Source organism: Mesoplodon bidens (assembly GCF_964165515.1).
Source record: "Mesoplodon bidens genome assembly, chromosome: 14".
Taxonomy (NCBI): domain Eukaryota; kingdom Metazoa; phylum Chordata; class Mammalia; order Artiodactyla; family Ziphiidae; genus Mesoplodon; species Mesoplodon bidens.
Genome location: NC_138170.1, coordinates 29,774,112 through 29,918,290, shown reverse-complemented (window position 1 = coordinate 29,918,290; position 144,179 = coordinate 29,774,112). Strand labels below are relative to the sequence as shown.

Sequence of the window (144,179 nt, the reverse complement as noted above, 5' to 3'; positions counted from 1 at the left end):
CTGCCCAAGAAAATAGTGTCACCCTTTTCTTGGGCTCTAATTGCAAGAACAGCTGAGCTGGAGCAGATCCTGTTGACCATTTGTTGCCAAATCCCGGATTACATTGTAGACAAGAGGAGTTTTCTAGGACTAAAGTGAGTATAGTTCGGGTGAGGATTTCAGGACCATGGAACTAGAAAGAACTTTATTCTAAACCTCAGGATTGAAATCCAAAACCAGTTTTTGCTTTTGCCTGTTAGATGTCAATCAAAGCTTAGTTCAGCTTCAGTGCTTAAACACAAGGTCTTCAGTGTTCTCTATGGATTGATGATTGTCTGGCCTCTCCATCACCCCTGGGTGTGGGAGATGAGTGAAAGTGGCATGGAAGTCGGTAAGAGTTGGGGAGAGTGAAAATCAGCCTCTTCATGGTTCTGATCTGTGTTTTGCAAACTCTAGGTCAGGCTCCACTGATGGGTTAAGTCAATTTACTGAGTCAAGACTGACATCTTTTTAAAATGAAATAGAATAGAATTAGTCAAACAGGAAATAGACTATATCTCATGTAGTCAGGGTAAGTAACATTTCATGAAACATTTTAAAATATATACTTTTTTAAAAAATCAATTTTTTAAAATTAATTAATTTTTTTTTTGGCCGTGGCTTGCGGCTTGCGGGATCTTAGTTCCCCAACCAGGGATCCAACCTGGGCCCCAGCAGTGAAAGCACCAAGCCTTAACCACTGGACTGTCAGGGGATTCACTAAAATAATTTTTTTAAATAAACATTTTTGTGGGTAGTGGCTTGCAATGTAAAATTTATTTTTTACAAGTCACAGTTAAAAAAAAAAAAGTTTGAAAGCCACTGGCTAGGTGGACTGAGCTGGAATGCCTAGGTTTATAATCCTCTCCACATAATACTAGGTCTCAGCTGTCAGGGAATATCATGGGGGCTATTTAAAACCTGCCACCTAGGAGCATGAAACCAAAACCAAAAGCTGCAAAGAAAAGAGTTAGAAACTTGGTTTTGAAAATATTTCTAAATTTTCTACATTAAAACTTGTAAAGCAGAATTGAAAGGTAAAAAACAAGCTGAAAAAAAAATACTTGCACACAAATTTCAGAGTAAATGTTCTTAATATAAAAATGACTATACTAACACAACATTGCAAATCAGCTATACTTCAATAAAATAAATGTTTAAAAATGATTATAAATCCAAAAAAAGGTCTAAATACCCAATAGAAGGAAAAGGGCAAAGGCAAATCATTTAAAAGAGGGAAATAAATGAAAATATGTACAACTTCACCAATAATGTTAATTAAAACAAAATATCATTTTTCACCTCCCAGTGTTTTTTAAATAGCCAGTTTTGTCAAAGATGTAAGAATATAAGAGGCATCACATACAGCTGGTGGGACTATAATTAGATAAACTGGAGAAAAAATTGGCAGTCCACACCAGAAGCCTTCAAAATCGTGTACCCTTTGACTCAATAATTCCTCTTCAAATAATTTATCTCAAGGAAACAATCATGGGTGTGTTCAAGGTTACTGACAATAGTAAAAACTGGGAAAACACCCTAACTGTCCAATAATAGGAATGTTATGATCTCCTTTGTGTAAAAATTGAAGTAAATAAATAAATAAATAAATAAATAAATAAATAAATAAATAAATAAAATACACACATAGCAGAGACTCCTAGCTAAGCCCAGCCTGGTCTTAGAGTTTGGGCCATTTGTGGGGCTGGAAGGCTGGTAACTCCTCTGGGAGTTCATTTTCCTGAGCTGACAGGTGAAGGCAGGAGGAAGGAGGAGTTTGGGGAACACAGGATTGGGGTCCAGGAAAGACAGACAATGGGACTGTTGAATATCAATGGAAAGAGAGACTTGAGACAGAAGCAGAAAAACTGTTTTCATGAGGGACTTTGTGAGACTTTGAACTGTTGCCTGGGATGAACGAAAAAGATACCATAGGTGTGGTGGTAAAAACTCTTCTGGAGAAAAGTAAAGCAGATAAGAGAGTATAGGGAGTATGGGCGATGCGGGACTTTGCAGGTTTATTTAGGGTGGTCAGGGAAGACCCCTCTAATGGATTGACATTTGTCAGAGACCTGAAGGAAAGGTGAGAACTACCAAAGGAGTCTAGGCAGAGGGAACAGCAAGTGCAAAGTCCCTGAGGCAGCAACACACTTGCTGTGTTTGAGGACCAGCAAAGAGGCAGTATGGCTGGAGTGCAGTGAGCCAAGGGGAGAGTGAGAGAAGATAGGTCAGTGAGTAGCCAGGTCAGGTCATGTAGGACATTGTAGCTATTCTAAGGATTTGCCTTTTACTCTGAGTGAGTTGGGGAGCTACGGTGGGATTTTGGGTAGAGAAGGGACATGACCTGACTTACACTTTTAAAGCATCGCTCTGGAGAATGCAATGTAGATAATAGACTTAGGGGTCAGGTGTGAGGGCTAAAGATAGAAGTTGAAGACTAGTTAGGAGGCTACAGCAATAACCCAGGCAGAAGGCAGTGGCTTGGACCAGGGTGATGACAGAGGAGGTGGTAAGAAGTATTCATATCCTAGATATATTTTGAAGGTAGACTGGCAGGATTTGCTAATGGATGGGGTGAGACGTGGGCTTATGTGTGTTTGTGTGTGCGTGTGTGTGTCTACATTGGGACCCCCCATCATCTCAAGTGAATCAGATCGTCTGCATGCAGATAATTCATGATATTTCTTGAAAGTTCCCCAGGAGATTCTAACCAGGGTTGAAAACCGCTGCTCTAAGTTGGTATAGGTAATAGGAGACTTTTGTTCTTTTTTAATCTTTATTTTCTACAATAAAAGTTGTAATAAGGGGGAAAGATATTTTAAACAAAACATCTCTCTTCCCCCACTCTGGGATATAAAATGTGGGTAAAATAACAACCATAGGGCTTTACTTTAATGATATCTCCATTTGCCAAATTCCTACCACCCTTCTACGACCAACATAAATGCTACCTTCTCTCTGGAGTCCCTTGGGCTTCCCCAACCCCTTGTGATGGCTAATTTTTGCCCATTCCTGTGGCCTGTGGCCCTTCCTCTTGGAGCTTAGTTCTCTAGTGTTTGTGTGCGGGAGTCTGCATTTTGGCTAGAGGGAGTGGTCTTCTAAACCCAGTCTGGAAGCTGTGAAAGCAGGCCCTGAGGGGTTCTATTTGTCTGGAGGCCACAATCCAACTGGAAGAAATGGTGGAGAGATGACCTGGAATATCAGCAGGGGGACACAGGCAGGCTGAAGGCCGGCCCTGGATCTGAGACAGGCTGCGGCCTCCCCTGAGGCACTTGGCTCCTGGTTCATCTGTCCTGAATCCCTAACTCTGGGGAGGCAGGGAGTGAGCTATTTGTGTAAGACTCTGGCCCTGGAATGCATCTCAAGTTCTCCGGCACCAGACGCCCAATTTGGAGGCCTAGTAAAAAGCTAAGAAAAGAGGTGGGGAAAGCCTCTTACCCTCTTACACCTCTTCTCCACATGCACTCTTTAGTATCCTGCTTTTTAAATTTTCATGTCAAATTATGACTAGTTTCCCATGTCATTAAACGTTCTTCAGGAATATAATTTTGATGACTACGTATTATTCCCACTACCTAACCATCCTTTAGTTATTCCCCCATTGTTTAAAATTTAGATTATTCTGGGAGGGGGGGAAATAAAAAATAAATGAAAAAGAAAGAAATAAAATTTAGATTATTTCTAGCTTTTACTACTATATTTAATACCATATATTTGATCTAAAAGGAAGAATTAGGACGCCGTCCCCAAATTTTGAGACTGCAACCAATAGGAAAAGCTCTTTCATTTTCCAAAGATTTCCCCACTTTTTTTTTTTTTTTCTGCTTTGGAAAGGCAATCACTCTTGCCAGCATCTGAGTAATATTATCTTTACTATTATTATTTAGATCTGTATATAGCTTTACGGTTCACAAAGCACTTTTTCACACGTCATCTAATCGACGCACCAACACTGTGAAACAGGTTGTTGTTCCCACTTTACCTTTGGAGAAATTGATGCTCGGAAAGGCTATGTGACCTGTTGAAGACAACAATTATTGAGTGTCAGAGCTGAGACTTGGGTCCAGGTCTTGGGACTCCTAAAACCATATCCTCTACGATATACAAAGTATTATGCTGGGGGTCGTGGGGGAGAGGTAGACAGCAGTAGAAGAAGGACAGGTATGGAACAACTGTACAAAGCAGAGTGGTCAGTGCCATTGATGAGATACAGATAAAGTGCTACCAACTGCGGCCTTGCAAGGACAAAGTGGTTCCTCTCACTGGGAGACATTGTAGAGGCTTTTAGAGAAAAACGACTAAAAGTCAGGTCTTCAAGAATGATTAGGATCTGGATATTTAGAATAAGAAGGGGGCTTTCTAGGGGCGCAGTGAGAGGGAAAGGAAAGTGTGGCTGATTGGGGAAAGGACCAGTACAGGGAGTGGAAGATGGGGTGGGGATGGAAGGAATGGAATGGTAATTGTAGCCTCACAGAGGCTAGAGCCAGAAAGGCCTTGGAGCTCATCTGGTGGGGAAATCAGAGATGGGGAGGAATTTGCTGAAGGCATTAACAGGCAAGGAAAGGGCAGGGTCTCGCCTCTACCCTGGTCTCTGGTCACCCAGGCCAGTGTTCCTTCCATGCAAGAGACAGACGTTTATCCATCTCCAGAAACTAAGGGGCCATTTCCTTGGCATAGTCTTTGCGATGGATCAACGACCCGCAGCAGGATGAGGGGTCAGCACCAGAGCTTGGGAGGAGACGGCCAGGGCCAGGAGGCTACTGCAGTGGCCTGGCAGGGTGACAGATGAAGCCCAAAGAAGGAGGAGTTAGAAGAACAAAGAGGAGGGATCAGAGAAATAAATATTGCAAAGGTCAGGCTGCCAGGACCCAGCACCTAATCTGATAAGGGAGGCAATCCAGAGGAAGGGACTAGACCTGAGTTTCCAGCCCCTCAGAGAAGGCAGCTTCGGTGGTGTGAGGAGACCAGAAGCGGAGAGAGGGTGAGAAGTCAGGTGAGGGGCCAGAGAGAATCGGTAGACCGCCTAGAAATCCTGCAGAATTGTCGGGCAGTCTGCACCTCGGCTACTGTTTGTGAAAGATATATATGTTGCTATAATTCTTCTGGAAAAATACGCAAGGAAGTGGTATCACTCGGGGCCTTGGGAGAAAAATGGGTGGTCAGCAGACAGGGGTCTGTTGTCTGTCTCTTTAGATTATACCGTTGGACAATGAGCCATGGACATGCAATAACTAACAGCAAAATAATTAGAAAAAGGTTTTCAAGTTGTGTAGAAAATGGAAGGAAAGAAGTAGGACAGTAACACAAAGGAGTAACAGCTTCTTATTTCCTTAGGAAAGGGAGACTTGAGCACCTTTGGAAGATGAAATTGAAAATGGGAGGGGGAGGGGGGAGGTGAAAAAGGGCCCGGGAGTGGAGTCGGGGGAGAGAGCTCCGAGGCTCAGGAGGAAGTCAGTCTCGCCAGGGAGGAGAAAAGACCTTCAGGAGGAGCAGGGTGGAAGGGAGGGAAATGGAGGGAACGTTGCCGGCGGATTCCATCTCAGAAAGCAGGCGTGATGAAGTGACACTGACACACCCGGCGGGCCGGCAAAGCGCTCCTGGGCCTGGGGAGAAGGACCTCTCCGACCTCACTGGTGAAAACGGGAATTGTTCCGGCTCTGGGGGCTGGATATTCAAGACAGCACCGTTTATGGTGGTAAAACACAGGAAACAAAAGGAAGAGCATAAACAACAGAATTATTAAGTAAACCGAGGTGTTTTCATGCCGTGGATTACTATTCAGCCATTATTAGAGTGAATCCCAACTGGGATTTGGGGTTTCCATGATGTACTAGAAAAGCAAGACGCAGAGTAGTGTAGATTATATGAAGCCATTTTGGAAAACAAAAGGAAGTATTGTGTGTGTGTGTGTGTGTGTGCGCGCGCGCACGTGCGTGTGCCTGATTTTACGTGGTCATGGGGAAAATCACGTAAGTATATAGGTTAAAATTGGGATAGTGGAAGATGAGGAAGGGAGAGGGGGGAAATCCTTCCAACTTACACAGTAAAGAAGCAAGTGCAAAACAAAAGCAGAAAGTACCGAGGACCCGAGATCGGCGATAAAGACCCTGAGGCCAAGGGTCGGGGCGCAGTCAGAGGGAGCACCAGAGCAGTGGAAGCGCCCGGCAGCGTCGTTTCCAATTCGTGGGCGTCTGTGCCGGCTTCCTCCCTGCTCTTTGTTAAGGAGGACGTGAAGAGGGGAGGGCGTGCCGCGCCGCCAGCGCCCGGGGAAGGGCAGGGGAGGGTGCGCGGGCGGGGCCCGGGACCCTGCCGGGCCTCGCCCCGCCGTCCGTCGGCCGGGCCCTGTGCCCGGTTTAACGTTTCCCCGCGGGCGGCGCTCCCCTGCCTGGGCCGCCCCGCGCCCCGCCGCCGCCGGGCAGCTGCCGCCTCCTGCTCAGACAAAGATGCCTGCGCCGGGCGCGGAGCCCCGGGGCCCCGCATGCACCCCCGCCGGCCCTCTGTCCCCCTCTTCCTGCCGCCGCCCGCCGCCCCGCTTCCCTCCGAGCGGCCCGTTGCTCCGCAACCCGCCCCCCCTTTTTTTAATCTCCTCTCCCTTCCGCCCCTCAGCTCCCGGTAACCTCTTATCTACTCTCTCCATCTCTACAAATTTGCCCGTTCTAGGTATCTGCTGTAAGGAATCGCACAATATTTCGCCTTTTGCGTCAGGTTTATTTTGCTTAGCATAATGTTTTCAAGATTCACTCATGTCGTAACGTATATGATGATTTCATTCCTTTTATTTTTATTTTTAAAATTTTATTTAATTAATTTATTTTTGGCTGTGTTGGGTCTTCGTTGCTGTGCCAGGGCTTTCTCTAGTTGCAGCGAGCAGGGGCTACTCTTCCATGTGGTGCGCGGGATTTTCATTGCGGTGGCTTCTCTCGTGGAGCACGCACTCTAGGCGCACAGTCTTAAGTAGTTGCGGCGCGCAGGCTCAGTAGTTGTGGCTCACGGGCTCTAGAGCACAGGCTCAGTAGTTGTGGCACGCGGGCGTAGTTGCTCCGTGGCATGTGGATCTTCCCAGACCAGGACTCGAACCCATATCCCCTGCATTGGAAGGCGGGTTCTTAACCACTGAGCCACCAGGGAAGCCCCTCATTCCTTTTATTTTTTATTTTATTTTATTTTTTGCGGTAAAATGTACATAACCTGAAATTTACCATTTTAACCAAATTTAAGTGTACGGTTCAGTGACACTAAGTACATTCACATGGATGCGCAACCGTTGCCACTGTCCATCTCCAATACCCTTCCATTATCCCAAACTGAAACTATGTACCCATTAAACAGTAAGTCCTCCAACCCCTGGCAACCACCATTCTAATTAGTCTCTGTGAATTTAGGGCATCCATCACCTTTGTGGGGTATCTGCAATTGCCCGTGTTCCCTCTTTGGGGGTTTGAGGGGGACAAAGCCATACACTGGAGAATATCCAGATGTGGATAATGAGGATGAAAAACCTGGTCATAGGAGAAATCATATATAAGAAAGAGTAGAGGAAGCTAAGAATATTCAAGAAAGTGAGGTCCTAGGATGATTTTAATTCATGTTTTAAAAATAAATAAAGGGAAGGCAGATATTTAAAAAAAACCTCTCAAAACCCTGAAGGTTTTACGTTAACAAATTTTTTAAAAGCCAACAACAGCCTCCCTTTCCTTCACCTGAGGACATATCAAGAAGATGGTTCACCATCTGCAAGCCAGGAAGAGGGTTGTCACTAGACGGTAAATCTGCTAGCACCTTGATCTTGGATTTCTCAGTCTCCAAAACTGTGAGAAATAAAAGTTTGTTGTTTACACCATCGAAAAAAAAAAGCCAACAATGTGATGTGACTGGAAAAGACTCAAGGGACCACAAAGACTCTTCATCCAAGTGAAGGATGGCAGTGGAGGAAAATGGTTAGAACTGTCCTGTCAATAAACATATAAAGTGATTCATATTTAAATTTTTCTAAAAATAAAAAAAGAGGAAAACAATAAAATAAAATAAAATAGGGAATTCCCTGGCAGTCCAGTGGTTAGGACTCGGCGCTTTCGCTGCCGAGGGCACGGGTTCGATCCCTGGTCAGGGAACTAAGATCCTGCAAGCCATGTGGCGTGGCCAAAGAAAATAACTATAAAATAAAATAAAATTTTCTAGTAGCCACATCAAAAAAAATTTTAAGCAGTAAAACATTTTACTTAGCCCAATGTATTAAAAATTATTATTTCAGCATATAATCAATTTAAAAATTAATCATGAGATCTCTCCCATTCTTTCATACTTGAGCTTCAAAATTAGGCTGGCCACATTTCAAGTGCTCAGTAGCCACATATGGCTACTGTACTGGGCAGTGCACGGCTGGAACCTGGGATGGGTGTCAGACACATATCAAGACCTATACTCCATCCCTTACTAAGGCTGTGTAATCACAAACTACTTGTTCTCTCTTAGCTGTTTCTTCATCTATAAAATGGAACTAACAACAGTACCCACCCTATAGGGTAATTGTGAGGATTAATGGCACATGAAGCACTTAGTATGTGCTCAGTAAATGTTGATTATTATTAGTGGTAAATTAGGTGATTATTAATTTGAATTAATGAGATTTTGGTATTACTGTGAGTGTGACCTCATTCATTCCCATCAGATGGTGTGCTTTGGAGACAGTCCAGAGGGACAAAGTTAAAAGAAATGGACAAACTGGGAAAACTTATTTGCAACATATATGATAAGCAATATGTTATTTTCGATATGTAGGAAGTGCTTGCAAATAAAATGAGGAATATGACTGGGGAGTTCAAAAAAGGACACAAACATCTGAAGTTTTTTTGTTGTTTTTTTTTAAAGGAAGACACATTTGAAGTTAAGTTCAACTATCCTAGGGACTGGATGAAAATAAACACATAATACCATTGTTCAGTAACAAATTGGCAACAACCAGAATTTGGTGGCACCTAATATTGAAGACGGTGTGAGGAGATCAACTCTCTATTCAAATCAAGATTTTCTGAAGTTTCCATCCTCAGATCTGATCCTAGATTGCCAGGGTAAACAACTGAGTTCTGGCTTCAAGGGGGCGCTAGCCAGACACCCTTTTCTACCCACCTTTTCCCTCTTCCAGGTGAAACTGAACAGCCACCAACACCTTCTAGCAAGCTTGATTTATGTCTCCTTATCACATGTGCAGTCACTGCATATTTGCTTTGCTAATAGTCCTTTACCACTGTTGTTGACATTTCACGTGGCTTGAAATAGCCCCAACATTGTTCCAAATTTGGGCAGGGCTAACTGACATTCTTACTTAAGCCACAAAACCCCCAGAATATTCTTAGGCTTCGGCTAACTCCTTCAGGAATGCTTTATCTGCCAGCAGGTTCAGCTACATATTTGCGGGGCCCCGTGTGAAATGAAAATGTGGGACCCCTTTTTCATAAAAGAAGGAAAAAATGCTTTTCCCTTTCTTCTGCAGTCTCTCTCTCAACCTGTTACGGTGTTTTTTATTTGCTATTTTTTTGTTGCACTCTCAGGCGTGGGAATACACAGGGGGCAAGTGCAGACCCTCACAGGTGCCTGGGGCCCTGCATTCTCAGTCTGGGAAAACTTGATCTTCTTGATCTGGTAGGGGAAGAAACTAACTCAGTCTGGGAAAACTTGATCTACTTGATCTGGTAGGGGAAGAAACTATCTCAGTCTGGGAAAACTTGATCTACTTGATCTGGTAGGGGAAGAAACTAACTCAGACTGATCTAAGTCGGTCTTCCGCTCTCTGCATTCTGCTCTACAGCCGTACATTGAGGTGAAAGATGCCTCATGGTGCCGTCATCTCAAAGGGAGGGAGGGTTACAGGGTAACAGGAAACAGAGAAAAAAATATGTTGGTTAGGAGGTCAAAATATTATCCGTGTGCATCCATCAGTGTCTGAGAGTTGGGTTAATGAGTCAGCCCCCAGAGAGCTGATCCACTCTTCGTGTGTTAATAAATCAGGTCTTGAGCCAGGCAGGCTGAGGGCCAGTCAGACTAAGCTCTGAGGTGAGTTGACACGACGGGGAATCTCTGTGGATGGCCGGCCAGTCTGACGGTGGTGACCCCATTCTGTATCCCTTCACACACTTCTAGGAAGTTCCTAGACTGTTCAGGGGCTCAAATAGGAGAGAGGACGGTTAGCTAAAATCCTGTTTTATTGCATCACAAGATGCCTCTCTTCAGGCACTACCAGGCCCTACTTTGGAGGGAAAAGCCTTCTGTACAGTCAGTAAAAGACAGTTATGTAGGAAGCCAGGGCTGAGGATGCCTTCAGTTACAGTTCAGGGACCAACGTGTCCCACTTCATGTAAAGCCAGTTTCTACACATGTATGTTCCCTGCCTCCCCCACTCCCTGGAAGTCCAGCATTAAAAGAAACCAATGCAGGTCCCTCACTTTAGTCAGCCAAAGGATGAGAGATGATTCTTTCCTGACTCGGAGGGATGGGCCTAACACCCAAACACTGGCAACTACATGAACCAAAGAGGAAGGCAGGAGGCGGGGGCGGGAAAGCACCAAGCTGGCCTCATTTGGTGTCCTTTCTGACATCTCCCCCGACCCCTGCAGTGCCCTTAGGGTTCAACTCTTCCCTGGAAGAGCTCCCTCCTGCCTGTTCGTTATGGTCACCCTCTGCCCCACCTGGACCATGTTCCTGTGACCACTTGAGCTTTGAGAAAAAGAGTGAGAAAGTTGAGGGCTTCTTATTAGTCAACATCACTCTTTTCCTCTCGGCAGCATTTATATTATGAACCATCTTCTTCTGAAAAGGCTTTTTCCGCTTTTTCAGGGGGTGAGGATATATTATCTCTATTTTGGTTCATTCATTTGTTTATTCACTCAATCGGGCCTGTTGTATGCCAGGCATAGTAATGGATATGGGGACAAAAGGTAAGACTCCTGGTGTCTGTCTTCAGGTTCATCACTCACAAAGGATCTCCCCTTTCCCTGACTACTTTTTTTTTTTTTTTTTTTGCGGTACGCGGGCCTCTCACTGCTGTGGCCTCTCCCATTGCGGAGCACAGGCTCCAGACGCACAGGCTCAGCGGCCATAGCTTATGGGCCCAGTTGCTCCGCTGCATGTGGGATCCTCCCAGACCGGGGCACAAACCCGTGTCCCCTGCATCGGCAGGCAGACTCTCAACCACTGCGCCACCAGGGAAGCCCCTCGCTGGCTACTTTTCCACCTCCCCACTTCCTCCTCTTCTTCCTCTCGGAGCTTAAAGATGACATCTCCTGAGGCTTTTTCCTTTGGTCCTCTTCTTTTCTCCTGCATGCCTTCCTTCACTCCCATAAGTCCAATGCCACCCCAGTGCAAAAGTCTCTGAAATCCTACCCCCAGTTTAAAACTCTCTCCTGGCTTACATAATTGATTTTCCAACAACTGACCAGTTCTCCTGCATGTCCCACAGTAACTCAATTAATATGGTCCAAGAAAACAATTCTCTAACTTTCCATCACTCCCACCCCATCCTGCCTCATGCCTCCTGACCACCTTATCCTCCTGACTTGAATGCTTATGTGAGCATAAACAGTCTTTCCCAGGATAAAAAGTATGGTTTGTTTGACTCATTACCCATGGCCCTGCCTTTCCATAGCCAATCAGTGGTCAGTTTCTATAGATTGTACAGCCAGGCTGTGTCCCACAGATGTCTCTTTATTTTCATTCCCACCTCCACCCTGGCTGAGTCTCTCCTGGACTGCTAAAAAGCCTTCTATCTGGTTTCCATGCTTCTGGCTTTTCCTCTTTTTAATGCAGAGCTCCCAGCATGCTTTTTTCTTATCTGCAAGGTCTTCAGGGGTTCACCACTATCACCAGAATAAAATGCAGAATCCCAAACCTGACATCCAAGGCCTCATCAAAACAGCCCTGTCCTTTCCCACATATTCTACTTTTCCTCAACACAGGCCCTGAGCTTCAGCCAAAATGAACCACTATTTTCTCTTTTTTTGCTCATACTGTTTGTTCCACTTAACATGCTTTCCTAACTCCTATTTCTCCCAGTCCAAATCAAAGCCCAACTCAGATCTCTCCTATTCCATGAAGACCTTTTCTCCCAAATAGTTGAATTTTTTTTTTCTTCTCTAAAGAATCACAGCCCTCAATGTGTACCTGAGAGCCACTCATCTTGTTGTCTTACCTCTCCTAATGAAGCATAATCTTGAGGCAAGAAGAGTTGATTTCCCATGGCTGCATCTTCCAGGGCCTAGCACAGAGCCTTATATCGAGTAGCAAAAAAATGAAGTAGAAAGAGCAAGAACTTAGAATGAGAAGGCCTGGTTACAAACTGTTAAACTTAGGTCACGTCACCTAATCTTTTTTTTTTTTTTTCTTTTTGCGGTATGCGGGCCTCTCACTGTTGTGGCCTCTCCCATTGTGGAGCACAGGCTCCGGATGCGCAGGCCCAGCGGCCATGGCTCACGGGCCCAGCCGCTCCGCGGCATATGGGATCCTCCCAGACCGGGGCACGAACCCGTGTCCCCTGCATCGGCAGGCGGACTCTCAACCACTGCGCCACCAGGGAGGCCCACGTCACCTAATCTTTCTCAGCCTGTTTCCTTATCTGCTATTTCCTACCTCATGGGGTTTACTATACATCAAGTAGGTATATATGTGAAAGGCTTTATAGATAGCAAAAATAACCTACATAAATTTATTTAGTCAATAATATCAATATTTATTTCATTGAAAGGGAAAAGGTAAAGGGAACATGGGAAGATATTCAGGAATAAGAAAGCACAGTGGTAAGCATTATCATAGAGGGCTTCTACTAAGTTGCCTAAAGATTCTCCCCTCCGATTGCACCTGGTCACACGGTGGAGACAAAGTCATCAGGCCCACTCCTAGCATGTATGAGGCTTGGGACAAGCATGTAAATGGAGACCCATATACCATATGCCACATACCTTCATGACAACAAAATTGCTAAATATGAATGAAACTATGGTTTTATACAATTGAAAGTCTCACCAAAGTCGACTGAATTTAATTACTTTCACATATATTGGAGTATACTCTGATAGACTGGTAATATAAAGTAATAAACGGAAACTTAATTCTTAAATTATCATACGTTCCATAAAATTATTTTTCTTGTACTCATTTTGGCAAAACCTCTAAAGATGTGTTATAAGTGTAAAATACACACAAGGATTTTGAAGACTCATTACAAAAAAAAAGAAACGCAAAATATCTCATTGATAATTTTTGTATTGTTTACATATTGAAATGATAATATTTTGGATACATTGGGTTAAATAAAATATATTATTAAAATTAATTTCACCTATATCTTTTACTTTTTAAGATGTGCTACAGAAAATTTAAAGTTATGTTTTTAGCTTGTGTTGTATTTCTATTGCATAGTGCTGACCTAAGGATTAAAAATTAAAATGTATTTGAAGTGTATAAAATTTGAATAATTCATAAAATTTTAAACTAATGTAAAATATTAAAACATTATTTTTCATGTTTTCACAAATATTTCTTCTAAGATATTGAAAAATATTAAAATTAAAAGGAAAAATATAAATTATAATTAATGATATCAAACATTTAAGTCAAAATTATTTAAATGAATTCAAAATTTTATTTAATTTTTTTAAAGTTTAAACATAATGACTTATTTATATAAGACCAGAACTATTTATAATTCTAGGAATATATATATATATTGATTTTACAAAGAATTATGCATGTTACAAATACATTTATGTAAATTTAAGAGTAATATGAGTCTTTTAATATTGCAAAAGTTCATTTCCTAAGGTGTCATATGCAATGCTGTGAATATTTGGTAAGTCATGACTATGTCTGTAACCATGAACTAGAACACAAAGAAAGAAAATTGATAATCTGCACTACTGGGAAACCATACTTTATTTTTGCAAGAATCTGTTGTATCTCTGCTATGGTACGTTGATGGTAGAGAAGGCCTTATCCTAATCCCCAGAACTTGTGAATATGTTGCCTTTTATGGCAAGAGAAACTTTACAAGTGTGGCTAAGGATCCTGAGTGGGGGCATTATCTTCGTGGGCCCAATGTAATCACAAGGGTCCTTATGAGGAGAAGGCAGGAAGGTCAGAGAGAGAAAGATAGATTGGAAGATTCTACATCACTGGCTTTGAATATGGAGGATGGGGCCATAAGCCAAGAAATACAATTGGCCTTTAGAAGCTAGAAAAGGCAAGGAACCAGATTTTCCTCTAGAGCTTCCAGAAGGAACCGAGACCTGCTGACACCTCAGTTTTAGGACTTCTGATCTCCAGAACTGTAGGATAATAAACTTGTGTTGTTTTAAGCCATTAAATTTGTGGTAATTTGTTACAGCTGCAATAGGAAACATACTCCTGCTATCTGAGAAGGATCCAACAATTAATTTGTTTTTTCTCATAATAAAGTGGTCTGTTCCTCATATCTTCCCTGAACCCCAAAGCAATCTTCCAACAGAGAGGCACACAACCCACAACGTTCATAGCATCTGGATGCAGTCCCCTTTTGTGTTGAGGACACAGGTTAACAGATGGAGAAGACTGTTTCCAAAGGCCTGAATACAGTTAGTCATAAGAGTAGGTGTTTAGGGTTATGAGAGGGACTGGACTGGAACTGAATACAGGATCCTGAGTGACAAAGATTCCTGTGAGTTCTTTAAATAATTTATTATTTTATGTGTTTGTGATATATGGGGCCCTCTAAAGTATAGGTTACAGAGTAGGCACTTCTTTAGTCTAAGCTCTAAAAGTAACAATTTGTTACAATTCAGTAACAAAGCAGGGAAGAGTGAATTAGTTGGGTTTTGTTTGTTTGCTTGTTTAGGTCTAATTAATTTCAAATCTAGAAGCAAAGGCATTGACAGAAGACCTCTTTTTTTTTTTGACTAAAAGATCACAGAATTGTCTTGTAAAAGTTTGCAAACCAATAGTTTGATTATACTCAATGGAGTAATTCTAGAGTTATTCCTTTAGAGGCTAGAGCAAGGAAAGAATGTTCACTATTTTAAAACATTGTTCTAGAAATTCTAGCCACTGCAGTAAGACAAAAGAAATAAGATAGTTGAAAGAAGACAAAAGTGTCAATATTTGCAGATGATATGCTACTTTACCTGAAAATATTAGAAAAATTTCTGAAAAACCACTAGCATTAATAGGCAAATTTTTTTGAAATTAATTTTATTTATTTATTTATTTATTTGCGGTACGCGGGCCTCTCACTGTTGTGGCCTCTCCTGTTGCGGATCACAGGCTCTGGACGCGCAGGCCCAGTGGCCACGGCCCACGGGCCCAGCCGCTCCGCGGCATGTGGGATCTTCCCGGACCGGGGCACGAACCCGTGTCCCCTGCATCGGCAGGCGGACTCTCAACCACTGCGCCACCAGGGAGGCCCAATAGGCAAATTCTTGATTATGTATATCCCAACTACAAAATATCTACAAAATAAACATACACAAAAGTGATAGATTTTCTATATGCCAATAATATAGTCAGAAAATATAATGGTAAAAAAAAAAACCCTCAGAAATATGCAGAGCCTATGTGAAGAAAACTATCAAACATTACCTAAAGACTTAAAAGAATAACTAGAAAAACATTCTGATTTGCATGGAAAAACTAAATATTATTCCAATGTGTGTGTTTCCAATACCACCAAATACTTCTCTAATTCTTAGTGGACACTGACTACAATTTAACTCAATTCTGACACTATCTTCCTGGAGGTGGTGTCAGATCCCACAGGTTAAGGGCTCAGTCCCACAAGACTGCTCCCACTTCAGACACCAATTGCAAGTCCAGGTTGCTACCTGTGCTTCTGAGTGACCAGCTGTAAATTGGGAGGCTCTCATGACCCCCTCCTTGAGTTCAATTAGTTTGCTACAGTGGGTCTCAGAATGCAGGAAAACAATTTACTTACTAGATTACTAGTTTATTACAAAGGATATTAAAGGATAGGAATGAACAGTCAGATGAAGAGATGCATGGGGCAAGGTTTGGAAGGGTCCAGAACACAGAAACTTCTATGCCCGTGGAGTTTGGCATATGCCACCCTCCTGGCAAATAGATACATTCTGATTAAGCAAACTGGAAGCTCTCTAAATCTCATCCTTTTGGACTTTTTATGGAGGTTTCATTACATAGGTATGACTGATTAAATCACTGGCCATTGGTGATTGACTCAACCTCCAGCCCCTCTCCCCTTCCTGGTGGGTGGGACTGAAAGTTCCAACCTTCTAATAACCTGGTTGGTTCCCCTGGCAACCAGCCCTCACCCTTAGATGCTTTCCAAAAGTCACCTCATTAACATAAATTCCAGGGGACTTCCCTAGTAGTCCAGTGGTTAAGACTTCTCCTTCCAATGCAGGGGGTGTGGGTTCGATCCCTGGTTGGGAAGCTAAGATCCTGCATGTCTCACAGCCAAAAAAAAAAAAAAGACTAACCAAAACAGAAACAAATTCAATAAAGACTTTAAAAATGGTCCACATAAAAAAAAAATCTTAGGGCCTCCCTGGTGGCGCAGTGGTTGAGAGTCCGCCTGCCGATGCAGGGGATACGGGTTCGTGCCCCGGTCTGGGAGGATCCCATATGCCGCGGAGCGGCTGGGCCCGTGAGCCATGGCCGCTGGGCCTGCGCATCCGGAGCCTGTGCTCCGCAACGGGAGAGGCCACAACAGTGAGAGGCCCGCATACCGCAAAAAGAAAAAAAAAAAAAAAAAAAAAAAAAATCTTAAAAAAAAAAATGAAATACACACAAACTCCAGTGTGGTTCAAAGGGGATTGTTATGAATAACAAGACACTTTTTTGCTCTTATCATTTAGAAAAAAATTCCAAGCATTTTAGAAATGGGATGAAGACAAATATATTTTTTTATTATAAAGCACAATAACCCAATTACAAAGATGTCAATTTTTCTCTGTGGTAAACTGAGAAATGGTGCCCTCAAAGGATATACACGTCCTAATCTCTGGAACTTGTAAATGTTACCTTATTTGGAAAAACAGTCCTTGCAGGTGTGATTAAATTAAGGATTTTGAGATGAGGGGACTGTCCTGGATTATCCAAGTGAGCCCCAAATGCCATCGCAGGTGCCCTTATGACATAGAGGCAGAGGGAGATTTGACACACACTGAGGAGGGGATGATGTGACCACGGAGATCAAGGTGATGCAGAATTTTATGTTATATGCACATCTGGTTAGAGAAATAACTTGAAAGACAGATCAAAAGTTAGCAGTAATTTTTTGTAGTGGGACGAGTATGGGCTATCTATATTTTCTTCTTTTTACTTACCTAGATTTTTTTTAAAACAATAAACATGCATTGGTTCTAAAAAAATAAATTTATGTGACTACTCTATTTAATTAGGAGCAATCAAAGTATCTTCAAAGTCAAGGAAGGCCAGTAGCCAGCAGAAACAAGAGGCAATGAATGGATTCTCCCCTAGAGCCTCCAGATGGAGTGTGGCATTGTTGACACCTTCAGTTCTACTCAGTGACGCCGATTTCAGACTTCTGGCCTCCAGAACGATGAGAATTAATTTCTCATCGTTGTTGTTAAGCCATAAAGTCTGTGGTAATTTGTTATAGCAGCCATAGGAAACAAATACATCCTCAAATGGATGTATAATTAAATATAATTCAACTTTTCATCCAATTCCATTTTTCTAGAATCTGGAAAAATTATTCTAACATTCTGAGAGAATAAGAAAATTAACATGGCCAATACATTCTTGAAAAAAAGAACTGTAATGAAGAAGGACTTATACCAGTAGATATTTAAGTGTACGTTAATGAAATTGTGATTACTACATGAGAATAGAGAAGCCAATCCTCAGAATAGAATAAAGTCTAAAGTCAAATCCATCTATACATATATAAGGATTCAGAATACGATTAAGATAGCATTTCAAACTGGTGGGGTAAGTGTGGCTTGTTCAGTAAAGGATGTGATGTTGGGCAATTTGCTAATTACCCATTTGTAAAAAAAAAAATAATAATTTAGATTACTTACCTCATATCATGTATCACCATTAATTCCAGAAAGACTAAATATTTATGTGTAAAAATATCTACCCAGAGAGAATTTTTAATAAATTATTGTAAATCCAAAGGATGACATACTAGGCAGTCATTTAAAACAATGAGAAAAAGATTTTATGACACGGAGAGATGATTGCAACAAAAAAGCATGTACAGCACCATCCCATTCAGAATTTTATGTTATATGCACATTTGGTTAGAGAAATAACTTGAAAGACAGATCAAAAGTTAGCAGTAATTTTTTTCAGTGGTACAATTATAGGCTATCTATATTTTCTTCTTTTTACTCATCTGGATTTTTTTTTTTTTTTTTTTTTTTTTCAGTACGCGGGCCTCTCACCGCCGCAGCCCCTCCCGTTGCGGAGCACAGGCTCCGGACGTGCAGCCCCAGCGGCCACGGCTCACGGGCCCAGCCACCCTGCGGCACGCGGGTTCCTCCCGGACCGGGGCACGAACCCGCGTCCCCCACATCGGCAGGCGGACTCTCAACCACTGCGCCACCAGGGAAGCCCTGGATTTTTTTTAAACAATAAACGTGCATTGGTTCTGAAAAAAAAGTATTTAAATTTATGTGATTATTTAATTAGGAACAATCAAAGTATCTTCTTTTTCAAGATTAAATTCTAATATGCCCAGTTGCAAGGTATAGTTTTTCACTGAGCACCTACTATTTCTCAAGTTCTTTGTATATTATTTAATCTTGCACAATAATGTTATGGGACAGGTAATAAAAATATAAAATAATCCCCATTTTATGGATGAGGCATTGAAGGCCTAAAATCAAGCATCAGACTAGGATTTGAAGGCACATTTGTTTTCTGTTTTTTTTTTTTTGCTTTTTAACAATTAATTAATTAATTAATTAATTATTTTTTGCCTGCGTTGGGTCTTCGTTGCTGCTCACGGGCTTTCTCTAGTTGCGGAGAGCAGGGGCTACTCTTCGTTGTGGTGCACAGCTTCTTATTGTGGTGGCTTCTCTTGTAGCGGAGCACAGGCTTCAGTAGTTGTGGCTCGTGGGCTCTAGAGCGCAGGCTCAGTAGTTGTGGCGCACGGGCTTAGTTGCTCCGCAGCATGTGGGATCTTCCCGGACTAGGGCTCAAACCTGTGTCCCCTGAATTAGCAGGCTGATTCTTAACCACTGTGCCACCGGGAAGCCCGGCATGTCTGTTTTTAAGGTCCATGCCATCATTTGTAATACCAAAAGACTGGAAATAACCTAACTGTCCATCAGGTGAACCAGTTAAATTACAGTACATTCATACAATGTAAAACTCTGCAGCCATAAAAATAAAAATGAGAATGCTCTCTATACACTTATAAGGAAGTGTTTCCAAGACATAAGTGTTAAGTCAGGGGAAAACCCAACAAGGTGCAGGAGGTATGCATAGCATGGCACCATTTATGTTAGAATGGAGTAAAGAAGAGTACATGCCTGTTTTAGATTGTATATGCATAAAAACATCATTAGAGGGATAAACAAAAACCTAGTAACAGACTTATCTATTTGGGATGGGGGAAATGGACAGATGGGGCACAGGAACAGGAGAGAGACTTTTCACTGTATACCTTTTTATACTATTTTAGTTTTGAGCCATGTATATGAATTACCAATCCAAAAAAGTAAATACGTATAAACCTTTTAAAAGCAGAATAATATTTAAAAAAACTCCTGTCCTTTCTGCTTTTCCACATGCCTTAGACATCTTTGGAAGGCAGTCTGCATCCGCTTTTCAATGAGACACGCGGGACAGGAGGCCTCTGGACTCCTCCGGTGGCTGGAACAACAGCGTCAGCACACAGACCAGGAAGACTGCCTGGCCAGCAAGCAGCGCCAAGCCAAGCACAACCTCTTTCCTTATCCCTGACTTAGAAAAACAAAACCAATACACAAATCCACTCATCAGCATTTCTGTAGCCAGCTGTTAACCAATCCTCTTCCTGCCCTTTACTCTTTCTTTTCTTCCTTTTTCTAGAAAAACCTGGAAAGCTCTGCAAAACTTTGTAAAAGGACTTACTAGCTCTGGCTGCCTTGTTGTTTTCCTTCTCTCCTTTGGCCTGTGTCATCCTCTCAGGCAAGGACTGCAGTCTGACTTCCTGCCAGTTCGCCTGCTGGGTTCATTTCAGTGTCTTTAAAAAAAAAAAAAAAAAAAAAAACTACATTTTCCTAAACCTACAAACCTCAAGTTAGAGGTCATTTTGTCCAAGTTCATCCAAAGTAGAACATCCCAGTTGTAAAATTTAGCAGAGTAAATGTATTTGGTTTTAAGAACACAATCCCTTGGTTTCACTTTGTCTATCTAATCAACTTGGAGTGACAGCTCTCATAAAATATCTGCTCTTGCTAAGAATCCCACGGGGCAGGTCTATTTGTGTGTGGAGTTTAGCAGAGCAGAGGGCCCCAGTAAATTTCCATTTAGTAATTCAGTGACTGTCAATCGACACCTAATATGTATCCATGGCTGTCTGAGGCCCTGGGCTGGGGACAAAAACAAACAGGACACTCGGCTCCAGCCCTCAATCTCTAATAACCCTGTTAGGGCGCCTTCAGTTCATTAATGTGTCTGGACTCGTTCGTTTCGTTCTTTAAATCCATTTGCAAGGTAACAAGTATATCACTAAGTTGTGGACATTTTCATGGTTAGCTGTGTGTCAGAAATATGATGTACAAGAATGGCTTTCTCCAGCCTCTCCCTTTTTTAAGATTTTGGGGAAATAGCTTTTACGTGACAAAGATCAGAGTCAGAGTTCAAACTCTAGGTAATGTACTCCGCACAAGATTCTCTAACCTTTTAGGGTGTTAATTAGTTGTAACAGTGTCAGAGCGTTCAGCTTTCATTAGCTATAATTCCTTGGCTCATATGCAGGAAATTTGAGACATATGTCAGGTGCGTTCAATGAAAGGTTCTGCTCAAATCAAATGTGACTCTAAAAGCAAGTCATTCTCAGTGACACTGAGCTTGGCAGGGATTCAGGTGTCTAGAACCATACCATATACCTCCCCTGAGGGTGCTGGGCCAGGACACTGCCATCGAGAGAGTGCTGCTAAATCTGCTGGGAACACAGGGCAGAAGGCCCCACGGGGACTGCAGGCCCGCTCCCTATTACACAGTGTACAGCATCACCACGAATGATACCATGAGATTCATTCTGTACTGGCTTATTCTCAGAGGAAAACCCCAACCAGATTGAGAATAAGGAACACCACAGACTGAAAGCAGCAGCCAGAAGCTACTGCACCACTGTGGCTTCCACAGATACATACAAAACACACTGGCAGGAAGGAGTGTTGTGTTTCTCAGGTTTCCTGTCAGGACATCCTGGCTTGAAACACAGTTTGTCACTGAAAAATATAAGCTAATTGACAGATGGGGAACTGCCTGATTGTGTCCTTGAGAATCTCAGAAATCTGTCAGCTTGCAAAAGACAGCTCAAAAGCAGGTATGAAAATCACCCATTTCCATTAATAACAGGTAGATTTTCTTCCAGGTAAAGAAGAACATGGGAACATGGGGGGTGGGGTATGAATTGATTCAAGGAATGTGGCTTGGGGAAGTTTCCATGTACGGATCCTGAGCAGCAGGGCCCTGTCGGTTTTTTATTTTTGGCTGTGCCTCAAGGCTTCTGGGATCTTAGTTCCCCGACCAGGGATCGAACCTGCGCTCCCTGCAGTGGAAGCACAGAGTCCCAACTACTGAACCACCAGGGAATTCCCAGGGCCCTGACTTAAACAGCCTTGGACCAAATTTACAATAAGATTTGACAAACCCGGGGACTTCCCTGGTGGTCCAGTGGTAATGAATCCACCTTCCAATGCAGGGGATGTGGGTTCGATCCCTGGTCGGGGAACTAAGATCCCATGTGCCGCGGGGCAACCAAGCCCAAGCGCCACAACTACTGAGCCCACACCCCCTGAAGCCCACGTGCCACAACCAGAGAGAAGCCTGTGAGCCACAACAAAAGATCCCACACGCCTCAACGAAGATCCTGCGTGCTGCAACTAAGACCCGATGCAGCCAAAAAAGTAAAAAGAAAAGAAATTGTTAAAAAAAAAAAAAAGATTTGACAAACTCAGGGTACAAGCATTGCAGCATAAGGTGGTAGGCCCCATTTTGCTTGTGATTATGAAGATCACCTGTGAATTCCCCATTGCCCCATGGACTTTGCTATCCGCACTGAACAGTTCAGTTCAGCATAACCGTAGAAGGCTATGTATTGAACACTATAAGCCATCTCCCTGGGAGAACTGCAAGATAAAAGAGGATCCATTAAACGGAGAGCGTAGGCCAGGGCCCTGTTCTCCAGGTCTGTCATGGCAAGCTCCGGATTACACAGGGCACTCACACATTCATTAATTTCTTCCTTTACTCATTCAACAAGCATTCATAGCACACCTCTGAGGTTGCAAGCACTATGCTAGGTACTGGGAATGCAAAGGTGCATGAGACCCAGATCCCTGTCTTTGAGAAGTTGACGGTCAAATGGTGGAGAGCCAAGAACACCAACACTTAACAGTGAGGCAGTATGTGGATGTTTGCACCGAGTGTGCCTGCCTTGTTCCAAACGTGGTGGCACAAAGAGAGTTAGGGAAGAGTGATCAGAGACTGTGATGCTCGAGCTGAAAACCTGAAGAGTAAATACGAGCCAGCCACGGGAAGCAGGGGAAGGAAAGAATGTTCAGGCAGTGAGACCAACATGTGCAGAGGTAGAAGAGAGAGAGTAGACATGGCTGTGTGGATGGAGAATAGAGGGTGGAGTGGAAGAGTTGAGGGTGGATGAGGAAATTAGAACCAGGTGACCAAGGCTCTTGTTGCCATGCTTAGGCGGGGGCTGGGTCTCATGTGTGTTTTGTCCCCCATGGGGCTCAGAGACACTGGTAGATACATATTACTTGCCAATAAATATCTGAAGACAATGAGGGGCCACTGATGGGTTTTAAGCAGGGGAGTAACATGACCAGGTCTGCATAGGAGACAGGCATATCCGGGGAAGACTTGAAGAGGCTTAGAGTGGAGGCAGGAAGACCATGGAGGCACCTGCAGTGACTGAGGTAAGAGATGAAAATGGGCTGAACTAAGGTAGTACCAGTGGGAGTGGAAAGAAGTGGGTGGACACAGGATGGGTACATCATATAGGAGAGAGGGGGCTGCCATTTTTAGATCAAAGAGTATGGATATATTTATCATGTCTCATGGGCACTGCCAGACCACATGTAGAAATTATTGGTCAACCTGACGATTCTTCAAAACCAGAGACTGAGACTACAAAGCTGGTGGTCTCCACTGCCCATTACTGTGTCTGGGTGAGATGCCACTTCTCAGGTCCCCACAGAACTTCTCTTGTGCTTATACCCATTGCCTCTTCTGTGCAGAGGAAGCAAAAAGGGAAAACCCTGTTCAGAAAAGAAGGACACCTAATTATCTTTAAGTGACCAACCTCTGTCCACATGAACAGGTTGGGCTCTAAATGAAGAGGCCCCCATCTCTTTACAGAATGTCAAAGGGAACAACAGGGATCAATTCAAGTCCTTCTTGCACAGAAGAGGAAGCCAGAACTCCAAGGAGAAGAGAGACTTGCCCAAGGCCAGAGCTAGAGAGGAACAGAGATAGCCAAGAACACAAGTGTCACCCCCATTCCCCCCCCACCAATAGAGGAAGTCCTTTAACTTTCTCCCAACCTTATCATTAACAGAGGGGGGAAGAGGAGGGGAGAGGTGAAGCCAGGAATGTAAGCTGAGCCAAGTTCAGTTACGGGCCACACCCACTTTCCCAGCTTCAAAGAGAACAGAGATGACTACCGGTTTTGACACCTGCAGGTCAGTGCAGACTTTTGAGGCCCCGTTGTACACCCCTCAGCCTTGTTCCAGTGGGTACTATCTGTTAACACGTGAGGTCACACTATCCACCTTGGATCTCTCCCTCCTCAACCACCAGCTTCTACTTCCTTGACTCTTCTGTCTTATCATGCTCATAAGCCATCAAAAGATTTTCAGAATGCCAATATTTTCGTCCCAGTTTCACATCTGGCACCAAGAAGGAGTATGATAAACTTTATAGCTCTGAAAGCCTTGGTCAGAGAACAGTGCTGTGACACACAAGGTGGGCAGGCTGAGATCCCTCCTCAACTTCGTATCTCCAGCCTCACAGCCCCATCTGTGAACAGGGAACCTCCTGAGGAAACACATGTGGTCTCTGCAGATTCCACAGCCACCCTGTCTCAAGACCTGACTTCCTCCCCTCCCCTCCCCCACAGCCTGAGCAGGAAAAAGAGCGTAGAAGGTGCTTCTTTAGCTCCTTCCTCTTCCCCGCTTAGCTCTATCACATCTCACGAGGTTAACACCTATTTTCTTAGAACCATGATGTTTATATTTAGGGGTTTAGGGTACAATTCTGTTTTCCTCTAGCATTGCACCTGGTTTTGCTGGCTTTCAGAAGAAGTGTTCCATTCATAACTCATGGCTTATTTTTCCCCAGGCAGTGAGTCACATTCACAGACAAATTTTATCTCCTCGGTCACAAATTGGTCAGCTCCCCCAACTCACAGAAAATGATCAAAGACTATGTGTACTTTTACTTTTATATTAGCTTGCACATAATTCATTAAAAATTAGAAGCAAAACACCTCAGCACATCCTCCAGCCTCCCCACCCCTTGCTTTAATTTTCTCCACAGCACATCTGACATACTGTACAGCCCTTCATCTAACCCTCCTTCTTTCCCTCCCTCCTTCCCTCTCTTCTTTCCTTCCCTCCTTTCATAGTCTTTCTCCTCACTAGAATGTAAACTTTTTGAAGGTAGGGCTTTTGTCTGTTTTGTTCATTTCTATATCCCTAGGACACAGCTCAGTGCCTGGCACATAGTAGAAACTCGATAAATGTTAAACGAACAAACTGTTGAATGAACACTTGATTTTCCTTCTTTTTCTCTGGAGCCTACCACTCCCTCTTCTGCCACAACAGTGTTTTTTCTTTGGCTAACAGCTAAGAGATCAGATGACCATGTATTTTACATCAGCTCTAGAGGGGAACTTCACTGAAACGGCAGTGGGTATTTCTTCTCCACCTCCAACATCTCCACCTATTGAAATCGTATCCATCTATCAAGTCCTACCAAACTCTTCTGTGGCACCATCTTTAAGCTCCTACAGTAACGTCCCCTACCTCTGAAACCACAGCACTCAGTGCCTGCATCACTCATCTAGAATTTAGCACCTTCTGCCTTATGCTGATAATATAATTTTCCTGACTGTGACTGCAACAGGAAGGTCAACACTAAGACGAGGGTAGTATTTCCTTGGCAAAGCTGGCTTCCTGCCCCTGCTCCCCTTCCTTCTACCCTCTTTCCCACAGATCCCCGCTTAGCAGTGCTTATCTTGCTGCACTGAACAAGCACCCAGATCTGGGCCTTACACTTTCAGGCTGGCCCATGTGAAGGGACCCACCTCTCAAACACCTATTAAACACGTTCACACAGAGGTCGCAGGGCATATACACCAAATGCCCGTGTGCTGATGCACCCCCAGGAACAGTGGACATTCTAGGGACTAGAATGCTTGAATTAGCCTGACCAGCTGATCTTTTCCTCATGGGCTAAAGAGTGCTTGGTAAACCGGGACTCAGAACAAAAGTGACCGACCTAAAGTCACCTCTCTCCTTTACGGCAGGGCCCCCCTTCCCTGCTACAGGAGCGGTCTGACCAAGGCAATCACAGCGCTCAAGTCCCCTTAGTCAAGACCTGCCCTTCCTCAGGCAGTACCAGGCCCACTTCTTGACTTCAGAGGATGGCCAAGTCCCTTCTGCTCAGTTCTCCAAACTGCTTTATATCTTAACCTAAATGACAACCACTTTCCAGCCCTTCCTTCCTGAGATTGCTCCCAGACATCTGATTAGCGTTCAGAGTGTCCTCAAACATTTGGGCAACAAATTTACAGACACATTCTAGGTTTACTTTCATGGAGAGCTAATCATCCATTACATGTAGGTTTTACTGGTCTGAAAGCAAACTTATTTCCTGTCACTTAGGTATACAAGCTACATTTGACAAAATAGAAGACATTTCTCCAAATAAGCGCCTGAGGGCCCATGCCTTGTAGATTTCAGTAAGTTCCTATGACAGTATAGAAAGGACTGCTTTGGCAGCAAAGAGGAAGAAAAAAACTCACCCTCCATTTAAAGTGGCCCGGTTCAACTAATGAGGCTCATCTGCCTTTTTTTAAAAAAATTAATTAATTAATTAATTTATGGCTGTGTTGGGTCTTCGTTTCTGTGTGAGGGCTTTTTCTAGTTGTGGCAAGCAGGGACCACTCTTCATCGCGGTGCACGGGCCTCTCACTGTCGCGGCCTCTCTTGTTGCGGAGCACAGGCTCAGTAATTGTGGCTCACGGGCCCAGGTGCTCCGCAGCATGTGGGATCTTCCCAGACCAGGGCTCGAACCCGTGTCCGCTGCATTGGCAGGCAGGCTCTCAACCACTGCGCCACCAGGGAACCCTCATCTGCTTTCTTGATCTAAAACACAAAAGCTATCTGCCTTGCTCAAAACCAAGGAGTATTTACCTACAAAGCCCTGGGTTTTGAGGAATGACTCCAAAATACCTGGGCCCTTATTAGTTTACCTTATCTTGGGAATTTCTCTATCTTTTGCTCTAGCCAAGTTCAAGAATTTACAAAACGAAAGAAAAGAAAAGAAAATGGAGAGGGGACTTCCGCGTTTGTTGCCTTTATTTTGTCTCTTGCAGTTCCACATACAACTTAGCAGTGAGTATGGGCTGCCATTCTCAGGACATAATACAGAGAACACAGACCCCCCACCCCTGGAGGTAACAGTGAATCTAACCTACACAGGCACTACATTTCTGCCCTTTGCACCGTGGACTGGCAAATGAGCAACGGCTTGTAGATAGAGCAGGTGCAGGAGAGGTGGCTCCTGCCAGATGGTGCTAAAAAAAGGCCCAAGTCTGATACACAAGAGTCCTTCCATTAACCCATCCATGACCAAGGCAAAGTGTGTGGGTGGGGTTGATCTTTCTCTGACTTTTGGGGCTTCTAGATTCTCAAAGGGTACCCTTAAGTGATCCATCGCTTAACCTGCTTTTGCCTTGATACAAATGGCAGGGGTGGCCAAGAGACAGGGGATATGGAGGGGAAGCCTTTAGTGTAATATGCCTTCACTCATACCTTCTAGATGGTCCGGAGCTTCTCATATCCCAGAAAAGGGCTGACTAGGTACTGCCGCTTTCCTGCCAGAGTCCTGCAGTGGAACTTTAGTATGGCCTCTGAGAGCACTTCGTCTACCATATTCTATTTTTTTTTTTTTTTTTGCGGTACGCGGGCCTCTCACTGTTGTGGCCTCCCCCGCTGCGCAGCACAGGCTCCAGAATCGCAGGCTCAGCGGCCATGGCTCATGGGCCCAGCTGCTCTGCGGCATGTGGGATCCTCCCGGACCGGGGCACGAACCTGCGTCCCCTGCACCGGCAGGCAGACTCTCAACCACTGCGCCACCAGGGAAGCCCCCGTCTACCATATTCTTGCTGTAAGATGTGATGCATGCCATTTACCCTGCTGAACCACAGTTTCCTCCTCTATATAAAGGGATAATTCCACCTAGCTCACACAACCAGCTGTGGGAATCTAATGAGATAACTTGTGTGAAAAGGCAAATACAGTCTCCGATGCATGCTAAATAAGCACTCCAGGACACATTAGTTTTCTTCTTTCCAGGAGATAGTCTTGCATTCTGTTTACTCAGACCAACTTCCTATAAACTACTGGAGGCTAGCTTGTCCCCAGGGCTCGGGCCATTCCAGGAAAGATGTCTTGACCATAGCAGTGTAACATGAGATGAAAAATTCCAGGAAGGGGCAGCTAGAGGAGAAAGACAACTGAAGGGTGCCACAGGCAGAGTATGCCCTAGACAGGGCTCCCAGCAGGAAATCCTGCGGCTTCTCACTTCAGCAGTATCACAGATGCTTGGGCCCACAGAAAATCCCCCTAACCACCCTTCCCTAAATTCTGACCAGACCCCAGGTTCAACTCATCAGATCATGGATGAACCCTCTGCCTTTTCCTCCAAACCCACTGGGCAGGCTGTGGAGCTCATACTAGGAAAAGGGAAGCTTCTGTCCATTAAAAATCAGTACAGGGAACCACACAAAGCCTTTTGTTTTAAGGACTACCCTGGGATTAATGCCCCTGCAAAGTGGCTCTAAGGACCCGGTGAGAAAAAGTGGAAAAGCAATTTTTATATTTTGACTGACCGACTACCACGTGCTACACACAGACTAGTGAGTCTGTGGAGTGGATATTTTGCAAAGGAGAAAACCGACAGAGATATGAACGACTCGCTCAGGCAAACAGGCTGGCTAGAGCCCACACTCCCTCTCGTTCCCCACCTGGCAGGACAGCCAGGGCGAGGCTCGGCCAATACCGGGAAAACGGGAGGGGCCTGGGTCCCCGGGCGCAGCTGCTCCTTCCCCGCAGAGCCGCGTGGTCTGCAGCTCAGGGTGCGGCCCGGCCCCACGTGCCCCGCCGCCCCGGCGGACCCGTGGGCACGAGTCCAGGATCGGCCCCGCCCGCGCGAGGGTGCCAAGAAGTCGGTGCCCGGCCTCAGAGCGGATCTGAAGGCACCTGGGGCACGCCTGGGAGCCCGGCCGGCTAACGACCTCTGGAAGGCCTCGCGCCGGGCCGCCGGCACCCCTCCCCTCCCAGCTCGCCTCGTCAGCACCTTTCCCGCAGCCCGGCCCGCCGCCCTGGCCCACCCCAGCCCCACAGTGGGTCACGAGGCAGCGCCTGAGCATCGTCGACGGGTGCGGCCCGGTCAGTCCCGGCGGGGCCAGCGCTCGGCGCCACCCCCCGCCCCCGCCCCCGCCCCCGCCCGGCGCGCGCCACGTCCCCGGCCCCGCCCCCACGAGCCACGCGGGGAACCCCGGTGACGTCACCGTCCCCCAGCTCTCGCCTTCCCGCGCTCTCCAGAAAAGACGCGAAGGTGGTGACGTGTCCTGGGGTTTAATGCGGCTGCGCAAGAGACGTCCGCAACAGAACGTCCTGCGGCGCCGCCTGGTGGAAGAAAAGCACCAAAGCCGCCGGAAGCGGCGGAGCGGGCGAGAGGAGAACGTGACTGACATCAGCTCGGCTCCGCCGCGTGACCAGCCCCCGCCCTGGGCTCCCGGAGCCTTTCTCTTCCTCTTTTTTTTTAGTACAGTGTGGAAGCTTGATTATTATGCCCCCTCTTTTAAGGTTAAAACTTTGCCTTTTCTCAAACTTATAAACAGAAGTTATATTGCTATAGAAAATTTGGGGGGGGGGTGAAATAAAGGAAAAGATATGAAGATAAGGAATAGCAGTACCCCTTTTCATATTTACTTCCAGGCTTTCTTTTACTTTAATCTTGCTGTATGGCAGTGTAAGCACAAAAGCTCTTAAGGAGGGACAAAAAGCAGCAAAGCTAAGTTAGAAAAACACGGTAGAGACTTTCCTGGTGGGGCAGTGGTTAAGAATCCGCCTGCCAATGCAGGGGACACGGGTTCGAGCCCTGATCCGGGAAGATCCCACATGCCGCGGAGCAGCTAAGCCCATGTGCCACAGCTACTGAGCCTGCGCTCTAGAGCCTGCGAGCCACAACTACTGAGCCTGCCTTACCTAGAGTCTGTGCTCCGCAACAAGAGAAGCCACTGCAGTGAGAAGCCCGCGCACGGCTACAGAGAGTAGCGCCTGCTCACCACAACTAGAAAAAACCTGCGCACAGCAACGGAGACCCAACGCAGCCAAAAGTAAATAAACAAGTAAGAAAACATGGTAGAAGAGAGAAGTGCAGAATAGGCGAGACGAAAGGGTAATAGTATTTAATAAGCGTCTAATAGACTATCTTATCTACTCTACACATCATCCAGACGAGGAAACTGGGGCTCAGAGAGTTAAATAATTTGCCCAAGGTTGCACGGTTAATAAGCGGGTAGCAGAGTGGGAGTCTGAACCCAGGGGTTAAAATCTGAACCTTAAGATGGTGGTCTGGGGAGAAGGGCGAAAAACGGCAGGGAACATATATGGTAGCGGACCGGCTTTGTACTTCTGTAACTGTCGGATGGGAACTAGTTCCTAGGAACATGGCTACTGCCTCCATCAGTTGGATCAGGTTTGCAGGAGCGTGCCATAAAGCAGCCCAGACCAATATGCTGCCTTGAAACACCTGGCTATATGCAAGGGCCACTAGTTGCGGAGTGTCACCGACCTCCAGCACTGCCAATGAAAGGTGGGGGTCAGCACCTGCTCAGGTATTAGGTCCTGCAACTCAAAGTGAGGCTTGCAGTCCAGCAGCGTTTCTTCAGTTCATCAACTTTCTTCATTCAGCTTGATGTTACACATGCGGAGTCTTGGACCCTACCCTGGAACTTCTGAATGAGAATATGCTTTTAAACTAGATCCCTGGGTGATTCCTATGCACACTAAAGAACTGTTCTTAACATGTCACCCTGCTCCCTTGGTGATACAGGTAGGATGGTAGAAAGATGCGAAGGGAGCTTGTGGCGCTGGATGGTGGGAGGGCAGGGACAGGGAGGAGGTTTTGGTTTTCTGTTTTGGCTGTGCCACGTGCCCTGTGGGATCTCAGTTCCCCGACCAGGGATCGAACCCAAGGCACGGCAGTGAAAGACTGGAATCCTAACCACTAGGCCACCAGGGAACTCCCTGTAAGGAGGTCTAAAAAGAGGATCAAATAAGGAGTATCAGCAAATATCACAAGATGCGAAGGAAGAAAACTAGGAAATCAGAATCAGGGAGATTAAAAAAAAAACAGTATGTTGAGGGGGGAAGCAGGTCCATCTTGGGAAAATTCACCAAATAAATAGACACAAGGGCTGTTCTCTGTGACTGACTTTCCTGTGTCGTCTGTGATTTGTGCCTTAGAGGGTCCATTCACTCGAAGGGCTGGAGGAGGGCAGCCCCTGCCCATTCCCTCACCTTCAGCACATAGAATGGGATTTCTCTGAATTCTAGTGGAGGGCAAATTTTGGCCTGTTTCTGACATGGGACACCAGGCAGTGACAGTGGAGTGCTTCTTGGATGACATACACAGGTTGCACTCTGTAAGTGGCCAATCCGGGGGGCTGGTGTGGGTGCATGTGTATGCACATGTGGGCTGGAGGGAAGGGAAGTGCTTGGCAGATAAGACATGACAGCAATCGGTGAAAGCTGGGGTGGACACATGTGACCGGAAATTGCTAGGCCCAGAAAGTCACAGAGCTGATGACATCTGGTACCTTGAGAGAGCCAGGTGGCAGGCCTACAGAACTTCACTTAGGTGCGTGCTTCTTGGAGTCGGATTTTCTGGAGGTCTCTGGGTGGCCTATCACTCCTCTAACTAGTAGCAAGCTGTTGAGATGGTAGCAGGTCTGGCAGAGGCAGGTGTGAACCGAAGTGTTCTGGGTGTGGGCATAGCAAGCTGTTCTCATGATGCCCATCATGTTAGCCCCACCCCCATGTTGCCTGGAGGAGGAGTTAAGATGCCATCCATCTCAGACCCCTCAATACACTCAGTCTGAGGATGGTCCGTCTCTCTGTGCAGTAGACAGGAGGCTGTGTGGACCTGGAGGGTCTTGCGCTGCTCACTCCAGAACACAAATAGTGGCTGTAGCATGGGGAAGCAGCAGGAGGGCAGCCCTCAGAGCTGGGACATTCCAACGACTAATGGAGGTGTGCAGTGGACGGCACAGATGGGAGTATGTATGGGCGGGTGCAGGGTTTGAAGAGCACTGGCCTGATGGGAGTAGCTAGGACCACTCTACTCTTCTGGCATGGGGCAAGTCTGAAATGAGGTCAATACTGATGGTGTCCCAAAGGTGTCTGGATGCTGGGAGCGGGCGTAGCGACCCTACTGGTACTTCTAGGACCATGCTTGACCTGGTAGAGAGGGTATCAATGTAGAAAAGGTCAATGTAACTCTGAACCCCATTTCAGATTTTGATGAACTGTGTTGGTGGGCTGGGGTGGTCCTGGGTGGAAGACCTTAGCGCTTGAGTGGGGGCCTCTTTTGGTGAATTATTTGCCCCAGCCATGTGTTTTACGGCTCCTGTGGTTCTTCTGGCCCCTGTGGTTGGAGTCAAGTACTGCTAGACCCAGCCAGGATTTGCCTGTCACTCACAGGTTTGGCTTGATCAAAAAGCTGTGACTCATGTCCTCAAAGTACTCAGGTTGAAAGACTTCTCAGAATAGGCCAACCACTGTGTTTCCTCGGGTGTTTTTGCTTTTAAGGCAGACACTCTGCCGCACCTAGTGGTTTTTTTTTTTTTAATATTTATTTATTACTTATTTTTGGCTGCGGCACATGGACTCCTAGTTGTGGCATGCATGTGGGATCTAGTTCCCTGACCAGGGATTGAACCCGTGCCCCCTGCATTGGGAGCACACAGTCTTACCCACTGGACCACCAGGGAAGTCCCAAATAAACACAGACCTTCTAATACTCTTTTTTTTTTTTTTTGTGCTGTACGCGGGCCCCTCACTGTTGTGGCCTCTCCCGTTGTGGAGCACAGGCTCCGGATGCGCAGGCTCAGCGGGCCCAGCCACTCTGCGGCATGTGGGATCTTCCCAGACTGGGGCACGAACCCACGTCCCCTGCATCGGCAGGTGGACTCTCAACCACTGCGCCACCAGGGAAGCCCCCGCACCTAGTTTTAATTTCTCCTCTTCTCTATACCTATCCAAGCCCTTCCTCTCCTTTATTTTATTTTATTTTGTCCGTGTGGCACGGTTTGTGGGATCTTAGTTCCCCGACCAGGGATCAAACCCATGCCCCCTGCAATGGAAGCGTGGAGTCCTAACCACTGGCCCGCCAGGGAATCCCCACCTTCCTCTCTGTTAAAGCCCAGCACAAGGTCTAATTCTCCATGGACCTCTGGACTCTCCTCAAGGATTTTCCCCATTGTCAGAAGCACTTGGGAGCTCTCCACACAAGCTAGCTCCTCAGTCGTAGATAGACAACCCTTAATTTGCCTACCCATCCCCCTCTTGTAGGGGCACAGCTCCCCCTTTTACCAAAAATGATCACAGACTCCCCCACCCCCACCCCGGTTAGGCCCAGCAGAGCCTTTCTTTTGGGGACTTTGGACTTTGGATCAGGGAGAGTAGAGCGGTCAGTCCTGCTCTAGTGTGGAAGCGAAAGCCATACTTTCAGGTGCATTAGGAGGCAGAATTCCTACCAGAAGGAGATGCTCTGTGCTGAGAGAGAGTGAAGCCTCAGGAGAGGTGGAGATGGGTCAGATGGACCCTGGCTGCAGGGATTCTGAGGCCTAGCCACACCCCAGCTCCACCCCAGGATGGTTGTCCAGCCCTATTTTAATGTCCATGAACCAGTCATTCATTCGCATTTTGCCTGAGCTGGTTAGAGTTGGGTTTTTGTTATGTGCAATCAAAACAAAAAGCCTAACCTAAGGACTTTTCTTGTCTTCCCAAGGACAGTGATTTATAAGGAATTTATAGTATAAAGCAACATGACAGAGTGGAAAGAACATGCACTTTGGAATAAAATGAAACATTTTTAATGCTGTTTCCAGCAAGATACTTAATCTCAAAGAGACTGTTTAAATTTATAAAAGAAGGGGTGATGGCTAAACTCAAAGAATGATGAGGACTAAATGAGAAAAATGATCAAATCAGAATCTAAGTGAAAATGCCTGGGATGTAGTAGGCAAACAGGACATGTTCATTCCCTTCTTTTCTCCTTAAAGGCAGGCTTTCTTTCTGTGTCTTTCAGTATCTCCGTTCTGTGATCAATGAATTAAAAAATAGGAATTGAATTTTACCACCTGTTAAACTTTTTGGAGAGTAAAGAAGGAAAGAAAAATCAAGTAAACAAGCAATTACAAGCATTAGTTTGGAATGTCAAATACTGCCTTGACACCTGGATCTCTCTTTCCTGTTTGACTATCACCTAAATCTCCCGAAAGGTTTATAATTTTATAATTAGGCCAACATGAGATATAATTTGGAAAAACGAGTGACACTGTGCTTTGAGAAGAGAATGAAAGGGCACGACTGGAATTCTGCCAGGATGATCGTCAACATTCTGCCCTAACCAGGGCATTATTAACTTTCCAACACTGTTGGTGTAAGGCGAGTGCTGCTAACTTCTTAGGGAATTAGGAAAAGGTTGAAACAAACTCTAAAGGTGAGTCCTTCGAGAAGGTATGTGGGCTGGTTTTCTTTTTGTTCCTTTAAAAACTAGCCAGGAATACCACCCAATTTATAATGAAGACTATACACAGCAGCACCAAAAGGGCTATGTACAAGAAGATTTTTTCTTCAACAGAATCCACTTGAATGTGTTGAGAAACCGCATATTAGCTAAGAGTAGTTCACTAAGGAACAGAGCCATCTAAGTGCCTAACTAGTATTTAAAGTTGTCAAAGGGTGGGGATGTGCAAATTTAGCAGCGAAAGACTCTTTTGTTTTGCCTCAAGGGAAAGTGATGGTGGTCAGAGGGGCCAGTTCCAAGGGCTGGTCCAGGGGGGGCCGCTGTTCTTGGTACTCCGCCACATGCCCATTGCGGTGGTGACCATACTCAAACTTGATCCGCAGCTCGCCAATCTTGGATTGGGGAAGAATATCTGGGATCCACTCAATGATGAAAGGTGTTGGCTCCTTTTGATCTGGGGAAGTGTTGCCTGAAGAAGAAAAAAAAGAAAAGAAAAGAAAAAAGATTGATTAGTACAACTCCAAAATAAATTTGAGTCTGGACAGGACTTCCCTGGTGGCACAATGGTTAAGAATCTGCCTGCCAATGCAGGGGACATGGGTTCGAGCCCTGGTCTGGGAAGGTCCCACATGCCGCGGAGAAACTAAGCCCGTGTGCCACAACTGCTTAAGCCCACGTGCCACAACTACTGAAGCCCGTGTGCCTAGAGCCCGTGTTCCGCCCCAAGAAAAGCCACCACAGTGAGAAGCCCGCGCACTGCAACGAAGAGTAGCCCCCGCTCGCCGCAACTAGAGAAAGCCCGCACGCAGCAACAAAGACCCAATGCAGCCAAAAATAAATTAATTAATTAAAAAAAATTGAGTCTGGACAGATCTTACCCTGTTCACAAATTTTAAAAGGAAATGAAAAAGAAGTTAAAAAAAAAAACAAAACTGGGCTTCCCTGGTGGCGCAGTGGTTGAGAGTCCGCCTGCCGATGCAGGGGACACGGGTTCGTGCCCGGGTCCGGGAAGATCCCACATGCCGCGGAGCGGCTGGGCCCGTGAGCCATGGCCGCTGAGCCTGCGCGTCCAGAGCCTGTGCCCCGCAACAGGAGAGGCCACAACGGTGAGAGGCCCGCGTACCGCAAAAAAACCAAAACCCAAAAACTATATGAGGAAAAAAAAGGGGGGGGGCCCAACAAGAAGAATCAAGGGAAGGGAAAAGTGATTACTGCTGTATCTATCCAAAACAAAGTTTCAGGGAACTGTCTGGCATCCTCAAATAAAATAAGACCCAGCTTTTATGAAAATAGGGCCAAAAGAATCATAAGGAGAGCCCAGACTAAGAGGAAAAGACAGCTGGGTGAGGTTAAAAGGGAGACTATCAAGAAAAGGTCAAGGTTTCAAGGAAACTAGAAAGAAACAATTAAAATCTACATGGTTCTAAAACATATTACAAATCCATAATAACAAAAGAGTGTGGTACTGGCATATGTCTAGACAGATTAACAAAACAAAACAGAAAGATCCAAAATGGATACAAAAAGAACAGGAATTTAAGATAAGGTAAAAATGGCATTTTCAATTAGTAAAAGAAATACAAGTGTTTCTTCCAACAAATGGTGTGCATCAACTACATAATTATCTGGAAGAAAATAAAAGGCAGAATCTTACCTCATAACCTACATCAAGATAAAGTCCAGAAGATCAAAGATTTAAACGTGAAAAACTCAGGTTAAAGAATGCTTTTGAAAAAATGTAAAATACTAGCAGAATTAAAAATCAGCATATGGTATCACCTTCAAAACTATGGAGACAATTAAGCATAGAAAACATAGTCCATTTAGCAAAAAACAGAAGAACAAAACAAGGAGACAGAAGACCAACTCTATCAATTATAATAAAGGGGATAAACTATTGAAATTGGAGAAAAATCAAAACCGACAATATAATATTGATAAGAGGTTCAATAAGAACAAAGTGTCACGAAAAAGTTAAAAGGATGGCAAACATCAGAAAAATGTAAAACAAAACAAAGCTGGTGCCGCTGCCGTAATATTGAACAAAGATGAATTTAGGGCAAATGTTATTTTTACATTGATAAAGTACTGCTATAGACTGAATCTACATTCTCCCAAACTTTCTCCCGAATTTTGTATCCTTCCAAGATTCATAAATTGAAAACCTAATCCCTGATGTGATAGTACTTGGAGGTGGGGCCTTTGGGAGGTGATTGGGTCATGAGGGCAGATGAATGAGGTTGAGTGCCCTTATTGTAGACCCCAGGGGCATCCTTGCCCTGTCTGTAATGTGAGGACACAAAGTGAAGACTGCTGATGGCCGTCTTTGAGCCGGGAAGCAGGCCCTCACCAGACATCGAATCTGTTGGTGCCTTGATCTTGGACTTCCCACCCCGCAGAACTGTGAGAAATAAATTTCTGCTGTTTGTAAGCCACCCAGTTTATGGTATTCTGTTATAGCAGCCCAAATGGACTAAGACAATATATCTACATTGACATCTGTCCATAACTCTGATGTACCAAAAACATTGCATTACAATACTCAAAGGCTTTTTGCAATATCAGAAGACATTTAGAGAAACATAACTGTAGTAGGAAGTTCTATCACAACTCTGCTATCTAAGTTGTATAAGTCTTAAAGCTATACAAGACTTTACATTGGATAAATAATAACATCTTTGCTAGCACAAATTAATATCATACATTAGGTTAGTGAGAAAATATTTTTAAATCCCTAAAATAAATAGAAATTGAAAAGGCACATCTTCTGACCTCAAAATAATAAAAGTAGAAATTGATACCTAAGAATATAAAAATCAAACCAACTCAACCAACTGGAAATTTTAAATACAAAGTGTTGGGGACACAGAGAAACTAAACTATGATTAGAGACTATTTAGATATTAATAATAAGAAGAAGAACCTTAAATGTTCTTATTATCAAACATGAATTTTAAAAATTAACTGATAATTCCAAAAGGTATAAAAATTTAAAAATTCCAAGAAAATGTTATAAAAAATTTTTAAAGAGTTAGGAGAAATTTTTACAGACAAAAGCATAAAATAGTTCAAAACAGACATTCAGATAAATACAAGAGCCAGTTCTTTGAAGAAGACAAAAAATTCTTGGAGTATATAACTATAGACCTAGGTTTTAAAAGTTATGTGATTATCCTCTATACGAAAAATTATAAAAATGTACACAATTTAAATTTTGGATGAAAATAGAAGAATTTTTTGGGAAAAAACAATTAAAATTGACTAAAGAAGAGGTAGAGACCGTGAGTACAAATATAAATCAGAAGAAATTAAACAAGTTTTTAGAGAACTGCCTGCAAGTAAAGGTTAGGTCCAAGAGAATAAATTCTTTCAAACATTCAAGGAACAGATATTTCCTAAGCTTTTTTTTTTTTTTTTTTTTTTTTCGGTACGCGGGCCTCTCACTGTTGTGGCCTCTCCTGTTGCGCAGCACAGGCTCCGGACGCGCAGGCCCAGCGGCCATGGCTCACGGGCGCAGCCGCTCCGCGGCATGTGGGATCTTCCCGGACTGGGGCACGAACCCGTGTCCTCTGCATCGGCAGGCGGACTCTCAACCACTGCGCCACCAGGGAAGCCCTAAGCTATGTTTTAAAATTAATTTTTATTGGAGTATAGTTGATTTACAATGTTGTGTTAGCTTCTGCTGTACAGCAAAGTGAATCAGTTATACATATCCACATATCCACTCTTTTTTAGGTTCTTTTCCCATATAGGTCATTACAGAGAATTGAGTAGAGTTCCCTGTGCTATATAGTAGGTTCTTATTAGTCATCTATTTTATATATAGTAGTGTGTATATGTCAATCCCAAAATCCCAATTTACCCTTCCCCCCAAGATATTTAATTTGGTTCAAAGCTTTCTAAAATCATTTTCTATATAACTATTACAAAACCCAAAAAAGACGGCCTCCAAAAAAGAAACTGTAGGCAGTTAATACTTATGAATCAATAATAAAAAATCCTAAGTAAAGTATTAGCAAATAGATTCTACGTACATATTAAAATAAAAAAGACCACACAGGATTTATTCCAGAAAGGCAAGATTACTTCACTATTAGACATTTATTCATAAAACTCACATTGTAAATCAATTGTACTTAAATAAAATAAATAAATTTCATTGCATTTGGGTCAAAACAGTTCATCTTTTGAGGTTTCTCAAAAGATGGTAAAAAGGTATTTCAAGGGACTTCCCTGGCGGTCCAGTGGTTAAGACTCCGCCTTCCAATGCAGGGGATACAGGTTTGATCCCTGGTCAGGGAACTAAGTTCCCACGTGCTGCGGGGTGTGGCCAAAGATTAAAAAAAAAAGTTATTTCAAAAAATTAAATTCTAGGGAGTTCCCTGGTGGTCTAGTGGTTAGGATTCGGTGCTTTCACTGCTGTGGCCCAGGTTTAATCTTGGGTTGGGGAACTCCCGCAAGCCATGTGGTGAGGCCAGAAAATAATACATAAATAAATAAAAATAATTTAAAAAACAACTACATTAAAAAAAATCAATTCTAGTTCCTAATAAAAATACTTAATAAACCAATAATATGATATGCTGTTATAATAAAAAAATTTATCTGAAATAACCAATAGCTCATTATTTAATAGTGAAACACAGAGCATTTTTTTCCCCAGAAAACTTCTATGAAATGCTAATGGTATTCCCCTGAAAAGTGTTGACCGGTCATATACATAAACTGGGGAAAACTTAAGTTAAATAAAGTTCAACAGGTATTTTAATTTCAGGATCTTTTTAATATGCAAATTTATGGGATGAGTTACTAAGAGAGAAACATTATATTCTAAGACACTACTCCCTACTGCCTCCCTCCTCCAGTTGTAACATTATCTGCAATCTGAGTATATCATACAACCAGGGAAGTTCTCATGTGGCAAAGTTTCTTTTCCCAGCAAAAAAGTTATTACAAAATTGACTGAACATCTTACAGTCAAGGGTCTTAGAATCAAAGAAATACAGTATGTAGCATTTCTCAAACTTATCAGATCATGGAACACTTCTTTCACAGCATACTTATCACTATCTCTTCTTCAAGATAGAGTTGGAAAATGCTATGCTGGAGGAGTTTTTACTATAGTAAAAATGATAGTTTTACTATAGTGAAATGAAAATCTCAGCTGCTAGCTTTACTGTTATTCATTGTTGCTCTTGAAGTTGTAGCTAATTTAACAAGAAAAACACAATGAGATATAAACATTTGATAGGAAACAAAATTATCATTATTTTTCAAGTGATATAATTGATTTCCCAGAAACAACAGGTAAACAACTATCATCACTACTAGGAATTCATTAAGGAGGGCAATTTGATAGTAATTATATCAAAATCAAGAGCTTTCCATACATTGGCAGTAACAAGTTAGACACATGATAAACACCTTATTCACAAGAGCAGCCAAAAATATATTTCACAAGAATTTGATAAAATAATTATAAATTCTAAATTTCTTGGTGACACAGTTCACTGCCCTGACAGTGCTTATAGCCTAGTCAGTGGAAAGACAGGTGAGTGTTGGATGGCTAGGAGTGAAGGCTCTGGAGTCCAAAACTGCCTGGAGTTGAGGACCAGCTCCACCACTTTACTAGCTGTGTAACTCTGGGCAGGTTACTGCACCTATCTTCACCTCAGTTTATTCATCTGTAAATGGGGATCACAGAATCTACCTCTGAGTGGGCTGATGAGCATTAAATGGATTAATCTAGGTAAAGAACTTAAAATAACAGCTGGCGCAGAGTAGGTGCTCATTAAGTGCTACTTGTTATAGTTGTCATTATTATTATTGAATTATTATACCCAAGTTAAAAATAGACAAAGAAAAGGCAATTCATCAAATACAAATGACCAATATGAAAACTTACTCTCATTAACATTTGAGGGTAATGCAAATTAAAAGAATGATAGAACATTTTTTGGCTATCAAATCAATAAAGATTAAAGAAAGAAACTCTTGGGGACTTCCCTGGTGATGCAGTGGTTAAGAATCTGCCTGCCAATGCAGGGGACATGGGTTCTATCCCTGGTCTGGGAAGATCCCACATGCCATGGAGCAACTAAGCCCGTGCGCCACAACTACTGAGCCCACATGCCACAACTACTGAAGCCCACGCACCTAGAGCCCATGCTCCACAACAAGAGAAGCCACCGCAATGATAAGCCCGTGCACTGCAATGAAGGGTAGCCCCCTGCAATGAAGAATAGCCCCCTGCTCACCACAACTGGAGAAAGCACATGGGCAGCAATGAAGACCCAACACAGCCAAAAGTAAAAAATATAAAAAAGAGAAACTCTTTCATGCATGGCTAGCAGGAGTAAACTGTAGAAATATTACGATCTTTCTGGAGGGCAGTGTGACAAAAACAATCAAAAGTCCTAAAAATGTACATAACCTTTGACCCTCCAGTTTAACTATTAAGAATTTACCCAAAAGAATATCCTAAATAAATTAGGAAATAATTAAGGCTATAAAAGGTTTGTCTAAAAGGAAGTTAATTATAAAAGGAAGCATTATTCATAATAGCAAAAAGTTTGAAACAACTTAAATTCAGGATTGACTAGAGTGAGATAACTTAATGAATTAATTTTATGAAGCTGTTTAAAAATGTTGTATTCACAATAGCCAAAAGGTTGAAGCAATCCAAATATCCAAACAAATGAATGGATACACAAAATGTAGTAGATACATATAATGAAATATTTTTCAGCCTTAGAAAGGAAAGAAAATTTGTCACATGCTACAACATGGATGAACCTTGAAGAGATTATGCTAAGTGAAATAAGCCAGTCACAAAAGGACAAAGATTGTATGATTCTAATTTGAGTAGTCAAATTCATACAGACAGAAAGTAGAATGGCAACCAGGTCTGGGGGGAGGCAGGAATGCAGAGTTAGTATTTAATGGGTAGCTTCAGTTGAGAAAGATGAAAAAGTTCTGGAGATGGATGGTGGTGATGGTTGCACAACAATGCAAAAGTACTTAGTGCCAGAAAACCTTATGCTTAAAAATGGTTAAAATGTGAAGTTTTATATTACATGTTTTATAATAATAAAAAAAGTTTAAAAAATAATGTTGAAGACAGACATGGAAAGCTGTTCGTGATATATTTTTAAGTGAAAAAAGCTGCTGAGATACGATCCCACGTTTTAGAAACTCTTTTCCTTTTCTTTTTTTAAAAAAATTTATTTGTTTGTTTTTATTTTTGGCTGCGTTGGGTCTTTGTTGCTGCGCACGGGCTTTCTCTAGTTGCGGTGAGTGGGGGCCACTCTTCGTTGTGGTGCACAGGCTTCTCATTGCAGTAGCTTCTCTTGTTGCAGAGCACGGGCTTTAGGCACGCAGGCTTCAGCAGTTGTGGCACGTGGGCTCAGCAGTTGTGGTGCACAGGCTCTAGAGCGCAGGCTCAGTAGTTGTGGTGCACGGGCTCAGTTGCTTTACGGCATGTGGGATCTTCCCGGGCCAGGGCTCGAACCCGTGTCCCTTGCATTGGCAGGCAGATTCTTAACCACTGCGCCTCCAGGGAAGCCCCTAGAAACCCTTTTCATGCACAGAAAAAGAAGTCTGCAAGAGTATACACCAAAATCTTAATGATGATGTCATCTACAGTGGGTGGGATTGCAGGTGGTTTTTATTTTTCTCCTCCTTTATGCTCTATAATGAAATCTATGATTTCTGTATAATGAACAGGTATTACTTCTCTAGTTTTATTTTTTTTTAATAAATTTATTTGTTTTTGGCTGTGTTGGGTCTTTGTTGCTGTGCGCGGGCTTCTGCTAGTTGCACCGAGCGGGGGCTACTCTTCATTGCTGCGCGTGGGCTTTCTCTAGTTGCGGCGAGCTGGGGCTACTCTTCGTTGCGGTGCGTGGGCTTCACATTGTGGTGGCTTCTCTTGTTGTGGAGCACGGGCTCTAGGTGTGCAGGCTTCAGTAGTTGTGTCACATGGCCTCAGTAGTTGTGGCTTGTGGGTTCTAGAGCTCAGGCTCAGTAGTTGTGGCGCATGGGCTTAGCTGCTCCGTGGCATGTAGGATCTTCCAGGCCAGGACTTGAACCCATGTCCCTTGTATTGGCAGGCAGATTCTTAACCACTGCGCCACCAGGGAAGCCCTCTAATTTTATTTATTTATTTATTTATTTATTTATTTATTTATTTATTCATTAATGGTACGCAGGCCTCTCACTGTTGTGGCCTCTCCCATTGCGGAGCACAGGCTCCGGACGTGCAGGCTCAGCGGCCATGGCTCACGGGCCCAGCCGATCCGCGGCATGTGGGATCTTCCCAGACCGGGGCACGAACCCCCATCCCCTGCATCGGCAGGCAGACTCTCAACCACTGCGCCACCAGGGAAGCCCTAATTTTATTTTCAAAGTACTGGCTCAGATGAAACAAAACACCTTATCCCATGACTGCCTTTACAAAATGTGTGAATGTGTCTTCTTTGTTCAAGGTCAAGCCCCAAAGTTGAGGACAGCGTAATACACACAGGTGACCCTCAAAGGAAGGTGTGCTATTGAAACCACCCATTTACTTACCAACTTTGAGAAAAGTTTTTAGTTCCAAGGGTCGCAGCACTGGTTGCTTTTCTATACGACCATAGGTTTCTGCTATGCTCTCTACTTCTACTTTAGGGCATTTAAACAGCTCATAAGTCCCATCCCGGTTCTGGATAAAACTCCGGGTGATTTCCAAAGGCATCTGCATATGGAGACAATACCAAGAAAGGTGAGAAAGGAAAAACTTTCAAAGTAGACTAACGTTGGATGACAACAGATTTTATTCATTCTTTTCTAAGTACACTCAAATTAACTAAAATTTCCCCTTGTATTTTCAAGTAAATTTTTTCAACAGTTCTGCCCTTCCTTTTCTCTCTGTAACTTTCATTTGAACCCTTACCAAACCATACTGAACTGAACGCCTAATACCTTCATGGCTACGTGACTGCTACTGGCACAGACCTGCTCTAAAATCATTTTTATTCCCTCCCCTACTGCTCTGCTAGCAGCAATCTTCTCCTAAAAACCCTCCCAATAGCACCTATAGCTGACCTCACATCCTGTGTGCTTCCACCATCCTTGGGACTAAGCCAGACAGAGCTTGAACTGAATTCTGCCTTTGCCACTAAACAGCAGGCTGAGCTTCTCACAGCCTGTTTCTCATCTGCAAAATACTGTTAATACCAGTGCATGGTTGTGAGATTGAATGGGGTGATACAGGTAAGTAACGTGCAACACAGAAGCTCCACGACTTGACTTTGCTCTGGGGCTGCTGCAGTGCCTCCCTGAACCCCACCCTTTTCAGGCTAGAAGCTGTTTCTGCGACATCCTGCATTTAAAGAAGTTCCTCAAGTGTCTTTGGTGCGAACATAGGCCTTTCCTAAAGTTCCCATGGAAGTTCTATAGTTACCAAACAATGTATTTTTCTGAACATAACAGTGCCTTGCAATTCAGCTAATCTTAATGTATTAAATCACATGATGCTGAGGTTTCCACACTATTCCATTATCATAGGAAGGGAAAATCCTCACATTTTTAGGATCTGCTTGAAAAAAATGTTTAAAAATGTCTAACATTGCCCCTGTGAGAAAGAACACAAACTAATTAAGAATCATTTCTCTAATGAGAACTAAATTGCAGTTTGGAGAGGAACATTGAATTGTGCTGGACCCACGGATTTCACAAATAGTATATCATCTCAGATTATATATACACTTTCTAGCTGCTTGCCAGTTAACCTAGGGCTCACCATGGCTAGTAGGGGATCATTATTTAATTTACAAGAAAGAGCATCCCTGTTTTCTGATCCCAAAGGCAAAGAAAAAAGGATACTCCAATTTAAGATACATCCTCAAGCTACAGGGAATACCTATTAAAATCAGAGTTGGAACAATAAAGCCATGAATATTTCTGAATAATCTCTTAGTATGAAAAAAAGGAATTCTCTTTGGTGTCCATGACTCAAGGAGCTGGTGCAAACATACTTCCCGCACTTGCTTCCCTCTCTTCCCCTCTCTGCCCTCCCACTATTGTAGAAATAAACTCTTACCTCTGGGGTATCTAAGATTTGTTTAACTTGCAGGATATTCGTGATATGCCAGGTATACTTGGAAAAGGTTCCCAGTGGCAAAGCATCTTTGCGAACAAAAGCTTCAAGGTAAAAAGGGGGTAAAATTAGACTATCGAAAAATAACATGCTCTTTCACTGAATTTGTTATCCAGTTTCTGGAGGGTTCAGTGAAGTGATATTCCTGCCTTATAGAATCTCAGTCCTCTAAAAAAGGTATTTTATACACACACACACACACACACACACACACACACACACACACACACACGCTTTAGGTTGGCCAAAAGGTTTGTTCGTTCTTTTCCGTAAGATGGCTCTAGTATTGCTTAGTGGTCTTTAACTTCATTTGAAACAATCTTGTTAGATTGTATTGTGACAAGTGTCATATCAGTTGCATTTAAAAAAACTTATCAAAATTGGTGAATTTCTGTGTAGCCATTTTAATATTGAAGATGGAAGAAAAAAAGCAACATTTTCTGCATATTATGTTTTATTATTTCAAGAAAGGTAAACACGCAACTGAAACACAAAAAAAGATTTGTGCAGTGTATGGAGAAGGTGCTGTGACTGATTGAATGTGTCAGAAGTGATTTGTGGAGTTCTGTGCTGGAGATTTCTTGCTGGACGATGCTCCACGATCGGGTAGACCAGTTGAAGCTGATAGTGATCAAATAGAGATATTAATTGAGAACAATCAACATTATACCACGCGGGAGATAGCCGACATACTCAAAATATCCAAATTAAGCGTTGAAAATCATTTGCAGCAGCTTGGTTATGTTAATCGCTTTGATGTTTGGGTTCCACGTAAGTTAAGTGAAAAAAACCTTCTTGACTGTATTTCCTCATGCAATTCTCTACTGAAACGTAATGAAAATGTTCTGTTTTTAAAACAAATTGTGATGGGTGATGAGAAGTGGGTACTGTACAATAAAGTGGAATGGAGGAGATTGTGGGACAAGTGAAATGAACCACAACCAACGACACCAAAGGCCGGTCTTCACCCAAAGAAGGTGACATTGTGTATGTGGTGGGATTGGAAGGGTGTCATCTATTATGAGCTCCTTCCGGAAAACCAGACGATTAATTCCAACAAGTACTGCTCCCAATTAGACCAACTGAAAGCAGCACTCAATGAAAAGTGTCTGGAATTAGTCAACAGAAAACGCTTCATCTTCCATCAGAATAACGCAAGACTGCATGTTTCTTTGATGACCAGGCAAAAACTGTTAGAGCTTGGCTGGGAAGTTCTGATTCATCCACCGTATTCACCAGACATTGCACCTTCAGATTTCCATTTATTTCGGTCTTTGGAGAATTCTCTTAATGGAAAAAATTTCAATTCCCTGGAAGACTGTAAAAGACACCTAGAACAGTTCTTTGCTCAAAAAGATAAAAAGTTTTGGGAAGATGTGGGATTATGAAGTTGCCTGAAAAATGGCAGAAGGTAGTGGAACAAAAGGGTGAATACGTTGTTCAATAAAGTTCTTGGTGAAAATGAAAAATGTGTCTTTTATTTTTATTTAAAAACCAAAGGAACTTTTTTGCCCACCCAATATATATATTTTTTGGCCATGCCGCGCAGCTTGAGGGAACTTAGTTACCCCATCAGGGATCGAACCTAGCCCGGGCAGTGAAAGTGCTAAGTCCTAACCACTGGACCGCCAGGGAATTCCCTAAAAAAGGAATTCTAGAAGCAAATCTATAATAGAGTTTTGGCAGAAATGTGATGAATCAAATGATAAGGATTTCTGCTATAAAAAGTCTCTGATGCTTCTTTTGAGATACTACTTATTTTTGACATCTTGGAAACTTGTTTGTTTGGTAAGTCTACACACAGAGGACTCTATTATGAAACAGCCTCTTACACCTTTAGATAAGTCAGAGGTCAAATCATAGTCCTTAAAATAACTACATAGAGTTTAAGCCTGCTCACGTGGTTGCCAATCTATTGCCCTGCCTCCCAGATTATAAAGGGGTTCCACTGAAGGACCCCCAAATATCTAAGCAACGGGTTAAAATTAGTGTATTAGGCCTAAAATGGTTTGTTTTTGTTTTTGTTTTGGCTGCACTACTCAGCATGCGGGATCTTAGTTCCCCGACCAGGGATTGAACCCATGTCCCCTTCAGTGGAAGTGTGGAGTCCTAACCACTGGACTGCTAGGAAATTCCAGGCCTAAAGTTTAAACTGGAAGCATCAACACTGTCTCAAGGGACTTCCCTGGTGGCACAGTGGTTAAAAATCTGCCTGCCAACGCAGGGGACACTGGTTGGAGCCCTGGTCCGGGAAGATCTCACATGCTACGGAGCAACTAAGCCCGTGCGCCACAACTACTGAGCCTGTGCTCTAGACCCTGTGAGCCACAACTACTGAGCCCACGTGCCACAACTAATGAAGCCCATGCACCTAGAGCCCATGCTCGGCAACAAGAGAAGCCACCAGCCCCTGCTCGCTGCAACTAGAGAAAGCCCGTGTGCAACAACGAAGACCCAACATAGTCAAAAAAAAAAAAAAAAGATAAAAAAAATACTGTCTCAAAAGTCAGATAGATAAGGTGTAAAGACAGAGGTTTTTATGGCCCTAAACAGAGAGATTCACAGCTGTACTATTTAAAGACAGAATTAAACATCAGTACTGGGAATTCCCTGGAGGTTCCGTGGTTAGGACTCTGAGCTTCCACTGCAGGGGCACAGGTTCGATCCCTGGTCAAGAACTAAGATCCCGCATGCTGAGTGGCTCGGCCAAAAAACAAACAAACAGAAACACTTCAGTCCCTATTACATCATCAAATAACAATTTACTGAAGAAATAGCTCTGATTTCTAGCTGTAGTTACGCTTGGGCTATTTGTCTCTGAGCAATCTTTTCCTTCTCCTTTTCTCTCCCTTATTTCCTTATACTACCAGATAAGTATCTTGAGATCTCTAGTAGAAAGATATTATATAAAGCCAAGAAATAAGTATCAGAATACTGTAATTATAAAATGTTCCAAGCCTGAGAATCACTCTAAAAATAAAATCTCCCTTCATCATAAATGGGGAATCATGAAAAACAAGTTTTAGTTTTTGATACATACTGTAATATGCTTCCAAAAAGCCAGCCCAAACAACAATTGTAGCCTGCAATGCATTTGTTGAAATTGGCTCATATCTAGAAAATATCCAACTTCTTGGTGGGCACCTTCATTGTGCTTCATCGGTGATTCTTTTACCAACATTGTGCTTTCGGAATCTTTCCATCAGCTCCTACTAGCACAAGCATGGGGCCTTTGAAGAGTGTGATCATTATTCTAAGAGCTGATGGCTAAGGCTTCATGCTCTGAGCATGTAACTAGAAGTCCTAATCATGAAAATTCCACACAATTTTTCCAAACATTATTCTCTAAGGTCAAGACATCTATTGCTATTCCTGAGGAAAAATCCCATACCTGTGGTAGAGTTGGGAAGCCGTTTTTTTGCACTTCCTATGGATATTCTCTGTTGCAGGGCATCAAAAAAGGACTGAGGAATGTGGAACACCAGTGGCTCTGGTTTGCCTATAGGAAATAAGAAGAAGCTCATTTAAGGAAACTCAGTGGGCTTTCTGGTGTGTAGGGGAAGGTGGAAGAAATGGAACTGATGGGTAGTAATAACTAAAAATACCACTGAGATTACTTTATACAGAGGCAAAAGAAGGCTTTGATTGACCTTTATGAGTCAAGCACTGTCACCTGCCCTACTCTTGATCCCTTGCAATTATAACAAATACAGCACACTCTTGTCATCTACCAAAGATAACTTTTCAAATCCCTAATTTTGCAAACACTGCCACAGCACAGACTTCTCCCTTTAAAGAGGACATGAAATGAGATGAGAACATTGAGGCTGAGTTGAGAAGGTAAACTTGATTCATGGCTGCTCGCTATCCCAGGCACCTGCTGTTTGCATTCATTTTCTCAGATGGTCAGGACTGCCAGTGCCAGAGACTGCAAAGTTAGGACATTTTATACAATAAGCATCAGTCTTCTCTCTGATGCGAAGACAGGCAAACTGTTTGAAAATACGTAACAAACCTCTTTTAAAAAGTTGCAAGACATTAGGTCAACAGAAAGAGTGTTCAGGGGAGAGGGTGAAAGAGTTCAGAGTTTTCCTTAAAAACTCTGCCCAAGAAGCAAGCTCCAACAGAGGGAAAACATCCAGAACCACATGGCTTAACATGTAACTTCCACCTGCCTGTAGAAAGTGTAGTTCTTAAAGACAGTTCAGCTGCCTTTCTGAAATAAAGATCAAGCCGAGAAAAATGAAAATGAAAGGTTTTCTAGAATTCCATATTAAGGTTTTACATTCTATCAATTGATTTTACCTACTTAATTGAATGCAGAATGCCAATGACAAAACTGTCACTGCTTTTGAGCCACTAAAAATTTTTTTTTTAATTTTTATTTATTTATTTTTGACTGCATTGGGTCTTAGTTGCGGCACGCGGGATCTTTTGTTGCGGTGCGTGGGCTCTTCATTGCGGTGTGCAGGCTTCTCTCTAGTTGTGGCGTGTGGGTTTTCTCTCTCTAGTTGTGGCGCATGGGTTCCAGAGTGCGTGGGATCTGTAGCTGTGGCGCCCGGGATCCAGAGTGTGTGGGCTCTCTAGTTGAGGGGCTCGGGCCTTAGTTGCCCCACGGCATGTGGGCTCTTAGTTCCCCTATGAGGGATCGAACCAGCACCCCCTGCATTGGAAGGCAGATTCTTTACCACTGGACCACCAGGGAAGTCCCAAGCCACTAAAATATTAATATCTGGGCAGTTTGGAGAAGTCACTACAGAAAGGTTTTTTAAATCTTTCATCTTGAAATTAGATTATGGGCTATCTGCAGAGATCATTACAACTCTAAAACTGCTAACTTACCACAACTCAGCTGATGGGATGCTAGGGTTTAGGTAAATTAATCTTGAAAAGCCCTTATAAAAGACACAGAATCACAGTCCAGGAGAGAGCTGATGGTGACTTTGACAAAGGTGGTGGTAATGGAGATGGTGAGAGGGGGTGTTACAAGGAATGGGATGAAGAAGGACCTCAGTTTATAGTTTACATTATTGTCAATGTTCTATTTTAAGTTCTGGGAGGTGGGTTAGTAGGTATTTATTATATGATTTAAAACAATATATAAATAAATTTTTAAAAGAAAAGAAAAACAGACTTTCTCTTTAACCTTCCCTAGCTTATTTTGTTTTTCTGAAAGTAACTTCTGAAGTTTTATTTATTCTGAATTAATATAAATAAAACTAAGCATGTATTTCAACACCTCCATTCTTGTCCCTTTCTTCACCATGAAGCCACAACTGATCTAATCCTTCAAAACTTATGTCCTCCTACTGAGTGTCTGCTGTTGGGCTACTATTCAGTTTGGGGTGTTTTATTTTTAAAATGATATTCATAAACTTCAACATATTCAGCAAAGAACATCAAAATGATGTGAGGTTTGTAAATATGCCACGAGGAGTGTTTGAAGACCTGAGATGTATCACTTAGAAAAGAGAAGACCTGTCAGGCGGAGCAAAGGGTGTGTGCAGTGGCAGGGACTGTTATTTGAAAACAGGAACAGACTTATTCCATGTGACTAGAGCACAGAACTAGAACCAACAGGAAGTATTATCAGCAAACAGTTCCACTTAGTATGAGGAAGACCTTCCTCACAGCTGTCACTGTCTAACAATGTCATGAGCTGCCTCAAAAAGCAGTGAGCTGCTCGTCACTGCACAAAGCCTGGAAAACGATCCATCAAGGATGCTTTTAAGGCAACGGGCAAGGCTTGGTTGGATGGTCCACCTCTGAAACTGCTGAGGTTCTATGAGGCTATCACGATCAACCCAAATCCAGCTTGTGTTCTCCAATCTTCCTTAGCATGTCCGTGTAATTTTATATGACTATCTTAGTCTCACAGGTTTAGATTTTTTCTAAACTATTTCCTCCCTTGCTTTAAGTTTGAGGATTAGAATGATCTTCTAAGGCTTTGGTATCTCCCTTGCCAAATACACACCCATGCATACCCCAAGACCAAGGCTCTCTACCTTTACTTATTATTTGCTGTGGTTTTTCTCTTCCATCTCTAAATTCATTTTGCTGGTCCTGCATTTTGATTATGTGATTATTCCTTTATTTCATTTAGATTTCTACTCTCTTGCGGCCCAGTGCGCTCTAGACTAAAGCCCAGTTACTTTTTCTATCAAAACAGGGTAGAACTATAACACAATTACTTTAATTTCTCCTACTTTCAGCAATAGCCCAGTTGGATGACCAATACTTACCATCAAACTGATAGTGCATGGTTTGATGGATGCGTTCTGTGACACTGGCCAGCCAGTCTTGGAAGGATAAGGTCACTTGTGCCTCATCTAACAGCTGACTACAGCCTAGGGAAAAACAAAACAAAACTCTTCATTAACTTTTTTCTTACAGAGTTTAACAGTTAATTGAAGTTTGAAAAAGCTAAGGAGTTTATACATAAAAGAGGAACAAGCTGAAATTCAAAGAAAGTAGATACAATAAGTGAAATGGAATATTGCAGGATTGTTTTCAAGAATCCAACTAGAAAAAAAAAGGAATAGAAAGCTCTGAGAGACTAATGGGTTTAAGATTATTAACCACAAAAAATTTGCAGCCTTTCAACATCAAACTGCAAATTGAAGAATGGTCTTGTATAATGGCTGTTTTAGAGCCATTAATTGGCCCTATTCCTGATGAATATGTCTATATACCCAATGACCTACCATTCTATTCTATTTCTTCTCCTGAAATGTTTTCATATGACTGAAGTATATATCCCGTTTTATTATTATTTTTTAAAAATAAATTTATTTATTTTATTTTTGGCTGTGTTGCGTCTTTGTTGTGGTGCGTGGGCTTCTCATTGCGGGGGCCTCCCTTGTTGCGGAGCACAGGGTCTAGGCACACAGGCTTTAGTAGTTGTGGCTCGCAGGCTGTAGAGCGCAGACTCAGTAGTTGTGGCACACAAGCTTAGTTGCTCCGCGGCATGTGGGATCTTCCCAGACCAGGGCTCGAACCTGTGTCCCCTGCATTGGCAGGCGGATTCTTAACTACTGTGTCATCAGGGAAGCCCTATCCCCTTTTATAAAGAGATAATGATGCCAAAACTACTATTCATTTAAATTACAATTCTAATAAATAAATGCATATAGTGACAATTTGGATTAAAAGCTGTTTTCTTTTTTCTTTGCACTAAAGTGATAAAAATTTGTTTAAAATCTTCTACCAGATACTTTTTTTTTTTTTTTTTTTGCGGTACGCTGGCCTCTCACTGTTGTGGCCTCTCCCGTTGCGGAGCACAGGCTCCGGACACACAGGCTCAGCGGCCATGGCTTACGGGCCCAGCCGCTCCGTGGCATGTGGGATCTTCCCGGACCGGGGCACGAACCCGTGTCCCCTGCATCAGCTGGCGGACTCTCAACCACTGCGCCACCAGGGAAGCCCTACCACATACTTTTGATTTGTTTACTTCTTGACCTTCCAAAAACATTTATTCTTGGACTGTGTCAGTTCTTAATTAATTAAGATTTGGTCTTGTATTGTTTGCTAATTATGTATAGGTCTTGTCTTCAAAACCAGAGTATGAGGGCAGGGATAATGTCTAAATTTTAATCACCCAGCCATATTATATGAGAAAATGTTGACCCCCAAACATACAAGCTTAACTATTCTGAGTAGAAAATTGACATACATAAATTTATAAGTTATATTCAAATTAAGTCATTCTGTCTCTTAAATGTTACTGCTTTTAGGTGTTTTCAAAGTTCAGTAACTTTAGAGAACAGACTATATTTGTCTTTCTCAACAAATACTTATCAGTATAATTGTAAGATATGTTTCTTCTTCAATTTGGAGCCCCTATACCAAATTGCATATGGGTAGTCAGCAACAAAAGGAAAATATTTTACAAAATACGTGCTGCCAAAACATGTCAGTAATTTTTGTTGCATTTGTTATTTAAAGACAATTTGTGGGGGGCTTCCCTGGTGGCACAGTGGTTAAGAATCCGCCTGCCAATGCAGGGGACACTGGTTCCAGCCCTGGTCTGGGAAGATCCCACATGCCGCGGAGCAACTAAGCCCGTGCGCCCCAACTACTGAAGCCCGTGCGCCTAGAGCCTGTGCCCTGCAACAAGAGAAGCCACCGCAGTGAGAAGCCTGCGCACCAAAATGAAGAGTAGCCCCGCTAGCCGCAACTAGGGAAAGCCCGTGTGCAGCAACGAAGACCTAATACAGCCAAAAGAAACCACCTTACAATGGAGTGGACGCAGGTTTGATCCCTGGTTGGGGAACTAAGATACCCCAAGCCACGGGGCAACTAAGCCCAGGTGCCACAACTACTGGGTTCGCGAGCGTCAACTAGGGAGCCCGTGTGCCGCAAACTACAGAGCCCATGCATTCTGGAACCTGCATGCCACAACTACAGAGCCCACGCGCCCTGGAGCATGTGCGCCACAGCTAGAGAGAAGCCTGCACACCACAACGAAGAGCCCGCGTGCCGCCACGAAAGATCCGCACACCTCAACGAAGATCCCAGGTGCCGCAACTAAGACACGATGCAGCCAAAAATAAATAAAATAAATAAGTAAATAATAAATAAATCTTAAAAAAAAAGACAATTTGGTTTTGAGCCTGATTTGAGACCAGTGGGACCGACAGCACAGATCTTAGTCTCAGTGCCTGCTAGTATTTATCTAGGGGGACAATATGCAGCATTTCTTTTGATTATATTGCTTTGGGCATCATTTTTTTTTTTTTTTTTTTTTTGCCACCCTGCTCAGCCTGTGGGATCTGACCAGGGATCCAACCCACACCCCTTGCATTGGTAGCGCAGAGTCTTAACCCCTGGACCACCAGGGAAGTCCCCTCTTTGGGCTTCTTCAGGATGATTTTCCAACTCTTTAGCCTATCCTGGGGAAGAGAAACTTACCCTGCCTTTTTAATGAAGAAGCAACCACAGGCTTTTTCAGGCCACTTTTCCTTAGATTACTGCTCACTGCATCTTGAGGCAGCAGTGAACTGTTCGTCTGTGCACCTAAACCACAAATCATTATAGTGTTTAAAAAAATGTCTGCAGAATATAAATCGATTCAATATTAATTTCTGAAGTCTAAAACATATAAAAAGTCTTTGCTAATTTCTAAGTTAGCTTCAGTTTCTAGAAAGAATTAGCATTAGCCCTTATATATAACATTTTAAGTGTCTCACACTCTTTACAGGAAGTTGGTGGGGGAACTAGAAGTGAAAGGAAGAAAAAAATTCACCCTTTGTTCCCACCTTTCAGACAATCACTATCAATTTTCTGGTGAACTACTGTCCATTTTCTTTTTTGTAAATAGTTTATTTTGCTGGTTTTGTGCTTTAAGTAGCTCTAATTATACCGGGATTGCCAGATCTGGCAAAAAAAATTTTTTTTGAACTTCAAACAAACAAATAATTTTTTAGTATAAATATGTTCCAAAGATTGCATGGGAAGTACTTATACCAAAAAATTATTCACTGTTTATCTGAAATTCAAATTGAACTGAGCATTATGTACTCTATCTGGCTACCCGAGTGAGCTAACATTTCTCCAAACTCTGGTCATTTTTCATGGCTGCCTGCTATTCTATCAAGTGGTTTATCATGGGTCATTTAACTATTCCCAGTGGCTGGCCCTTAGTTGTTTCTAATTTTTCAATATTATAAATAACTACACAATAGGCATCTCTGGACAAAATGCTTTTCCTGTACAAAGGATTATTTCCTTAAAAAATGATTATTTAGAAGTGGGATTACTGAGTTAGAGGGTAAAAAGAATTTTTTTTTAATTTCAAATTTTCCTGGGAAAAACCCATAATCAAACATTTAACCATGATCTCTGCTCTATATTGCTGCCAGAATTACCCCTCAAAAACACAGAAATAACCATGTCACTTTGTTTCTCCATCTTTCTCCAACTTCCCAGCACCTGAACGCCTGTGCCTGACCATCTGACCCACCTGCAGCAATACTCCCTCTATGGGTAGGAACATTTTTTAAGGTTCTTAACAGATACTACAAATGATTAAAGCAACGTACACTACACTAGCCATGCTGAAGAACACTGATTTTACCTTTGCCTGTGGTCTCATCGCTTAAATATCTTTGCTAATTTGGTATCCCAAGGTATCTTGTTTTAATTCTGCATTTATAAAACGTTTGCATTTCTCTCTTCACTAGTGCATTTGGAGTTTGGTTCTCAGGTGCGGACCGGTAATATTTTCCTTTTGTTTACAGCCTAAGTCTTTTTTTTTTTTTAATTATTTTTTAAAATATTTTTTTATTTGGCTGCGCTGGGTCTTAGTTGTGGCAGGTGGGATCTTCGTTGCCACATGTGGGATCTTTAGCTGTGGCATGCTAATTCTTAGCTGAGGCATGTGGGATCTAGTTCCCTGACCAGGGATCGAACTCAGGGCCCCTGCATTGGGAGCGCAGAGCCTTAGCCACTGGACCACCAGGGAAGTCCCTAGAGCCTAGGTCTTTTAACACTTACCGACTAGGACACTTCAGCATTTTCATACTGATTTATATGAGTCTTTAACTGACACTGATATATTTGAATTTAAAAAGAAAAAAGATACATATATGGTGCCACCTGCTGAAGATGCAGATAACAAACTATACTGCTAAATTATCGTGGAAAATACAATTAACCATTGTCACAAATTTAAAAAAATATATATCTATTGATGAAAATTTCATAACACTGTCCTAAGGCAGAGTAAGGTGTAAGACTAGTCTGACTGATTAAGGGATGAGCAAACTAAAAGTGGAGTTTGGTCAGATCTTATACTTGGCCAGTAGAACCAACTCTTAGCTTCACTTGAGAAAGAATCATCAAGGGAGAGTAAAGCTTTTTTCAGGAAACAACAACAACATTATTTCTTATACTTGCTGAGATTCAGTGAAACACATAAAACACAGTAAAACCACCTCTAAAGGTAACATCACCAAACAAACCAACCAAACAGCTTCTCACCAGATACTTCCTCCTTCTTCCTCTTCTTTGGCTTAGAGGCAGTAGACTCACAAGCTGACACTGTTGATTCTGAATGGCAACCTAGCTGGGGCACAATAACCTCCTTTAGACCTAAAATATAACAAATTTCTGAATTATTAATACCACCCAAGAGTAAGTATGGGTCCCTATCTAGAGAAAATTAATTTCTAGAAATCCAAATCCCCAAAACAAATTATAGAGTGACCGTCTGCTTTAAAATCAGTTCCTTTAAAGAACTCTCCCAAACATGTGTTTTTGTTCATAGACCATTAATACGATAAAAGGCTCTCCAGAGAAATGTAAAACTAAAAGTTGGGAGCTGCTGCCAACTAAAGATCATTCAGAAATGAAAATAAAAAGCATCTACAAGATAAAAATGTTAAAAACATAAGATGATGTAGAAACATTTAAAGATCTTTTGAGCAAGGTACTAGTTTTACCCATCTTCAAAGATAAGCAACAAGCAAGCAAGACAAAATAAAAGGGATTTTGTTTGTTTTTTCTTTGTTTTTACTAACATAAGGCATCTGTGGAGTAAAAAAATCAAAGCAAAGCTAACTTTGCTTGATTCATTGTTTCAATGAAAATGCACAAGTAGTCTCTTGATCATTAATTTCAACTAACCAACCAACCAAACTTTATGCAAGTATGCTCACTGGGATTAAAAGAAGGAATGCTTTTCATTTGATTTATCTAGCAACTGCTTCTGAAGGTTGCTAGGACAATCTCCAAACGCCATCAGTGGGACACTTTCGTTGCCATTTTAGAAAAACAGAGTAACTGTGCCAACGACACCACCTACCGCTGGAATCAAAATTTAGGAAGTCTGAGAATTCCTGAGCCAATGTCTCATCACTGGCAAAGGCACAGATGCAAGCAAAGAAATGAATGCATCTCTGGACCGCCTCATCCTTGGAGGCATTCGACTTCTGTGATTTCAGAGTCTGGCAGGAGCAGAAGAAACGGCGCTCAGGCAGGCTTTTGGCACTGATTTTCTGCACAAACGATGTATGCAAATACCCCAAACTATGCTTCTGGCTTGCCTTGCATTTCACCACCAAAATGTTTTTAGTGATCCTCTGTACAAGGGGACCTGTGGGTTCCGTGGCCAACTGCCAGATGGTTTGCTTGGTTTCTGGGGAGGCCTGCACTGCATTCAGGACCGAGCTCTTTAGCGTCAGAGGGGTGGCCTCTGCCTGGCAGTTCACGGCCAGCTTGATGTGCTGGCACTGGTTTTCCACGACACCCTGGGTGGCAGCTTTCAAGCATGCAGGGACGTAACACCGTCCAGAGCTCAGCTGAGTGATGATGGTCCCATCCACTGTCTGGATGGTTGTCTCTGAAACACCTAGCTCCACAAAGCATCGGTAATCGGGGCCCCGGTCTCTTTGCCGCACCGAGTAGACTTGCAGATCAGAGCCTGTTATGATCTTGACAGCTTCAACACTAGGCTGCTTCCGTGAGCCATACCGGAATATGGTTCCACATGTCTTGTTCTTACAGCTCAGTCCCCGGGTTCCATTGTACGTGCCACAGCGGGGACACTTCCTGATTCCCCTCAATGTGGCCTTCCCCAAATCAGATAAGAAAGCTGGGACTTTTGTCCTTAGAGAGTTTGGTTCCATTTTTCACAGGTCCTAGAAAAGGCAATAAGCCCATCAGCATGAGTATACATGCACACACACACACGAAGTTAAAATCACTTATGAAATTTAGTATACAAAGTAAAATGTAAAATCCACCATTTTCAAATTGTACCCTCAAAGAGAACATCCACTTAAACCCTCAAGCAAAATAAAAGTGGGAGAAGATATGGGGATACATGTATATGTACAGCTGATACACTCTGTTATAAAAGCAGAAACTAACACACCATTGTAAAGCAATTATACTCCAATAAAGATGTTAAAAAAAAAAAGTGGAGGAAACTTTGCCTTTCACATTTCACATCTCTCTCTCTCTACATATATATATATATATATATTTTTTGGCCGCATCTCATGGCATGCAGAACTTTCCTGACCAGGGGTCGAACTTGCGCTGCCCCTGCAGTGGAAGCATGGAGTTTTAACCACTGGACCACCAGGGAAGCCCTCTCACTATATTTTTTAAGTCCTAATGTAATAACTGAAGCATTTTTCTAGATTCAATCCTGTTCTATACAACCTAGATTAGTTAACCTATATCTTTTTTTGGGGGGGGCACGCCACGTGTCTTGCGGGGATCCTCAGCGGTGAAAGCGCAGAGTCCTAACCACTGGACCACCAGGGAATTCCCTAGTTAACCTAATCTTTACATGCACAGATGTTTGACTTGAGCAAAGACTGGAGAATGGGAAAGATGAGTTCTTTCCCTTCCACCACTCCCCACAAAACCCAGCCCAATCCTACCTATATCAGTTGCCAGAGCATCCAGAAAAAGTGTAACCTGAATTCATAAGACCTAAAAGGTGTTTCATTAGTTTGTGATGATCATATAGGACAGACGAAGACATAATCATGTGCATAGTAAATGACACTGCTTAACTCAAAGTCTTCTGAAGTTTGAGCTCTGTGGTGTAACAATGCAGACATTCTGCCTTCTCCTTCTCAACCAGCCAATGGCAAAGCTCATGTCCAATGTTCCACAGTCAAAGATTCCCACTGCCCTAAGTGGAGACCTTGGCAGTCTATAAGTAAAACAGGAAAAAAATATTAAAGTTATACAAAGACAGAATGATTCTTTCCTCCTAGAAAAGGAATCTAAGTCTTTCACAAATACTTGAGACATATTTGATAGAAAATGTTATAGTTGCTTTATACTTTGAATAGCAAGAAGGTAAAACGGTGTTAATGTCATTACACAGGGAGTTGCCAAGAACACCTAGAGCCATGGTATGTAACTGGTTGAACACTCATCCTTCCTAATAGTAATGCACTGCATTTTTAGAGTACTTTATGCTTTTCAAAGTGATTTCACATTCATTATTTCATTTGAACCTCACCATATTAGTATCTTATTTGAGCCAAACAACAATTGCTCTTCAGATGAAAATCAAAAAGTTAAGTAACTTGCCTGAGGCCACCCAGCAAAATCAGCAATGTGGTTTCTACTAACCCAGTGTCTGCTAAAAACAGTGAGAATCTGTTTCTGACTTCCCCCAATATTACGAAAATTTTCAGACATACAAAAATATTGAATTATACAGTCAACCTTCATATACCCACCCACTAGATTCTACAATTAACATTTTACTATATTTGCTTTATTACATACCTATCCATCCCTTTCTCCATCTATCAATCCCTTTCATATTTTAATGCCTTTCAAAGTAAGTTACAGGCATCAGATCGGCATGCATATTATTAACTAAAGTTTAATATTTTTAATGCTTTTTAGAAAGGTAAATTTGCTTGTGATTTTGAAGTAGGGTGTTAGCTTTGCTTTTCCTCCCTGACCCCAAAGAATGGTCTTTTTTTTTTTTTCCCTGCTGCGTTGGGTCTTCGTTGCTGCATGCGAGCTTTCTCTTGTTGCGGAGAGTGGGGGCTACTCATCGTTGTGGTGCGCGGGCTTCGCATTGCGGTGGCTTCTCTCGTTGCGGAGCACAGGCTCCAGGCGTGTGGGCTTCAGTATTTGCAGCACCCGGGCTCAGCAGCGGTGGTGCATGGGCTTAGTTGCTCCGCGGCATTTGGGATCTTCCCAGACCAGGGCTCAAACTTGCATTGGCAGGCAGATTCTTTATATATATATATATATATTTGTTTATTTATTTGTTTATTTATTTATTTATGGCTGCATTGGGTCTTCGTTGCTGCGCATGGGCTTTCTCTAGTTGCGGTGTGCGGGTTTCTTATTGTGGTGGCTTCTCTTGTTGGGGAGCACGGGCTCTAGGCACGTGGGCTTCAGTAGTTGTGCCACGTGGGCTCGTGGCTCGCGGGCTCCAGAGTGCAGGCTCAGTAGTTTTGGCACATGGTCTTAGTTGCTCCCCAGCATGTGGATCTTTCCGGACCAGGGATCAAACCCTTGTCTCAGGCTTCCCTGGTGGCGCAGTGGTTGAGAGTCCATCTGCCGATGCAGGGGACACAGGTTCGTGCCCTGGTCCGGGAAGATCCCACGTGCTGCGGAGCGGCTGGGCCCATAAGCCATGGCCGCTGAGCCTGCGCGTCCGGAGCCTGTGCTCCGCAATGGGGGAGGCCACAACAGTGAGAGGCCTGCGTACCCCAAAAAAAAACAAACAAAAAAGCACAAACCCTTGTCCCCTGCATTGGCAGGCAGATTCTTAACCACTGCGCCACCAGGGGAGTCCCAAGAATGGTCTTGATAAAAGACTCTCCCTTCACATCTTCTATAGTCCACTGATTAACAAACTGGAAAGTACAAATAAAAAAAGCCTAAGGGCTTCCCTGGTGGCCCAGTGGTTGAGAGTCCGCCTGCCGATGCGGGGGACACGGGTTTGTGCCCGGTCCGCGAGGATTCCACATGCCGCAAAAAAAAAAAAAAGGCCTAAGAATGCCCACCTTCTCATTGGCTATGAACTAATCCCCAACTGTAATATCTGCTGAGTGAATAAAGCTTTGTGAAATATGATTTACAGCAGGGGCCTCCACCTTGGCACTACAGACGTGTAGGGCTGGGTAACTCTTTGTTGCAGGGGGCTATCCTATGCATCACAGGATGTTTAGTAGCATCGCGGGTCTCCACCACCAGATGCCAGTAGCAGTCAACACACTTTCCCCAAGTTGTAAAAAAACAAAAACGTCTCCAGATATTGCTAAATGTGCTCCTGGGGGCAAAACACCTGTTAAAAACCACTGACCTAGAGACATTAGCCTGTTTACACAGCATTTCCTTCTTAGGTCAATAAACTTCTTTGATAGGTACTGTCATTCAGCCAAACATGGGTTCTGAGGAGAAAATGTTGTTCCAAAGTCAATTATCTCTGTGACCAAGTCTTTTAACTTCTGAGCTTCAGATTGTTTTATATATAAATCAATTTTTAAAAAACTTTTTTATTTTTAATATTTATTTATTTTATTTTGGCCGAGTCGGGTCTTTGTTGTGGCACATGGAATCTTCGTTGTGGCATGTGGGATCTTTTCGTTGCGGCGCACGGGCTTCTCTCTCGTTACGGTGTTTTCTCTTTTCAAGTTGTGGCGCGGGCTCCAGAGTGGACGGGCTCTGTAGTTTGCAGCACAGCAGGCTCTCTAGTTGAGGCACGCGAGCTCAGTAGTTGTGGCGCGTGGGCTTAGTTGCCCTGTGGCATGTGGGATCTTAGTTCACTGACCAGGGATTGAAGCCACGTTCCCTGCATTGTAAGGCAGATTCTTTACCACTGGACCACGAAGGAAGTCCCATATAATTCAATTTCAAAATTACACTGATGATGATGATGTCATATTATCATTAAAGTGTAAAAACAGAACAACTTTGCTCATTAAGGGAGGAATTATTTGCCAGTTATAGTTTATTTTGTAAATAAATCATGTAGAGCCGCGGTGTTGTGCTGTGGGGAAGGGAGAGGTATTTGTAAACCCCAGAGCGAGGTTCTGCCTACCCGAGGCCGCTGCTGTGCAGAGACCCCAGGGGAAACCACCGTCACCATGTCTGACCAGAAGGCAAAACCTTCAACTGAGGACTTGGGGGATAAGAAGGAAGGAGAATATATTAAACTCAAAGTCATCGGACAGGATAGCAGTGAGATTCACTTCAAAGTGAAAATGACAACACATCTCAAGAAACTCAAAGAATCATACTGTCAAAGACACGGAGTTCCCATGAATTCACTCAGGTTTCTCTTTGAATTGCTGATAATCACACTCCAAAAGAACTGGGAATGGAGGAAGAAGATGTGATTGAAGTTTATCAGGAACAAACAGGGGGTCATTTAATGATTTAGATATTTTTATTTTTTTTCTTTTCTCTTAATCCTTTATTTTTAAAAGTAGTTCTTTTGTAATGTGGTGTTCAAAACAGAATTGAAAACTGGCACCCCATCTCTTTAGAACATCTGGTAATTTGAATTCTAGTGCCCATTATTCATTATTGTTTGTTTTCATTGTGCTGATTTTTGGTGATCAAACCTCAGCCCTGTTCATATTGCCCTCTCCTTTTTAAAAATTACATGTGTGCACAGAGAGGCTGCCTTTTCCAGGACTGTGCATTTACAGGCTTGTGATAAATAAGATTGACTAATGCGAGTGTTCATAATTACTTTCCAATTGGCCCTGAAGTTCTAGCATGTGATCGCTTCACTCCTGGACTGTGACTTTCAGTGGGAGATGGAAGTTTTTCAGAGAACTGAACTGTGGAAAAATGACCTTTCCTTAACTTGAAGCTACTTTTAAAGTCTGAGGGTCTGGACCAAAAGAAGAGGAATAGCAGGTTGGAGTCAAGGTGACAGAGGTGGTGAAAATAATGACTAACTCCAAAGATGGCTTCACTGAAGAGAAAGCATTTTAAGATGAAAGAAAAATCTTGTCAGAAGATCCCAGAAAAGTTCTAATTTTCATTAGCAGTTAAAGTTATTCATGCAGAAGTGTATACAGCAGAACGCTGCTCTTTTTGACTTTATTTGTACTTTTTGGCCTGGGATATGGGTTTTAAATGGACATTGTCTGTACCAGCTTCATTAAAATAAACAAAATATTTATTAAAAAAAACAAAAAAATCATGTAAATCTATGATCTTTTCAAAAATGCAAATTGAAAAAAATGTTAAAAGACGAGAGTCATCTTACAGAATAACAGTGCAAAAGCAAACTAAAAAGCTAAAGACCCTTTTATGCTCCACTATTATCACTACCACTATCCCTACATGCCCCCCCAAATCCTCACTGTTCAAGAGTAAATGCAGTTAACAGGCTGCCACATATCCATCAGATTATTTTCTTTATAAATAAACAAATACATATATGTACGGATGTGGGTTTTTGTTTTTAGAAAAATTGAATTATATTATACTCATTGTTCTGAAGTTTGCCTTCTTAACATTTTTCCATAGATTTCTTCCCATGTCAGCACAAATGGCTTTAACACCATCTTTAGCTGCTGAATAGTAATCTGTAGTGTGACTAGACCATAGTTGAACCAGCTCTACCAGTGGGTTTTTAGTTCTAGACAATGCTGCAATGAACATCCTAAACATTGACCTCAGTACATAGATGCAAATATTTCAGTAGAAAAGATTCTGAACATTGTTTTTAGTTTTCTTAATTTATTGGGTACAGAATAAGATTTTATTGGGAGAAAAAAGTTCTACTTCTAAAAATATTATCATCATTAAATATATCTTATTCATTCTATCTCACTTTCTATACTCAAATACATTCCAGGCAGATAAAACATTCAAATACAAAAGATGGAACTGCTAACGCAGTAGAACAAAAGGAGAGAATTTTTTTCTTAAAATATTTTTTAAGGATATCAGATTGAGGATGGCCTAAATGACACAAAACCCAGAATCCAGAAAATATTAAATATTAAATCCAGAAATGATTAATTTTTTCCTATTTATTTCAGTGGTTTTATTTTAAACTTATTTATTGAGGTATATTTTACATACAGTAAGATTCACCCATTTTAAATGTACAATTCAATAATATTTATAAAATGTATAGAGTTAGGTATCCATCACTACAATTAAGTTTTAGAACACTTCCATCACCCCAGAAAGATCCCTCTTGCCTTCTGGAGTCAATCACCATGCCCACCCTTAGGCAACCACTAATCTACTTTCTGTCGCTATAGATTTACCTTTTCTGGACACTTCATATGGATGGAAGCATACGATATGTGGCCTTTTATGTCTGCCTTCTTTCATTCAACATGGTGTTTTCAAGGTGCGACCCCATTGTAGCATATATCAGTACTGCATTCCTTTATATTGCTGAACAGTATTCCATTGTATGGTTATATCATTTTGTTTATCCATTTACCACCTTATAGATACTTGGATTGCTTCCACTTCAGGGCTATCACGAACACTGTTGAGAACATTAACATGCAAGTCTTTGTGTAGACAAATGTCTTCATTTCTCTTGGGTAGATACCTAGAATTAGAATTACTGGGTGGTAGGGTAAGTTTACGTACAAGTTTTTAAGAAACCGCCAAACTGTTTTCCAAAGTGACTGTGCCATTATACATTTACATCAGCAACATATGAGGGTTCCTTTCTCCATTTCCTGGCCAACATGTGTTACTGTCTCCTTGGTTATAGCCATTTGACTATAGTGGGTGTGAAGTGGTATCTCACTTGGTTTTTATTGCATTTCCCTAATGAATAATGATGTTGGCGAAATTTCACGTGCTTACTTAGCCATATGTCTATCTTTTTGGGGAAATAACTATTCAAATATTTGGCCCATTTAAAAATTATGACTCATGATATTTGATTACATAAAAATGAAATTTTTCTGCATGGAAAAAAGTACCTTAAACTAAGTCTGAAGATGAAAACAAACTAAGTAACAAAAGCAGTGCAAGACTTGTATGATGAAAACTACAAACCATAATTGAAAGAAATTAAAGACCTAAAAAATGGAAAGACATCTTTTCATGTTCATGAACCAGAACACTTGATATCGTTAAGAGGCACTATTCCTCAAATTGATCTACAGATACAATGTAATGTATCCCTATCAAAATCCCAGATACCTTTTTTTGCAGAAATTGACAAGATGATTCTAAAATTCATAGGGAAATGCAAGGGACCTGGAAGAGCCAGAACGATCTTGAGAAAGAACAAAGTAGAAGGACTTACACTTCCTGATTTCAAAATTTACTACAGGGCAAATTAAGACAATGTGGACAGAGAAGGACAAATACTGTATTACATCACTTATATGTAGAACCTAAAAAAGCCAAACTCATAGAAGCAGAATAGAATGGTAGCTGCCAGGGGACTAGGGGATTGGAGAAATGGGGAGATGTTAGTGAAAGGGTACAGACTCTTCCAGTTATAAGATGAATAAGTTCTGGGGATCTAATACACAGCGTAGTAATTATAGTTAGCAATACTGCATTATATACTTAAAAGTTGCTAAGAGTAGATCTTAAATGTTCTTACCACAAACAAGAAATGGTAATTACGTGATGTGATGGAAGCGTTAGCTAATGCTATGGTGGTAATCATTTTGCAATATAAGTGTATCACACTTTAAACTTACACAATGTTATATGTCAATTACATCTCAAAAAACCTGGAGGAAAAAAGGACAATGTGACTTAGACATACAGATATACAAATCAGTGAAAGAGAACTGAGAATTCAAAAGTGAACCCTCAAAAAAGAAAAAAAAAGTGAACCCTCACATTTACGGTCAATTGATGTTCAACAAGGACGCCAAGATCATTTAATGGGAAAATAACAGTCCTATCGACAAGTGGTGCTGGAACAACTGAATAGCCACCTGCAAAAAAAATGAAGTTGGACCCCTGCCTCACACTGTATATAAAAATTAACAAAGTGGATCATAGACATCAATGTAAGAGCTAAAACTCTTAGGAAGAAACACAGGCATAAATCTTCATGACTGGGACTTCCTTGGTGATCCAGCGGGGAGGACCCCACGCTCCCAATGTGGGGGGCCCGGGTTCAATCCCTGGTTGGGGAACTAGATCCCGCATGCATGCCACACTGGGAGTTCGCATGCCACAACTAAAAACAGTGCCGCAACTAAAGGATCCTGCATGCCACAATGAAGACCCCGCATGCTGCACCTGACACCCAGCGCAGCCAAAATAAATAAACAAACAAATAAATATTTTTAAAATATAAACAAATAAACCTCGAGACCTTGGATTAGGCAATGCTTTCTTAGATATAACACCAAAAGCATAAGTGACAAAAGAAAAAAAATAGAAACATTGGTCTTCATCAAAATTAAAAACATTTGTGCTTCAAAGGACACATCAAGAAAGTGAAAAGATAGGGACTTCCCTGGTGGCACCGTGGTTAAGAATCTGCCTGCCAATGCAGGGGACATGGGTTTGATCCCTGGTCTGGGAAGATCCCACATGCCGTGGAGCAACTAATCCCATAAGCTGCAACTACTGAGCACAAAAGCCACAACTACTGAAGCCCGCACACTCTAGGGCCCACATGCCGCAACTACCGAGCCCACGTGCTGCAACTACTGGAGCCTGCGTGCCTAGAGCCTATGCTCCGAAACAAGAGAAGCCTCCGCAATGAGAAGCCTGTGCATTGCAACAAAGAGTAGCCCCCGCTCGTCACAACTAGAGAAAGCCCACACGCAGTAATGAAGACCCAATGCAACCAAAAAATAAATAAAACTAAAAAAAAAGAAACTGAAAAGATAACCTACAGAATGGGAGAAAATATTTTCAAGTCATATATATGATAAGTGACTTATAAGTTAACAATAAAAAGACAAATAACCCAATTTAAAAATGGGCCAATGAGACTCTCCCTTGTGAGAGCACCAGATTCACAACTAACTGCTGAACAATCATCGAAAGGAAGACACTGGAACTAACCAAAAAAGATACCCCACATCCAAATACAAAGGAGAAGCCACAATGAGATGGTAGGAGGGGCACAATCACAATAAAATCAAATCCCGTAACTGCTGGGTGGGTGAATCACAAACTAGAGAACACTTAAACCACAGAAGTCCACCAACTGGAGTGAAGGTTCTCAGCCCCATGTCAGGGTTCCCACCCAGGGGGTCTGGCAGCAGGAGGAGGAATTCCTAGAGGATCAGACTTTGAAGATTTGATTCCAGGACTTTGACAGGACTGCAGGGAAACAGAGACTCCACTCTTGGAGGGCACACACAAAGTAGTGTGAGCGTCAGGACCCAGGGGAAGGAACAGTGGCCCCATAGGAGACTGAACCAGACCTACCTGCTAGTGTTGGAGGGTCTCCTGCTGAGGCGGGAGGTGGCTGTGGCTCACCGTGAGGACAAGGACACTGGCAGCAGAAGTTCTGGGAAGTACTCCTTGGCGTGAGCCCTCCCAGGGTCCGCCATTAGCCCCACCAAAGAGCCCGGGTAGGCTCCAGTGTTGGGTCGCCTCAGGCCAAACAACCAACAGGGAGGGAATCCAGCCCCACCTATTAGCAGACAAGCGGATTAAAGTTTTACTGAGCTCTGTCCACCAGAGTAACAGCCAGCTCTACCCACCACCAGTCCCTCCCATCAGGAAACTTGCATAAGCCTCTTAGATAGCTTCATCCAACAGAGGGCAGACAGTAGAAGCAAGAAGAACTACAATCCTGCAGCCTGTGGAACAAAACCCACATTCACAGAAAGACAGACAAGATGAAAAGGCAGAGGGCTATGTACCAGATGAAGGAACAAGATAAAACCCCAAACAACTAATTGAAGTGGAGATAGGCAACCTTCCAGAAAAAGAATTCAGAATAATGATAGTGAAGATGATCCAGGACCTCAGAAAAACAATGGACGCAAAGATCGAGAAGATGCAAGAAATGTTTTACAAAGACCTAGAAGAATTAAAGAACAAACACCAGAAGAATTAAAGAACAAACAGAGGTGAACAATACAATAACTGAAATGAAAAATACACTAGAAGGAATCAATAGCAGAATAACTGAGGCAGAAGAACGGATAAGTGACCTGGAAGACAGAATGGTGGAATTCACTGCCAAGGAACAGAATAAAGAAAAAAGAATGAAAAGAAATGAAGACAGCCTAAGAGATCTCTGGGACAACATTAAATGCAACAACATTTGCATTATAGGGGTCCCAGAAGGAGAAGAGAGTGAGAAAGGACCCGAGAAAATATTTGAAGAGATTATAGTCAAAAACTTCCCTAACATGGGAAAGGAAATAGCCATCCAAGTCCAGGAGGTGCAGAGAGTACCAGGCAGGATAAATCCAAGGAGAAACACGCCGAGACACATAGTAATCAAATTGACAATAATTAAAGACAAAGAAAATTATTGAAAGCAGCAAGGGAAAAACAACAAATAACATACAAGGGAACTCCCATATGGTTAACAGCTTATTTCTCAGCAGAAACTCTACAAGGCAGAAGGGAGTGGCATGATACATTTAAAGTGATGAAAGGGAAGAACCTACAACCAAGATTACTCTACCTGGCAAAGATCTCATTCAGATTCGACGGAGAAGCTAAGAGAATTCAGCACCACCAAACTAGCTCTACAACAAATGCTAAAGGAACTTCTCTAAGTGGGAAACACAAGAGAAGAAAATGACCTACAAAAACAAACCCATAACAATTAAGAAAATGGTAATAGGAACATACATATCATACATAACATTACCTTAAATGTGAATGGATTAAATGCTCCAACCAAAAGACACAGGCTTGCTGAATGGATACAGAATCAAGACCCATATATATGCTGTCTACAAGAGACCCACTTCAGACCTAGAGACACATATAGACTGAAAGTGAGGGGATGCAAAAAGATATTCCATGCAAATGGAAATCAAAAAAAAGCTGGAGTAGCAATACTCATATCAAATAAAATAGACTTTAAAATAAAGAATGTTACAAGATGGGCTTCCCTGGTGGCACAGTGGTTGACAGTCTGCCTGCTAATGCAGGGGACACGGGTTCGAGCCCTGGTCTGGGAGGATCCCACATGCGGTGGCGCAACTAGGCCCGTGAACCACAACTACTGAGCCTGCACGTCTGGAGCCTGTGCTCCACAACAAGAGAGGCCGCGATAGTGAGAGGCCCGTGCACCATGATGAAGAGTGGCCCCCACTTGCCACAACTAGAGAAAGGCCTCGCACAGAAACGAAGACCCAACACAGCAAAAATAAATAAATTAATTAATAAACTCCTACCCCTAACATCTTCTTTAAAAAAAATAATAATAATGTTACAAGAGACAAGGAAGGACACTACATAATGATCAAGGGATCAATCCAAGAAGAAGATATAACAATTATAACTATATATGCACCCAACGTAGGAGCACCTCAATACATAAGGCAACAGCTAACAGCTATAAAAGAGGAAATTGACAGTAACATAATAATAGTGGGGGACTTTAACACCTCACTTACACCAACGGACAGATCATCCAAAGAGAAAATTAATAAAGAAACAGAAGCTTTAAATGACACAACAGACCAGATAGATTTAATTGGTATCTATAGGACATTCCATCCAAAAACAGCAGATTACACTTTCTTCTCAAGCGCGCACGGAACATTCTCCAGGACAGATCACATCTTGGGCCACAAATCAAGCATCAGTAAATTTAAGAAAATTGAAATCATATCAAGCATCTTTTCTCACCACAACGCTATGAAATTAGAAATCAATTACAGGGAGAAAAACATAAAAAACATAAATACATGGAGGCTAAACAGTACATTCTAAATAACAAAGAGATCACTGAAGAAATCAAAGGGAAATAAAAAAATACCTAGAGACAACTTACAATGAAAACACAAAGATCCAAAACCTATGGGATGCAGCAAAAGCAGTTCTAAGAGTGAAGTTTATAGCAATACAAGCCTACCTCAAGAAACAAGAAAAATCTCAAATAAACAATCTAAACTTACACCTAAAGGAACTAGAGAAAGAAGACAAATGAAACCCAAAGTTAGTGGAAGGAAAGAAATTATAAAGATCAGAGCAGAAATAAATGAAACAGAAACAAAGAAAACAATAGCAAAGATCAATAAAACTAAAAGTTGTTTTTTTGAGAAGATAAACAAAATTGATAAACCATTAGGCAGACTCATCAAGAAAAAGAGGGAGGGCTTCCCTGGTGGCGCAGTGGTTGAGAGTCCGCCTGCTGATGCAGGGGACACGGGTTCCTGCCCTGGTCCAGGAAGATCCCACATGCCGTGGAGCGGCTGGGCCCGTGAGCCATGGCCGCTGAGCCTGCACATCTGGAGCCTGTGCTCCGCAATGGGAGAGGCCACAACAGTGAGAGGCCTGCGTACCACAAAAAAAAAAAAAAAAAAAAAAAGAGGGAGAGGGAGAGGACTCAAATCAATAAAATTAGAAATGAAAAAACGGAAGTTACAACAGACACCGCAGAAATACAAAGCATCCTAAGAGACTACTACAAGCAACTCTATGCCAATAAAATGGACAACCTGGAAGAAATGGACAAATTCTTAGAAAGGTAAAATCTTCCAAGACTGAACCAGGAAGAAATAGAAAATATGAACAGACAAATCACAAGTACTGAAATTGAAATTGTGATTAAAAATCTTCAAACAAACAAAAGTCCAGGACAAGATGCCTTCACAGGTGAATTTTATCAAACATTTAGAGAAGAGCTAACACCCATCCTTCTCAAACTCTTCCAAAAAATTGCAGAGGAAGGAACACTCCCAGACTCATTCTATGAGGCCACCATCACCCTGATACCAAAACCAGACAAAGATACTACAAGAAAAGAAAATTACAGACCAATATCACTGATGAATATAGATGCAAAAATCCTCAACAAAATACTAGCAAACAGAATCCAACAACACATTAGAAAGATCATACACCATGATCAAGTGGGATTTATGCCAGGGATTCAAGGATTCTTTAATATACACAAAACAATCAATGTGATACACTATATTAACAAATTGAAGAATAAAAACCATATGATCATCTCAATAGATGCAGAAAAAGCTTCTGACAAAATTCAACACCCATTTATGATAAAAGCTCTCCAGAAACTGGGCACAGAGGGAACCTACCTCAACATAATAAAGGCCATATATGACAAACCCACAGCAAACATCATTCTCAATGGTGAAAAACTGAAAGCATTTCCTCTAAGATGAGGAACAAGACAAGGATGTCCATTCTCACCACTGTTATTCAACATAGTTTTGGAAGTCCTAGCCACAGCAATCAGAGAAGAAAAAGAAATAAAAGGAATACAAATTGGAAAAGAAGAAGTAAAACGGTCACTGTTTACAGATGACATGATACTATACATAGAGAATCCTAAAGATGCCACCAGAAAACTACTAGAGCTAATCAATGAATTTGGTAAAGTTGCAGGATACAAAATTAATGCACAGAAATCTCTTCCATTCCTATACACTAATGATGAAAAATCTGAGAGAGAAATGAAGGAAACCTCCCATTTACCATTGCAACAAAAGGAATAAAATACCTAGGAATAAACCTACCTAAGGAGACAAAAGACCTGTATGCAGAAAACTATAAGACACTGATGAAAGAAAATAAAGATGATACAAACAGGTGGAGAGATATACCATGTTCTTGGATTGGAAGAATCAATATTGTGAAAATGACTATACTACCCAAAGCAATCTACAGATTCAATGCAATCCCTATCAAATTACCAATGGCGTTTTTTTACAGAACTAGAACAAAATATCTTTTATTTTAACATCTTTATTGGAGTATAACTGCTTTACAATGGTGTGTTAGTTTCTGCTTTATAACAAAGTGAATCAGTTATACATATACATATGTCCCCATGTCTCTTCCCTCTTGCATCTCCCTCCCTTCCACCCTCCCTATCCCACCCCTCTAGGTCGTCACAAAGCACCGAGCTGATCTGCCTGTGCTATGTGGCTGCTTCCCACTAGCTATTTATTTTACATTTGGTAAAATATATATGTCCATGCCACTCTCTCACTTTGTCCCAGCTTACCCTTCCCCCTCCCCGTATCCTCAAGTCCATTCTCTAGTAGGTCTGTGTCTTAAAAAAATCTTAAAATTTGTATGGAGACACAAAAGACCCCGAATAGCCAAAGCAGTCTTGAGGGAAAAAAATGGAGCTGGAGGAAGCAGACTCCCTGACTTTAGACTATACTACAAAGCTACAGTAATCAAGACAATATGGACTTCCCTGGTGGCACAGTGGTAAAGAATCCCCCTGCCAATGCAGGGGACATGGGTTTGAGCCCTGGTCCGGGGAGATCCCAGATGCCTCAGAGCAACTAAGCCCGTGCGCCACAACTACTGAGCCTGTGCTCTAGAGCCCGTGCTCCGCAACAAGAGAAGCCACCACAATGAGAAAAAGTAGTCCCATTCGCCACAACTTGAGAAAGCCTGTGCGCAGCAATGAAGATCCAGCACAGTCAAAAATAAATAAACAAATGAATAAAATTGTTAAAAAAGACAATATGGTACTGGCATAAAAAAAAGAAATATAGGTCAATGGAACAGGATAGAAAGCCCAGAGATAAACCCACGCACCTATGGTCAACTAATCTATGACAAAGGAGGCAAGGATATACAATGGAGAAAAGACAGCCTCTTCAGTAAGTGGTGCTGGGAAAACTGGACAGCTACATGTTAAAGAATGAAATTAGAACACTCCCTAACACCATACACAAAAGTAAACTCAAAATGGATTAGAGACCTAAATGTAAAACTGGACACTATAAAACTCTTAGAGGAAAACATAGGAAGAACACTCTTTGACATAAGTTACAGCAAGATCTTTTTTCATCCACTTTCCAGAGTAATGGAAATAAAAACAAAAATAAACAAATGGGGCCTAATGAAACTTAAAAGCTTTTGCAAAGCAAAGGAAACTACAAACAAGATGAAGAGACAGCCCTCAGAATGGGAGAAAATATTTGCAAGTGAATCAACAAAGGATTAATCTCCAAAATATATAAACAGCTCATGCAGCTCAATATTAAAAAAACAAACAACCCAATCAAAAAATGGGCAGAAGACCTAAATAGATATTTCTCCAAAGAAGACATACAGATGGCCAGGAAGCACATGAAAAGCTGCTCAACATCACTAATTATTAGAGAAATGCAAATCAAAACTGCAATGAGGTATTACCTCACACCAGTTAGAATGGGCATCATCAGAAAATCTACAAACAACAAATGTTGGAGAGGGTTCCCACTGTTGGTGGGAATGTAAATTGATACAGCCACTATGGAGAACAGTATGAAGGTTCCTTAAAAGACTAAAAATAGAATTACCATATGACCCAGCAGTCCCACTACTGGGCATATACCCAGAGAAAACCATAATTCAAAAAGACACATGCACCCCAGTGTTCACTGCAGCACTATTTACAATAGCCAGGTCATGGAAGCAACCTAAATGCCCAACGACAGATGAATGGATAAAGAAGATGTGGTACATATATACAATGGAATATTACTCACCCATAAAAAGGAATGAAATTGGGTCATTTGTAGAGACGTGGATGGATCTAGAGACTGTCATACAGAGTGAAGTAAGTCAGAAAGAGAAAAGCAAATATCATATATTAACGCATATATGTGGAACCTAGAAAAATGGTACAGATGAACCTGTTTGCAGGACAGAAATAGAGACACAGATGAAGAGAACAAACGTATGGACACCAAGTGGGGAAAGCGGCGGGGGTGGTGGTGGTGGTGTGATGAATTGGGCGACTGGGATTTACATGTATATACTAATATGTATAAAATGGATAACTAACAAGAACCTGCTGTATAAAAAAATAAATTAAAGAAAATTCAAAAAAATTAAAATGGGCCAATGATCTGAATGGATACGTCTCCAAAGAAGATATACAGATAGCCAATAAACACATGAAAAGATGTTCAATATCACGTCATTAAGGAAATGCAAATCAAAATGTCAGTGAGATGCCACTTCACAGCCACTAAGATGACTAAAAAAAGATAGACAATAACAAGGGTATAGAAAAACTGGAACCTTCATACATTGTTGATGGTATTACACAATGGTGCAGCCACTTTGGAAAATTGATCGTTCTTCAAAATGTCAGAGTTACCCTATGACTCCCAAGAGAATCTATATCTATATCTATCTATCTATATCTATATTTATATCTATATATGCCCAATGGAATTGAAAACATACAAAAATTTGTACTGGTGTTCACTGTAGTAGTATTCATAAAAGCCAGAAAGTAGAATCAATCCAAATGTCCAACAACTGATGAATGGGTAAACAAAATATGATATATCCATACAATGAAATATTATTTGGCCATAAAAGGGAATGAAGTTCTGATACATGCTACAGCATGGATGAATGAGGCTAAGTGAAAGAAGCCAGACATAAAAAGCCTTATATTCCACTTAAATGAAACATCTAGGATAAGCAAATGCACAGAGACAGAAAGAGGAGTTGTTGCTAGTGTTGAAAGGGGGGACTGGGAGTGACTGCCATTGAGTGTGATGTTTCTTTCTGGGGTAATGAAAGGTTGCACTACTCTGTGAATACACTAAAAATCGCTGAATTGTAACATTTTAAAAGGGTGAATTTTATGTTATGTGATTTATGTTTCAATAAATCTGTCATTAAAAATAAAGGGAAAATACTTGGAACACAAATAACAAAGGGTTAATTTCCTAAAATAAGAATTTCTACAAATCAATAAGAAAAAAGAAGCAAATCCACTAGAAAAAATGAGCAAAGGGCATAAAAAGACAGCTTATGAAAAAGAAAAAAAAATGATTTTTTTGGCGGTGTGGCTTGTGAGATCTTATTTCCCCAACCAGGGATCGAACCCAGGCTCCCAGCAGTGGAAGAACGGAGTCCTAACCACTGGACTCCCAGGAAATTCCCGAAAAATGATTTTAAACGTCCAAAATTCAACCTTACAATAAGCAAGAGGCAAATTAAAACAAGAGTTCAGCAAAGTGACATAAAAGATAAATGTTATCACATGAGGATGTGGAGAAATAGGCAGTGTACATTATTGTGGGAGTGTAAACTGCAATATCGTCTTTAAAGAGATGTACATAAAATAAACTTAAAACACACTTTGACTTAGCAATTCCACTTTTAAGATTTCATGAGTTCTAGTCTCACATGAACACAAAATATGTACAATGGTACTCCATGCAATGCTGTCCATAACTGCACAAGAACAGAAGCAGCCTAAGAGCTAACGAAATAAATCATGGTGTAACTATACAATATGCTACTATAGAGCCACTAAAACGAATCAGATTTATATGTATTGATAAGGAACAAATATCAAGATATACTGTGGAGTAAAAAAAAGGTATAATTCTTCGTGTATAATGTGATACTCTTGGTTTAAAAAAGAAAAAAGACGGGAGATACACACATACAGAATATGTTGCCTCAGAAGAAGTGACTGGGGACTTGAGAAATAGAAAGTGGGAAGGAGATATACATTTCACCGTTCCATACGATTTGAATTTTAAACTTGTACTAGTATCACTTATTACAGATTCTATATTGAAAGCATATATAAACAAGTAACACAATTTGTAAATGATAGGGAGAGAGTAGGATTAGTTAGTTTAGAAATCCCACTACGGGATTAAAGACAGAAAGGGAATTTTAAGGGAGTCTGGGAGACTGTTGTAAGCTAATGACCCCTCAAGAAAAGAATCCAGTAACCTAGCAACAATCTACACTACCTTGAAGGAAGACCAGGTGCATCCAAGCACCAGACACACTCAAGCCACAAATCCTGGTAGTTACAACACAAGACAATAGATATGGGGTCTGAATCTTGTTACATGAAGTCAGAGAGTTAATGATCCTTGAAGAGTAGCATTTCTGCAAGTAGCCAAGACAGGAATATAGATGAAAGGGGAAAGAAACTAGGTGAGAGGGGACATTATACAAAAACTTGAGATGCATTACCATATCTTAGTATAATTTACCACCCTTTTGCTAATGTACATATGATTTAAATAGCGCCAAGGCAGTCCGGGTTAGACCAGATAGGGTCAAAGGAGGAACTGATGATGTAAGCCTTGACGTCTGCCCAAGACTGAGGAAGAAGGCGGTGTTCTCCCCTCCCCATTTTTTCTTTGATTATAAAAATATAGCCCTCTTTGTTCTCAGGGCTGTGCTCCCCTGCTGTCCAGCTCGTATCTCTCACAAGCCTCCTATGCTAATAAACTCACTCTTCACCGGCCACTTTGCCTCACGCTGAATTCTCTGAGCTTCACTAAGTCCTGACACCAGGTGAGCAGTTTCAACTAAAAGACAGTGGGTTCGAGTCCCTTCCTAAGTCAGGGATTGTGGGTTCAATTCCCAATGTGAGGTGCAGGGGGGTTGGAATCCCGGTCTGAGTTTTGGTTGGGTCCCACCCAAGAAGGAGTGCAGTTTCATAAAGAACCTGTATTTGAATCCTGCCTAAAAAAGCGTCTCCTCTCCCTGGCAAGTTTACTAAACAGCCTCCTCAGATGGTGTAAACGGACTGGTGCTGGAAGAGCTACCCCACAAACACTCCCTGTAGTGCTGGGTTTTCAGCCCCGTACTATTCGGCTGTAGAGCTATATACAGTTTGGTGAATGCTGTTTAAGGCTTGTGAAGCACAGTAAGTGAAGAGAACGATCACCATAAATAAAACAAACTTGCTAACGTTTACTGAGTACAAGTAAGCTTTTCCCATGCATTTACTCTTGTATGCTCACCACGATCCTGTGAAGTAGGTATTATTTTATCTTAGAGATGAAGAAACTGGCTCAGAGAAAGTAGTTATTTGATTAATGTCCCTCAGCCAGCCTCTACTTAATCTAACGTGAGTTTGAAATCTGTTGGATTCCGTCAAACCGCAAGTGAGAGGAAGTGGCAGGACTAGAAGCCAGGACTCTCAACTCCAGGTCCAGGGTGCTTCCATGGCCCCGCACTGCCTCGGAATAGTGGAGAAAGACCTCCGGGGCCATGCAGACAAGACCCCTGTCATCCGGCCTGCGGGACCCACACCTCCCACCTGGCTTCCGGGATGCGGCCAGCCCCCGGACTCACCCACCCGGGGACCTGCTTCCCGGCATCCTCCCCGCGCGACCGCTCACTTCCGGTCCTAAGTAGGCCCAAGCAGAAGCATCACCTGCCTGGCACCCTGCTCTTGGGAAACGCTATCCGCCGGGATTCCCAGCTCTACGCCCTTGTCCCATTGTCGCCCCCGCCTTCTGTCAACACAGCCCCCTTACCTGCCCTGCACCCCCCACCCCGCCGTCCCAGGACCCCAGCTGATGACCGCCCTCACCTCCTCTCTCTTCGCCTGCCACGGCCTTTTACAAACGCGGCCAAACTGTTCGCTGTAACGACAGTCGTTATTGGTCAGAGCCGCCCACGCGCGGCGAGAGCCCGCCCACCTCAGCTCGCGTTGTCTGACGGGAGTTGTAGTTTCCTCCTCCTGGAGGCGGCTGACAATTGGGGAATCCGGTGGTGGAATCTGCGCCTACCTGGCGGCTGTACTACTTAGGTTCTTTGCTGTGGAAAGAGTGCTTCTGGCCAACCCTGCTGGCACTGGAAAGCACAGACAACTCTAGGGCTGGTCATGACTGTTTCAGGCCTGAGTGAGTCCTATTTCTGAGTAGAATTCCATTGGTCATTGATGCAAAAATCGCCTTAGATTTTCTACATTATTAGCAGGTGCCGGCTGCGATTTAGTGTTTTGTCAAGGGGGTCTTGTCCACCAAAGTATTCGCTGTTTCTATCACTTGTGTGTTTGCATCAAGTTATCTTTTTCTCCCTTAATTATACTCCGACATATTACTTGAACGTTTTCCCGTATAAGGCGTTGGAATTGGGTTCTGGTATGACCTAGTTTTGGTCCTTGGAATCGCACAGAATAAATCTAATAAATAAGTCTAATCAAATAAATAAATTTGTGCTCCTGAGTACAAATGTGTTAAGGGTGAGGCCTGTGTTTGTGTGTTGGGAAACTCTGGAATGAGATTTCCTGCACCTTTAGCCTTCATCCTGCTACTTATTAGTGGTGGCACTGGGGGCTGGTTGCCTGAGAACTGTCAATGGAAATAATAAAAATATTTAAAATAAAATAAAAATGTGAGAGCTGTGAGTTTCAGTATTATTCAGGGAGTTACTTAGGACTATAGTCAGAGAGACAACCTCTCAGATAGCTTTGAGGAAGTGATCTGAAGAGGTATGGGGAGAGGTTGGTACATCTGTGATTTTGGAGAAGGGGTATGTGCAATCAAGCACACAGCTTGGTAGAAGATTGCTGCTGGTCACAAGGCAAAGATAATGATTTCAGTGTTTTTCTAAGTATGGGAAGATGCAAGAAACTGGGTTCATAATATCTTCCGAAAATATCTATATGAAGTCCTATTCTGCCAGTTTTCCCAGAGCATGGAGTGCCCCATTTCTGATCTCCACCCTGAACTCCTTTCAGGGTGTGTTGAAGGTCAGTGACTGCAGTGGCTAATGGCTTAATCCTTGTTGAACCAGAAGGTGAGTGACATTCTTTAGCTGGTAGAACCGTAGTCTTCTCAACTGTTAATAAGGGAAGTGGTCCCTTTCATGATTAAGGTTTGCTATGTTGTTTCTTAAACTGGAGGTAGGGGGAGAAGGGCACATTTTTTTCCAGGAAAGTTTTCCAATTTTGTCTTTCCACTTCAATTATAAGGTTTTAAGTGATCATCAGTATATCCTGTATCATCTAGATGATCACCTAATGATACTGTGGGGTTTCAATGCCTGGTTGTGTTTATGATTGTATTAGTACCAAGTGATTATCTAAAGCAGTTGTTCTCAACTGGGAGCACTGCTACACATCTAGTAGATGCCATGGAAGATCCTGCAATGCACAGGACAGCCCTTACAACAAAGAATTATCTGGACCAAATTGTCAGTAGTGCCACAATTGAGAGACCCTGTTGTAAAGAGAGAGTGTTTAAATATTTTTCAATGGAATTGCCCAAATGTGTCCTAAGAGATCTGTGGGTTTTCTGCTGAGACACATTATCTGTTCCAGTCAGAAAGGAAGCTATCAAGCAACCCCATTCTAAAAGAGGTTTCTTTCTTCCAAGCCAGACACTTAGGGTTCTTCCATTCCTTCTTCAAAGAAGGGTCTTTGAAGAAACATTGCCATCATCGAAGTCCTTTCTGAGCCCTCTTCTAATAAACAGGATTCTCAGAATTGCACAATATTCTCAAGTTATGGTTCATTATGGTATGTTAATTTTCAGTATGTTAATATTTTTTACCCAGTCACTTTACTTAATTCTCTCATTTTTTTAATATATATAGACTATTTTTTTAAAGTTTATTTTTGTCTGCATCAGGTCTCAGTTGCAGCACGCAGGCTGTCTAGTGGCGCACAGGCTCCAGAGTGTGCGGGCTCTGTAGTTTGTGGCGTGCGGGCTCAGTTGCCCCGTGGCATGTGGGATCTTAGTTCCCCAACCAGGGATCAAGCCCACATCCCCTGCACTGGAAGGCGGATTCTTGACCACTGGACCACCAGGGAAGTCCTGCCCATTAATTTCTAACCTTTCTTTTCTAATATAAGCATTTAAGGGTATACATTACTTTCAAAGTGCCATTTTACTTGCATTCCACAAATTTTGATACACAGTATTTTTATTTTCTTTGAATTTTAAATAATTTAAAATTTTCACTATGGCATCTTCTTTGACTCATAAGTTATTTATACATGCGTTTTCGTAATTGATTTCTAAACTAACTTTTTTATGGTCAGAAAACATGATAAGCTACTTTTTTTGATCTCATAGAAACTCTGCTTTATTTATTTATTTGTTAATAGATGAATAATAGCTTCTGATATTTAAAGGCATTTCCAAAAAAAAAGGAAGTTGTGTGGTATTTGCACATTAGAACAAATATTCACAATTCTTTGATTTTTGCCAATTGGCAATAATTATTCTTCAACTTCCCTTACCCTTCTAACTCCTGTGACCTTTTAAAACCAACATTTTCTTAAGTATTCCATGTGTGCTTGAGAACAGATGTGTATATATTTTCTTTGCTATTAATTTGGCTACATCAGCTTCATTTAGGGTTTCCTGGTATATATCTTTCTGCATACTTTTGTTTTAGATGTTGCTTCTAAGCAGTGCATCTAGATTTTAAAAATCCAATTAGACAATCTCTTTTATCAGCTTAGTACATTTATTGTGCTTGTTAATCCATTTGGAATTATTTCTACCATCTACCATCTAAGATTGGTTTGTCTGGCTTTCTCTAGGTTTCTTTTCTTTTTCTGCCTTCTTTTGGATTTCTTTTGTTACCTCCTCTTTTTGGAAGTTATATGCTCTATTTTTATTATCTTAGTGACGATCCTTTACATTTTAACTCAAGGCCAAAGCTAATACATTTTTCTGCTATTCTCCTGAAAAAAATACAGTGATCTTAGAACACTTTAACCACCTCCTGTCATATATATTATTATTATCCAGTATTTTATTTTAGTTCTCCCTTAGAAGAAGGCACTATTATTGTTGCTTTAGATTAAAATACATATGTATAAATTTCTTTGCTTACCATTTCTTTTTGCAGCTCAGACATTTGTTTCAGGATTTTTTTCTCCCTGAAATATATGCTTTAGAAGTTCATTTAGTATTGGATTTATTGTTGGCAAATTCTCTTGGCTTTTCTTTTTCTATTTCATCCTCATTCTTGTATGATTGCTTTAGGTTGCTTGTTTCTTTCAGCACATTGAAGGTATCCCTCTGAATTCTGGCCTATCGTCTTGCTGTTGAAACATCTGATGTCAATCTAATTGTCATATCATTGTAGTAGTCTTTTTTCTCCCACTCTCTGCTGCTTTTAAAATCTGTCTTTGATAATCTGCAATTTGACTATATATGTAAGCATGGACTTCATTTTATTTATCCTTCTTGGGATTCATTGTGGATCTTGTCTGAGAATTCCTACCCTTCAATAATTCGGGAAAATTCTCAGCCCTATCGCTTCGAATATTTCCCATCCCAAATTGTTTTCTCTCTTTATGGAACTCCAGTTTAAATATATTTTAGATTTCCCATTCTATTCTCCATGCTCTCTTCATATTTTCTACCTCTTTGTCTCTGCACTGTTGTACTGTTCCAATTCACAGATTTCTTCAGCTGTGTCTAATTTGGTTTTGTCAGTCCACTGAATTTTTAATTTTAGCTTTTGTTTTTAATTTCTACAGGTTCTATTAGTTTCTTTAAAAATTCTGCCTAATCATTCAATAGTCACTTCTTCCTTGCTCATATTTTTACTGCACCTTTTACTTCTAAAGACGTATGATATATAGTTATTACATATTCAACATGTAATTATTATAATGTCTAAAAGTCCTTGGAGTTCAAATGGACAAAGGATACAGACAGGTCAGAAAAGAAACACAAACAGCCAACTATCATGGGAACAAATCACTAACTTTACTTACAATCAGGGAAATAAAAGAGATCATTTTACATGCATCAGATTGGCAAAAATAAAGGCTTAATAAAAATCAGCACTGGTAAAAGTAGGAGGGGCAAACGAGTGCTTTTCGACATTATTGGTTGGAGTGTAAAATGGTACAGCTTTTAAGAGCTGTACCATTATAAAGAGCTGTACATTATAAAGTACCAATATAATTTGACAATATATATCATACAGTTTTTACAATTTACATTCTTTAATCCATCATTCAATTCTGAGTATCCTAGAGAAACAGTACACACCTGCACACGAACGCATTCTTTAACTGTTGTTCCGATTTTCTATGTAAAACGGAGGTGAATGTTTTTTGTTGTCTATTTCCGAATGAGTGAAGAGTGGGGTTGTTTTTTTGGTGGTCACTTACTTATCTTTGTGATTTATTCATAGTTTATTGTATTGAGATTTTTAAAAATTATTGCTTTCTTAAACCCATCTCCTCTTTCCTCTCTCCTTCCGTCTATAGCCTACTGAATCGGGAAGGCAGAGGCTGCACTAGTTAACTATCCCCACCTCCCACTCCTTAACCCAATACAGTCCACATTTTGCTCCTACTACTTCACTGAAAATGCTCTATTTTTTTTTTTTTTTTTTTTGCGGTACGCGGGCCCCTCACTGTTGTGGACTCTCCCATTGCGGAGCACAGGCTCCGGACTCGCAGGCTCAGCGGCCACGGCTCACGGGCCCAGCCGCTCCGCGGCATGTGGGATCTTCCCGGACCGGGGCACGAACCCGTGTCCCCTGCATCAGCAGGTGGACTCTCAACCACTGCACCACCAGGGAAGCCCAAAATGCTCATTTTTAAAGTCACCAATTACTTCCTCATTGCTAAATCCAGTGGACTTTTTTTCACTTGTTTTTTCCCCCTCTGCCAGATTTGACTCTTGACTACTCCTTGAATGTTTTCCTCCTTGATTTCTGCAACATCATGGACCCTTAGTATTTCTCCCACCTGTCAGGCAGCCCTTCCTCATTCTCCTTTGCAAGCTTCTCTGTCTCTGCCCCCCCTTCAATACTGATAGACCTAAGAGTTCTGTCCTCAGTCCTCTTCTCACTCTAGCGTCTCTCTGGGTGATTGCCACTCCATGGGTTGAACTACCACCTAAATGCTGATGACTCCCATCTCTATTTCAGCCTGGATCTCCCTTCCAAATTCCATATCATTACCTACTGGCTATTTCTACCTGAATGTCACACATGTCCAAGCGCCACATTTTGAAAGGCAGACCTCATTAGCTTTCATCTTCTGCCCTCTAACTAGCATCTATCCTCACTCACCCTCGCAGACTGCTCTTCTTCCTTTTCCTACCCCAGTAACTAGCCCCAACCATCCATCTAATTGCTCATGCCAGGAACCTGGAAGACATCTTGACTAAAAACAAATTAGGTCAATGGCTCCCTAGGGCCTTTAAGGTTAAAAAAAAGTTCAAATTACTTGGCATGGCATAAAGAATTGGCCCTGGTTTGGTCCTTTAGTTTTAGCTCTTATCACCTCATACCCAGTACTCTAGCTGGTAGTACTATCAGCACATGGTAGAAATCCATTTGGTTAAAACAAGATTGAGATAATTTAATTAATTGACTGACTTACTACCTACTGGGTATATACAGCACTGAAGAAAACAGTCACCAGCTTTTAGTGGGCAACACAGGTTTTAACAATATAATCGCACAAATACATAATTTAAAATGATGACAAATGCTATAAAGGAAAAGTAAACATAAGATGGCTTGAGAGGCTACTGATTTAGATTGTGGGTAAAGAAGGGAAGGCATTTTAGAGGAAGGGACATTTAAGTGGAGAGTTGAAGACAAAGAGCAGACAAAAGGCATTCACATGGCAGGGCTCTGCAATGGGAGTCTTGGTCCCCAGTCCACTCTTCTTGGCCTTGCTTTGTGAAACATTTCTTCTTTGTCAGTTGGCTCAATGTTAGGCTTTGTCAATAGAGGGCACTGGGGGAACATGGCAAGGTGATGATGACAGGAAGGCACATTCCTTATGGGTTCTGGTTCTCTCTTTTTATTCAGTGTGCAAGCCAATGGATCAGTGTACAGAAGACCCAGTGGCGATCGCGTCAGTGGTTCTCTGGACCTGCCCCGGCTGCACCCTCAGGCCACACTTTACTTACCTGCAGCTGCTTCCATGGCAGCTTTGGCTGCACCACTCTCGAGGACTGACAGATAAAATACAGGACACCCAGTTAAACTTGGATTTCAGTTAAACAACAAATAACTTTTAGTATGTTTCTTGCAATATTTGCGATTGTGCTTTCACTTGCTAATTCTGGCAACGCTATAGCTCCCCTACCTGGTGGACCATTTCTAAAGATTATCTCCAGCCCACCCACCTCTGGCCAATGGCAGGCAGCTTCTAAGGACCAGCTCTGGCCCACGCCCTCTGGCATGTCTGTTCACCAGGTGGCACGTTCCTATGATAATCAAGCCCACTTTGGAGAGGTGAGAAACTCAGTGCTCTCCTAAACCCTTAGTTTCTGCATTGTCCACTCTGTCCATAAATAGTAGCTGCTTTTTTTTGCACCTGCAATTTCTGGATCCCTTTTAGTAGTTAACCACTTTTTATTATTTAACAACTATTCACATTAAAATTTCCCTTTTCAAATTTTAGTGTTGGCTTCTGTCTCCCTGACTGGACCTTAACTGATATAAAGTGTTTACTTATTCAGGAAACTGTAAGATGAGTGTGGAGTGGAAGGGCTTATGGGAGACTGGAGAATGGCTTGCTGTGAAGTTGGGTAAGCACAGATTGCACTTTAGAAGGCTCTTCAGGCCACATTAAAGATGTTAGATTACTGGGCTTCCCTGGTGGCGCAGTGGTTGAGAGTCCGCCTGCCGATGCAGGGGACACGGGTTCGTGCCCCGGTCCGGGAAGATCCCACATGCCGTGGAGCGGCTGGGCCTGTGAGCCATGGCCGCCGAGCCTGCGCGTCTGGAGCCTGTGCTCCGCAACGGGAGAGGCAACAACAGTGAGAGGCCGGCGTACCGCAAAAAAAAAAAAAAAAAAAGATGTTAGATTACTGCTAAATACAATTTGAAACAGACTTTCAAGCAGGGGAGTGTCATGATCAGATTTACATCTGTTAAAAGATTCCTTTGGTCTTCTGATTCTGGTTGAAATGTTAGCAGCCTGGTTCTGGATCTTTCCACTTCTGGAAACCACAGGGAGCGACAAGGAAAACATATGACCAACTGACTCCCACAAACAGTTATCTTAAGTGAAACTAGGAATGCAAAGAAAACTTATACATTCCACATTGAGTGGAAGTGTGGTGCTGGATGGGAGGCCAACTGAGTGCCATGGGGGAAGGACAGGGAGTGAGGAGGGGGCTGGTAGTGGCAGACCTCAGAAATCACTCGCAAATATTCACTCTGAGAAGAGAGCCAAACCCTGAGTGGAGCCTGCTGTGGGGAGGACTGAACAAGCATATGAGTGTGGGAGAGGCAGGGAGGGAAGGTGTGTGAAGTGCCTAAGGGGTCCAGAGGTGATGTCTTTCAGAAAGCAAGTTAGGGGATGTCCTTGAAGACATGAGTTAGGTCCCTTAATGTAGCAGACGAAGGAACCAAGGGAGCTCAGAGCTGGCACAGAACTTCTGAACAAGATCACATCCCAGAGAAGACCCATGGCTACACTTTTAAGGAGACAATTCATTGTAGCCACAGAGGGAGGTGAGAAATCTTGACAAGGTTTTTCCCCTTCATTCTCCTGCTGGTACTTGGTCTAGGAAAAACCAATTGTTTCAAATATGAATAGGAATAAGCACAGCATTTGTACCAAGATACTGTAATTAAAAATAAGACAGCAAAACTTACCTAGAGTTTCCCTGGAGAAGACTCACAGGAAAAATATTCCCACAAAGCAGTTGAAAATAATATAGACATTCCAATATGAATTTTAAAAATCTAATGAAGTAAATGCAGCTAAGAAAAACAAGAATTCAGGGAAGAGACAACCCTGAAGTCAAACAAAAATTGGTGGAATTTAGAAAAGAGAAAAAAATTTTTTTTTCAGAAATGAAGATTACATTAAAAGGAACACAAGTGAGTCTGGATACCACAGGAAGCATATTAAGAAGCGGAGATTAGAAAAGAAAAAAGGAACAAAAAGATAAAAATAATTAAGAACAAATGATAGAAACCGATGTCAGGCAGAGGAAATCTAACACACAATTGGAATTGCCAAAGAAAACCAAAGCAGTGGAATAGTATTGATACAAATATTTGTGAATGTAATTCAGGAAAACATGATCTTGATGCATGTACTTGGCTCAGGGAATGTTTCCTTTCTTATAGAATGCTTTCCCTGACAACTGTCTCTTTCCATTTGCCTGATTTTCTTCCAGTATTTAGTCTTTTCACTTGCTCCATAGTTCCATAAAACATCTCACAATACACAGGCTGGCGTCTCAGATAACCTTAAGTCTAGCCCTCTGACCATCGGTCTGGACTGGCTGCCAGGTAGCTTCACAGCTGCAATCCTGGGACTTCCCGTTATCTCACTCGTGTTTGATCCCGTTTCTAGACGCTACATCATATTTTTTCTTTGATTTACTCTTATTTTGATGGAGTTTATCCAGTAACTGAGAATCACTGAACAGGAAGAACATCTTTTGAGAACTTGCATGTCTAATAATGTCTTTATTCTATTGTCACCCAAGACATAATTCATTCTAACTTTTGAAGACAGCACCCCATTGATCCCTAGGTTCCAATGTTGCCATTGAGTATTTTCCTCGATCCTTTTTCTACCTGGTAAATTTCTGAATATTCTCTTTATAGGTCTGGCATCCTAAAATTTCATAGTGGTATGGCATCGTATGGGTCTTTTGTATTTATTGTGCAAATTCAACATTAGCTTGTTTTAAATCTTGAAACTCAAAATTTCATCAGGGAAATTTTCCTTTATTTAATAAATTCTACCCAATCCTCTATTTTCTGTTTTCTTCCTGGAACTCCTATTGATTTAATATTTAACCTCCTGAATTGATCCATATTCATTTTTTTCCCTACACTTTTGATTTGTTATAGAACATATCATCTTTTAATATTCTCACTGAATTTATTCCTATTCTAATTTCTTGTTGTGACATTTTATTAGTATCCTGCTCTAATTTCTTGAGTACAGTATCTTATTTAAGGATATGATAGTTGTTGAAGTTTTCTGCTTCTTGAGAGTTGCTTTTATTTAGCTCTACCTTTTACAATCAAGGTTTTTCTCAATTTCTGGTGATCTTTGGCTGTCTTTATTTAGAAGTGAAGCACTAAAAACCTGTTTGGAAGGTCTGTGTACGTGGGCAGGGCTTACTGATTGGTATGCTCCACTGTAAGGGGACTCTTGGCCAGTTACTTTTTGGAGGGGACCCTCAAATATCAGCATCTGTCTTTTCACTCAAGAGTTGCTTAGTTTTTCCACAGTAGGAGCCTCCAAATCTTGCCTGGTGTGTTTAAGTGTGGCTGTTGGTTTTCTAGAGCTGAACACAAATAAGGAGCTAGGGATCTCATTTATCTGGTATATAAAACTGCTTAATAACTATTTTCTGCACAGCCTCTCACCCGAGCTTATTAACCCTGAGTCAGAAATCTACTTTTCCCTTTTTTAGGTGAATCACTATCAGAATAACTTCAGCCTTCAACTTTAGAGACCATAGTGTAAAGTCCTATTCAACTCAGAAACATTCACATACATTTTATCAAGGCTCTTAAATTAAAATTTGTTGTTTTGGAGGTATGTCCTTCAAGTTCTAAATAGTCAAAATGCAGTGACTGGAAAAAACGTAACAACCCCCTACAAAAAGATTTTGTTTTTAGAAATCATCACTCTTTCATTGAAAGGGTTTGTTCTTTATTTCCTACAAACACATTTTATTTTTCCAATTCAACTGTAACCTCAAGAGCACCCTGTAGCTCTTGGTAAACTTAACTCTCTTTGTGTATGCAAACTAGTCCTTATCAACCGCCTTCTCAAAAGTAATAGAACTCTAGCACATATAAAAGGAAGCTGAGTAAGCACAGGAACAAAACAGGAGAAGAATAAAACTAGAATGTGAACCTCATTTTCAACAGGGAGAGAATATTAACAAGGAAAATGAGATCCTGATTTCATAGTGAGTTAAATCTACAGCAATTCTTTGTGGTATCAAACAGTAACCCAATGCAAACCATGGTTTCTGAAATAAGATTAAAAAGAAATCTAACAAATACCTGAGTGAATACAACAATATGACTAGACCAAAAAGAAAAAAAAAATCTCTCACACACAATAATCACTGCAAGAAAATCCCAAAGGTTATAGAAAACATAAAGGAACTTTAATATCCAAACAGTCAGGGCAAAGAATACTGGATTAATGACCCCTTAAGTGTGAACCACTTTAGGTTCTTTACAGTACCAGATGTATTTTAAAGTAAAATCTGAATGCATATTGCAGAGAATGAGTCCATTTAAAAAACTTTAATTTCCTTACCTGATACTAATACCAGTATGATTTTTAGACTGTAAATTTTTTAAATGATTTAACACTGAGAGTAAGATTTAAAGCAAAGTTAGCAATGTTCCTGAATTGCAAATTTGTTCAGTAGTAATAAGCCTTTGAGTAATGCTACTTTCTTCTCAAAAAGTAGTCAATGTACATTTTAGAATTGTGTAATAAGAAAATATTGGCTAATAAAAAGTGTTATTTCTTGAGATAGTCAAGATGAAAGAAAAACTATACTTTTGCTTGGATTATTTATGCCCAAATAATTTACCCTGCAATCCACAGATGTATAGGACATAAAATACTTTTGAATAAGAGAAAAGTGAGGGTCCTAAAATAGGAACATAAACCAGAAGAATCTAAAAACAGCATCCTGTTATTTTATTTTTTGAGTATTTAAGCTGCTTTTGGTTGCATGCCCTGATCTGTAGAAGGTTAATTAACAAGGAAATAAAATTTCCAAGTGTTTAAAAAATTTACTCATCTTCCATAAAGCAACTTTTAATGTATCAACACTTAGAAAATACACAGTGACTTGATGAAACATCAGTACAACTGCATAGAATTGAGCTCCAGAGAACTATACATTTATGAGCTGTCTTTCCTGGGCTCTGGTTTACAGAAGTATCGGCTTAGAGACCAGCTTAGAGCCATGTGCTCCTACCTGGAGGATACAGGCCAGGAAACTCTTAGGATTCCATGGGCCTTTTCTGTTCCTAAATACAACACCAGGAGCTCTCTGGTCTTAAAAACAACCAAGCATCCAAATATGTAGACTGGGGACCCTTCCCCTTTGTGAGTCAAAGAAGAGGAGAGTTTGTGACTTTCGCTGAAAACAAAACAAAACAAAATCTCCCACAATTCTTCTAAGAGACTGAAATATACTAGAAATTTCAAAACTAGAACAATGTCATCAAAGATTAAACCTCTTAATGCTCGGAGCCACCCCAAAATAATAAAATTGGGAACTCCAGGAAAACAGGTACCAAAAGAATCAAAGTAATGATTGCACTGAGGATTCTCCTCTTTGAAGGCTGTTTAAGGAGGTAGGATTTCACGGTTTTTTGTTTGTTTATCTTTTGGCCTCTGAACATTTAGCCCGGCTGGTCATTCAGGCTAATTTTGGAGTTCACAAGAAACCCCAAGCCTGACATAAGGATATTCTACAGTTTCACAGCTATCATTTGTACATATTAAAATCAAGTTGATTTACTCTTTTTGAGTAAATATAACTAGAATATGGCAAATTAATATATTTCTTTACATACAACTTTGTGTCTCAAAGTTCTTGAAAAACAAGAGCAGATGACTTTGTATTCAAAGACTACCAAAGTGTGTATTTGATATTCACATGCAAACAAAACCTTATAAATCTCCTGTCAACTCTGCATGATGCCTTTAAGGAGGAAATGACATACAAAGTTTGCTAACTGTGCAAAATATTAAATTGCTAAAACATTTTACATAATGAAATGATACATGTAAATGTAGAAGTTGACACATGAAATTAACATGAGTTCATAAGAACTTATCACATTTCATAGATTTTCTTTAGTAACAAGTTTTTGTTTTTATATTTCCTGGTACACAGCAAAGTTCATCGCAGAAGATAAAAACCCTTTTAAACAAATTCAACAGGGAATTCTTGAGGCACCTTCTCATATAAAACACAAGATGAATGCAATTATCAATCCATCTGAGAAAAGTTTTCAATCTAAAGATCATTTTTTTCCATTTAAGTATATTTTATAGAACTTTAATAAGGCAAGACAAATTTGTGAAAAAAATGTAGATACAAAAATGATGTAAACTAATAACTTATATTTAAAAACCCCAAAGGGAAAACAGTGGAGATGGGACAGCTCAAACAATGCCTATTTCAAAAAAACCTAAAATAGAATTGTGCATAAGCTGAAGATTACAAAGAACTTCTAGACTCTGCACAGTTTTGGTTTTCCTTTTTTCTTTTTTTTTTACATCTTTATATTACATGTTTTAAATCATATCAGGAATGCAAACTAGAACTGCACACTACTTCAGTGGAAAAAAGTTCAACATTGTGCAATTTTCTGCCTCAATTTTAAAAAAGTGGCAGCAATCCCTGCATTTGTATTTGAAACAAGGATTTGAGAAACTTTATCAAAAAAGGTAATGAAGGCAAAAATTGGCAGACATCCAGCATATTGTTTCTTTTTAAAACAATGCGGATGGTAAGTAATTTCATGATTAAAAAATGAATCTTTTAAATAAATACATTGTATCTGACATTTGCACTGACTGATTTGATAAATCTTTAAGTAAACAACGGCTTTACTACACTCCCTGTAGCCTTAAGCCACTGGCTTTAGATTCTGGAGTCCTTTTTCACTGGGTTTCATACCCTGCAACTCGATACCCTGCAGGCTGATTAGGCATCATGCTGCCATTCTGTCCTGGAGGCGGCTGCACTCCATAATTTGGTCCCATCCATGGTGCAGAAGACTGTGTCTGACTGGTGGAGAATGTGAAAGAAGCAGAGGGGAGGGGAAATCCACTGGTTAAAATAAAATGTAATGCCAAGAATAAATAACACATATGTGGGAAATATCCTTTTTCTTAAGCCCAAATATAAGAATAATAGTTATGCCAGAGAAAGCAAAGGCAAAAGGTTTTTTCTTTTAAAAACAAGTATCCTTGTAGCTTTAATTTGTACAGTTTAATTCTGTTAGTTTAATTATAGCTAAGAAAATATCCTTTATCTATAAACATTTATTCCCTTGAACTCAGAAAATCTCATCTCTAATCTCAGAAAACTGTCCATCTGGGGTTTGACATATGTTGAACAAGCCACTACCTGAAGGAAACGTGATCATTTGGTATGATACGGACTTGCATTTATATTACTCAAAGAAGAAATTAAGATAATTATTAGTATATGTAAACTCATAAATTTTTTCAACATTACAAGATTCTTTTTAATAAAAATGGCAAAGCGTTTTAATTTCCAGTTTGTTTTTCAGAAATTTAAGTAAAACTGTAATTCAGGATGTATAAAGAAGCTTTCATATAACAATGTATGAATAAACCCTCTTGCACAAAAAAAAGCATAATGAATAAAGCAACTAGGATCAAAATAACTATCCAATAAGCCTAGCAACTATTAAGTTCTTATTTCCTTACTTAAATATTTGTTGATTCACTGCCAAGCATTACCAAAATTCTCATAACACTGGTTATAAATCAAGACAACACATTTCTAGGGAAAATTTTAAAGATATACACTTAAAACTATAAAGTAAAAACCTCTCTAAGTCTTTCAAAGGCTATGCTTTAGAAAGAAGGCACATTACCTACTAATTACTTAAAATCTCTTCCCAAGATCTTGACATTTTCAAAGGCTAATAATAAAGGAAAAGAACAAGTATGCTTACTTAAATCCCTGCTGGTTCCATGGCTGGCCATACATTCCATATGCAGGTACTTGCCAACCATTAGGCATATATTGGCCAATTTGTTGTGCATTCCCATACCACTGGCCCCACTGGCCATAAGCTTGTGGATATCCAATTTGATTCTGCTATTAAGTAAAATTGTAACAGATACTTTAATATTATTTAAAGTTATAGGTGCATATACAGTCCTAATATACCACAAATACATAGCCATAACACATAGGGCCATCATTACAATTAAAACTAAAGGCCAGGGCTTCCCTGGTGGCGCAGTGGTTGAGAATCCGCCTGCCAATGCAGGGGACACAGGCTCGATCCCTGGTCTGGGAAGATCCCACATGATGCAGAGCAACTAAGCCCCGGGCGCTACAACTACTGAGCCTGTGCTCTAGAGCCTGCGAGCCACAACTACTGAGCCCATGTGCTGCAACTACTGAAGCCTGAGTGCCTAGAGCGTGTGCTCTGCAACGAGAAGCCACCGCAATGAGAAGCCCGCGCACCTCAACAAATAGCTCCCACTTGCGGCAACTAGAGAAACCCCGTGCGCAGCAACAAAGACTCAACACAACCAAAAATAAATAAATAAAATAAATAAATTTATATATATATTAAAAAGAAAAGACTAAAGGACAAAGAAAAGTTTATAAAGTCACGGCTAATAAAAAAAAAGTGAGGTTATACTGCTTTAACTCTACAATGATGCTCTAAATGGCATACTCTTTGTAAGGCAGTAGGTTAGGGTTAGGGTTATTAAACTCAGGATAATGTTTAGGTGTTTTGTAAATTATCCATATGACTATTTCCTTTAGCTAGGGAAGGTAGGGAAGATAAAAACTATTTATTCCTATATTCAGTTTACTTAAGAAAGTTATATAGTTTAGGATTTTCTTACTCCTATCTTGATGCTCCATTTCCTCATAGAAATGTTTGTGGGATCAAGTTTGAACCACTAGAACTGCCTGGAAAAACAAAGGCAGCAAAATCTGGAAGAAAATGCCAAGGTCCTAAATATATTCATAGCTTTTGTTTCAACTGAATCAAACATGCTTGTGAGGACTTCCCTGGTGGCGCAGTGGTTAAGAATCCACCTGCCAATGCTGGGGACACGGGTTCAAGCTCTGGTCCGGGAAGATCCCACATGCCGTGGAGCAACTAAGCCCATGTGCCACAACTAGTGAGCCTGCACTCTAGAGCCTGTGAGCCACAACTACTGAGCCCATGTGCCACAACTACTGAAGCCCCCGCACCTAGAGCCCATGCTCTGCAATGAGAAGCCACCGCAGTGAGAAGCCTGTGCATGCAACAAAGAGTAGCCTCCACTCGCCGCAACTAGAGAAAGCCCACGCGCAGCAACAAGGACCCAATGCAGCCAAAAATGGATGGATGGATGGATGGATAGATAGATAGATAAATAAGTAAATTAATTAATTAATAATAACAAAAAACCATGCTTGTGAGTTCTCCAAATAGTATGTGAATAAATCTACTAAGTATTAGAAAAAACTTAATACCCTGTTAAGTTTGTTGCAGCATTTTAAAATCCACTGTGTGAGCATGAGTCAATTGAGGTGGTCACATTCATCATGTCACCCCTGCATCTATGTACCACTACTCTGAAACTATAATACATGAAGAGCCCTTATATGCTATCATTTTAGCTAGAAGCATTAATGACGATTATCAACAATTTCATTTAAAAATACCTATTAGCCCAGCAATAACTCTACAAAGTCAAGAACCTTCTTACCTGTTGCACGGGATTTATCATATCAAGAGTTTCTTTGCCCCAGTAGCATTTCACAACATGGCCTTCAATGGTAGTTCCATTAACAGAAACAATTGCATGTGCTGCACTTTCATGGGAATTGAACCTATTGAAAATAATATCAAGAATTACCAATATAAATTGTTTAGTATACATATAGCTGATTCACTTCATTATACAGCAGAAACTAACACAACACTGTAAAGCAATTATACTCCAATAAAGATGTTAAAAATGAATAAAGTGCTTATGAATAAAACCTATTTTTAAAAATCAAACTGAGCCTGAAGTATAACAGGAAGTTAATATAAAAGAATCAATAAAATAGCATATTTTCATTTTTTTCCCCCTCAAAGATCTTATAGTTCTGGGGAAACTTCTTTTAATAGAATGTTTTATTTGCCTTGTGTTGGAAGGAGAGAGCTATTAAAAAAGTGGCAAATATGATAAACACTAGAGAAACTTCTATTTCTTTATAACCAAAGTAAATTTTAAAGAAAACCACTAAGTTAAATGTTCAAAAATGATCTGGGGGGGAAACATTTTTTTAAAAACCACCCGTACCGAACAAAAGAATATCCTTTATCTGGAAAGACTCGAATTTCCATTATTTGTCCAAATGGCGAAAAAGTCTGACGCATTAGTTGTTCTGTTAGACAAAAAAACAAAAACAACCCACATTAAAATCCTACAAATACCAAGCCTTTTAGTTTAAAAATTAATCTCAAGATGCCACATAGGTAAAGCCCCCATACCTGTTAGTCCAGAAGTGACACCTCCACAATATACAGTACAGTTGCTTGGACTAGACTGATTTACGACCTCATCATACGATAGCTGTTTGGTGTTTGCTGGGGAGGAAAAATTTAATATTTTTAATTCATTAAATAAAATGTTCATTCAGAAAGAGTAAAGCAACATTAACTACACTACTGTAATGGTAATATTTACCTTGATCAAAATGCTTATTTAATACATATTACATTTGACTGAGGATTAAACCTCCCCCAAGAATGTCTAAAAATTACTCAATATTCTCTATTTAACAGGAGACTTGACATTAGAGATATAATTTATTATTTATAATTACAAAAATGAAAACTAAGTACATTTTTGAACAGTAGTCTTGATTTGCTTCTCATCTATTTCTGCAATAAGTCTCCGGGAACAGCTCTAACATTTAAAATCTAGTGTATTTTCCTCCAAAATTCCACATTTCCTTTTCTTCTCCAATTCACCTACACTCATATGTACTCTTTGGAGCTGGAGGCTTTCGGGTTGCCCAGTTAGTTCTGATTTGTCTTCCACCAAGCCACTGGCCACCCATCTGTTGAATGGCGTTTTCAGCATCCTGTTCCACACAACATTAGAAATGACAAAGAAGCCACTATTAGTTGACGTTAAACAATTGTCAGCAATAGAGAAAACTCAAGGATAGTTGCTTTTCACAAATGTTTTTTGAATGAAATGCTTTGTGAAATACACAATATATGACAGCTTTCCTAAAACACAATGGTGCTTTTAAACTGTCTTTCTTTTACTTGGATATCAGACTTTGGGAATGTTAATCACCTGAAAGACTCGAGCCCAAAAGCCCTTATGAGGCAGCCATTGTAAAGTTCATGGAACAACCCATACTATTATGGATGAAAATTGCACTTTATGCAATCCGACATGCTTTTAATGACAGTGTTTGGTTTCTCAGTCATCTTACAAGTAAATACTGAACAGCTATCATGTTCTAGACAGCAGGTTAAGTGCTAGGGAAACGTTGGTCAATGAGGTAGACATGGTCTCTGCTGCCATAGAACTTACATTCTTTTGCAGGGGACAAATTAAGTAATTACAGATTGTGGTAAATACCATGACAGAAACAAAAGGTTGAGAGAGAGAATATCCCATGCTGACATACAGGCATGGGAATCTACTTTAGAGCAGCATGATTAGGGAAGGTCTCTGAAATGACATTTAAGCTGAAATAGAGAGGAAGAGGAGCTAGAAAAGTCAAAACACCAGGGTGTTCCTGGTAGAGGGAAAAGCACTGCATGGTGTGTTAAGGCAGGAAAGTGTTTGGTACGCATCTTAAAGAAGCATGAGAAAGATGACTAGTTTTACTGGAATCTAGTGTGCAAAAAAGGAAAACTGCCAAAGGAAAAAACTGATTATTTTAGGAAAGATTATCATGATCCGATTTATGTCTTAAGAAGGCCGTTCTTATGTTTTAAGAAGGAGAACAGTTTGGGAGATAGTAAAAGGAAAAAGACACTTTATGAGACTAATGCAATATCCAGATTAAAAAAAGAGTCAGTGACCAGGACTATTGCAGTAGCAGTGGATGTAATCTAAAGGAAGAGTCAAGAGAATTGGTGGGGAGGGACGTGCACAGTAAGTCAAAGGGGAGGAATCAAAGATAACTCCTAGGTTTTGCCTGGGCAGTAGGGAGGATAGTGCTAGCATTAATGGAAATGAGAAGCCTGGGAGGGAGGAGGGCAACAAGTTTGAGGAAGAAACAAAGACGATTTAAGACACATTAAGTTTGATATATCTGTAAGACATCTAAATGAAGACCATTTGTTAGTGTGAAGTAAACGGAGCTGGAGATATAAGATTCAGAGTTATGAAGAAAGACCAGAGAAAAGAAAGCATGCTGGGATAGAGCCCTGAAAAACAGCAAAATCTGAAATCTGGGTAAAGGAGAGATCACTAGCTAAGGTGACTAAGAAGGAATAGCCAGTGATGAAGGAAGAAACCGTCAAAAATCTACTGTCAGAGTCAAGCAAGCAGAAGTCAAGAGGTGAACTTGAAAAGGGCAGTGCTGGTATAGAGTAAGAACAAAAGCCAGCTTAAGAGTAGACTAAAAGGGACTTCCCTGGTGGTGCAGTGGTTAAGAATCTGCCTGCCAATGCAGGAGACATGGGTTCGAGCCCTGGTCCGGGAAGATCCCACATGCCACGGAGCAACTAAGCCCGTGCACCACAACTACTGAGGCTGCACTCTAGAGCCTGCATGCCTAGAGCCCGCGAGCCACAACTACTGAGCCCGCGCACCCACAGCCCATGCTCTGCAACAAGAGAAGCCACCACAATGAAAAGCCCGTGCACTGCAACGAAGAGTAGCCCCCGCTCACTGCAACTGGAGAAAGCCCGCACACAGCAACAACAAAGACCCAACGCAGCCAAAAGTAAATAAATATACAAAAAAATAAATAAACTTATTAAAAAAAAAAGTACAGTGAAAAGTAGATGGGGTTCAGCTTTGGTTTGCATATGTCAAATGTCAGCTTAAATTAGCACAAAAGAACAGTCAAACTAAAAGCTGTTCTTGAGACACATAAAAAGGAAATGCATATTCTTAAAAAAGAAACAAAGATTGCTTACCACACTAACAAACTCCATACGATGTTTAATTACTGTTGTGGGTTGAAATGTCTCTTAAATTTATATGAAGTCCTATCTACCCTGCCCCATAACTGTGAATGTGACCTTATTTGGAAATACGGTCTTTGCAGATGTATTAGTTAAGATGAGGTCAATACAAATTAGGGTGGGCCCTTTAAGAAGGGCCGTTGTAAGAAGAGGAGAAGCTAACGTGGACACATACAGAGGGAAGAAGGCCGTGTGAAGACCAAGGCAGAGACTGGAGTGATGCAGCCACAAGCCAAGGATACCAAGACTGCCAGTCACCACCAGAAACTAAGAAGAGGGAAAGAAGGATTCTTCCACAGTCTTCTGATGGAACATGGCCATGATGACAACTTGATTTTGGATTTCTATCCTCCAGAACTTTGAAAGAATACATTTTTGTTGTTTTAAGTCATTCAGCTACTTTGATACAGCAGCCCTAGAAAACAAATACAATTACTTGCTCACAGAAGAGGAAAATTTTTTCTGTGGGGTGTATGTGTATTGTGAGTGGGAGACAAAGAAGTGGAAGAATATGCAAACAACTCTTTTGAGAAGTTGGATTCTGAATTATTAAGAAAAATAGGGATGCAGATAAGGAAGGGATATGGAGTTAAGTTTATTAAGAGACATGTTTTTTGGTTGATGGGAACGATTCATTGAAGAGGGAAAGACTGATGACACGGGACAAAAGAACAAGCAGAGCACATATTATACAATTCCATTTATAAAAAATGTTTGGAACAGGGAAATCTAAAGAGACAGAAGGTAGATTTAATAGTTGCTCAAGGCTGAGGGGAGAGGGTGTAGAAGAAAACAGCTAGTAACTGCTAGTGAGTATGTAGTTTCTTTTCAGGGTCATGAAAATATTCTAAAATGGTGGTGATAGCTGCAGAACTGTGAATAGTCCAAAATCCAATGAGTCATATACCTTTAATGAGTGGATTTTATGGTATGTGCATTATATCTCAATAAAGCTTCAGTCGGGGAAAAAACCAGAATAACCACGTGATCAAAGTCCTTAAAAAGGACGGAGTGGTGGGAACCCAATCCTAAGTGATTTGGTCTTTTACAGGACCTTTCCTCCACTGTAACAGGAGGAAGAGGGAGGAGGTGAGTGCATTTAATGTAGGTTTGGTGGCTGAAAGCTCAGGGAATTCCTGTATGATAGCTTCTGTTTTCTCAGCTGAAGCTCAGAGTGTTGATGGAGAAAAGAGTGAGGAATATCCGAGGAGAAATGAGGGGGCATGAAATAGTCATCAAAGAACAGGAAATCAAATTTACTAGAGAAACACAGGTTTGCAAAGACAGTAACATGTACTCATCTAATGTGTGACCATTAAATTAGAAGCAAAACACTGACTCAGTTTTTCTCTAGCAATACTCAATTACTTCAGAGTAGGCAGAGAGGCTATGTTCAACCAGTACTGGAGCTTGCCTAGCACACACAACACAGGAAGAGGCAAGGGAGCCAGGGGTAATTTCAGTCAGCGCTGTGGCACTGAGAATGCCTGCCAATCACATATCCCAAATGTACAGAAACTGAAATATAAATTTGGGAAGATCACATTAAATCACTTACTCAAAGTTACACCTATCATATGATGATTGTCAGGATTACAATCCATCTATGGTTAACTCCAGAGGCCACACACAGACATCGTTTGCTATCTAACTTTCATACTAAATATGCATTAAATAGTGACTTTCATATAGCAAGGGTATATATTCCATCATCTCAAATGGAAAAAATGAGCTCTTAGTCAACCCAAAGCCCTCAACCTATTTCCCCAAGTAGCACAAGACACTAATATCCTATTTATCAATCCTTTAAGGAACTCATACTAATTGTGGCTATCAATCCATTGTATGAGGTATTTTTCTACCTTTCCTAAATATTATGCTGTGATTAACAGTAAAGCTTTGAGAACCAGCTACATTCTCATAGTTTTTATTTCCTTACCTCATCTTATACTTGGTAGATGGGACACATACATGACGGAGATTTTACCCCTTCACCTCTCAACATGCTTTACCATGTGCAACTTTTCTTCTAATATACGGATTTTTCCTGACCTTAGGCTAACCTACTTCTTAGAAGACATTTTCACTTCATGAGAGGAAGATGATAGCTATACATTTAAACAATGTGATTGCAAGATATGATGTTACTGTGCAAACAGCAGACATACCATTACAGTGCATTCTACCCTCTTTTGCCTTAACTTACAAGCCATGTAAACATTTTTAGGGCAGATTTTTTTATTTGAAAAGTAAATTTGGGGCAAAATGGTTGCAAGCTGGCTGCTATACCAAGTATCTGGATAGTAAGAGTTCATAGGGAGGAATAACCAAACAGTTTCAAAGTAAGCAGACAGAGGAACTAGAAAAAAACAAGACAATTTGACACTATTTGGCGTAACTGCGAACGGGTGTATTTTTTTTTTTATCGGTGTATTTTTAAAAGACTCAGAATGATGCTCATAAATTTGACCTGAAGTCATCAAGAAATGATATCTATTTCAAATACTCCATTTACTAAAGTAAGAAAATCCTTTCTAAAATACATTTTATATTATCAAAAATTTCAGTGGCTCATTCTAAGGCACTCTTACACAGAAAGTACAATATTTTTGTAGTAATCGTTGGCAAACAACAGTCGTAACATAGAGGCAATACAATAAAATCTAAGGTTAATGAAACCTTAAGTGTATATTCCAAGATTAGTGCATTAAATTCTCCAACCATCCATCCCTATATTTTTAGAAATGTGATTATCTCTGCATTTAATTGTTTGGAACCTTGAGTTATCACACTAAAAAAATTATTTATTTGAATCTGTAAATATTTATAAGGTTCAAACTTCAAACAGTACAATATAGATAGAAGCCTCCTGCCCTGCTGCCCATCTGCCTAACTCTCATTACCTACCCTCCAAACAGGAAACCCTACAAGTTTCTTGTTATCCCTGAAGGGGGAAAAGAAATCTCTCTCTCTCTCCCTCTCTCTCTCTCTCTCTCTCTCTCTCTCTCTCTCACACACACACACACACACACACACCCTTTTCTTACACAAAAGAGCTTTTTCACCTGACAATATACCATGGAAGTCTTTCCATAACCGGTACTTACAGAGCTTCCTCATTCATTTTCTTTTTTGTAAACAACAGCACAGTATTATATTGTATGGAGAACATACCAAAGATTTTAGCCAGCCATCACACTACATATGAGCCTTTTCCTTCTTTATACCCTTTCACCTCTCATTTGACAAAATGCGCTATCCTTCCTTTTCTCTGCAAAACCCAGAAATTTCAAGTCCATGCAAATTCATGTTCAGTAATGTTTACTGAATGAAGGAAATGATGAGACATTTTCACATTAATATACAATTTTAAGAAAAGTTCCCACCCATTGGAACATTTTATTAGCTACTTTTGAATTACCATGGGAATGTAAAACAGGGACATAATGAATTAAATATATAAATGAGATAGTCAATATCTAACTTTGGCTGATGATTTAAACAACTCTACTTTCTATATTCTGAAAACATTTTATCAGAGTTTGCATGCATCAGGTGCTAAATAAATGCTGACTAAATGACCAAACAGGAGAAAAAAGATATCCTCTAGTAAGGGTATTAATTATCAGTGAAATCAACAAATGGCAGATGAGGAAAATGTTTAACAATTGAAACAAAATGAATATTTTTATCCTTTACTCTTATAGCACCACACATCCACTTTTTATTTATTTAGCTCACCCATTTGTTGAAAAAGGAGACAAAGCCATATCCCTTAGACTTTCCTGTTGCCATGTCTTTTACCACTCGGGCATCTCTGAAATCAGAAACAATCGGAAGTTTAGGTTTGCAAACGCTCCTCTGGATATCAAGTGAGAATTTCATACACAACTCATTTTCATGTTTCATCTTCATTAAAATGAACCTTTAATGCAAATTCACCTTTTATTCTATAAAATTTATCATGTATTAGCAAATGAGGCTTAATTATATAAACATGCAAATCAATAACTTCTTAAATATATATGTATACATTGTACAGAAGCTGCCTCCCACTTCAAAAAGTTTTTAAATTTTTAAATATTAAGCATGGTAAAAGCAGCTATTCACATGAATTTTACTTAACTTATAGGGTTCACAGGCACACTAAATGAATGGCTTTCTTTAACCATGCAATTTATAATTTGCTATTTGATACTATATACTTACTACCTAATCATTAAAAAATTAAAATAGAAAACTGGAAACTAAAAGAATGAAAAAGTTGTATATTCCCTAAATTAATTAAATTTTTTCATTTTCTCAGATCAGTTCATACCCCCCTTCCGGACTATGGGTAAATTTTGAGAACTTGACTTTTCAGAAATGTTAAATCATTGAAGAAAAATACTAGACACACACTTTAGTTTTATACTATATAAGAGAAGATTTTATACTAAATTCTAAAATAGCAATCATATAAGATTGATTGGAAACTATAAGATATAAAAGCAAAATTTTAAAAAGTCAGAAAGTAAAAAAGCACGCCAACATTTATCCACTGTGAACCGTAGCTTGTAGTTAGCCAGGGCAATTCTGTCCATTCTTCAGAGATACTCTGCAAAATAACCAGAGCCCTATTATTTGAGATTGAGTAAAAAACCCAGCCATGATAGCTAAAACTCCATACCTCAAAAAATTGGACTCAAATTGTGCTTCACAGGCAATCTGCTTTTAAGTTAGCCAGGTATGTCACAATGCTTGTTCTCTCAGGACACATGAACAAAACAGGCACTTTTACAACAAAAACCCAAGTCAGAAAGCCATGCAATATAATTTTATATTAAAGTATACATAAGCATATTTTGATCAATTTAGGAGTGATTTATTAAGTGTTTAGGGTCAAAATGACAAAGAGGTGATGGTGAAAGGGGAAAACTAATGCAAGCCACTTCTCAATATGTAAAAATACTTATTAAAATTATCTGTATGGTACACATGCATTTAATTTGTAGCTGATTCATTTCTATAGCAAAATTTGTTAGACTACCCTAAACTCAAGGAACAGGAAAAGTTTAAGCTATATAAATTAGGGAAAGAAAGTACTGTATTTTATATACTAAATATTTTAATAGGCCAACATTTACTACACACCTTTTATAAATCAAGCACTGTCGTAGGATCTCTACGGGGAATACCTGACTATCATGAGAACCTTTCAATATATATATTTATCAACTTATCTCCTTTAATTGAAAAAAATCAGGAAATGATGTTACCAACTGAAAATGGTTCCTTCAAATTTAGAAACACTAACTCTTTGGGTAGCCTAAAGCTTAGACATTATCTCGACTGAAAATTATAAGACGTAAGGCCTTACCAAGAAAAAATGATATATACATCAGTAATCACAGTTGACTCTAAGAAAATCTACAGACTATAATTATGATACCAACATATTTAACAAAAAGAAATGATTGATCCTTGATTAAAAAGTAATGAAATTACTAAAATTTGAATGTCATTTAGCTTAAACTCACCAATTGTTAAACAATCTTTATCTAATGCCAAACTAAAATTCCCATGCTTTCAGAAAAGCTACTGCAATCAAAGTCGAAACATTTAATAAAATAGCATTTAATCTGTTAAAATGTTAGAAAAGGCTTTTCTTTTTAAAGGTAAGTTTCAGGAAATGTTAGCCAAAATATATTTAATTCTTACTTATATCTGAAAGGATTCTCTAAGGAAGAAGCAGCAAAGATCTATATCAGAGTTCTTTAATCTTTTATGGTCCTGTGACTAATCTGAAAATAGGATAAAACTTACAAAGATACTCCACACCAAAATGAAAACAAGCATAAAATTTTGCATACAGAGATTTACAGAAACTGAGAGGCCAAAAAGGTTAAGACCTTTCCAATCTCTAGATATTTGAAAGCCAGCTAGAAAGCCAGCTAACCATAATCAAAGCCCTAAAGCAGATTAAAAGGAACAATCAAGAAATTAGAACTTAATTTTCCTAAAGTCAGTTCTAAGAGACAAAGAAAAATGTCACCTAACAGAAGAGTCTACTTGTAAACCCTAATCATGTGACTGCCTTTAAAGTTGGCCCCTTACTTATGGTCATTCCTTGGTCACTATGCATTTTCATCCTCCTACCAATGAACTAAAACTCTTCAAACGAAAACTTCCAAAATTCAACACCAATACCACCAGCTTTTACTGTCCAGTCTCCTTCTCATCTCTGCTGTTCGTCTGTTCATCAAACCAAACCAAAGCTAACACTTCCTTTTTCCTACTCTTCTAGCTGGAATAACAATAATAAAGCAACGAGAAACTCTAAAAATTTTGTTTTCTAAATTCAACGATTACTTCTAAGAAAGTGCAATCATCAACTTATTATTCTTACTCTATTACAGGCATGCTTTTCAAAATATAAAGTTCTTTTATGATGAATACTCCTTGAGTGAGCTTTTTATAAAAGGCCTAAACTATACAATTAATAACAAATGCAAGCAAGACAGTGCTTCACAAAACACTAAAAGGCATTATTATTATTGTTAATAGCAACAACAACAACAAAAGGATAGATACCTGGGAATTAACATTTAATAACTGCGTTTTGGCTTGAATTGTTAAGGTTTCTTTTTGTTAAAATATATTAACAGAAAATGCATGGTATCATAGAAGTGCCAAAGGGTCTAAATTCCTTAGTCATAGCACAAGTTCACTAAAGATTATGACCAAGCTAGCAAGACACTCATATAAGAAACAATATGCACAACAGCACATTTGTCTCTTAAAAGCTAAAGCTAATTGAAAAAGAATTCTAAGATAACTGAAGACCAAAGATTTATTTATCAATGGGAAAATAATCTTTGGCTGTTAACTGCTTGAATAGTCTCTAAACAATACACTTATTCAAATGAATATTAATATATCACATTCAAGTGTTGAAATTAATGTCCAAAATTCATAATAGATTTTCAAACTACTTCTACGTAAGATTGTTTCTAATATAAAGCATTTTAAATTTATCTTCTGTTACTTACGATATTCTTCCAAATGGTGCAAAAGCAGCTTTTATATCTTCAGTTGTAATTTCTGGACTGAGATCACCAACAAAGACATGGAAATGATCTTATAAGGGGAAGGAAGGGGAAGTGAAAAGAAAAATAAAATTTTAGAATTTAAAAAAATGCTAAAATCTATTCAGTAAAGTATTCTTAAAATAATTTATGGATTATAGTAAAGTATAACACTATCCTATACCTAGACAAATCCTATCAGTTTTAAACATAATGCATCAAGGTGGCAATACAGGAAAGATTCTCCTAAGGACTATGATATATCTAATGGGAAACTGACAGTTATATTTCTACTTATAGCCAATTATTATACTGGCCTAAAAAATAAACTAATAATAGTAAGTTTTGCAATATATATATATATATATATATATATTTATGACTTCATTACCATTCTAATAGTACTTATTTACATTTATTCAGTTTACCTATGTGATATACTTGGTTTAACCATATTTTGTGAAGAACAATCAAAGAAATACCTTGCATTGCAACAGTTTGATGTTAAAGTATTTGACAGTTTTCTCAAAAGCCAACAGTTCTGGTTGCCCAGACATTACACCATTCAGTTTATGTGAATCCATGTGCAAGTGAACTAAGACTGAAGGCAACAGAATGAAAACAGTAATCCCTTCACTTTATATCAGAGCCATTAAAAAAGCACTGGAGAGAAAAAAACGTTCCCATACGTGAAGTTTTCTTAAAAAGACAATGCTCAAAAAAAAAAGGAGACACTTTAAAAATACAAAATAGTTGGATCAACACTTTAAATGGACATATATATCAATTCTGACAAAGTATATTTGGCAAGAAAAGTTACCCCTATTTGGCAGGCCTTAAGCAACACATTGGGTTGCCATTTGGGAAACACAGTTTCAGGAGCAACTCAAGCAATCAGAAGATCTGGTATGAAGCACAGATCATGACCTCAAGGAAACAGGGTATCTTGCCCTTCAGTGGTGAAAGTATTTCTAAGGCATCAGCTGCTATCAATGGGGATCAGAGAACTTAAAATACCACCAAAGGAGTGGACAAACCACACTTGGTCAACAGTGGGAAAAAGGGGGAAATATATTGCCAGAGAGACAAATAGAAATACGACCCCTCCCTCCCCGCTCCCCCCAATATCAAACAAAAAAACTTCAGGTGGTTAGTGAATACCCTTTCAAGAGATTTCATTTTATGTTTAAGAAGATACAATTACCTTGTGAACGCTGTGTGCTGACAACGGTACTACCTGATGACAAAGATTAGATTTGTTCTTAAATTTATTAACACAAACACAGTCAATCATATCTTAGGATAACGATCAAAACATTACTGCAAATGTATGATGTTTATATGCTTTACAATAAAACTACTATGTACAATAAACACAAAAGTTCAAAGAGTATAAAATATACTTACTGCTTGTATCTTTCTTTTGACTGCTGGGGGTTGTTGCCCAATTCACTTTGACTTCCTAAAAAAATGTTTCTACATTTATACTCCATAAAAATAAAGGTAATAATCAGATATTACAATATTTGCATCTATGAACACATAGGTGTATGTTTGAGATGAAGTATTCAAACTTTCTGGTCAAAATTTCAATACTTATTTTTTAATGTACACTTATACAAATAATGTTAGCAAATCCTAACCACACATACTTCTTTGTTAACATTCAACTAACCTTTCTAAAGTACCAATAAATTTTTTTCTTTTATTCTTCCCCATTAGTATCCAATGTTCCTAGATCTTTCATCAAAGCTTGAATAATTCAACAAATATCTTAGTATTTACCACGTACAAGGCACCATGAAGAATACTAACATAAACATACCCTCTAAATGCTTTATCCCAGCTTCTTAATATTAAATGTGATCATTTTCTGTAAAGCGAATACAATGCTTCTAAAAAGAAACAAAACCGTATACAACTTAGAATTTTCCAGTGCAAGTCACCTTCTTTAATTATGACAGCTTACCTTACCCATTATCTTCCGCCCATTCATAGCAGCTAGTGCTGCAGCTGCATGACGATGCTCATAAAACTCCACAAAACAATATGGATCATTTCCAGCTGTCTGTTGAAGAAGAAACACAAAAGCCAATTTTAAGTTTTATACTCTCAATACCTTAAAACTATACAAAGTTTTATACATCTCAGTATCAGGCCATGGAGAACGAAGGGTCTTTTCTGCAAGTAAATGTTTCGATAAGGCAGTAAACACTAAAAAATGAACTATTTTTATAGAAAGCTATCTTCTTCAACAGCTTATGCTATACTACTATATATAATTTAATCTTTTATTAATGACTAAGTGTTTTAATTAACCTTCTTAAACCTGTTACTAAAATGTAAGTAAACAGGCTCTGAAAACTGAAGAGGTTCTCTGGTAAGTAAAGTTTTAGAATAGGTTTTAGAATGTGGACTCTCTGACATCAAAATTTTTGCCTGCTTAGAAATCTTTTAAAAATAAAAATTCTCGGGAATTCCCTGGCAGTCCAATGGTTAGGACTCAGCGCTTCCACTGCAGGGGGCACAGGTTCAATCCCTGGTCAGGGAACTAAGATCCTACAAGCCGCGGTGCGGCCAAAAAAGAAAAAAGAAACCTCTCTCCTCTTTTCTACTGGTGTTCCAAGTAGTTGAGGTCTGATGACAGGTGAAGCCTGGATGTTTTCTTATAAATTAAAGAAGCAGAAAAAACACCCAATATTTTACACTTATCAGTACAAAATACCAAATGACTTTTTAATTCTTTCCATAATCTCCTAAGCAGAACTGTTAAAATAAGAAACTAATTCAAAAGACTAGAATGATAACAGAAGAAAGAAATATGCCATTTTGTTTCAAGCACAATTAACAGTTAAAAAAAGTCACTGGCAATGATTTTAAAGAATTTTAGAGCAAGGAGGCAACCACAAAATTGATGACATTGAAACTATCCATTATTTTATTTTAAAAACATTAGAGAATATAAAAATGTTTTTAAAATTGTATAATCAAACTAATACTATATTTAATGCGAATTCTATTACCAAGATCAATGTTGACAGGCATCAGAATGTGGTTAGAAAAGTGGCTTACACCTAAGAGTAAGACAAATAAATAAGAATGTTCATTTTACTTAATTTGTACCCAGAAAAAAAAAAAACTACTTTTTAGATTAAAAAAAAATTCTAAGCATATACATTATCAGCCTTTATACTCTAGGGGGTATAAAATTCCTAAATATGAACATCAGTGCATCAGTGTGGATAGATGGGAATTTAGACTTTAATAATAATAAAATAATGATAAGGAGGAGGAGAAGGAATAGTTAATCTAAGCCTTTGAGTGACCAAAATCCAAAATTTATACAAAGTGGCAGAGGTAACCTAGCTAGCCTTTTCTGTAGGTCCAGCAGTCATTAACATTTTGCCTAGTGATCTTTAACAGGCAAATATCTAGAAAGACAAAGAGAGAACAGCAGCCTACAGACCTATGGAAAGAAGAGATCAATCTGGGTTTACATCCTTGCTTTGCCCCATTTCTGTATATATTAAATAGGAAGGGCTTCCCTGGTGGCGCAGTGGTTAAGAATCTGCCTGCCAACGCAGGGGACACTTCGAGCCCCGGTCCGGGAAGATCCCACATGCCGCGGAGCAACTAAGCCCGTACGCCACAACTACTGAGCCTGCGCTCTAGAGCCCATGAGCCACAACTACTGAAGCCCGTGAGCCTAGAGCCCATGCTCTGCAACAAGAGAAGCCACCACAATGAGAAGCCCGCACACCGCAACGAAGAGTAGCCCTCACTTGCCTCAACTAGAGAAAGCCGCGCATAGCAACAAAGAACCAAAGAAGCCAAAAGTAAATAAATAAAATTTTAAAAAATAATAAAAAAGGAATAACATCTGCTTTGTAATGTTTCTATTGAGCATTTGTGATAAGGCATCAGCATTAAAATAACAGGCAGTAGGCATTCCATAAACGCTATCACTAAGATAAGGAAGGAGCCCCAGATGAAAGATTGGTTTTAAATTCTCCATCATAGTCCCCTATCTCTCCCTCTTATCTTTCTCTAAGGGTACAGAAATCTTTTCTTCTTTATCCAAAGGCATACAGATATTAAATGTGATAAGAAAACACTTTAGAAGAGTGTAAAGGACAAAAAACATCTGTTGAATCCATCTATATTATTTGTAGGTGACCCTACCACATTAGGAGAAAGTTTTTTTTTTTTTTTAGTTTTTGGCTGCACCCCGCACCAGATGAGATCTTAATTCCCTGACCAGGGATCGAACCGGCATTGGAAGGCAGAGTCTTAACCACTGGACCACTGGGGAAATCCCAGGAGAAAGGTTTGACATTTTAAAATCCGAGACAACAAACCAGAGCCAACTGGCTAAATAATTATTTTTTAAAATACCAAGTAAAAAAAAGTTAAATTGAAATACAATAGAAGAGAAAGTAGTAGATACAGACACATATATGATTTTCTTTCCTGGAGAAAAGAAAACCAAAAGTTTAAAGGTAGGCGAGACCAGGGATAAAAGGATTTCTCTTTAGCACTGTTTTTCTCATCAAAAGAATTTTAAGGTGCCTTTTATAAATTTATTTAGTTTGGGCTGCCTTTGGTCTTTGCTGTGCACGGGCTTTCTCTAGTTGTGGCGAGCGGGGACTACTCTTTGTTGCTGTGCACAGGCTTCTCATTGCAGTGGCTTCTCCTGTTGCGGAGCACAGGCTCTAGGCGTGCGGGCTTCAGTAGTTGTGGCACGCAGGCTCTAGAGCGCAGGCTCAGCAGTTGTGGCGCATGGGCTTAGTTGCTCCACGGCATGTGGGATCTTCCCGGACCAAGGCTCGAACCCGTGTCCCCTGAGTTGGCAGGCGGATTCCCAACCACTGCACCACCAGGGAAGCCCCAAGGTGCCTTTTAACACACATTATGACTCAGGATTAATACCAATTAGATGAGTGAATTCTATGTTTTTTCTATACATTAAGGTCTGATGGATGGGCATTGCCACAATACAAGAAAAACATGAATCATGACCTTTAAAATTAAGTTAAAAACACTTTCACAGTATCAAAGTCTATTATTTTTTTTACCCAATTTCCCATTTTAATTGTCATAACTGAATTTCTAGTTTAGCCAATCAACTGATACCACATATAAAACAAACACTTCTGATGCCTCAATACACTTTAGAACAAGAGCCCACATATAGCTGTCATCTGCTTTAGACATGATTAGTACCATTCTCTTCTTTCTTTACTTACTAAAACAAACTTCGTGGCCAAAACGGATTGATTCATTACAAATTTACTAAAACCCCTATGAATTTAGACTGTATAAACCAATTTAAGAGTTCCTGGAAGTAACGGATTTAAATAACGTATCGTGGGCAACCTCAAAGAAAAGAAAAAAAAGGAAGCTAACTAAATAAGATACCCTTACATCCATAATCATTTTGCAGTTTTTACAAGGTCCAATCTGGCTAAAGAGCTGGAGAATTAAAGCTTCTGTCACATCTCGGGAAAGGTTGCCGACATATCTGAAACACAAAGAAAAACAATTCATCATTTTAAATTTGCTTCTTTTGCATCAGTTCCTAAAGTTGATTACTGGAGACTGAATATGGGGAATAGGTAGACCTTTGGGATCTACTATTTGGGAACTTTTTAAAAGTTTGTGAAAACTTCAAAATCTCTTTCAAAACATATGGAAGATATGTTACTTGCAAATATATTAATGAGACACTGTTAGTAGGGGGGAAGCTAGTGTGTGTGTGTTTTTATTCAAGGTTGTACAAATAAAACCTGTTGCTTGTTTCTAAGTTTCTAGGCTTACCTTAGGAAGATATGCCCAAAATCTCTCAAATGAATCATTAAATACGTAGAACATTTTATACAATCAATCCTGGAAAGCTTTGCAATTATTTCTACTTCTACAGTATTACTGAGAACATTAAATTTTCTTCCATTTTTAATTCACATGATTTCCCTAAAACTGTCCAACTTAGGTATACTTTGGCTTACACAGTAAACATATTTTTGAAAAATCATGGATAAATCACTTATCAGGTGTTGTACATGCTCACAAAAGAATCGGAAACCTTTCAATGAGAAACCTTCCACTGATCAGTGATAATAGAAAGGGAGTAGAAAGAGTCTAGGAGAGACTTTTAACAGATAATATGAAGTGGTGACTAACAAACTTAATTAGTGTAAATAATGTATTATAAGACCACATGACTGGGATGATTCTTACTTTTTCTGGGGGAAGGGGGATGATCCTTATTTAAAGGGTTTATAAATAAATTTTCAAAATGGGATTTTAAAATGAGATTACCTCCAGACATGTTAGAGTTAGAGGTTTATTACTTCTGAAATCAGAGAACATTGTCTCCCAACAACTGTAGTTTCTCATTCTTCTGCTAAGAATCCTTCAGGGAATGTGATGAAAGGTATGGACTCTCTCCCCAGAAAAATAAACATCTATACATGCCAGAAAGTGTGGATTCAATTCCTTCCCTCAATTTACCCATTCAACAGAATACTGAATGCTTACTGTGAAGGCACAGGTATAGGTTAAAATGGCAAAGGGAGAAGTGCTGAATCTTAAGGAACAATGAACAATTCCTTATAGAAAAATGCTAGTCAATAAATGTAGACAGAGAGCATTAAATTAGCAATGTGTAAGCCCGACTGAAAAATTGACTCAGGCACGAACCATTAATGGATATAAAACTATTAGGTGAAAGGTTGGTAAGAAAATGGATATTTGCAGGGTGCCTAAGTTATCACTAGATCACTTAACAACTGCAAAGGGAAAACCCACCTTAAAAGTGAGAGCTTTTGGCCACTTTGACCCAGTGTTCAAACTTTAAATCATTTTATGGATAAACAATGAGACATTGTATGTACAATATGAATTATATAATATCATCTATGAAGTATTCAAATCAGAAAGATCTAATTGAATCTAGCTAAGCTTAAATTTAGATCTAAGTTTACAGGATATTGGGCATATAAAACAATTACACAAATCCAGAAGTGGGATATTATATAAGGCGACTTATTTGATTATCTTCAAAAGATTATTGGCCTAAAAAAAAGTAAAAAGAGGGGAAGACTGTGTTTGATTAAGAGGGACTTAAAAGACACTGACAACCTAATACAATGAATAATCCTTGACTGAATTCTAGATTAGGGTTGGGGGGGCAATAGCTGTTTCTTACAGAATTCTAACTAATAAATGTAGAAAAATGAGAGAGATCACCATTAAAATACCTTAGTAATAATCGCTACTGACAAGAATTCTTTGATACACCTCCCTCTCTGAAGTGAAGCTTAATTTCCCTCTCCTTGAGGGTCGGCTACTCTTAGTGACTCAATTCTAACTGACAGAGTATGTCAAGAAAAACAGTAGTCACTGTACAGTGGAGAAACAGTACCCTTCAAAAGTGCCACAGTAATGAAAGATATCTCCTTACATATTACAGGATAGAGACATGACAACTGAACACAATGTGGTATCTTGGATTAGATCCTGGAATAGAAAAAGGACATTAGTGGCGTGGGGAAATGGTAATAAAACTTGTAGTTAACAGTACTGTACCCATGTTAATTTCTTAGTTGTGATAACTATATCATGGTTATATAAGTAAGATGTTAACATTAAGAGAAGCTGGGTGAAGGTCAAATGAGAACTCTGTACTATCTCTGCAACTCTTCTGTATCTATTCTTACCTGACTCTTGTGCCTATAAGAAATCCTAAGGATTGCATATGTCTAAATGAAAAAAATGGCTCTTCTGAAAATTTAATTCTAACATCTGCTTTGCTAAAGGTAGATAATCTAGTGACAAGCTGAACAGTATTTAGGGAACCCGGAGTCTATCATTTACTCTTTGCAAGACTTTAAGCTTTTCTCAGAAATATTTTCTAAGTGATTTACGTAGTTTGAAGATAGCTAATAATAATAATAAAACATACTTTAAAAAGCACTAAGGTCTGTATTGCCTTTATATTTGTTTATTTAATGTGGTCTGCTGTATACTATATGTTCCAGGAGGCTTTATCAATTAACTCTACACACAGCTGTTTAGAGAAAGTCTCTTCAGAGGAAGTTACACAACAACTTGCTCTCAACCTTCCACACCATTACAATAAACTACAAGTAACATATATACTTGTAGTTCATTCCCATTTTTATATAAAAATGTTTCTTTAGTTGTCCCATACTTTGTCACATACTATTCTGTTTCTGAAGTGAAAGGATTTCCTCTTAACAGCATGGATTTAAGTTACCTGTGTAACAGATTTTTTTTCTTTTAGGCTGCCAAGTATCTTCCTGCTTTTAGAGAAATCCTCACCCTGTGGCAAAGCCTGACTCCTCTTCAGAAGATGAAAAGGCTAAATATGGTTATATAGTCTCCCTTGCATGTGATCTGGGCTAGCTCAGTTACACATACCAGTCCTGAACACAGAAGACAAAGACAGGCGTGAAAGAAGCAGAGACTGAAGAGAATCCACTTTGGTGGCAAACAGCCCCATGCCTAGTGAAAGTGGGAGCTGTAGTATCAGGTCCTCAGTAGGTGTGGCAGTAGTGTCCTTTCTGGGATGGTCTGTGGCTTGATTAGGACTGTAGGCCGGACAGTTAGCTGTCTCTCTTTCCTGAACATTTTCTAAGCCAGGTTCCATAACCTTCCTGCAAATTCTGGGAGTGTCCAATATCTTTTTAAACAAATTTCTTTTATGCCTGAATGTTTTGCAGCTTGCGTTTAAGAAAATTCTGAGTGATACAAAAATTGATACTGGAGCAGTTGTAAGCCAAGATTCTCTGTCACAATGTCAACTGGACTATTAAACAATAATGTAAATTTCTTACATTTATGTAGTTTTAATTTTTCAAGATGCTTTTTATTCAAGAGCATTAAAATATCCCTTCTGTGTGTTCCATGAACTTTTTGTTAACAGCATAGACTGAAGTATCCCATGTTGATATTTATTATATCACCTCTGAGATCATGTACCAATCTTGTGCAGAACTGGAAAGTAAACATCCTCCTTGGGCAACTGGATAAAATATGAGTATAAACTGTGTATTAGTTAACAATGCTGACTCAATGTAGTCTCCTTAATATGAAAATTATATTGCCATTACACAAGAGAACGCCCCTATTCTTAGATGTATTTAGCTCCTAAGTGTCATGATGTCTTCTCAAATGGTTCAGCAAATTTGGCTAACTATTAGCAATTGGTAAAGCCACATGAAAGTTATCTAAGTCTACAACGTACTATTTTTGCTACTTTTCCATAGGTTTTAAATTTTTCAAAATAAAAAGCTTCCTGAGGGACTTCCTCGGTGGTCCAGTGGGTAAGACTCCATGTTCCCAGTGCAGGCGCCCCGGGTTCCATCCCTGGTCAAGGAACTAGATCCCACGTGCATCCACAACTAAGAAATCTACATGCTACAACAAAGATCCCATGTACAGTAAAAATAAAAAATAAATAAATCGAAAAAAAAAAAAAAAAAAAAAAAAGCTTCCTGAGAAAATTCAATGGAAAAAGTCATCAATGCTAGTGAAAACTTGACAGTTCTGGGATAGGATTTCATGTCAATTTAATATATATTTTTAAAGCTGATACTAAGTTCAAACAGTTATAACATCGGAATCCAAAACATTTTAAATATTCATTTTGATTAGTACAGCTCTAGAAAATGTAAGCTACAAAGAAAAATTTACAAGGCAGAATGCTGTATTGGGTTTGTTATGAGCCACAATCAATGTATAAAAATGCAGACTTTGATATGAGGCCTCTGAAAATCTGAGTGAAAAACATGAATACGTTTTAATCTAATGATAAATTTCGTTGAGTAGAGATTTTTAGTTTCATTCATACTATATCTCTACTATCTAGAACCCTGCCTGGAATATTTAAGCGCTCTATAAATATTTGTCAAAGAGATAACTGTACTCTCTCAGAATTACTTTTGAACATTTGCAATTTGCTAGGGAATTAACCCATTTTGCCTGAGTCACTCTAGTTCAGGGGGAAAAGGTGTATGTCTCCTACTAATTATGAAATTATGACAAGAGTATATTATACATCACAGGGAATACAGTCAATATTTTATAAAATAACTATAAATGGAGTATAACCTTTAAGAATTGTGAATCACTATACTGTACACCTGTAACTTATATAATATTGTACATCAACTATATTCAATTTAAAAAAAGAAATTATGTATGACAGTAAATGCTTGCTGTACATAATACAAATACTATATACCAGCATCATAACCTTACTATTATTTAACAACTGTCTGCTCTTCACAAAGGACACTCTGTTGCGTGATAGCTGAAACCCTCTTATTTTATCAGCTAGCACCTACTTCACTTGGAGATCAGACCACATGCAGCCAGCCATCTCTTGGTACTCCCAGGGGATTGGTTCCTGGACCTGCCCCCTCCCATGGTTACCAAAACCCATGGATGCTCAGGTTTCTTACAACTGGCCCACCATATCTGAGGGTTCCACTTCAGTGGATACAGAGGGCCAACTGTACATAAACCAGTCTGAACAAAAGTATCTAACACTACCCATGTTAGTGTTAGATGTCCATGTTAGAGATATCCATGCTCTCAGGACAGTTCTCGTTTTAAATTATATTTTACAACAAACTAACATTCGAGATGGCTGATAATTGCGTTTGCAAATTAAAGTTATTGCTGACTTCACTCTCACATTCAACATCTAAACCACTGGCAATTCCCATAGCTCTGTTTTCAAAACATTTCCAGAATCAAACCACTTCTCACAATACGGTTGACCCTTGAACAACATGGGTTTGAACTGCGTGGATCCACTTATACACATGGAATTTTTTCACTAAATATGTACTACATGATTCACGGTTGGTTGAATCCACAGAAGCAGAGGTCTGACTGTAAAAGTTATACATGGATTTTTGACGGCTTGAGGGCTGGAGCTCCTAATCCTTGCATTGTCCAAGGGTCAACTGTATATTTCCAGAGTACTGATGACAAGAAATTGAATACTGGCAGTCTCTAACAAGGCACTGCTGAACACTCATTTGTGGCAAAGGAAGGCACTTCCTCTGAGCCATTCAGGTACACAGGCAATACTGAAATCAGACGGTATCTTACCCTCAAGAATGAGTAAAATCTTGATTCACTGCTTGAAACTGTACCAGTTTTTAAAACAAATTTATTGATCACTTACCATGGACCAGACATTGCTAAGAACATATTAAAAGCCTCTGACTCCCAAGGTTATTCAAACAAACATTTTATATTAAAAATAAAAACACTGCTGGGAAAAATGAGGGATGAGCACCTACTCATATTTAATCAAGATTGGTCTGACTGGAAGAATGGGAGTTTTGGTTGAGAAAGGCAGAAGCGAGGGAGGGGATAATAGGAAATGTTAAAGCATGGACTACTTTGGGGAAAAGATTCTTGGATGGGGTGTTCTAGTAAAGCATACAAGGCAAAATTAGTCATAAATGTAAGTGTCAAGAGTTGAGGACAGTAGAGTTGCAGGATGATGAACAAAAGGGTATATGACTTGGGATGAGTTACTTTAATTCTAAGCTTAGCTTTTCCTCAGCTGTAAAATGGACCCATTTACTGCAGAATTCTGATGAGGATTACACAAGCTCATAAAGCACTTAACAGAGAACACATGGCAAACGATAAGTATTCAATAAATAAATAATAAATAAATAATAAATTAAAAAAAAACACTTCATTAATTCTCCTGCAATGGTTGGTCCCCTGTCCCCAAGCTAGTACTGCTTGCTTTTGTAGACTGGCCTAGGAAAGCTTAAGTTGTCTTCATTATTTGATATTCCCAAATCAACGTACTAAAAAGGTTAAGTTCTCAGATTATTTTTGGCAGTTTCTGAAATTAAAAATTTCAAAATAAGAATCTTAAAGACATTATAAAAGATGAGCAGTTCTTAATCCAATATGCTGCTGGCTATCATACGTCTAGCGAAGAGGCAAGAGGGAAAAAAGGTTTCCATAAACTCTATGGGGCTAATGATTTTTTAGGGAGTATTCATCTACAGATACAATCTTGCAAAAGACCAAAGTCATGCGTTAATTGCTGCATCCTATTAAAAAGACACATAATGTAACAGATTATGAGATAAACTATCAAAAAAGTTTACCTATTCATTAAGAAAACAAGTGTAACTATATCTCTCATATAGATTACAAAACGGAAACTATTTTGTTGGAGAAAAAAATAATTGATTACGTTGTACTTCATAACAACTGCGATATCCAGAGAGTTGCAAAATGAAAGCTGAGTGTATTTTTATTGCCTTGAGTTCTCAAACTGCCAGTATTCTAAGAATAAAAACAAAAAAGCTACGTCAAAAACTCATCGGGCTTTTTCTTCTTTTCGAGAAAAGCAACAAAGGCAGGATCACCTCAGCGGATAATATTTCGAAAAAAACAAAGGAGAGGGGGCGGGGAGAGCAACACGACAAAGAAAAGATCCCAAACTAAGATCACTTAACACTAAGTCTAAAAATTCTCAGAGGTGACTAAATATGTTAAGGTACTTATCAACTGTTGCTTCATTAAAAACTCCCCGCTCCTTCAACGACATGTCAATCAGAAAAGTAGCAAGCGACGATAAAAATGCATCATATCCACTTCCCCTCCGTTGATATATACCTCCGGGGGAGAGTTCCATTTTTAAAAAGCAGTTTCAAGATCCTTAAGGGGTCCGACTTGGGGCTTTTTGATCGGGGGAGGGGGTGCCACAGAAGGAAAGCCACAGAGAAGTTCAAGAAAAAACATTTGGTTTTTTTCCAGTTGGCAACTGCGAGAATAAAGTTTAAGTCCCTGAAAATCAGTGTAAGCATTTTCAAGACAAAAATTCTTATCAACGGAAGTCAATGAAAGGAAGAGTTTCTAGAGAAAATCAAAGTAAAATGAAAGGGAGACGGCTGTAAAAATCAAAAGAGGTTAATCGAGAAGCGGGGGAGGGGGGAGGGGGGAGAGAAGAAGAGCGTAGAACAAAAAGGCTAGCCGAGTTCTAAAAACAGGTTTGAATGAAAATCTTTTCTCCACGCCTAAGACCACAGAGGGCCCGGGACGAAGCCAAACGCCACGCTGTTGGGTAGTTACGGTGCAGGGACTAATTTAGAGGGCTGAGCCCCGTCTCCGTCCATCTCGTCTCCTCACAGCCCGGGTCTCGGTCCCTAGGCATCCCGGTGAGCGCTAGGGAGAGGAACCATGATATCGCGGCGTCCGCGGGGAACAATAGGCTGGGGAGCGGCGCAGAGCCGAAGCTTTGCTCCGGGACCAACACCATCCCGCCCCCCTCATCGCTGCCCGAGACTCACAGAGTCTTAGGCATTTCGTCCTCCATGGCTGCTGCTGTCGCGGCGGCGCCTCCGGGTCCAGCTCTCTACCCTTTACTACCTCACAAATCTTTTGAGCTGCTATGTCTGTGAAATAGCTAGGTTTCTCGGCCGACCGGAGGTTACTCCGCCCCCTGCTTCGGCGGCAATTACACTAAACCACCCGGCCCAGAGCGAACAATGAAGCCCCAACACAAGATGGCGGCGAGCCGGGAGCCCTGGAGCAGCCAGCGAAGTGACCCGGGCCGCGCAGGCGCAGGAGAATCTTGCACTTTCAACCTCCTGGCCGCCAGGCTGCACCTCAGTCCTTATATTCACTCGTTGCGCAGCCGCTCTTCCAGCGACGCTCGGGGATGTCTCAGACTGCGCAGGCGTAAAGGTTAACTAGTTCATGACTTGAGTAAACTTTTTTGAATTCCACTCCAGATTCGAATGTGTCAACAGTAATTTACAGTGAAATATAGATCTTCATGGAAATGAAAAATTGTGTTTCCAGAAGAAGAAAGATTATAAAAGTTATTTAAGGCAAGGGATAAAAGCTGGATGCGCCGCCCGGGAATCGAACCCGGGTCGCAAGAATGGGAATCTTGCATGATACCACTACACCAGCGGCGCTTACGGTACACGGCATTGCTGAAATGCCTTAGGATTACGTACAAGCAAACGTTTATTCCCGGAAGACTTGTTTATTTATTTAAAAATAAAAGTTTATTGAGAGTCCATATAATCTGTTACTCTTCATATAAGAAATGATTTCTTTTCTCTCATTCCGATACAGTTGAATGGATGTTCCTGCTTTTTCTGTACGGAAAAAATCTCATTAAAAAAAATTTTTTTTTAACTTAAAAGAGTTTCAAGGGACTTCCCTGGAGGTGCAGTGGCGGGACTCGGCGCTTCCACTGCAGGGGGCTTGGGTTCCATCCCTGATCAGGGAAATAAAACCCGCAAGCCACACAGCGCGGCCAAAAACCAAAAAGTTTCATTAAGACTTTGTCTTCTTCATATATACACTACCAAATGTAAAACCGATAGGTAGTGGGAAGCAGCCGAATAGCACAGGGAGATCAGCTCGGTGCTTTGTGACCACCTAGAGGGGTGGGATAGGGAAGGTGGGAGGGAGGGAGAAGCAAGAGGGAAGAGATATGGGGATATATGTATAGCTGATTCACTTTATTATAAAGCAGAAACTAACACACCATTGTAAAGCAATTATACTCCAATAAAGATGTTAAAAAAAAAAGAATTTGTCTTCTTGGTATTAACCAAATTTTTGAGAGCCTGGAATGTATTTCTAGATCTTAGCGGAATTTTTCTTTATATTTGAATTTCCTTGGTATATTTAATGTATACTGGAAAATATTTAAGAAATAGTTATTTAATGCAAATAGGTCCCAAGAATTCTAAAACCAACTGACTCAGAATATATACAAATTTCAGCCCTCTTCCAGGGAAGCAGAAAAATTAGGGCTCTGAAATGTACTTCAGTATACTCATTATGTATTTTGTATTGCATTTTATAAGTTATGTAAAAGTTTTTAAACATTGAGAAATGTACATGCCCCAAAATGTGGTGTTTTCTTTGGATTAGTTCCTTTAGACTTCGATACTTTTGGATAACCATTTTTAGAATTGTCTTTAGAATCTGGTGCACATTCTTGGGATTTTATTCAAAGATATCAAATATTAGTCTTTTGGGGATGAATAAGACAAATGTTAATAGTGGATAATATTTTTAAACAACTTTTTGAGACGTAATTCACATAACATACATTTCTTCCATTTAAAATGTACAGTTTGGGAGTTCCCTGGTTGCCTAATGGTTAGAATTCTGGGCTTTCATTACCACAGCCTGGGTTCAACACCTGGTCACGGAATTGAAATCCCCCAAGCTGGCAGCCAAAAAGAAAAAAAAAAAAAAAAGGAAAAAAATGTATAAAGATAGAATGTACAGTTCAGTGTTTTTTTTAGTGTAATCAGAGAGATGTGCAACCATCTCTATAATCAATGTTAGAACATTTTCACTGCCGAAAAAAATGAAACCCTTACCAATTAGAAGTCACTTCCTATTCCCCATTCCACCCCCCGCCACAGCCCACTAATCTTCTGTCTCTATAGATTTGTCTATTCTGGACATTATATTGTCCACGAAAAATTTGATTAATAGTCAATCTAAGAAAGAAATAGAGAATTTTATTTGAGCCAACCTGAGGATTATAGCCTGGGAGACAATCTTTCAGAAATCTCTGAGGACTTTTCTGTCCATTAGAAGTTAATGCACAGGGCCTCCCGAGGCTGCTGGCAGTCAGGTGAGCTCTGGTCTGTCTGCTCTGCGACAGGGAGGCCGCCGGATCAGCGAACCAAACCAATGTTGGGTGTGGAGGTGGTGCCTCAGCGTTCTCTGGGAAACGAGCAATGGGAATTTGCACTGGTCTCCTCTAAGCCATCACCTCATCTTTAACCTGGCTCAGGATGGGATCAAACTATCAGAGACTTAAGGTGATCGAAATGTATGACTTGATTAAAGTAAAGTTAAAATATTGTCGTGTGCATTTCAATTTTCAAGCCATAGCTCCCACCATTGAGCAGACTGACCAGTCTTTCGATGCAACCCATCCTGGAGTGTACAACTCCACTGAGCAGCTCTTCCACCTCAACTTCACAGGACTGTCTTTCTCTTTTCAGCTAGATTCATGGACCAAGGCTCCCAAGTACGAACCCAGTTTTGCCCATGGTCTAGCTTCTCTCCAGACAACCCATGAAGCAATTGTGAAACGAATGCACTTCTACAGTGGAAACAGCCTACAGGATACCAAGGTTCCCATGATGCCTCTGAACTGTTTCCTGGGCAATGTGTGTCTGAGAGTATAGATGTTCTTTGAGATGGAACTGGACCCTCAGGTTTATGACTTTGCTTACTTGCCACAGGTTGCGGACCCAGCGTATTAGCAGATGCCAAGATGTGGGTATTTGAATTCTTAGTGTTTTTTGGCAGTTCCTGCCAAGATGTTCTTAGCATGCTTAGCTCTCCACACAAGGTCTTCTACAAGTCAGAAGACAAAATGAAGATTCATTCTCCTTCTCCTGATAAGCAAGTTCCATCCAAGTGCAATGACTACTTTTTTAACTACTTCACTCTTGGAGTGGACATCCTCTTTGACGCGAATACACTCAAAGTGAAGAACTTTGTCCTACACACCAATTACCCTGTACATTATAATTTTAACATTTATCACCACTGTGAGTTCAAGAGCCCACTAACTGTAAAGAGAGAAAATGCAGATGGTCAGACAGAAACATGCATGACCTACAGCAAGGGGGGCAACATCCAAGAGCTTCTGGGCCATCCTGTGGAGAAGGCTGTTGCCCTGCACAGGTCCTCCTCCCCAGACAACACCAACCCATTTGGCTCCACATTCTGCTTTGGTCTTCAGCGGATGATCTTTGAGGTCATGCAGAACAACCACATTGCCTCGGTGATCATTTATGGCCCTCCCAGGCCTGGTGCACACCTGAGGGCCACGGAGCTCCACTAGGATCCTCACCACCCATGCCCCTCTGCCCCATGGAACTGTGTATCGCCTCCTATTCAGCAGGCCACCCTGTGGGTTTTCTTGGACACCTTGTCAGTGTGAAGGGCTGTCGTGATATTTTGAGCTGGAGCTCAGGCTGGGTGCTCTGCCATGGAGTGAGGGGCCCAGATATTCCTCTGTCCATTCTCAGCCTGCTGGTGCCAACAGGGGACACAGACTGCAAAGAGAAGCACAAACTCTGAGCCTTGATTCCTGGACCCAGGAGCTCTTGGCTAACATGTAAGGGGAGAGTGTTCTGTCTCCCCTGACCCACACACATTGGGAAAACTTGGGGCTCTTTCTGTGGCTGAGGACCCAGGCGCCCAGGAAAAGGACAAGGTCCTGCCTTTGGCCCGAAATTGCCACATGACCCTTAAGGCAAGCAGGTAGCATGTCCATAGTACTTGGTTGCAACTTTTGTACTATATCCATTTTAGTTACTGGATGAGCTGGCTGTGGTCAAGGTGGCCCACCTGCCCGTCCCTGTTTCTTTCATGCATGCACTCCCTGCGAGGCCCAGTAGGCACACCCAACTGGTTGAAACACAACTTTCTCCCATCAAGGTACGTGCCCAGGCCTGCTTTCCACCTCTCTTGGAGCCAGGCTCCAAGGCTGCCTGTTCCCCTACTCTGCCCCAACCTGGCTGGCAGGGCTGCATGTTTCCATCCTGTTTGCCTCTTTTATTTAATGTCAGAGCTGTAGCCAGAGACAACTTCCTTCTTTTTTGTGTTTCAGCATTCTGCTCTGCACTGTGGGCTTGACTCCCCTTCCCCGACTCTGGGCAGTGTCCGCTGGCCAGGCCCATTCATAGCTCAAGTCCTCTGGGGCTCAAGGAGGGCTGGGCTGCTCAGTCTCTTTGTGGAATTTGCTAAGGAAAGTAGTATATGTGCTTTAAAAATATTAATCCTTTTGAAAAGAATTGAGAAAAGAAATGTATAATTTTATTCCATTTTTAATTATTTTCATTTAGCAACTTGTGATACATAGATGACAATTTTGTGAGTTTTTCAAATGTGTGTACAGATTTTTGTAAGTACAGCTCTTTTGTAATTAATTCATGTACAGCCTCATCCTGTATAGTTTAACAGTGAATTTGCGGGGCACCTGCCTTGGGCTCCTGTGTAGTGCCTAGGCCCACAGCCAGGCTTGTGTGGCATTCCCATGACTTTGTGACTGATTGGTGTCTTCCCATGTGGACTGTGGCCTGGCCAGAGACCGCCCCTCCACAACCCACTGTGGGGTAGCCAGGACCGTTCCCATCCTCTTAGAATGGGAGAACCTTCCTCATGCCCTTCCTGTACCCCTCCTCCAATAAAGACCTATGCCCTTAGCAACAGCTCACCATGTGCTGTTGCTGGGATGTTTGTACTTTAAAAAAATAAATAAATAAAAGAGAATGCACAGTTATATACATTTTGAAGACAAAGAGTTATATATCAAAAGATGTATTGACAGTTTACATAGCCCAGATCTGCATGTACAAGGCAAGTAGTGAGTCATCTTGATTAAGGATTAAGAAAGGAATGTGGGGATTCCCTGGCGGTCCAATGGTTAGGACTCGGCACTTTCACTGCCCAGACTGTGTTCAATCCCTGGTCGGGGAACTAAGATCCTGCAAGCTGTGTGCTGCAGCCAAAAAATAATAGCAATAAATAAAAGAAAAGAAAAAAAAAAGAAAAGAAACAAACTACACTTGAGCTGGAAATGAAAACCCTCTTTAGTTGAGAAGGAAAAGAAATAAAACACCCCCATGTTCAATGCTGCCTCATCCCTCATGTTATGTCTCATCCCTCATGTTATATCCTAAGGAATTACCTTTCTGGTGCCAGGAAGAATCGCTCTTTACCATCAAGCAGGCATTCCTGTGTCTTTTAAGGAGATCTGGTTTATGTATAATTGTAGAAGCACAGTGCACACTAAAAAAGAGTATTGGCCCAAATGAGCAGAGAGAAAGTTTTACGTTAAAAATTTTTTTGTCCTGCCTTAAAAATAGTTTTATTTCATCAATTCCCTCTTTTGATCATTAATGTTTTGATAGAAAGCATTAGGTGATCAAATATTTGGTCCCTTGATGCCACCTGTGGTTGCCTACCTGCCCTGGGTCTGTCATGTCCCTCCATTGCCAGTTCTAAAAGCCTGGTTCTTTCTTTCCTTTTAGGGGGATTGTAGTGGTGTAATGTCTGTCAAGGACTGACAGTGAATTCCAAGTTGCCCAGTAGGACTTATGTCAATTTTACATTGCACGTGCATTGTGCATGTTCATTATTTTATAGAGAACTATAGATGTAATCAATAGTTTCAATCAGTTTAGATATTATTATTTTAGTAGAAGTTGGTGATACATAGCATGAAATGCAAGAAACCATCACTTTATAAGCTACACAAACTGTAATCAAAATTACCAACAGGAGTAAGAATGCCATTAGTAAAGATTTAAAGCAGGACCCCCCCCGAACCAAGCCTTTTTCCTAGTATTTCTCCTAAACTGGGAAGAAGATCATTTAGAGTGGAAATTTGCGTTTTCATATGTGTCACAATATGGGTTATATTAGAAGACTCCTGGGAAGTGGTTAAAATATCTAGGGCCATGTGATTTTATAGGACCTCTTTTCTCATCGTGGAAACTTCTGAACTGAGCAAGCTAATGGCTTGGTTACTATCATTTAAGGCTTGCTGGGTGAATTTTGTTAAAGCCTCTGTGAATATGACATCTTCTATTCCAAGTGAAGGAATAAATATTGTGACCAAACGATCATACTAGTGGAAGACTGATTGATCTCAGTGTGTTCACATTAAAGGCAGATTGGCAGGGACAGTTTCAAAGGCTACCTCTAGGTGACCTTGCGCATGAGTAAAACCAATTGTTCATCTTCCTAACCAACCTGGGGAGAGCCAAGGCCATAAAATTGTTCGATAAATCCACTGGATCCTGGTAGGAGCTAAGTTATATATGTATATACATATATATATATATATATATATATAATATTTATTTATTTATATCCATTATCTCTTTTTAAATTAATTAATTTTATTTTTGTTATATTTTTGGCTGCATTGGGTCTTCGTTGCTGCGCACGGGCTTTCTCTAGTTGTGGCGAGCGGGGGCTACTCTTCGTTGCGATATGCGGGCTGCTCATTGCAGTGGCCTCTCCTGCTGCAGAGCACAGGCTCCAGGTGCCCGGGCCTCAGTAGCTGTGGCACGTGGGCTCAGTAGTTGTGGCGCATGGGCTTAGCTGCTCCGTGGCAGCTTCCCGGACCAGGGCTTGAACTCGTGTCCTCTGCATTGGCAGGCGGACCCCCAGCCACTGTGTCATCAGGGAAGCCCTAAGTAATATATTTAATATCTAGTGAAAAGGAGTATTTATAGTCAGGTTCTGAACAAATGTCATTAATTGGCTGAATAAGAGGGTCCCACTTAGTGATATCAGTGGTAGCTGGCACAGTCCTAGCGTATCTTTCTTCTAAAATAAAATTTCTAAGGGCCATCCAGTTAGAGCCTTGGAGAGAAGAAATCCACCAAGGTACACCCGGAAGAATCTGTCATAGATTATTGACTGTAAAACCAAGAACTGAATTAATTTTAAACCCTACTTAGACTTTGTGCCCATGATAGAAAAAAACTGATATATGCAAAAGTCCACGAAGTCAATAAAACACTATAAATAATCTTATAAGTCAGGTCCAGCATCTCAAGATAGCTGTCTACTTCTGATGTCATTGTCTTCTTGTCCTAGTGTGAGCGTAGTTTCTCTTCTATTTGAGCACTGTTTTAAAGTGAGTTGAGATCAGAAGTCTTCTCTATAGACCAGCCCAGTGCAGGGCCCTTCTAAAGTGGGAAATAAGAATCCAAAAGTCAATTTCCTTTAGTTTTACTGTGTATGAGCTAGTCAAGTGTACCTAGTAAGGGTCTTTCTATCTAGGTTGGAAATGGACCTTTAAATAATGTCTTTCCCAGTATGCATAATCTGCCTGGTTGCAGGTCATGGGGCACCTGATCTTTGCCCAAAGACAGACTACTGGGATAAGCTTCAGAAAGAAACTTAGAATGTCCTTTAAAAATTTAATTAAACTGGGCTTCCCTGGTGGCGCAGTGGTTGAGAGTCCACCTGCCGACGCAGGGGACACGGGTTTGTGCCCCGGTCCGGGAGGATCCCACATGCCGCAGAGCGGCTGGGCCCGTGAGCCATGGCCGCTGAGCCTGCGCGTCCGGAGCCTGTGCTCCGCAACGGGAGAGGCCACGACAGTGAGAGGCCCGCATACCGCAAAATAAAATAAAATAAAATAAAAATTTAATTAAACTTTACAATAATATAACATAGTAATGAGGAGCCCTTCAGGAAGTGAATCTTAGGTAGTAAACATAAAACCCCAAAGACACGAAAAGTGCTAGAATTTAATATCCACAAGTAATTTTTCTCTCTAAAATTATCCTCATTTCCACCAAATATAGCCAAATTAAGACTAATTTGTTTGCAAAATAAGCCTGGCTTCAATAAACTTATCTTAATTATTTAATAAGTGTAATTGATTATATAGGCTCTTTAAATTGGCTTTGCTGGAAGTTTTCATAAGGAATCTCAGGTTAAACTTTTAAAAGACCTGTCAAGAGTGGGCAAGCCACATCAAAGGCTTGCTATCAGATTCTGCCTGTGGTATCTATAGATTTGGGTGAATTCCTCTCTTCTCAAGGTCCCCAAAATATCTTGAGATTCCTGCACCAGCCAGCAGGTGGACTTCTTTATTTACCTGGTAAGGCTGCTGAGAACACTGAAAGCAGGGTACCAGGTTGTTTTCCAAGGGACTTTATAGCTCCGTAAAATTCACCTTAGTTCTTTAAAGTTATTTGGTCATATCTGATTCTATCATATTCTGTAATACAACATTCCAGTCAAAGCCATGGTAATATAACCAATGTTTCCAATTATGTCCTGTTATAAGGAGAACAGATTCTTATTGAACTTATACAAATAACTATATTGCCTAAAAATGAGAATATTCACTAAGAGTTTCCAAATTCTGGAGTAATTAAGTTGAGAGAAAGGATAAATATTTCAATTCTGCTTAAAAACGTACAACTTACCAAGTTGCTATAAGTCATTATTAGCTTAAGAGGAAAGTTTTCCTTAAAACTGGAAAACAAAGATTAAAAACCAAAAATATTTCAGACAAAAAGCCATAAAAATTATAACCATGTTCATCAGTTTACTCAGTCCTATGTAGCTAATCCTTGTTGACCTTGACCATCTGTTAACAGTTCATGAAGCCATTTGGTTTTCCATTAGAACTCTTTAATTTCTTACCCAGATTAGTGGTATGATTTGAAAGATATCAGAAACCTGTACTTGTCAAAAGGTTCTTTCTATGAATATTCTTGAAAATCAAGCATTTTTTTTCAAAAGCATCAGAGTACAACAATAGCTGTCCGTAAATGATAAAAAGACTTTAAAAGGTATGGTTAAAGATCTAATTACAATGCAATTGACAAAGAAACTTGGTTTCATCAAATCAAATTCTTTTTCTTGCTGACAAATTTTTTAACAGAGATTGTAAGATCTTATTTGACTACTAGTAAACGTGGTATTTAATGTTGATGGTTCCACAGACATATCTGTATCAGTTAAACCAAAAAATTTAAACTAATTTTGATACCAAATATTAATTTAACATTGAATATTTTCCAGATCATGTGAACCTGAAATTCATTTGGGTTAGCTTCTTTTATATTTCTGAGTATTTACATAACAGCTTAGTTTTATTTAAGCCAATTAAATAGAGCTAATTTACATTAATTGGCATTTAATTTTGGTAAAGCCATCCGAAGGTAAAGATATATCATATCTATAACGTACACACATATAGACAGACACAACCAAAGATCTCATAGCTTCATTTTCAAATCTAGTCATGAATCATTATATATACTCACTAGTTTGTAAATAACAATTGGAGTAAGTTAAGTTTATCTGCATGAGTTTAAAAAGGCCTCTTTTCCACCTTTTTTCCTCTCAGTCTCAGGAACTGGAGATGGTTTAGATAAGAGTAAGGTAAGAGTTCCTGAGAGTCCTGGTAGAACACTTACATCTCAAGGCATAGGGAGAGAAAAGCAAGTCCCTCCTAGAAGATCTTTTTCCCTTAGGGTCCGAATTCTGAAAAGATGTTTATCAAGCTGGCATTATATAACTGCATATGCAAAGCCAATTTGGGAATGTCAGAAAGAGCCCCATCTTGGTCATTTTCAGGCCGTGACTTTCCACAGTTCCCAACTAAGTAAGCTCTTGAAGGTATCAGTTCCATAAGTGTAATACATAAGCCCAGCTGGGCTTCCCATAGGTGCCTGTCTCTCAGGGAGCTGTTTGGCCTTTGAGGAACAATTTCCCATTATTAACTTGGTAGCCTAATTCAACAACTTTCTGAGAACAGTGTGGTGGATCAAATATGTGCTGCTTCTGAGTCTAGCTCCTCAGAGAGTTAACCTTGGATTGGTTTGATTCTTTTACATGTCTCTGTTCTTCCCTCTGATAGTCTAAAACTGCTTTGGGTGCTAGAGCACTAGATGATCAGTTTTTACATCATGTGTCTCAGGAAGAGCAGAAATGACTTAATAGTTGTACTGGGATTCCCTGTGAGACTGCTCCATGTCACAAGGATTAATCCTGAGAAATTTCCACTAAGTTCTCAGTAGCCTGAGGACACCTTGTGGCTAGAAGGAGCAAATGTCCCTTTTCTTCGGAGTGGAATAATTCAGCCTCTCATTTCACTAGCCGTTTGTTCAGACCATATATCTACTTGATTTTCAATTAAGCCAAATTTAACAAAAACCTGGCCACCTATCTGGGTTTCCCTGAGCCTCCCACCCAGATCCCCTTAAGTCCCTGCCTAAGAAATGTACCAGTGCTCTTTAAGACTCCAAGTCTTAAGTAAAATCAGCTTGAATAAAATTTGTAGGACCATCACTTAAAACAATAAGATCTGGATATCAGGAGAACTCACTGGAACACCTGCAAAGTACTGAGAAGCCAGTGGAACTCAAAGGGCCTGAGCTGGTACTGAACAACAACCAGTTCAGGTAGTCTCCAGGTGTCCTCTGATGGGTATCTCTGATATCCTGCTGGCTATGCCATGCAAATGTCTATGAAAAATTATTAGTAGTCAATCTAAGAAGGAAATAAAGAATTTTATTCAGTCCAATAGAAGACAGTCTTTCAGAAAGCTCTGAGGACTATTTTGCCCATTAGAAGTTAAAGCACAGTTATATACATTTTGGAGACAAAAGGTTATATATCAAATGATGTATTGACAGTCTACGTAGTTCAGATCTCCTTGTATAAGGCAAGAAATGGGTAATTGGTGACCCCTTACAAGATTAAAAAATAAATGTTATATCCTAAGAAGTTACCTTGCTGGCACCAGGAAAAAATTGTTTTTATGGTTGAGCAGGCATTCCTACATCTGCTAAAGAGATCTGCTTAATGTATCATACAGATGTACAGTGCAAGAGGGGTAGTAGCCCAAACAGGCAGAGAGAGAATTTTATGTTTAAAAATTTTCTTGTCCTGCCTTAAAAATAATATTATTTCATCAGTATAAACAGAAGCATAAAATGTGCGGTCCTTTGTGACAGGCTTATTTCACTTAGCATTATGCTTTTATGGTTCATCTATGTTATAGCATGTACCAATACTCCATTCCTGGGCTTCCCTGGTGGCGCAGTGGTTAAGAATCCCCCTGCCAAGGCAGGGGACATGGATTCGAGCCCTGGTCCAGGAAGATCCTACATGCCGCAGAGCAACTAAGCCCGTGTGCCACAACTACTGAGCCCATGCGCCACAACTACTGAGCCTGTGCTCTAGAGCCCGCGAGCCACAACTACTGAGGCCCGCGCGCCTAGAGCCCGTGCTCTGGAACAAGGGAAGCCACTGCAATGAGAAGCCCGCTCACCCAACGAAGAGTAGCCCTCTCTCTATGCAACTAAAGAAAGCCCGCGTGCATCAGCGAAGACCCAACGCAACAAAAATTAAAAGAAAAGACTTCATTCCTTTTTTTTCCAAATAAAATTCCTTCCAATGGATATAGCAGAAGTATTTTTTTAAGCTTTGAAAAGTTTGTTAAAACTTTATTATTTTATTATATATTATATATATTTTAAAAGCTTTATTAAAAACTTTAATAAAGTATTAAAGTTACAACTGTGTTGTCTTAAATTAGAAATAACATCCAGAAAAGAATCAGGGTTATCTTGAAGCAAAAAGATAGCTTTATTGTTCACAAGCTTTGCAAACTGGGGATACACAGCCCTCAGCTGAAACTGAAATTGTGTTCCCAGTGGGGGAAAGGGGTGAGGGATTTTTAGAAGTGAAACCCTCAGAAGCCATAGCTGGGAGACTTGTAAGGGGATTGGATGGCCCTTGCAGACTGACTACAAGTCCTCCCATCACAATCAATGATTGGCTATCATTGGAGCTTCTTGATTGGGGCTTTTCTAAGTAGGACCCTTAGCAGAATAAAAGTCTTTAAAGTTTTTGTTCGTAGTTTTTCTACGAACACAGAGTATGTGACTGAACCCCAGGTCTGTCATGACTGCCTGCCCCATTTTATTTTGGGCCCCTGTAAGCCACACTGGTCCATTTTCTATGTTCTTCCTTGGGAGATTTCTCTTATTTTTTACTTTTTCTTAAAGGACCTTATTTTATTTTCAGAAAAGTAACACATGCTCACTGTCACAAGTGAAACAATGTAGATAAATAAGGAAATGATTAATAATCACCTTATCCTTCCCCCATTAGTTTGTAAGCTTCCGCATCTTACTTTGCATGCATACAGATGCACATGTATGTAAATACTTTGGGGTTTTGTTTTTTTAAAAATGTGGTTACACCATGGATATTACTTACAACTTTCTTTTCTCGCTTAAACTTGCATCATAGACATTCTCCAGTTCAACTAATATGGATCTAATTAATTGTTATTTTAAAAGCAGCAAAGAGTCCACAGAATATGCCACAATTTTTTCAGTGGCAAATTGAATAAGTGATAAATGGCATTCACTGACATACATTCAGGTTTCACCTGTTTTTTATTTGTTTTTGTACCTTTTAATCTCCCTCACCTATTTCACTCCTTTCCATGATCTTCTCTCCTCTGACAATTACCTGTTCATTCTCTGTAACTATGATTCTGTTTCTGTTTTATGTGTATTCATTTGTTTTGTTTTTTAGATTCCACATATATGTGAAATCCTACAGTGTTTATCTTTCACTGTTAGCATAATACCCTCTGGGTCCATCCATGATATCACAAATGTCATGATTACATTCTTTTTTCTGGCTCAGTAATATTCCTTTATATATATTATGTATGATATATTCCTTGCTACGTAATATATAGGAAGGAATATCTAATATATACTTTTTTTTTTTTTGCGGTACGTGGGCCTCTCACTGTTGTGGCCTCTCCTGTTGTGGAGCACAGGCTCCAGACGCGCAGGCTCAGCAGCCATGGCTCACGGGCCTAGCCGCTCTGAGCACGGCATGTGGAATCTTCCCGGACCGGTGCCCGAACCCGTGTCCCTTGCATCGGCAGGCGGACTCTCAACCACTGCACCACCAGGGAAGCCCTAATATATACTTTTATATATATCTAATATATTTCTTTCTATATATTTATTCTATATATATTTATTTTACATATTCATTATATATAGTAAATATATCTATCTATATGTATGTATATTTATATACTTCTCTATCCATTCATCTATTGATGGGCACTTAAGATGCTTCCAAGCTAAACGTCCATCAACAGAGGAATGAATGAAGAAGATATGGTACATATATACAATGGAATATTACTCAGCCATAAGAAAGAATGGAATAATGCCATTTGAAGCAACATGGATGGACCTAGAGATTGTCATACTGAGTGAAGTAAGTCAGAGAAAGACAAATATCATATGATATCACTTATATGTGGAATCTAAGAAAAGGGTGCAAACGAACTTATCTACAAAACAGAAATAGAGTCACAGATGCAGAAAACAAACTTACAGTTACCAGGGGGTAAGGTTGGGGAGGGAAAAATTGGAAGATTGGGAATGACACATACACACTACTATATGTAAAATAGGTAACAAATAAGGACATGCTTTATAGCACAGGGAACTCTATTCAATACTCTGTAACAGCCTATATGGGAAAAGAATAAAAGAAAGAGTGGATATATGTATATATATAACTGATTTACTTTGCTGTACACCTGAAACTAATACAGTGTAAATCAACTATACTCCAATAAAATTTTTAATAAAAAGATGCTTCCATATCTCGGCTATTGTAAATAATGCTGCAATGAACATGAGGGTGCACACATCTTTTTGAATTAGTGTTTTGTTTTTTTCTGATAAATACTCAGAAGTGAAGCAGCTGGATTGTATAGTAGTTATATTGTAAATTTCTTTTTGCAGGGGGGGATGCGGCCCACCTTGTGGGATTAGTTCCCCTACCAGGGATCGAACTCAGGTCCTCGGCAATGAAAGCACAGAGACCTAACCACTGGGCAGCCAGGGAATTCTTTAAAATTATTTTTGAATATTCAAATTGTTTGCCACAGTGGCTGCCCAGGTCATATGCCCACCATCAGTGCACAGCAGTTTCCTTTTCTCTACATCCTCGCCAACACTTGTTATTTGCTGTAATTTTTTTTTGTTTGTTTTGGCTATACTGCTTGACTTGTGGGTTCTTAGTTCCCCCACCAGGGATCGAACCCAGGCCCTTGGCAGTGAGAGTATGGAGTCCTAACCACTGAACCACTGGGGAATTTCCCATTGTTGTCATTTTGATGATACCCATTCTGACAGGTGTGAGGTGATATCTCATTGTGATTTTTATTTGCATTCCTGATGATTAGTGAAGTTGAGCATCTTTTCATGTGCTTACTGACAATCTATATGTCCTCTTTGGAAAAATGTCTATTCAGGTTCTCTACCTATTTTTTAATGGGGTCATTTGTTTTTTTGATTTTGAGTTATGTGAGTTCTTTGTATATTTTGGATATTAACTCCTTATTGTGTATAACATTTGCAAATATGTTCTCCAGTTGAGTTGGTGACCTTTTCATTTTGTTGATAGTTTCTTTCTCTGTGGAAAACTTAGTAGTTCGATGTAGTCCCATTTATTTATTTTTGCTTTTGCTTCCCTTGCCTGAGGAAACACATCCAAAAAATATTGCTAAGACCAATGTCAAAGAGTTATATGTTTTCTTCAAGAAGTTTTATCATTTCAGGTTTTACATTTAGGTCTTTAATCCATTTTGAATTTATTTTTTTGCATGCTGTGAGAAAGTACTCCAGTTTAATTATTTTGCATGTAGCTCTGTAAAAAAAGAGCTACATGCAAAATAATTTTTTTTAAGTTTATTTATTTTTGGCTGTGTTGGGTCTTTGTTGCTGCGCGTGGGCTTTCTCTAGTTGCGGCGTGCAGGGGCTACTCTGTGTTGCAGTGCGTGGGCTTCTCATTGTGGTGGCTTCTCTTGTTGCAGAGCACGGGCTCTAGGCATGCGGCCTTCAGTAGTTGTGGCTCACAGGCTCAGTTGTGGCTCTCGGGCTCTAGAGTGCAGGCTCAGTAGTTGTGGAGCACGGGCTTGGTTGCTCCGCGGCATGTGGGATCCTCCTGGACCACGACTCGAACCTGTGTTCCCTGCATTGGCAGGGGGATTCTTAACCACTGTGCCACCAGGGAAGTCCCTTTTTTTTTAAAAAATAAATTTATTTATTTATTGGCTGAGTTGAGTCTTTGTAGCTGTCCACATTTCCCATTGCCATTTATTGAAGATGTTCTTTCCCCATTGTATGTTCTTGCCTCCTTTGTCATAGATTGATTGCCCATAAAAGTGTGGGTTCATTTCTGGGCTCTCCATTTTGTTCCATTGATCTATCTGTCATTTTTTTGTGCCATTATCATACTGTTTTCATTACTGTGGCTTTGTAGTATAGTCTGAAGTCAAGGAGTATGATACCTGAAGTTCTGTTCTTTCTCAAGATTGTTTTGTCTATTCAGGGTTTTTTGTGTCTCCATAAAAATTTAAAAATTATTTGCTCTTGTTCTGGGAAAAATGCCCTTGGTATTTTTTTCTCAGACATTTTAATTTTTTAATTTTTATTTTTTATTAGAGTATAATTGATTTACAATGTTGTGTTAGTTTCTGCTGTAAAATGAAGTGAATCAGCTATATGTATACCTATATACCCTCCCTCTTGGACCTCCCTCCCACACCCCCATCCCACCAATTAGGTCATCACAGAACACTGAGCTGAGCTTCCTGTGCTTTATAGCATGTTCCCACTAGCTATCTATTTTACATGGTAGTGTATATACGTTAATCCTAATCTCCCATTTTGTCCCACTCTCCCCTTCCTGCTCCTGTGTCCACATGTCTGTTTTCTATGTCTACATCTCTATTCCTGCCCTGCAAATAGGTACATCTGTACCATTTTTCTAGATTCCACATATATGTGTTAATATATGATATTTGTTTTTCTCTTTCTGGCTTACTTCGCTATGTATGACAAACTCTAGGTCCATCCACGTCTCTACAAATGACCAAATTTTGTTCCTTTTTATGGCTGAGTAATATTCCACTGTATATATGTACCACATCTTCTTTATCCATTCATCTGCTGTTTGACATTTAGGTTGTTTCCATGTCCTGGCTATTGTAAATAGTGCTGCAACGAACATTGGGGTACATGTGTCCTTTTGAATTATGGTTTTCTCAGGGTATATGCCCAGTAGTGGGATTGCTGGGTCATATGGTAGTTCTAGTTTTAATTTTTTTAAGGAACTTCCATACTGTTCTCCACAGTGGCTGTATCAATTTACATTCCCACCAACAGTGCAAGAGGGTTCCCTTTTCTCCACACCCTGTTCAGCATTTATTGTTTGTAGAATATTTGATGATGGTCATTCTGACTAGTGTGAAGATACCTGATGGCAGTTTTTTTTTCTTTAACATCTTTATTGGAGTATAACTGCTTTACAGTGTTGTGTTAGTTTCTGCTGTACAACAAAGTGAATCAGCTATATGTATACATATACCCCCATATCTCCTCCCTCTTGCGTCTCCTTCCTACCCTCCCTATCCCACCCCTCTAGGTGGTCACAAAGCACCGAACTGATCTCCCTGTGATATGCGGCTGCTTCCCACTAGCTAGCTATTTTACATTTGGTAGTATATATGAGTCCATGCCACTCTCTCACTTCATCACAGCTTACCCTTCCCCCTCCCCGTGTCCTCAAGTCCATTCTCTACGTCTGCATCTTTATTCCTGTCCTGACCCTAGGTTCTTCAGAAGCTTTTTTTTTTTTTTTAGATTACACATATATGTGTTAGCATATGGTATTTGTTTTTCTCTTTCTGACTTACTTTGCTCTGTATGACAGACTCCAGGTCCATCCACCTCACTACAGACAACTCAATTTTGTTTCTTTTTATGGCTGAGTAATATTCCGTAGTATACATGTGCCACATCTTCTTTATTCATTCATCTGTCGATGGACACTTAAGTTGCTTCCAGGTCCTGGCTATTGTAAAGAGAGCTGCAGTGAACACTGCAGTACATGAGTCTTTTTGAATTATGGTTTTCTCTGGGTATATGCCCCAAAGTGGGAGTGCTGGGTAGTATGGTAGTTCTATTTTTAGTTTTTTAAGGAACCCCCATACTGTTCTCCATTGTGGCTGTATCAATTTACATTCCCACCAACAGTGCAAAAAGGTTCCCTTTTCTCCACACCCTCTCCAGCATTTATTGTTTCTAGATTTTTTGATGATGGCCATTCTGGCAGGTGTGAGGTGATACCTCATTGAAGTTTTGATTTGCATTTCTCTAATGATTAATGATGTTGAGCATCCTTTCATGTGTTTGTTGGCAATCTGTATATCTTCTTTGGAGAAATGTCTATTTAGGTCTTTTGCCCATTTTTGGATTGGGTTGTTGTTTTCTTGATACTGAGCTGCATGAGCTGCTTGTAAATTTTGGAGATTAATCCTTTGTCAGTCGCCTCATTTGCAATATTTTTCTCCCATTCTGAGGGTCTTTTCGTCATGTTTATGGTTTCCTTTGCTGTGCAAAAGCTTTTAAGTTACATTAGGTCCTATTTGTTTACTTTTGTTTTTATTTCCATTTCCCTAGGAGGTGGGTCAAAAAGGATCTTGCTGTGATTTATGTCACAGAGTGTTCTGCCTATGTTTTCCTCTAAGAGTTTTATAGTGTCTGGCCTTACGTTTAGGTCTTTAACCCATTCTGAGTTTATTTTTGTGTATGGTGTTAGGGAGTGTTCTAATTTCACTCTTTTACATGTAGCTGTCTGGTTTTCCCAGCACCACTTATTGAAGAGGATGTCTTTTCTCCACTGTATATTCTTACCTCCTTTGTCAAAAATAAGGTGGCCATATGTGCGTGGGTTTATCTCTGGGCCTTCTATGCTGTTCCATTGATCTATCTTTCTGTTTTTGTGCCAGTACCATACTGTCTTGATTTCTGAAGCTTTGTAGTATAGTCTGAAGTCCAGGAGCCTGATTCCTCCAGCTTCGTTTTTCTTTCTCAAGATTGCTTTGGCTATTCAGGAACTTTTGTGTTTCCATACAAATTGTGAAATTTTTTGTTCTAGTTCTGTGAAAAATGCCATGGGTAGTTAGATAGGGATTGCATTGAATCTGTAGATTGCTTTGGGTAGTATAGTCATTTTCACAATGTTGATTCTTCCAATGCAAGAACATGGTATATCTCTCCATTTGTTTGTATCATCTTTAATTTCTTTCATCAGTGCCTTATAGTTTTCTGCATAGAGGTGTTTTGTCTCCTTAGGTAGGTTTATTCCTAGGTATTTTATTCTTTTTGTTGTAGTGGTAAATGGGAGTGTTTCCTTCATTTCTCTTTCAGATTTTTCATCATTAGTGTATAGAAATGCAAGAGATTTCTGTGCATGAATTTTGTATCTTGCTACTTAACCAAATTCATTGATTAGCTCTAGTAGTTTTCTGGTAGCATATTTAGGATCCTCCATGTATAGTATCATGACTTCTGCAAACAGTGACAGTTTACTTCTTCTTTTCCGATTTGGATTCCTTTTATTTCTTTTTCTTCTCTGATTGCTGTGGCTAAAACTTCCAAAACTATATTGAATAACAGTGGTGAGAGTGGACAACTTTGTCTTGTTCCTGATCTTAGAAGAAATGGTTTCAGTATTTCACCATTGAGGACGATGTTGGCTGTGGGTTTGTCATATATGGCCTTTATTATGTTGAGGTAAGTTCCCTCTGTGCCTACTTTCTGGAGGGTTTTTATCATAAATGGGTGTTGAATTTTGTCGAAAGCTTTTTCTGCATCTATTGAGATGATCATATGGTTTTTCTTCTTCAATTTGTTAATATGGTGTATCACATTGATTGATTTGCATATATTGAAGAATCCTTGCATTCCTGGGATAAACCCCACTTGATCATGGTGTATGATCCTTTTAATGTGCTGTTGGATTCTGTTTGCTCGTATTTTGTTGAGGATTTTTGCATGTATGTTCATCAGTGATATTGGCATATAGTTTTCTTTCTTTGTGACATCTTTGTCTGGTTTTGGTATGAGGGTGATGGTGGCTTCGTAGAATGAGTTTGGGAGTGTTCCTCCCTCTGTTATATTTTGGAAGAGTTTGAGAAGTATAGGTGTTAGCTCTTCTCTAAATGTTTGATAGAATTCACCTGTGAAGCCATCTGGTCCTCGGTTTTTGTTTGTTGGAAGATTTTTAATCACAGTTTCAATTTCAGTGCTTGTGATTGGTCTGTTTATATTTTCTATTTCTTCCTGGTTCAGTCTCAGAAGGTTGTGCTTTTCTAAGAAACTGTCCATCTCTTCCAGGTTGTCCATTTTATTGGCATATAGTTGCTTGTAGTAATCTCTCATGATCCTTTGTATTTCTGCAGTGTCAGTTGTTACTTCTCCTCTTTCATTTCGAATTCTGTTGATTTGAGCCTTCTCCCTTTTTTCCTTGATGAATCTGGCTAATGGTTTATCAATTTTGTTTATCTTCTCAAAGAACAAGCTTTTCGTTTTGTTGATCTTTGCTACTGTTTCCTTCATTTCTTTTTCATTTATTTCTCATCTGATCTTTATGATTTCTTTCCTTGTGCTAACTTTGGGGTTTTTTGTTATTCTTTCTCTAATTGCTTTAGGTGTAAGGTTAGGTCGTTTATTTGAGATGTTTCTTGTTTTTTGTTTTTGCAGTACACGGGCCTCTCACTGTTATGGCCTCTCCCACTGCGGAGCACAGGCTCCGGATGCACAAGCTCAGCGGCCATGGCTCACGGGCCCAGCCACTCCGCGACATGTGGGATCCTCCCAGACCAGGGCACAAACCTGTGTCCCCTGCATCGGCAGGTGGACTGGCAACCACTGTGCCACCAGGGAAGCCCTGTTTCTTGTTGTTTGAGGTGGGATTGTATTGCTATAAACTTCCCTCTTAGAACTGCTTTTGCTACATCCCATAAGTTTTAGGCCTTCGTGTTTTCATTGTCATTTGTTTCTAGGTATTTTTTGATTTCCTCTTTGATTTCTTCAGTGATCTCTTGGTTATTTAGTAGTGTATTGTTTAGCCTGCATGTGTTTGTATTTTTTACAGATTTTTTCCTGTAATTGATATCTAGTCTCATAGCATTGTGGTTGGAAAAGATACTTGATACGGTTTCAATTTTCTTAAATTTACATAGGCTTGATTTGTAACCCAGATATGATTTATCTTGGAGAATGTTCTATGAGCACTTGAGAAGAAAGTTTATTCTGTTGTTTTTGGATGGAATGGCCTATAAATATCAATTAAGTCCATCTTGTTTAATGTATCATTTAAAGCTTGTGTTTCCTTATTTATTTTCATTTTGGATGATCTGTCCACTGGTGAAAGTGGGGTGTTAAAATCCCCTACTATGATTGTGTTACTCTTGATTTCCCCTTTTATGGCTGTTAGTATTTGCCTTATGTACTGAGGTGCTCCTATGCTGGGTGCATAAATATTTACAATTGTTATATCTTCTTCTTGGTGTGATCACTTGATCATTATCTAGTATCCTTCTTTGTCTCTTGTAATAGTCTTTATTTTAAAGTCCATTTTGTCTGATATGAGAATTGCTACTCCAGCTTTCTTTTGATTTCCATTTGCATGGAATATCTTTTTCCATCCCCTCAATTTCAGTCTGTATGTGTCCCTAGGTCTGAAGTGGGTCTCTTGTAGACAGCATATATATGGGTCTTGTTTTTGTATCCATTCCGCCAGTCTATGTCTTTTGGTTGGAGCATTTAATCCATTTACATTTAAGGTAGTTATTGATATGTATATTCCTATTACCATTTTCTTAATTGTTTTGGGTTTGTTATTGTAGGTCTTTTCCTTCTCATGTGTTTCCTGCCTCGAGAAGTTCCTTTTGCATTTGCTGTAAAGCTGGTTTGGTGGTGTTGAATTCTCCTAGCTTTCGCTTGTTTGTAAAGTTTTAAATTTCTCCATCAAATCTGAATGAGATCCTTGCTGGGTAGAATAATCTTTGTTATAGGTTTTTCCTTTACATCACTTTAAATATGTCCTGCCACTCCCTTCTGGCTTGCAGAGTTTCTGCTGAAAGATCAGCTGTTAACCTTATGGGGATTCCCTTGTATGTTATTTTTCCCTTGCTGCTTTTAATATTTTTCTTTGTATTTAATTTTTTTTTAATTTTATTTTTGGCTGTGTTGGGTCTTCATTTCTGTGCGAGGGCTTCCTCTAGTTGCGGCGAGCGGAGGCCACTCTTCATCGCGGTGCGCAGGCCTCTCACTATTGCGGCCTCTCCCGTTGCGGAGCAGAGGCTCCAGACGCGCAGGCTCAGTAGTTGTGGCTCATTGGACCCAGCCACTCCGCGGCATGTGGGATCCTCCCAGACCAGGGCTCGAACCCGGGTCCTCTGCATTGGCAGGCAGACTCTCAACCACTGTGCCACCAGGGAAGCCCTGTATTTAATTTTTGATAGTTTGATTAATAAGTGTCTTGGCATGTTTCTCCTTGGATTTATCCTGTATGGGACTCTCTGCACTTACTGCACTTGATTGACTATTTCCTTTCCCATATTAGGGAAGTTTTCAACTGTAATCTCTTCAAATATTTTCTCAGTCCCTTTCTTTTTCTCTTCTTCTTTTGGGACCCCTATAATTCAAATGTTGGTGCGTTTAATATTGTCCCAGAAGTCTCTGAGACTGTCCTCAATTCTTTTCATTCTTTTTCCTTTATTCTGCTCTGTGGTAGTTATTTCCACTATTTTATCTTCCAGGTCACTCATCCATTCTTCTGCCTCAGTTATTCTGCTACTGATTCCTTCTAGAGAATTTTTAATTTCATTTATTGTGTTGTTCACCACTGTTTGTTTGCTCTTTAGTTCTTCTAGGTCCTTGTTAAATGTTTCTTGTACTTTCTCCTTTCCGTTTCCAAGATTTTGGATCATCTTTACTCTCATTACTCTGAATTCTTTTTCAGGTAGACTGCCTATTTCCTCATCAGTTGTTTGGTCTGGTGGGTTTTTACCTTGTTCCTTCATCTGCTGTGTGTTTCTGGGTCTTCTCATTTTGCTTAACTTACTGTGTTTGGGGTCTCCTTTTCGCAGGCTGCAATGTTTGTAGTTCTCGTTGAGTTTTGGTGTCTGCCCTCAGTGGCTAAAGTTGGTTCAATGGGTTGTGTAGGTTTTCTGGTGGAGGAGACTGGTGCCTGTGTTCTGGTGGATGAGGCTGGATCTTGTCTTTCTGGTGGGCAGGACCACATCCGGTGGTGTGTTTTGGGGGTGTCTATGACCTTATTATGATTTTAGGCATGATTTAGGTGGGGTTGTGTTCCTGTCTTGCAAGTTGTTTGTCATAGGGTGTCCAGCACTGTAGCTTGCTGGTTGTTGAGTGGAGCTGGGTTTTGGGTTGAAATAGAGATCTCTGGGACAGCTTTCGCTGTTTGTTATTACGTGGAGCTGGGAGGTCTATGGTGGACCAATATCCTGAACTTGGCTCTCTCACCGCAGAGGCACAGGCCTGACACCTGGCCACAGCACCAAGACCCTGTCAGCTACATGGCTTTACCCTGTGCTCCATTTTCCAGCTCTGTTCATCCACTGCTCTGGTGGCCACAGGGGGAAGAAGGGGAAGGAATGATGGAGAGGCACAAGGGAGATTCATGTCTCATCTTAATTCCCTTCCTGTCAGCTCTGCCTTGATCTCCTGTTTTCTCCCTCTTTCTCATTTATCCATGAACTCACTTCCATAATTTAAAGTAAAATACTTGTATTTGAGGATTTTCACTCTTCTTTTCTCCGTTTTGCAAAAGGGGAAGATGATCTTACTTTGTATTCCTTCCTTATCTCTTCAAGTTAAAAACAGGAAACTTCTAGTGTTGGAGGGTCTCCTGAAGAGGCAGGGGTGGCTGTGGCTTGCCGTGGGGACAAGGACACTGGCAGCAGAACTTCTGTGAAGTACTCCTTGGCGTGAGCCCTCCCAGAGTCTGCCATTAGCCCCACCAAAGAGTTGGCATACGGGTCTTATTTTTGTATCCATTCAGCCAGTCTGTGTCTTTTGGTTGAGGTATTTAATCCATTTACATTCAAGGTTATTATTGATATGTATGTTCCTATTACCATTTTCTTAATTATTTTAGGTTTTTTTGTGTGTGTCTTTTTCTTCTCTTGTGTTTCCCACCTAGAGAAGTTCTTTTAGCACTGTTGTAAACCTGGTTTGGTGGTGCTGAATTCTCTCAGCTTTTGCTTGTCTGTAAAGCTTTTGATTTCTCCATTGAATCTGAATGAGATCTTTGCTGGGTAGAGTAATCTTGGTTGTAGGTTTTTCTCTTTCATCACTTGAAGTATATCCTGCCACTCCCTTCTGGCCTGCAGAGTTTCTGCTGAAAAATCAGCTGGTAAACTTATGGGGATTCCCTTGTACATTATTTTTTGCTTTTCCCTTGCTGCTTTTAATATTTTTTCTTTGAATTTAATTTTTGTTAGTTTGATTAATATGTGTCTTGCTGTGTTTATCCTAGAGTTTATCCTGTATGGGACTCTCTGTGCTTCCTGGACTTGAGTGGCTATTTCCTTTCCCACGTTAAGGAAGTTTTTGACTATAATCTCTTCAAATATTTTCTCAGACCCTTTCTTTTTCTCTTCCTCTTCTGGGCCACCTATAATTCAAATGTTGATGCAGTTAATGTTGTCTCAGAGGTCTCTGAGATTGTCTTCAATTCCTTTCATTTTTTTTCTTTATTCTGCTCCTCGGCAGTTATTTCCACCGTTCTGTCTTCCAGCTCACTTATTTGTTCTTCTACCTCAGTTTTTCTGTTATTGATTTCTTCTAGTATATTTTTCATTTCAGTTATTGTGTTGTTCATCTCTGTTTGTTTGTTCTTTACTTCTTCTAGGTCTTTGTTAAAACTTTCTTGCATTTTCTTGATCCATGCCTCCATTCTATTTCCAAGATTCTGTATCATCTTTACTATTATTACTCTAAATTCTTTTTCAGGTAGGTTGCCTATTTCCTCTTCATTATTTGGTCTTGTAGGTTTTTACCTTGCTCCTTCATCTGTAACATATTTCTTTGTTGTCTCATTTTGGTTTGTTTTGATGGATGGGATTGTGTTCTTGTCTTACTGCTTGTTTGGCCTGAGGCTTCCAGCACTGGAGTTTGCAGGCTGTTGGGTAGAGCCGGGTCTTAATGCCGAGATGAGGACCTCTGGGAGACCTCACTCTGATGAATATTCCCTGGGTCTGAGGTTCTCTGTTAGTGCAGTGGTTCAGACTCAGGGCTACCACCACAGGAGCTCAGGCCTGACCCCCGGCCCATGAACCAAGATCCTGCAAGCTGCACGGGGTGGAAAAAAAAAAAAGGAGAACAATAACAAAGAGTAAAAAAATAAAATAAGATTAGAAAACTAACAGATATGTTAGGAAAAATAAAAATATAGATGGAACAACAACAAGAAGGTAAAACAAAACCACAATAGCAAAAAAAGAGGGAAAAAAATTCTGGAAAAGGCTGTGGCTGTGGGGGGAGGGGCTTAGGCAGGGGCAGGCTTTAGGAGGCATGGTCTAGGCTCAGGACCCATGTGTCCAGAAAAGGCCATCAGGGAGTGAGGGTGGAGCTTAGGATCAGTGAGACCGGAGGAGCCCCAGAGTGCCTCCTGCCTTGGAGAGTGGAGGACCAGGCCCGGGACCCCAGGAAGCTTCTTGGGCCCAAGTGGGTAAGGGAAAGTAGCCACATCTCCCCTGAGCCTCTGATTCTGGAGGGTCCCTCCCCATTCACCTCTCCTCTTCTTCTCCTCCCACACTCCCTCACATACCCCTAGGACCCACGCAGCTGGAGGGGGTCCCAGAAGGCAGAGGACCCAACCCAGAACAACAGCAGGCTTCCCTGGGCCCTACTGGGTAGGGGAAATGCTAGTCACGTCCCCCCCAATCCTCTGAACCCCCAAGGGTCCCTCCAGGTGTGGGAGCCCTTCCCCTCTCCCAGCCACCCCTCAGGGGCGCCTGTCCTGCCCAGCCTCCATTTCTCCTCCCCCTCTCTCACTCCCACGTCCTACCTGGTCACTCGGGGGTTCCTCCCACCCCTCAGTGTTGAGGTCCCCCACCAGCATCTGGTAGGTACCTAGTTGTGGGGAGATGTGAACTCCACGTCTCCCACTCCACCTTCTTGACTCTGCCCCTGCCATTGGTATTTTGATAGGTATTGCATTGAATCTGTATACTGCCTTGGACAATCTATGTTTGTTTTAACAATACGAAATCTTCCAATCCATGAACATGGTATATCTTTCCATCTGTTTGTGTCATTTTCAATTTCTTTCATCAGCATTTCATAGGTAGGTTTATTCCTAGGTGTTTTATTCTTTTATTCTTTTTTTGCCACACCATGCAGCTTGCAGGACCTTAGTCCCAAGACCAGGGATTCAACCTAGGGTCATGGCAGTGAAAGTGCCAAGTCCTAACCACTGGACTGCCAGGGAACCCCCATTTTATTCTTTTTTATGTGACTGTAAATAAGACCGTTTTCATAATTTCTTTTTCTGATAGTTCATTGTTAGTATATGGAAATGCAACAGATTTATGTATACTAATTTTGTATTCTGCAACTTGACAAAATTCCTTGATGAGCTCTAGATGGTGGCATCTTCAGGATTTTCTGTGTATGGTATCATGTCATCTGCAGACAGTGACAATGTTACTTCTTCCTTTCCAATTTGGATTCCTTTTATTTCTTATTCTTGTTTGATTGCTGTTGCTAGGACTTCCAATACTAGTTGAATGAAAGTGGCAAGAGTGAGCATCCTTGTCTTACTCCTGGTCTTAGAGGAAGTGCTTTCAGCTTTTCATCATTGATTATGATGTTAGTTGTGGGTTTCTCATATATGGCCTTTATTATGTTGAGGTATGTAACATCTATACCCACTTTGTTCAGAGTTTTAATCATAAATGGGTGTCAAATTATGTTGAAAGTATTTTTCTGCATCTATTGAGATGATCATATGGTTTTTATTTTTCAGTTAGTTACTGTGGTGTATCACATTTACTGATTATAAGATATTGAACTATCCTTGCATCCCTGGGATAAATGCCACTTGATCTTGTTGTATAATCCTTTTAAAGTATTTTTGGATTCAGTTTGCTCATATTTTGTTGAGGATTTTTGCATCTATGCTCATCAGTGACATTAGCCTGTAATTTTCTTTTTGTGTGTGGTATCTTTGCCTGGTTTTAGTGTCAGCGTGATGCTGGCCTCATAGAATGAATTTGGAGGTGTTCCTTCCTCTGCAATTTTTTAGAATAGTTTGAGAATGATAGATATTAACTCTTCCCTAAACATTTGGTAGAATTCACCTGTGACATTATCTGATCCTGTACTTTTGTTTGTTGGGAGTGTTTTGATTACTGATTTAATTTCATTACTGGTAATTGGTTTGTTCATATTTTCCATTTCTTCCTGATTCAGCCTTGGGATATTGCACATTCTTAGGATTTTGTCCATTTCTTCTAGGCTGTCCATTTAATTGGCATATAATTGTTCATAGTACTCTCTTATGAGGCTTTGTATTTGTGTGGCATTTGTTGTATCCTCTCCTTTTTCATTTCTGATTTTATTTATTTGGGCCCTCTCTCTTCTTTTTCCTGATGAGTCTGGCTCAAGATTTATCAATTTTGTTTTATCTTTTCAACAAACCAGCTCTTAGTTTCACTAGTAATTTCTATTGTTTTTTAGTTTCTATTTATTTAATTCTGCTCTGTTATTTATGATTCTTTCCTTCTAGTAACTTTGGATTTGTTTGTTCTTTTACTAGTTCCCTTAAGTGTAAGTTTAGGTTATTTATTAGAGAATTTTCTTGTTTCCTGAGGTGGGCTTCTATTGCTATAAACTTCCCTCTTGCAACGGTTTTTGCTGGGTCTCATATCTTTTGGGTCATTGCATTTTTGTTTTCTCATTTGTCTTCAGGTATTTCTTGATTTCCTCTTTGATTTCTTCAGTGACCCATTGGTTGTTCAGTAGCATATTGGTTAACCTCCACGTGTTTGTACTGTGTTTTTGCACTTTTTTGTTTCTTGTAGTTGATTTCTAGTCTCATAGTGTTGTGGTTGGAAAAGATGTTTGACATGATTTCAATCTTTTAAACTTTTCTGAGACTTATTTTGTGGACTACCATGTGATCTGTCCTGGAGAATGTTCCTGGTGTACTTGAAAAGAATGTGTATTCTGCTGTTTTGAATGCAATTTTCTTTATATATCTATTAAGTTAAACTGGTTTACTGTGTTGTTTAAGAACAGTGTTTCTATATTGATGTTCTGTCTGGAGATGTGTCCATTGATGTGATATTGGTGTTTAATTCCCCAATATTTTTGTGTTCCAGTGAATTTCTCCCTTATGTCTGCTAGTATTTTACACCTATTCCCCTCCCCCCCACTACAAACAATGTTGCAGTAAGCATCCTGGTTCATATACCCTTATGACTAATTATTTTATCTCTGTAGATTTCCAAACATGGGATTTATAAATTAAATATTGGGTTGGCCAAAAAGTTCATTCCGTTTTTTTCCATACCATCTTACAGAAAAACCCAAATGAACTTTTTGGCCAACCCAATATTATCTTTTTATGTATCTTAATAAATAATTGTTTTTAAAAGGTTTTAGTCTTTCACACCCCCACCAACAAAGTCAGTACCTGAGATCTATGTCTACTCCACCTTTTTTCTGTATTAAAATGTTATTATTCTTATTAGTTTCCCCTAATATGATTGATGAAAACTGGTATCTCCTTGTTTGCAGTTACATTCATCTAAACTACTACTGGAGTTGAGAATTTCTTCATCTTGTCTTTTTGACCAATGGCACTTGCTTTCTCTTTTGTGATTTAACTAATTATGTACTTAGTCTGTATTTATATTGAGTTGTTTACCTCTTCTTATCCATTTGTAGAGTTCTTTGTATGTTTGTGATATAAACCACCATCTTGTCTGTCATTTTAGTGGCAAATATTCATTCTCATGCATT

At 40.3% G+C, this 144,179-nt stretch overlaps 2 protein-coding genes and 2 pseudogenes across 14 annotated transcripts; 2 read left to right on the top strand and 2 right to left on the bottom strand.

Annotated features, from left to right (window-relative positions):
* Positions 1–33,561: 33,561 nt before the first annotated feature.
* Positions 33,562–57,876, bottom strand: LOC308627969 (uncharacterized protein C2orf42 homolog). 2 transcript variants are annotated; one of them, XM_081254499.1, is made up of 9 exons: positions 57,793–57,876; positions 56,205–57,039; positions 55,382–55,492; positions 53,312–53,416; positions 50,644–50,748; positions 47,793–47,900; positions 44,345–44,445; positions 42,835–42,997; positions 33,562–34,735 (listed from the first exon to the last, which is right to left on the bottom strand). In XM_081254499.1, exons 2-9 carry the CDS (start codon positions 57,025–57,027, stop codon positions 34,527–34,529), a joined length of 1,725 nt encoding a protein of 574 aa, XP_081110625.1. In that variant the 5' UTR covers positions 57,028–57,039; positions 57,793–57,876; the 3' UTR covers positions 33,562–34,526. The 2 variants fall into 2 exon arrangements, with proteins under 2 accessions (XP_081110625.1, XP_081110626.1); XM_081254500.1 differs by lacking the exon at positions 53,312–53,416.
* Positions 57,877–57,928: 52 nt separating this feature from the next.
* Positions 57,929–116,326, bottom strand: TIA1 (TIA1 cytotoxic granule associated RNA binding protein; the record flags this gene model as incomplete). 10 transcript variants are annotated; one of them, XM_081254506.1, is made up of 14 exons in its annotated part: positions 116,025–116,321; positions 110,126–110,181; positions 108,088–108,184; positions 104,633–104,731; positions 104,071–104,125; positions 103,868–103,900; positions 102,628–102,715; positions 99,338–99,413; positions 93,414–93,522; positions 92,927–93,022; positions 92,736–92,820; positions 92,154–92,277; positions 90,386–90,531; positions 86,321–89,466 (listed from the first exon to the last, which is right to left on the bottom strand). In XM_081254506.1, exons 2-14 carry the CDS (start codon positions 110,143–110,145, stop codon positions 89,340–89,342), a joined length of 1,155 nt encoding a protein of 384 aa, XP_081110632.1. In that variant the 5' UTR covers positions 110,146–110,181; positions 116,025–116,321. The 10 variants fall into 10 exon arrangements, with proteins under 10 accessions (XP_081110628.1, XP_081110632.1, XP_081110631.1 ...); XM_081254502.1 differs by lacking the exons at positions 86,321–89,466; positions 110,126–110,181 and adding an exon at positions 57,929–58,070 and having other exon boundaries at positions 116,025–116,326; XM_081254505.1 differs by lacking the exon at positions 110,126–110,181 and having other exon boundaries at positions 90,386–90,528; positions 116,025–116,324.
* LOC308628058 (small ubiquitin-related modifier 1-like) lies at positions 60,738–62,196 on the top strand (annotated as a pseudogene). Its single transcript has one exon. The product of its transcript is annotated as a small ubiquitin-related modifier 1-like (transcript).
* Positions 116,327–118,407: 2,081 nt separating the features above from the next.
* Positions 118,408–119,575, top strand: LOC308627578 (phagosome assembly factor 1-like; annotated as a pseudogene). Its single transcript has one exon. The product of its transcript is annotated as a phagosome assembly factor 1-like (transcript).
* Positions 119,576–144,179: the final 24,604 nt, after the last annotated feature.

Coding starts and splice junctions, on each gene's coding strand:
- LOC308627969 (XM_081254499.1), bottom strand. CDS start 57,027: ATGGAACCAAACTCTCTAAGGACAAAAGTCCCAGCTTTCTTATCTGAT. Junction 55,493..56,204: donor CCTAAATTTTGATTCCAGCG/GTAGGTGGTGTC, acceptor GTTATATTTTAG/GTCTAAAGGAGGTTATTGTG. Junction 53,417..55,381: donor GAAGAAGGAGGAAGTATCTG/GTGAGAAGCTGT, acceptor TTTGTGGTTTAG/GTGCACAGACGAACAGTTCA.